The sequence below is a fragment of the Desmodus rotundus genome, chromosome 6 (assembly GCF_022682495.2).
Source record: "Desmodus rotundus isolate HL8 chromosome 6, HLdesRot8A.1, whole genome shotgun sequence".
Classification (NCBI taxonomy): domain Eukaryota; kingdom Metazoa; phylum Chordata; class Mammalia; order Chiroptera; family Phyllostomidae; genus Desmodus; species Desmodus rotundus.
In genome coordinates, this window is record NC_071392.1 from 234,454 (window position 1) to 370,522 (window position 136,069).

Consider the following 136,069-nt stretch of genomic DNA (forward strand, 5'->3'; position numbering starts at 1 on the left):
TGTGGGATGGAAGCAGAAAGCTGTGGGGAAGGTCCTAGGCCAGGCCAGCAGCTGGCATCTGGGCTGTGGAGGTCCCTGTGGAAGCGACACTGATGAGAGAGAGCCAGGTGAAGCTGGCTTGGAAGGTGGCCCCCAGACCCGGGCCTGAGGTGAGAGCCTCTATGTCTTGATCAAAAGTCACGGAAACCAACTGGAGGTGATTTAGCAAAGAGTGGGTTTCATTACAAGAGTACGGGCAGGAAAGGCAGCCCATCCCCATCTGTCACTTGCTCTCTGGCCTGTGCCTCTGCTCCCCTCTGCTCCCCTCCACTCCCTGCCTCTGTCCCCCACAGACCTGCTGCCTCTGTTCTGTGTCCCTCCGGGAGCAGTGGCCACCCCAGCACAGTCACCTGTGGCCCAAGGCAGTGGGGGGACCCCTCTCAAGGCTGCCACTGCTGGACCCTGGAGGTGGTGTGAGCAGGGCGGCCACAGCAGAGGGCTGTGAATGGCGCATGGCACGTGAGTGGTTCCGGCCAGGCAGGAACTGGCTGGGGGCCGGTGCCCGGCGGGTCCTGGGAGAGGGTGGGGAAGGTGTTGCTGACTTCAGAGCGCGAGCAGGGCTGATAAGATTCTATTTTGGAGCCGTGTGGCTTGCACGTCAGCAGCCTGTCCCTGTGGGGATGCTCCACAGGTGGCAGGAGGGCCAGCTGGAGGTCAGAGGCTGTTCAGTTCCTGGGGTACAGAGAGGGCACTGGAGGACAGAGCAAGGAAGAGGGGGACAAACCACAGCCACGCCTCCTGCCCCCTCCCTCTGTGCTGGCACCTGAGGGGCAAGGCCCAAGGCCAACTCCTGGTCCGCAGAGCTGCCTGGGCCCTGCTCCAGAAGTCTGGGGGCCCCTGATATCCCCCAATCAGTCACTAGGCAGCTCTGTGCTAGAGGACACACTGAGCACCTCCCGCCCTGAGAGGTCCCCTTGGTGATGCCCGCGGCTGTGGCCCCAGGGGCTGTGCTGCCTCATGTTAGCCTCTGCCGCACTCCAGAGGCCCTTGCCCGCCTTTCTGCCTGGAAATTGTCAGGCCACCTGTGTGGGTGGCACTCAGACACTGTCAGAGTTACCGCTTCACCCCTCGTCTGTCCTCTGGTCCCTCCTTCTGCACATTTAGTCAGTGAGCTGAGTCGGTGTCCAGCAGCCGACTCTGGGCTGGTGGGAGGGGGTCCCTGTCAGGTGTGCGGCTTAGCACCACACCTGGAGGCTCAGGAGACCCCGCTGCTGCTGCCAACACCCAGCCCAGCTGCTCCTTTCCAGAGCAGGGCAGGAGCTGTTCAAGGCCACCCCTGTACATAGTGAGCCCCCAGAGGCCTTGCCTAGCATGAGCCCCCCTGCATCTCCCTGCCCCCAGCCTTTCGAGCAGAATCATCTGGAAGGCTCACAGTGAAGAAGGCGGAGTGTGCTGGCCTATTATTTCCTAGTCTCTGCCACATTCCTGTGGAGCAGCATGGAGCAAAGTGCCAGGGCTGTGATCTCCCAGGCCCTCCCCCAACACGGGAGCTCAGCCTCTGCCTGTGCAGAAGACGGTCTGGACCCAGGGTTGACGGCCCTCAGACCCCAGGAGGACGCAGAGCCAGGTCTCTCCTGCCAGGGGCAGCTCCAGAGCCTGTCTTCACTTTTATCAGTGGTGCCAGAACATTCGCCCTGCCGGGGTGGGGCGGGGGGCTGGGGTTCTGGCGGGGGGCTGAAGGGGGTTCAGGATAGAATCTGAAAACACCACAAATGAGCTGTGCGAGGCCACCGTGCCCCCGACCCAATGGCCTGCTGAGGCTCTGGTGGGAGGGAGCTTCAGGCTGTGCTGGGACGGTAATTAAAACGGAAAACCTCTCCACCATAGTAATTGGAAAGGAAACAGATTCATTGCTGAATAAGCATTAAACCGGAAGTCGGTGCTCCTCACGAAGCAGCGGGGGAGTCAGGTGCCCTCACCCCGCTGTTCTCTAGAGAACCCGGCCTGGTCCTGCAGGGCACCCCCACAGGCCCTCTGCTTCTCCCCTGGGTGGGCTCATCACCCCACCATCCAGAGTGAATGGGAACCCCGTCAGAGAAGGAGGCCAAGGCCGAGAGCCCAAGAAAGTTCCTCCAGGAGCCCCGGGGGATTCGGACAGGGTCCCAGGGAGGGCCACGGGCTCTAACACCTGCTCAGGGACTCTAGGTGGGTGGGTAGGGGGTTCTCTAGACCGAGACTCAGGCAGCAGCTCTGTGACTTTTGTGATCACTAATAAGCAATAGAAAGATAACTGCAAAACGCGGGTGTCGATGCAGTCACCAAAATCACCAAGTCCCACATAAAAATGGAAACTGAGCCCCTCTCCCCATGGAAATGCCTTTCCCTGCTGGCCTCCAGGAGAGGATGTGGTCAGCCCCTCCCGGGATGTGGGGGGCTTGACGGAGGGCAGGACCCTTGCTCAGCGGTCCCTGCGCACACGAGGACTCTGTGGAGGACTCTGCGCTTCCTCCTCCCCACGGGCACTCGGGAGGCCCCTCGGCCCTCCGGCACCCAGATGGGGGCCTGCCCCACAGCCCCCGTTCTGCAGGTGAGGTGGGGGACAGGACACCGCAGTCCTCAGTGAGAACCTCTCCCTCTCTGCAGCCACCTGCCCCTTAACATGAGCCTGCAGCCAGTGCCCCAGCGCTTTCCCTGTGGGGAGGGGCCCCGCCTGCATTTCCAAGGTAAAGTCTGGTTGTGCTTTCAGACAGGTTCCTCAGTGCCTTTCACGTGGCCCAGCACACACGTGTGCTGAGATGAGGTTGCGTGGTTGGGGGTCCCAGGAGGGCAGAGCCGGCAGAAGTCCACCGAGCGCTGCCTGCCTCCTGCCAGGGAAGGCGCAGCGAGCCCCCGTTCCTTCTCCTCGAGGTTGGCCTCGGTCAGGGGGCCCACCCTCTCAGGCGGCCGTGTCCCGGTGGGTCAACTGGGGAGAACTGAGGTGCTGGCAGCTCCCCCTGCCGGCCTGCACCCCATTGGTCACAGAGAGGTCACCACGCAGGGCTCATTGGAAACTGGGTTTATTGGGGTGGCGGGCATGGCCCTGGGTCTCCCCGCAGCCCACTCATTCCTCCTTCTCATCCCCGTGGGTGATTACGTAGCACAGGGACTTGTAGTCGATGTCGCCCGCAAGGTCCACAGGTGTCAGGGCGAACATCTGCTCCACCTGGGGGCGGCACCGGAGGCCTGTGACCCTCCCCCACCCTCGGGGGCTGGGGCTTGGTCCTCAGCCTTTCCGGGCCCCAACCCCAAACTCTGAATTAACCTCCTTTTGTTGTCTGACTTTGGGCAGCCTGGGGAGCAGGTCAAAGGGCCCACCCTGGCCCCAGATGCCCCTCTCTTCTCTGTGCCACCCCTACCCTGTGGGACGGACGTCCCTCTCAACGCTGCAGGTGCCGCTGGCTCTCACCCCCAGGCCTTGGCGCACACAGGGCTCTCCGGCCTGGCACCCCCTCCTCCCCTGTTGACTCCACACCCTTCACCCCCCAGGGTCTCAACTGAAATGGCACCACGCACACAGAGAGCTGGACTCTGAGCCCAGGGGACAGGGCCCCTGAGGCCTCCCCAGTACCCTAGGGGTGTGTGCCCCTGAAGGGGCCAGGAACCCTCACCTCGGCCTGAGAGAACTTGTCTGCCTGCGTGAGGAGGAGCTGCTTGAACCTGGGGAGTGGGGAGCAATGGAGAGAGGCTGGGGGTGGCTGTGCGGGGGCAGGGATGAAGACTCACGTGGCCCAGGGGGCCATGGCCCATCCCCTGCAGTGGTCCCCCCTCCGCCTGGCTAGCTTGTACTCACTCGTCCTTGTTCACCACGCCCTTGCCACTGGGGTCGAACATTCGGAAGGCACTGAGGATAGCTTCCTCGGGGTCAGTGCCTGGGATGCCAAGGGAGCAGGTGAGCACCCATGCCCCCAGCCTCCAAGGCACCCCCAGGAGGCACCCCGGGTGCAGCGGGAGCCCTCTACATCCCAGAAGAGGTGGGAAAGGGTTTCCCAATGCAAAGCACCCCTCGGGGCTCAGCTGGACCACAACCGCCGTCTGGAGGTGCGAGGCTGTGGGTTCGGGGTGTGGAAGCAGAGGCTGAAGGCACGTTTCCCAGCACTGATCTGGGACTTGGTGTGACTAGTGCCCACGGGATGGGAAGGTCAGCCCCACATCCTCTCAGTGGCCAAGAGACAGGTGGGGTCCAGTCAGGGTCTGGGTGGCGTTCTGGTGGGTCCAGGTGGGGCTCAAGCTGGCTGCCCCACCAGGGGGTCCAGGCCTGCCCCAGGCTCACCGTTGAGCTTCTCTCCGAAGAGCGTGAGGAAGACGGTGAAGTTGATGGGGCCCTTGCCCTCCTGCAGCATGGCGTCTAGCTCCTCTTCCGGGACACTCACCTTCCCTGGGGGCGTGTGAGTGTGAGGTGGACATGGGGACCCGGGGTGTCCCCAGCAAGGCCGAGGCTGCCTCCGCTCCTTCCCAACCAGGGGCGGAGAGGCAGAGGCAGTTGTGTGGGGGGGGGGGGGTGGGGGAAGGGTGAAGCGTGGGACTTGAGACAGCCAGCAGGGTGACAGAGGTGTGGGGAGTGGAGGGAGGGAGGAGGCCTGTCCCCTCTCAGCAGGTCCCCTGGGTGAGCGGGTGGGGCTGGGTGGGAGGTGTGTGCTCACCCAGCTGGGAGTAGGTCTCCCGAAGGTCTGACTTGCAGATGATGCCATCACGATTCTGGTCGATGCAGCTGAAGGCCTGTGGGTGGATGCCACAGTCCTGGGTGGGAGCAGCCCCCACCCCAGCGAGGGGGTAGATGAGAGAGTGTTGGGTGATGGGAGAAGCAGGGACAGGGGCCAGGACCATGACCTGCAGGGCAGGGTGCTGTGTGGTGGGGCACTCACCTCCTTGAACTCCTGGATCTGGGCTTGCTCGAACATCGAAAAGACATTGGAAGAGCCCCGTTGGGCCTGCTTGGTGGCCGCGGCCTTGCCCCGGGTCCCTGCCTTCCTGCTGGCCTGTGATGGTGTGGGTGAAAGGGGTCCTTCCAGGGCTTCCCCAAGGTGCCCCCAATCATACGCCAGAGCCTTCCCAGGAAAGCCAGGGCCATCATCCCCTTCCCATCCCTGGGGACCACCTCTCTAGGCTGGGCAGGCACAGAGTCACTGCTCTGCCCCCCACCCAAAGGACATCCCGAGGGTGTGGGCCTCTCTATTCCCCAACCTGGCACTCACCATCCTCACTCTGTGGCAGCCTGGTGGCCGCAAGGGGCCCACAGCCCCCTTTATGTCTCAGCCTTATCACCTGCAGCACCAAATAAGGAACGGAAGAGAGCACAGACCCAAACTTGGCAGCCTGTGCCTGGGCTGGGGGAGGACAGGGCCCCACACGGATTCCAGCCACATTCCAGTAACCCTTGCCCCCGACACATAACTCCCGTTGTCCACCGTCCAGGCGGCACAGGGCTCAGGCCTCCTGAGAGTGGAGCAGACTCCTGCTCTCCTCACTCACAGTGCCCAATGAGGGGCCCTTGTCACCTCCATCTGACTGTCCCCCCTGCAGGTCTGGCCCAGCCCTGCCCAGTCCGAGACTTCCACTGGGGGATGGCCGTCCTGGGGTCGCTGGGCCTGGGAGGGCAGTGGGCGGTTCTGAGGATGGCCTCTGGCCTGAGACCGCCTGGGCCCCCAGAGGTTTTGGTGCAGAAGCTCAGCTCTGGCCTCTGGCCCGACTGGGAGGCAGGAGGCAGCCCTGGGCTGACTGTGACTCCAGACAGAGCCTGCATGTGAGGCTCTCAGGGCAGGGGCCCTGCCTGGACCTCGGACGGTCCCTTGGATCCTCTCAAAAGTGGGTCATGAGCCCCTGAGCCAGGGACCAACCACTGAGTAGGGGGCCCAGGTCACAGAAAACATGGGAAGCCGGGACGTTCCAGAGCAGGAGCAGCTCTGGCTGCCCCCTGAACCCCAAGCAGAGGGAGTGGCCACGGCTGCCCCCTGCTGGAAGGAGTGGGGAAGCAGATGCACAGTGGGGGTGCTGGGGCCCCCCTTTATGGCTCCTCCTTCACATGGCTAGTGTGACAGTCACTGAGTCCATACCCTCCCCACATGAAGAACTTCGGAAAATCAATATAATGCCCTGAACTGTGACGTAAGCACAGCGAGGGAGTCCTGTCTGCTGACTGCTCCCACTCCAGCGTGAGCGCAGGGAGGGAGTGAGGGAGTGCGAAGAAACTGCGGGGCCTAATTCAGACTTGAGAGAGCTGGCGACCAAGAGCAGCCCGTGCCACACGCAAGGGGAGGAGACGGCCCAAAGTCACAGCTGGGGGTCCGAACAAAACAAGTCGCTCCAGATTTGCTGGGTAGTTTCTCTCACTGGAAGTCATACAAGTATGGGTTTCTACGTAACCGGGTTTAGGTATGGGATGGGGGGCCCTCGGGGGAGACTGACCTGAGTCAGGACCAGCCCCCAGAGACCAGCCCTGCCCCCCAGGGCACTCCCTGGGGCGCTCAGCTGACTCGGCCCAGATGGCACCCCATGCTGGCCCCACAGCCTGGCCTGTCACTCCGCACAGCCCAGCACTGCCGGCCAGAGGAAGTGGCAGGTAAGTGTCTGCACTCTGTCCCCCAGCCCTGATGCACAGAGGTCAAAGAACAGGGGTCGGGCCATGCTCTAACCTTTTAAACTTTTAATTTAAAAAACCACACGGTCCCAGGCTGGGAATGAAGAGGCCCATGTGGCATGTGGAGATCTGGTGAGAAGAGGGGTGGGACCCAGTGCTGCCCCCATGTGGCAGCCATGTGGGGGTGCCCTCCTCTCCCTGGACCCTCCGACTTTGGGGGATTGCGGGCCGTCTCTTGTACCTCCTGTGAAGGTCCATCCTGGAACCACAGAGCACTCAGGGATGGCAGCCTGGGAAGGAAGGGGCTGCCATCCTCAGGCTTCTGGGTACTGCATCCTCCATGCTGGAAATGGTCCCCTCCCATCTCTCTCCCCTTGCCCAGGCAAAAAAAACCCTGGCCAGGCCCGGGCAGTCAGCAGCCCCGGCCCCCCTGTGGAGCCCAGACCTAGGCCTGGCCAGGTCTCTGGGGCTGCCTCCCCATGTGGGCTGCATTTCCAGGGACGCCAGGCCCCAGCAGAGTCCAGAGGAATCCCCCTCCCCAGAGTGGGGCCTGGGCATGGCCAAACCAAGCTGAAAGCTTCCAGACATGCAGCGCAGGTTCGTAACAAAGTCCTGAGCGAACCAGTCCCCTCTGGTGGCTGATTCCAGCAGAAACATGAAGACTTGGGGTCTCCATTCCTGCTCCTGCAGCCCCCAGCCCGGTTAGGGTCCTAGGGTCAGCCCACCACGGACTCAGGAAGCACTGGCCTGCCTGGGGTGCCAGCCTTCTCTGCAGGCCTTCTCCCTCCGGTCTTTCCCATATCCAGTTATCCCGGTGGCAGTGGCAGCAGGGGTGGGAGGTGGGCCTGGGAGCACTGTGCTCTGGTTCCCGGGCCCAGAGGCGGGGCAGCCTCCTCCTTGCCAGGCCCCTGCTGTTGTCACTGGCCCAGCATGCAGGCCTTCTTACAGGCCGCAGCAGAGACCAGAGCCGCGCCCCGGCCGCTGCCGTCCTCCGACTGGATAAAGGTGATCTCGCAGCTGGGTGTCAGCCTGCGCACACTGGCGTGGAACCGCTCCTTGAAGCTGAGTGGGGGGAAGCAGCACTGAGGTCCCTCCTCCCTTTGCTCCCATGTGGCCTCACCCAGGCCCACCCTCTGGGCATCACCAGCCTCCTGAGAGCAGTGCTGGGGCAAACCTAGCGGACCCCTTCCCTGCACCTGGCCGCGGGGAAGAGGAAATAGAAACCTGGGTTAGCGTCCCTCTCCCCTAGTGTTTCCGTGGGTGGAGATGGAGGCCGGGGCTCTGCCCTCAGGACCCGCACCCACGTGGCAGAGGTGGGCCCCCTGGCGGGCTCACCTGGGATGCAGCTTGTACACTGAGCCGTCCACGCCCACGGTGATGCGCATCACGTCCTCGCTGCGGCTCTCGCGCATGCGGTTGATGACGCCTGCCAACCCCGCGGCACACATGTGCGCAGCGCGTGTGGACACACTCTCGCACGCGCGGCGCACGATGTCGCAGTCGGTGGCTGAGGGCTTCAGCCCCAACGTGCGCAGGATGTTGTAGATCTGCTTGCGGTCGCCAGAGTCGCTGTGGGGCGCAGGGGAAGGCGTCGCTAGAGGATGGCTGGGCCTGGGCAGCCTGTCCCCCCGCAGCGGCGGCCTCGTCCCCTACCCCTGCCCACCTGAGTCAGGCCAAGCGCTTGGGAATCGGGCTGGGAGGACGGGAAGTGGATTGGATTCTGCCAGCGACTGGCAGTAACCGGTCATTACTCCTCTGTGTGTCCAGGGTCTCCGCTCTAATGTGGGCGACCCTGCCCCGCCTCCGGGCTGTTGCGTGGATGAAGTGAGATATTGTCCACGGCAGGTGGGGAGCCACGGAGGGGCCGCGATGGCTCCACTGGGGACCGGAGGCCACCCCTCCCGCGGCCTGCCCTACCACCCCCACGCACCTCTCCACCTGCGACACAAAGCGTGTCTCAAAGGCGCCGCGCGTGCGCAGCTGCTCCGAGGCCTCCCCGCGGAAGAGCAGGTTCTCGTCCACCAGCTTCAGCAGCACGAGCCGCACCAGCTCACCCATGTACTTGCCACCAATGAGCTTCTCGTACCTGGGCAAAGCACAATCCGATCATTCCCGGTGGGGAGGTCCCCGCAGAGGCAGGGCCACGAGGGGAGGGGCGCTGTGACTCCGTGCCAAACCTGGACCCCTCCCATTCGCTCCTCTACCAACTGGGGCATTAGAACCTCCACCCCCGCTCCACAGCGGGGCCTTGGTCCAGTCCTTCTAAGACCGTCTGTGACCAGACCTGCGCTGAGTCAACGGGGGGTCCTGGCCCATGAGATGGGGTGCTGTCCTCACCACCCAGTTTCACAGTTGGGGAGGCCTCAGAAGGTTGGGGATCATGCTGGGGTGCGCCCGCTAGGGCTCCTGAGCCCTGAGCCCCTCCTGCACCACTGTGAGCATCCGTTATTTGGGCCTGAAGCCGGTGGACTGCTGCCGACCTAGCAGAGGTCTCTGGAGCCAGAGGCAAAGCTGATGGTGGGAATTAGCAGGAGCCTGGTGCAGGAGGTGGTCCCTAAAGGACAGACCGATTCCCAACTAGCTGCGCTCTGTGAGCCCCCAGCATTCCACAAAATGCTGTGTCTGTTCTGTGAGTGCGGGCAGGCCTATGCGTTGGGGAGCTCCAGGTTAAACCCGGTTAACGAGGCTGGGGGAACGCCTCTGAGCCTTCCTGTGCCTGTTGGAATGGGGGAGGTCCAGGCCCATCTACCCATGGACCCCCTTTCTGAGGACGAAACATTCACGTCGGAGGGCTCCTGGTTCATAGAGAGGCACGCCCACGTGTGAACTGGAGGAAGAGGTGAGCCCCGGCACCGAGGGACTGTCAGGGTGCTTTTCCCCAGACCCGCTTAAACACAAGCCTGTCCCGTGCATGGCGGCCCCATGTGCACCAGCAGGGGGCGCTTACAGCTGCTGGCCGGGGTTCAGGGAGCTCTCGTCCACCATGCGGTCGTACTCTAGCAGGAACTCGTCCAGCTCTCCCGCGTCCCCGAAGGCGCCCCACTCAGTGTTGACGCACATTCGGCCCTCGTCCCCTTCCACCAGCTCCACGTTGTGCATTTCCTCCATGTAGCAGGCGTTGCAGCCGGTGCCTGGGCGGGCGGCAGCGACACACCACCTGGGGCCTGGGGGCAGGGGCCGCCTTCCCCAGCTTGCCTCTCCTCCATGCGCTGCCCCCCACCTCCAGGAAGCCCCTGCGCCCTCCCTGTCTCCCTGGCTCCCACCCCCGTGTGCCTGTGTGCTCCCACTCTCCTAGGCGCACACAGGGCCTGGGTTTGCTGTGTGACCTTGGGTGGGTAAACCCGCCTCTCTGGGCTGTTGCTCTTCCCTGAGCGGGATTGGTAACACCTCCTCCTCCCATTGTCTGGGCAGCTGGGAGGACTGAGGGAAGCGTGTCCAGCGTGCCCCGCGTCCTTACCCACAATCATGCCAACCTCACACTGGCGGTCTTCGTAGTAGCAGGAGATCATCGTGGCCACCGTGTCATTCACCATCGCCACCACGTCCATCTCAAAGTCCTGCCGGGAGGCACAGAGGCAGCGGTGGTGGGACCGGGGTCTCCATTCAGTCTGCTCTGGGCCGGTCCAGCCCAACAAAGGAGGCTGAGACCCCTTCCTGAGGGGGGCACCCACAAGACCCTCCCTGGCCTCCTGGCCTGAGGGAGGGGCGGGGGTGGGGCAGCCAGGGGCAGGTGCCTGCTCACCCCTCTCCGCTTGATGGCATCTCGCAGGAGCCCCACGACGTTGTTCCCTTCTGCTCCCGAGGCCTTGAAGCCCTTGGTCCAGTTGAGCAGGATGCCCTGAGGGGACAGGGGGGCCTTAGTGGCTGCTGACGAGGACTGGGACAGGGGGGAAGGAGTGGGGGTCTGCCTGGGGCTGCAGGGCAGGTGAGAAAATTGAGGGTCTCAGTGCTTTGCAAGGGTTGGAGACAGTCGGCCACCCCCACCCGTACTTCTGCAGAGCCGGGTCTCAGAGATCTGAGGGCGTTGTCTGGTAGAGCCCAGAGACGTCGCCCCAGAGAAAGGACACAATCAGGAGGGGAGCTGCCCAGGCAAGGTCGGGCTCCTCTCCAGCAGTGTGCCTGTGGCAGGTGAGGGAACCGCCTGGTGCTCAGTGTGCTGTGGGGCCCAGGGCTGCGCAACCCAGCGCAGGACATCGCTGCTGCCACTGCCCTGCCGTGAGGCCTGTGTCAGACAGGTGTGTGCGCGGCTGGCCTGCGTGTTCCGTGTGTGTCACTGTGCCGGGCGCCTGGCTCGGTAACCACGCTCTGGCCTGCAGGACAAGCCCACCTGCCTGGCTGGAGCCCCCGCACTGCTGCTTCCCTGGGCCAGGCACTAACTCGGTCCCTGATCTGTGACAGGGGTGCGTGCAGTGCCGTGGAGAAGTCAAGGCCGACAGTGAGCACCAGCTGACGTCATTTCCCGCAGTGTCACAGATGCGGGAGACGGGCACAATTCAAACCCAGGGCGCTTTCCCACAGGGTGCCTTTCTCTGGGGTGCGTGTCCACCATCCGTCCGTTGGTCTGACGTCCCTCGGTCTGACATCCCTCTGCCCAGCCTCCCTGGGCCCCACCTTGTCGATGTCTTCGTGCCTCACGGGAAAGGAGAAGGTGAAACCCAAGGGCAGCTTCTTGTGCTTCATCTGATGCTTGTCCAGGAAGTCGGAGATGCACTCGGAGACGTAGTCGAAGAGCTGGAAGAGCCACGGCCACAGCGGTGGGCTGCCGCGGCCCCCAACCCCACCCCAGAGCCTGTGCTGAGCCATCAGCCCCCAGGACAGGCAACTCAGGCCTGCAGTCTGTCCCTGGCTCCTGGTCTCACTGCCTGTGGGGACTCGGGCCTTGAGTTGCTGCTGATCTGCTGACGGCAGCCCAGGGCCAGAGCAGCTGCAGACGGGCTGGTCCCTGGCCCAGCTGTGCTCCGTCACAGGGTCACTGGCTTCAGGCTTTGGACTGAGGGTCCTCGTCCCTGGCTGTAACTGTGACTTCTGCCTCCAGCACCCTAGTGTCCTCTGCTGCGTCCGGGTGTCCTGGCCACCCACTCTGGCCACTGCTGGTGACCAGCCCCCACTCAGGTGGACAGGCGGCCCCTCCAGTGCTCACCGAGCACTGAGGCCACTCACCATCTCAGCCGTGCCCGTCATGGCGTCCTCGGGGATACAGTACATCTGGTGCTTGGTCTTCACGCTCCACTGGCCCTCCTCGCCCTCGCCCACCTTCACCAGCATCACCCTGAAGTTGGTGCCGCCCAGGTCCAGCGACAGGAAGTCCCCGACTTCTGCAGCCACAGGCAGGAGCTTGTCAGCCTCGGGGCAGGGCCCACAAGGTGGGGAGGGAAGTCAGGCAGGCCCTGGGGCCGTAAGACCAGGGGAATGGCACAAGGGGTCAAAGGTGAACTGGGAAATCCTGGGAACACCCTGCCCTGAATAGAAGTCACCCCAAGTCCAGTGCTCAACTGAAAAACTAGTGAAATGGCCCAGACTCGGACTCAGGGGAGGGGCAATGACCACAGGGAGCCACGTTCTCGATGTCTGATGAGAAAAACCAGGCTCCCGAGGCCACGGTGAGCCTGCAGGCACTAGAGCCGGGCGTGCCTAGTGAGCACCAGCCTTTCTGTGGCCTGGCCACTGGGGCCTGTCTGGGGGCTGCTGGGGACAGAGCCGCTGGGAGGGCAGGGGGACAGCTGCACCCCTGAGGAGCTGCCCGGCCGGCCCCCTGCAGTACCTGAGCCTTCGGGAGTGGAGCGCACGTAGGTGGGCAGCATCTTCACACTGGCCTCCTCGTGAGTCTCCAGCCGCAGGCCTCGGGCCATCTCCTTCTGCATCCGCCTCATCACCTTCTTCAAGTCCACCTCCTGCAGCCGGAACTCTGCCAGGATCTGCTCCACCTGCTCAGGGGGAGGGGCGCAGCTGGGTGCGGGGGTCCATGGCACCAGCATCGGCCCTCCCCACTCACACTGAGGGTCTCCTTCACCCTCAGGCCCTGGGCCAGGGTGGTCATCACTTCAAACCTCCACAGTGAAAACCAGCTGAGCAATTAGAGCTCCAAGACCAGCTGCAGCCTCACAGATGTGCCTTGGGGTCGGGGCTGAGGGCAGAGGGCAGAGGGCAGAGGGCCGGTGTGGGTGGCCACAGGAGTAGAAGGCACAGACAGGAGGTGGGTGCAGCACAGGCTGGGACAGCCTGTGTGGAGGGCGAGGGGCAGCCGACCTCTCTGGGGGGCCCGGTCATCCCGCCCCGGGGCTGATGCTGAGGCAGGAGAGCACGAGGAGCCCAGGTGCCCCCAGGGCGTGGGACCTCGCTCTGCTGCCTTGGATGGTGCTGTGGCTCCCCCCGCCCTTTGCAAGAGGGTACACATGCCTGCAGAGACGGCCGCTTTCCTTCACTGGCTATTTGAACCAAAAAGGCAAGAAAAGATGCTCGGATAAGAGCGGAGGGTCTCCTCCTCCATGTAGGTGGGGTGCCAACACCAGGAGTCCAGCCAGGAAGCAGCATAGCTACATTGGGGGGCAGCATGTTAAAGGAAGGCAGCCCCTCTCCAGGCCCCGGGACCTAAACCAGGCACAGCTGTCCCATCCCGCTGGGCTGGCGACTTGGCTTAAAGTTGGAAACTTGGCCAGTGACAGGCATTAGCAGCAGAGGGCCTTCCGGGAGGCCAGCGCCCTCCACGGTGGGCCGCAGGGTGTGCAAGGGGCAGCAGCTGCTCTGCAACTGCGAGGAGCTGAGGCTGAAGGGAAAGCTGTTAGCAGACTGCAGATCTCTGCAGGGTGAGAAGAGAGGCGGGACGGGGGTGGGACCGGCCTTGAGGACGTGTCACTGACGTTTGGAGTCAGCCCCAGACCCCCACCTCTACGCTGACTCCGGAAGGCACAGTTCAGGTCTTTGCTTCCCTGCAGCCCGGTGCATTCCTGATGAATGCAGACCCTAACTTAGGAATGGCGGCTCTGCATTTAAACCCAGGGAAGGTCACAAAGGGCTGACCGAGTCTACGAGAAAAACGCACAGATTCAAACACCAGTGTGTGCTGAGCAGGCGCGGTCTGCAGCTCTGGGCCTGGCCGGGAGCGTGGTGCCCTCAGGGCCCCGCCCACCAGTTTGCCCCCATGCCTGTCTCTCTCACACGTTCAAAGGGACGACATCCCAGGCCCCGAGCCCAGCCCTCTACACGAGGCTCACCCCTTCATCCGGCTCACTGGAGGAGGCCCCAGCACCGCCCGTCTTCTAGATCAGGAAAGGCTCGAGGAATCCCAGCATCTCCCCCAAACAGGGCTGTTCACAGGGCTCTACCCAAGCTCAATGTCCACCCAGCCCTCAGGCCCTCTGTCCTGGAAGCCCTCCTGGTGGCCGTGTGCTTGGGCTCATCAGGGCCCCAGCCAAAGGCTCCCCTGTCCGTGGCCAGGCCACCAACTGTGGGCCGAGGCCCCGGATTTGCAGCTCATAGGCCAGATAGTCCCTTGGGGAACCCTGGAGATCACACGGAGTCAACCACCCTGGAGCTGCTGTCCACCTTTCACGCTGATGTAACAATTTCTCCCCTAGGAGTCTGTTCTGCAGAAGGAGCCTCACAAGCAAACAACGTGTCCCTCCACCTCCGGGTGGGAACTGGTCTCACCAGCGACAAGCCCTGCTCAAATTAGCAGGGGTCCCCAAGTGAGCAGGCCAGGGGTGGTGGCTTGACAGAATGCCAGGCTCTCCTGCTGGTGGCCAGTGTGGTCACTTCCCAGGAAGCCTGTGGCACAATTGATCCCTGTCCCAAAACAGAGCACAATGGCTTCATTGGACCTCCGCATGCAGCCCCACGTGGGCCCGTCCAGGCTGCGTGCGCTGAGCCTGTGCAGCAAATAGGACGTTGCAGAAATGGTGAGGAGTGACTTGGAGGCATCTGTCTTGTTCTTTCTCGGGTTCTGCAGTCTGGGGGAAGCAGGTGCTGGGCCGTGAGGACACACAGGGCCCACTGATAGCTCCACCATGCCAGGAAAGAGCGGGAACCATGGAAGAGCAGATGAGTCAGCCATGCCGACACCTCGTCTGCAGCCTCGGGAGAGCCCCTGCTGCACCTCCCGGGCTCCTGGCCACGGAAGGACACAGAAGGACACAGGAGGACACAGAAGGACACAGGAGGGCACGGGAGGGCACACAGCTACATGATGGTCGCAATGATCTTGGTGGTGGAAACAGGAGTGACTTTCCTTTCCTTTTTGCTTATCTGTATCTCCTACATTTTCTGCAACAAATGTGTATTAGTGGAGTAATGTCTAAAAATCCAGCAAAACCCACAAAGAGTTGGGCCCTGGCCGTGTGGCTCAGTTGGTTGGAGCGTCGTCCTGTAAACCGAAAAGTCTCCAGTTCAATTCCTGGTCAGGGCACACACCTGGGTCACATGTTGACCCCCGGTTGGGGGTGGGGGGTGTACAGGAGGCAACTGATTGATGTTTCTGTCCCATGTTGGTGTTATTCTTTCTCTCCCTCCCTTTCCCTCTCTCTAAAAATCAACAAGCATGTCCTTAGTTGAGGATAAAAAAAAAAAAGACAGACAGACAAGGGTTGGGCCTTATCTGCTGTTTTTGTGCAAAGGCTCCAAAGCCCCGGCTCTGAAGGATGGAGGGTCATAGTTAACATGGGTCAAAGCACCAGGCCTCACATTTCATGGGAAGGAAAGTGGGCCTAGGGGTGAGGCTTCCAGGGGGCTGGTCCCTCCCCCATTGGCCTGCGGCCCCTGGCACCAGCTGGGCCCCGGTGTGTGCACCCCTCGAGCCTACACAGGGCAGCCCGGAAGCCAGCACCACGGTGCGAGTCTCTGCTGCGTCTCCATGTTGGGGCCTGGGGGGCGAGAGTCAGGCAGTGCACACCAGGGACAGAGGCCAGGGGCAGCCGAGGCGGGAGGCACGGGGCACACTGGGGCCCAGGTAACCGTGCCTGCTGGGCAGGGAGCCTGGGTCCTTCGTTGATTTAACGTTCGGGTCCCTGATTCGAGCTCCATCAGAGGGCATGCTGGTGACTAGGGTTTAGTCCTCAAGGAGCTTAGTCCTGCAGAGGGACAGCAGGTGGCTGCACAGACAGACAGACGGACGCTTGAGTCCTTCAGGAGCTCGGGAGAGACTGAGGAGGTTTCCAGAGGCCGAGGACGGGGCTTCTCAACTCCTCCTGGTGTCCTTGGTGCATGAAAGGTAGCCAGGTAGAGACCGGCGCTCCAGACAGAGGGGATGGCGGGCAGTGTTGGCAGGTGGCAGGAACTCGGGTGTTTGGAGTGGCCTGAACCTGGCGTGAGCCGAGGGCGAGCCCAGCTGGCGGGGCTGACAGGAGTCTGAGTCGGGCATGGACCCCTGGCTGGTTGTGATGGCCCCAAAGACACCCAGGGGGTCCCTGGCCCAGCAGGCCCCACGGGAGCGGGAACACCCTCCCGTGGGCGCGGGACAAAGTAAACGGACATTGATGAGCAAAGCGGTCCGCTCAGGATGCCAAGAGCCCCAACACACAGAAAATAAAGCCAACCCAAGGAAAATGAGAATAAAAGAGTCAAGAATGATAAAAGCAAACACCAATTACACAGAAAACGCACAAATGAAAACAGCAATAAACTCAACAAGCACACCCCAACGCGGTTTTTAAAGAGACCAATGGAACTGCAAACACTCGGGGTCTGATCAAGGATGAGAGGGGACGGCGAGGAGCCACCCAGGGACGGAGCCTGAACGGCCTCGTGCAGGTCATGGATATGACCCGCTCCAGTACCGTTTGAACATTGGGAGAGAATGGACGATTCTCAAAATAATACAAGTTATCAAAGTTGACTCGAGGAGAAATGGAAAACTCTAATTCAATAGGTACAAATAGAAAAAAATGTCAGCAGACGTCAAAACCTTCCTCTCCCATGAACACTGGATTCAGCTAGTTTTTAAAAACGTGGATACAGAAGTGCCCAGAGCAAGGTCTGACCCACGACGAGTCGTAATAAAAGCCTCGTTAATGAGACGAGAAGCAGACGACTGGTTTGCGGGCAGGATCCGAATGTGAGTGACTCCAGGTCGGCAAATGGCCAAGCATCCGCCAAGTCCGGCAGCAGTGGAAGGTGGCGAGGCTGGTGACGCAGAGGGAGGGGGAAGAGGGCCACTCTCCGCTCTCGACAGGGCCACGCTGGCAAACTGCCTTGTGCCAGGGTTACAAAGCCTTTCATGCCCTGCGGGACTTGGAGCTGGGATGGTGAGGAGGGGGCGACCGCAGGCTCAGCCCCACCCTGCCGGTGGGTCTGGACACACCAGGTTCTGGGACCAGGTTGGGTTTCTCCCTGAGCCTAACCCACCACCCCCTGCCACCATCTTCTCACAGCTCCATCCTGGCCACAGCCCCTCATCCCTCTGCGTCCATGCTTGACAGCGGGGGAGAGAGAGAGAGAGAGAGCTGTGTCCTGAAGGGGGCGAGGGCCAGCATCCACCCCAGGGGTGGGAAGGAAAGGTCAACGTAGAGAGGCAGGGCCACAGGGCCAGCCCTCTGGCACGGGGATGGGGACCTGGGGAGCTCGCCTGGCTGCCCTCGCAGGACCTTCCGGGCAGGCTCCAGCACGGCCCCATTCTCTCGCCTGGGGCTGGCTTCAGGGCAACTCTGCAGAAATGCCTCTCTCTGCATGGCTCAGCTGCCCTCTCAGCCGCAGGAGCAGCATGGGTTTGGCCCCTGTCCGAGCTTCGGCTCAGGGCTGGTCCCCAGGGCCATGCTGGGGGTCGTAGTGCTCTTTCTGAGGTACCTCGATGCAGGGCCGGGGCACAGGTGGCCAGCAGAGCTCCCCTGGGCCACAGCCTCCCCGCCCAGCTCCACACCACTGAGGGCACATCTGACCAGGCACCAGGCCACCTGTCCGTGGGCAGCTGTGTCCCCCACAGGCAGGGTCTTGTCAGCTGTCCCCTGAAGGGGTGGGGAGGCGAGGCTGGGTGAGCAGCAGCCCCCCTCCACCTCTGAGCCTCCTCTTCTCTCAGGACCTCAGGGCAGCCTGAATGCAGGGAGGTCAGCTCCTTCCAGGCCGGGCCCCTGGCCCCACGGTCTAGACCGAATTGTGTCCCCAGATCCACACGTGGAGGCCTTGACCCCAGTATGCCAGCACGTGGAGGTGGGGCTCTGGGAGGTGGTTGGGTAGACGAGGCCCTGAGGAAGTGCCCTGATGAGATTAGCATCTTTATGAGAAGATGAAGAGCCAGTGCCCTCACTCCCCCAGTGAGGACACAGCCGGAGGTGGCATCTGCAAGCCAGGGAAGGGGCCCGCACCTGGCTGGCTGTGCCGGCTCCCTGGTCTCGGCCTTCAGCCTCTGGAGCTGTTGTTCAGGCTGCCGGGTCCACAGTGTTTCGTTTGGCACCGGAGCCAACTCACACTCAGCCAAAGGCATGTGTTCCAAGTCCCGCGTCTCCCGCCCTCCAGGTACTCGAGGGGGGCACTGGGCCCACACAAGGGCCAGAGAAGTTTGGACCAAGGTTCCAACGGGTCCCCAGGGCCCAATTTCAGGGCAGCATTGGTGGGAGCAGACCTGCCCCCAAGGAGCCCTAGAAGCTGTGCTGGGCTGGCGTCTATGCAGGAAAGCCGCTGGAAGTGGTCATGGGGCCACACAGTCCTGCAGGCCACAGAAGGGTGACCCCAGGTAAGACCTGAAGGTCAGTGCAGGTGAGGGGAACCAGGGAGACAGGAAGAGAGACCAGGATGACATAGGTCCCCTCCGAAGCAGCCGAGTGCTCCCCTCCTGGGAGCCTGGGGTGGGCACAGCCAGGGCCTGCCGAGGACGACTGTGACAGTGTGAGCCAGACACTACGCTTCCCAGGGGACCCAGAGCTGGGCCTGCTGGGCCGGGCAATGAAGCTCACATTCCTAGCGTGACCCTGACCCAGGACCGGAGGGGCCCCGATGGGGCTCCCCCAGCTGCCCTCGGCCCTCGGTTGCAGGAGCCGCCAGCCAGCCACGCTCCCCCACCTTTCCTTAGAATTTTGGTATTCTGTTCATCATAACGTCTTGTGTTAATTTTTGACTCCTTAGAGTTTGCATTAAAATGTTATTTATGTTGAGGACGGAGGTTTTTATTGCCTCCTGAAGGCACGTGACTCACTCCACCCTGGGCCCGGACCAGCCAGCCTGCTCTCGAACCGAGACCAGCACCACTTGCCTCTGGAGTAGAAATGCTCTGCCAGGTGGAGCTCTGTGTCCCCTGGGACGAACAGGAAGGGACATGGGCCCGCCCGAGCCTGGGGATGGGTGCTCGGCACCACTGCCCTGTGGCGGCCATAGGCCTCTCGAGCTGTCCCCAAGCCATCCCTGTGCTTGTGCCACAGACACCACCTCGCTTCTCCTCAGGTGCTTGCCTGCAGCCACAGCGCAGGGGCTGAGTGGCAGGCGGGGGCTCGGCTGCCTGCATTGGGGCACCCCGACCGGGCTGGCTGGTTTCCCCTGACCTCATCAGCTCTGTCGGGAACAGGCCAGCCGCGGTTTGTGCTGACCTCGTCATTTCCCAGAAGGAGGAAGGACAACATGCGAGGAGGAGATTATGCTGCAGGGACGGCCAGGCCTCACCCTGAGTGGCCCCTGTGCCCCGGCCCCCGCCCCGGCCCCTCTCCCTGTGCCATGCACAGTCTCCTTGCTCACTGTGTGGGCACAGGGCTGGCTCAGAGGGTGTCTGGGTTTCTCTTTGTTTTGCAAAAAGTAACTGCTCTCTGCTCCTTGCCAGGAGGAATGGCCCTCAGGCTCCTCTCGAAGCTTCCTTCGAGGGCATGTGGTACCTGACACCTGCTGTCCTGTCTGTTGGCTATCATCTTGTGGCTGGGCAGTGGGTTCTGCCACAGGCTCTGACCTCCCCAGACCCTCTAACCAGCAGAAGTCGCTCCCCAGGTCCCCTGGCTGCTTAACTGCTGGGTCACGGGCTGGAGTCTGAAGTGGGGGGACCTGGTCTGCTGGAAGGAAGGGACTTTCTGCCAGCAAGGCCGGTGCCCAGGACTCCCTGCCCAGTGGGTCTTCCTAAGGGGCCTGTGCCTCAGGCAGACTCTGAGCAGCAAGCGCGTGACTGTGCCAAACCAACCACCAGATGCGGGGACACAGCTCGGAGGCTTCTGCAGCCAGCGGAGGCAGAGCTACCTTTTCCTTCGCGGCGTTCTCCATCCTGACACTGTCATCCGGCACTGGCCCCTCGGCCAGCTCGTGCGAGCCGGGATCCCTCCGCGTTCCCCAGCAAGTCTCCTGGCAGGAAAGTCCCAAGACTTCTCCCAACACAGGGCCACGCTGACCCTGGCGTCTGGGAAAACAGGGTCCACCTTCGGCTGGTTTCTGGCTGGAGCTTCAGTCACAGAGCTTCTTCCTTTTCATCGTCCCCAGCGAGCCCCTGAGTCTTGTCTTCAGGGCCACAGCTGGGAGCCTTCCCCACAGAGGCCTCCTCAGGCTGGGGGTGGTCAGGGCAAGGCCATCACTGGGCTCCAGGGCTGGTCAGCTTTCTCTCCAGGCTGTGCTGAGCTGGGCGGCGTGGTGGCCTCTACGCAGACTCAGCAGAAAAGCTCTGGTCCCTTCCTGTGGCTGAGGTAGCGTTGGAGTAATTAGGCTGAAGGTGACTGTTTCACACTCCAACCTGCTTCCCAGGACTCAGCCGCCACCCAACACTTCCTGCTGCGGCCAGGTGTGCAGTGACCAGGTGTGTGGTGGGGCATTCTGCTGCGGGGCCTCCTGTGCCTGGGAGGGCCAGCGCTGCCATGGCAACCAGGAGCAGGGCCCCCGCTCAGCCCTCGGCCTCAGCGGGGCTGGCTGCCTGTCATTAAAGCTGCCATGCGGAAAACTCGGGCTGAAGGCAGGAGGCCCCCACCCCATCTCCATAGTAACAGCGCAGTGGCCTCATCACTGCGGCCTTGCCACCTGTGCAGTTCCCAGGACAGGCGCAGCCGCTACCGAACTCACGTCCTAGAGAGCAGAGGCCCCCGGGAATCTGGGCACCAGAGGACAGGGCGTGGGCTGCTTGGCCACCGGCATTGCCACACATGCCCAGGACACCCACAAGCCCTGTCATTGCTTTCTTGGCCACTGTCTTGTAGTCTGAGCCAGAATAGTGGGCCTGCCCAGAGGCCCACAGACCCAGCCTCAGCCTGGGGACCAGGCAGCCCACTGACACCGGTGGTGGGAAGACCCCAGCAGTGGAGCAGGGGGTCGGGGGCTGCTGGCTCAGGGGTTCACTCACACCTAGAGCAAAATGGGACCCGGAGACGACCACATGGGAACTTCTGGCCTGACTCCGTCCGACCTGGTGTGTTTGTGATGCTCACAGTGCTTCTCAGTCAGGACAAGGGTGGGAGTGCAGAGCGGGGGCCGAGGACGTCCACAGGCTCAGCGCAGGCAGCGAGCAGGAGCGGCCAGGAGGCCAGCCTCCTGGGCGTGGTCACCTGGACTTGCAGTTTCCTGTCACAAACCTTTGTGTTTCCCTGGGTCACAGGTGCTCATGCTCCTTCTGGATGGTTCCCAGAGCCGAATGTCTGGGCAGGACTTACTGGCCGGCCCTCACGTGGCCTCATCAGTTTATTCACCTTTCCACCAACGGTAGGTGTTTGGGTACATCCCAGCCAATCCTTGAGATGATAAATCTTCATCATTTACTGCTGATCTGGTGTCTCATTGTCATTTTAATTGCAAAGTGCTGGACATCTTTTTGTATTTTTTAAAAAAACATTTTATTTATTTATTTTTAGAGAGAGGGGAAGGGAGGGAGAAAGAGAGGGAGAGAAACATCAATGTGTGGTTGCCTCTTGCGTGCCCTCTACTGGGGATCTGGCCTGCAATTCAGGCACTTGCCCTGACTGGGAATCGAACCGGCGACCCTCTGGTTCACAGGCCAGCACTCAGTCCACTGAGCCACACACCAGCCAGGGCTGGATGTGCTTTTTATGTTTAGTGGTTATTTGTATTTTTTCCCTGAAGATGACTTGTTCATGTTATTTAACTATTTTGTTACTGAATTATCTTTTATCTTTCAACTTGTATAAACTACTTTCATATTCTCTCTACAATATCCAGTAATCCTATGTTTAATATGCTATATTATCCCTCCAGCTTATTGCTGGACAACTCAATTAATAGTGCCTTTCATCACACAGAAGTGTTTCCTTTGTATGAATTTCACCCCAAAATACAAAATTTCTCCCACATTTCCTTCCAGTATTTTTTCTAATTTTTTAGTGGTTAGTACTTTGGTCCTTCTGTTTGTTTCGTGCATGGTATGAGGTGCCAGTCTGGCACCCTTTCCCCGTGGACTTGTGATGTCAGCTGCATCACAGCTCGAGTGCCACTGTGTTGTTCTCTTGGGTAAGAAACCGCTCAGTTCTGGTCACCCAGCAGGTGGACCCACAGGCCACACGGCCAGCTCTGGAACTACAGCTCCCCAGAGCCTCTGGGAACACACTGTGGCCCCAGAAGGGAAGACAGGGCTGTGAGCAGCTGCACTAAGCGATCTTCCACTCTCTTCCTGTCAGGAAGGTTCCCATTGTCCCCTGGGCCCCCCAGGGTCTAGCTGCTGTCTGGAATGGGCTGCTGGCCAGGGCACAAGAAGGATGACTCAGCCCCCCCCCCCATTTTGACGTGGGACAAGGAGCGTCACCTTTTGTTCCTGTGTCGTGGGTGACACTGGTCTGAAGGGGGGAGAGACTCTGGGTGCCACCTGCCTCGGCCTCAGCTCTGCCTGTGCTGCAGCCCTCTGTCCACTCTTTCTGTTGGCATAACTTTCTAGTTTTTTTTTTTATATCTGGTGTGGCCAACATCCCTTTTTTTCCCACAAAATTTTCTTTACCATGATCTTTTTATCTTTCATATAAATCTTAGAATGCTCTGTTTTATGAAATAATGCTATTGATGATTTCATTGGAAATGCACAGAATTTGGGGATTTGGGAGTTCATGTTAGAGAACTGACATCTCTGTAACGTTGACTCTTCTGAGAAAGTCGGGGTGTTGCTCCATTGGTTTGGGTCTCCTTTTATGTACTTCAGGTGAGTTTTATTACTTTTCTCATGTAGATCTCACACATTTCCTGTTAGATTTAGTCATAAAGAAAGGATACATATATGTGTGTGTATATATATTTATTTAAATATTTTATTTATTTATTTTTAGAAAGACGGGAAGGGAAAGAGAAAGAGAGGGAGAGAAACATCAATGTGTGGTTTCCTCTTATGCGCCCCCTACTGGGGACCTGGCCCACAACCCAGGCCTGTGCCTGACTGGGAATCGAACGGGCAACGCTGTAGATCGCAGGCCAGCAGTCAATCCACTGAGCCACACCAGCTACGGCAAGAAAGGCAACATATTTATTAGAAGTCATTATAACTAATGCTGATTAAAACCATTGTAATCCACAAAGAATGTTGCATTCATTCTGTCATTTGATTGGTGCAGGAGCAGCAGGAAGGGCTGGTATTATCATCACTTTCAAAAGAGGCCACAGAGGCCAGGAGGCCAAAGGACTGGGCTGCAGTCTGCAGTGCCCAAGGCCCCCAAGGCTCCTGGCCTCTGCCTCCTGCTGAGGACAGAGGCTGAGAGGTCCTTCCTGCCCAGGAACAGCCCCACCCTCCCTGAGCACAGGACCTGACCCAAAAGCAGCCACACTGCACACTGACCAGAGCCTTGAGAGGGGCTCACAGACACATTTTCCCAACAGGGACGAGAAACACAGGTGGTGCTGCCATCAACCTCAAAGGGGGCAGAAGCCCTGACCCCTCAACTCTCCAGAAGGAAAGCCCCACATCCTACTCCCCAGGGTGAGGCGAAAGGTGGTGCTTCCCTGGCTGGAGGATCTGGGGAGAGGGTGGAGGGCCTCTCCAGGACACTCGTGCTGGAGCCCCTCGCCCGCTAAGCCCCCATCGCAGAGTGTGCCTCTCCCAGCTGACACCTGCCCGCCCTGGGTGGCCTTGCCCACTCACTGTGCCCTGCAGCCTCTGTCATTTGAGTGGAGATCTGCCAGGGAGTGCATACAAACCTGCGTGTTCAACCTGCCACGTTTAACCAGAAGTTTGTACTTAACTCTGCTTCAGGGTCGCTCACCTCCCTCATCCGTGCAAATCACATCGCTTCTCTCAACTGTCAAACAGCTCCGTAGAGGTCAGGATGCCGTCCTCAGGCCAAGCCTAAGTGACCATGTGTCCAGAGTAGGTTTGGGCAGGGACAGTCAGTTGTGGATTAGTGACTAGCAAGGTCTGCTCATGCAGTCCTCTTGGCCTCCGTCCACCCCGGTGCTGGGTACACTCCCCTCCTCCTGGTACAGAGAGGGCACGCTCCATAGGGGCTTAATTCCTGCTTTCAGGAATAGCAAGGGGACTCAGAATGCCCTCTTGAACCTGCTGTTCCTGAAATGTCTTATCTCAAAACAATCAATACATCAAAGCATGACACGCTCCGGACTCTTTCAGAAGCCTGACCACACCTCCACTCGGCCCCTTACTCGGCCTCAGTGAAACAGCCCAGGGGCCCGATCTTGGCTGCTGGCTCTTGCATGGCAGGACCCCCAGGGCTGGGCCTCCGGGAAGGGGTGGTGCCCATCTTGTCCAGCAGGGCTGGCTTTAGAGGCCAGGCGCCCCCGTGAATGCTGGGGAGCCCGTCCCGGGGCCCAGCACGGAGAGCCAGCCCTCCCGCGGACGCGCACGCTGACACTGGCGGCCCTACCCTGCTGCCCGCGCTGTGCCACCTGCCGACCCCGAGAACAGGTGCAAAAAACGAACAAAGCATCACTGACGCCCTCCGTCCCACCCTGTCCGCGGACTTTGCCCAGCTGCTTCATCATTCTCTGTGCGCGCGTCTGTTCTGCAAGACGCTTCCTGACCGCACGGTGCCGTCTGATGACCGAGGCCCCGAGGGAACTGCCACCTTGTCCCTTCGTGGGCCGAGCCTCGTATCCACACGCCAGCAAGAGGGTGGCCCTGGCGGTCCGGGAGGCGGCAGAGAACCCCGGACAGCTCCGCGGGGCGGGGCCTCAGTCCCGCGCATGCGCACACGCACTATCGCCCCGCCCCTCGCCGCGTGTTTCCGGCCGCCGTTCCACGGCCCCAACGTGGACACGCTCCGCGAGCCTGGGGCGGTGGCCCCTGACCGGAACCGGAAGTGGACCCCGAGCCCAGAGGAGGAAGCGGTGATCGATCCGTCCGCGGCGGCTGGGGTCTCGAGGGGCGGCGGCCGCCTGCTGGTGCGAGCCGGTCCGCGGGCCGGCCGGCGGCCCCGGCGGAGCCATGAAGCTGTACTGCCTGAGCGTCCTCTACAAAGGCGAGGCCAAGGCGGCGCTGCTCAAGGCCGCCTCCGACGTGTCGTCCTTCAGCTTCTTCCAGCGGTCCAGGTGAGCGGGCGGGCGGGCTGGGGACCAGGGAGTCGCGGAGGCCGGGGTGGAGCAGGGAGGCCGGGGTGTCGCGGGAGGCGGCGGGGCGGGGAGGCTGGGGAGGTCACCTGGGGCGGAGGGGGCGGGGGACGGGGGTGGCCTGAGAAGACCGGCGGTAGCATCTTCTTGGTACTGTCCGCGGGCCGCACCTCCCAGTGACCATCCTGGCGCTCATGGAGGCTTAGGCCATCCCGAAGACTTGTGAACTCGGTGATTTTCACAATACTGCCCTGTAAAAATTACAGGGGGACTTTGAAAACGCAGATTCCCCAGGTTCGCGTCGGGGTGTCTGAACTAGGAGGTGGAGGCGTAGAAGTCTGTATTTTAAACCGGTGTTTCTCAGGCAGGGTCGGGTTCCGGCACTGGCCTGCCACGTCTTGAGAGTCTATGTATCCCAGCAGCTCCCTGTGAGAAGTGCTGGCGGACCCTTCATTTATGGGTGGCCTCGCTGAGGCCCCAAGAGAGCACACCACAGCCAGCCAGGACTCAAACCCAAATTGTGCGCCTCTTACGTGGGGCCCCTGGTACAAAAGCGTTCTACACCAAGACCTGGAAGGAAGCAAGCTGGGCATTTGTAGGGCTTCAAGCTTTTCCAGGGGTGTCCAACCTTTTGGCATTGCCAGGCCATATTTGAGGAAGAAGAGTTGTCTCAGGCATTAAATACGCTGTGACGTGAAATCACAAAAAAATCTCATCACATTTTAAGTAAACTGACGAGTTTGTGTTGGGGCGCATTTGTAGCCATCCTGGGACACATACAGCCCGCAGGCCGGGGGTTGAACTCCCCTGAACCTTTCTGGGGCATGTACTACAGGCAGGTGGGTTTGGAAATAGGACAGACACTCACAGCCCATCTGCGGGAGGTGAGGGGACCCAGGCCCAGAAGGAGAGGAGAGGGACCCTGCAGCGTGTGCTGCGGTCACCGTCTCCAGGCCAGCTGCGGTCTGCCGCCGGGACTGTTGCCACGGCCGTGCGGGGCAGTGTTGTTCTTGATGAGAGTGGCTTGCTGGCAGGATCTGAAACGATTTCTTTTTTTTGTTGAAGCTTCCTGCTTCTTTTGGGTCAGTCTTGAAGTGTCTTCCTGATACTTGGCTCTCTGGGCCTTGGCCCCTATGCTCTGCCCTGTGGCTGCTTTTCTGCCCTTGTGCTGAGTCGGCTCCTCCGACGCTTTCTGTTCTTCCCTGCGAGTGAACGCTGGAGGTCCTCGGCGTTACTGACACCTTGCCGGCTGGGGCTGTGCGGGCCGTGTCAGATGGTGGACTGACACCCCCGCAGCTCGTGCTGCAGCGGGCTCTTTGTGTTTCTCACGGGGCCCCTCCCTTCCATCCCGCCCACCGGAGGATGGTCGGGCCCCACGCTTAACACGTCCCCAGGGTCTCCCCACTTTCCCAGCCCTCCGTACAGTTCTTTGTCTGATGACTGTGCTGCCCTCGCCTCTGTCTCTTCACGGTTTTACTGCAAGGACTTCTTATTGGGAGACTTCTCTAAGGAATCACAGTCATGTGTCACCTAGCGACAGGGAGACATGCTCAGAAATGTGTCCTTAGTCGACTGTCACTGTGCGAACACCGTGAGCGTGCTTGTGCCTGGACAGCGGGGCCATGCTGTGCGGGAGGCTGTGGGCGGCTGTGGCAGGGTGGCGAGTGTTTGTGTGTGTGAACACGTCGAAACACAGAAAAGCGCAGTGGAAACAAGGTACAGAAGATCAGTGTGGCGCGCCTGTGCAGGGCGCCGGCCCTGAGTGGGGGCTGCAGGACTGGGGTGAGTGGCTCCGGGCGAGTCTGGGGTCGGTGGTGAGAGAACATGAGGCCGGGGCTGCACCTGGACACCAGCCCCCCGGGCCGCACCAATCTATGTCAAACTTGTGTTTTCAGTAACGCATTGACCTTAGTGTAACTTTCCTAATATATAAAGTTCTCAGTTTTTCCACCTGATGCTTGTAATCACACTTAGCTTAAAACACAGGCACATTGTACAGCTGTACAAAAACATCCTATTTGTGTCCTCACTCCAGAAGCTATTTTCTATACGTTTTTAATGGTTTTAACTTTTAAACTTTTTTTGTTAAAAACTGAGACACAGATGCACACATCTTAGGTCTGCTCAGCATCAGGATCGTCAGCGTCCCTGTCTCCCACGTCCACTTCCTGTCCCCGTGGACAGTCTTCGGGGCAGTAATGTTCACGGAAATGTCACCTGCCGTGACAACCTGCTTCTCCTGGGATATCTCCTGAAGACCTGCCCAAGGCTCTTCTTGAGGGGGCTCACTCTCCAGAACGACGTCGGTGGTGATTTGCTCGGTTTGAGCCCTTGTGGCGCCACGGGCTTGCTTGTGCGCAGACGGTGCACCGCGGCCACTCCTCTGTCGGTGGGGACCGTTGGGTTACGTGTTTTAGTACTTTTTTGCGGAGCCCGTTGAGCTCTGCAAATGCTTCTGCGAAACTCACTGTGAATCTTCCTGGAGGTTCGTATGGGATCACTGTCGAGCATGCGGTCAGTGTTGGCCTGACCCCCCAACCCCCTCAGCCCTTGTTCCCGCCGCGTTTCATCTCCGAGCCGTTGCCCTGCACTTCTTCCAGAGCTCCAAGCACTGGTGCCGCGGGGGACTCAGCCTCCACTGTGGGCATGCCATGGCCATACCTAGCTGCGCACCTGCCGAACAGTTGTTCTCTGTGTTTTTCCAGTGCAGTTTTTATCTGTCCTACTTCCTGGAAGTAAGTGGGGCCTTGAGACTAGGAGCTGGCTTCTGCTTCGCCACTATGTCCCAGACCATACTCTGACCAAGTTGTTACACTGACGATAGCCTGTAGAAACGCCCCAGAAGTCTGGAAGTGGGTGGTTGGGGTGAGCTGGGTAGCAAACAGATGTCGTTTGAATGGTTGTGATAATTCGTAACTGTCTGGATCTGTTCACTTATAGAGGGTTTATTATTTGTCTGTGGTTGTGAGGGAAGGGACTCGAGCCCAGGAGCAATGTCACCTTGTAGATAAGCTTGGGTCACTTTCCATTGTGTTGGGGCCGAGGCAACAGGAGTAGGTGATATGTGTTGTGTTTCTTAGTGTTCAGGAGTTCATGACCTTCACAAGCCAGCTGATTGTGGAGCGCTCAGCGAAAGGCAGCAGAGCTTCTGTCAAAGAACAAGGTAAGAGCGCCCCCCCCCCCTGCCCCGTGGGTGCTGGCCTGGCCACCATGCCTCAGGCAGCCCATTGCCTCGTGAAGGAGTGGTTGGCCTGGTCTCTCTCCCATCCTCCTCCTCTTCCTGTTTGCACAAAGTTCTGGGCCCACCATTGGTGTCCAGCTGAGGCGTCTCAGAAAACCACTTCTGGTCGCCTGACCCAGGAACCTCTATGTCCTGTGCTCCCTAGGTTTTGACCAGGAACCTAAAGGCGTTAACTTTTGCTTCTTCGTAGTCCAGGCTCCCCGTGAGAAGTGTTAGGCATTTATTTGAGAGGTGAGGAAGGGGTGAGCGACCTTTAGGCAGAAACGGCGTGTCGCACGTTGCTCGGACCATGGCCCCGGGGGTGGAGGGGATATCTCGACGGTGTTGGCACCAGTGACACCGCAGGCGGTGTCACGTCTGTGTCCTGTGTGCGGCCTGTGTGCTCCTGTCCTGCCGGCGCAGTTGGGCTGTGAACGTGTGAGGATTCTCCGCCCCCTGGGGCCGTGTCTGCCTTCCCCACTTGGCACCTCCCGCCACTTCCTCAGGCCCTGACCCAGCTTCTGTGCAGCGTGTATGCTTCGTCCCCATGCTGGGGTCTGTCTCACTGTGGGGGACGCCTGGAGCATGTCGGCGGTGAGCGCCTGGCCCCTCGACCCTGCCGGCATCTGTCTCCACCCACCTCTGACTTCGGGGCTGTCGGCCTTCCTTAGCTCCTTAGTTCGTTTTCCTGTTTCAGCTTCAGAGTCCTGAGGCTAGGAGCCTTAGAAGCAAGAAGCACTCACTCACCAGCCACAGTCCTTTCCCCCGACAGCAGTTGACCCTGGGGGCTGTGGGTGTCAGGCAGAAGTCCCTGTGTGGACTGTCGTTGATGCTTTGACGACAGGCCGTGGCCCCGCAGACCCGGCCCGCAGTGGCCAGGCTCTTTCTGGATGGGCCTCACTCCTTGCCCCTCCTGCCCTCCCCAGATGAGGCCTGGAGAGCTGACTTCTTAACAACAGGGCTTTTAAAGAGAGCGGGGCTGCTTTGACTACCAGGTTTCCTCAGTTTGGGAGCAGGGCCTTAGGGGGATGCCTCTCCCCGAGATGCTGCCAGGCCTGGCCCAGAGCTCAGGGCTGTGCCTGGACACAGGGCCCCAGACCCTGGGTCTGCACATCGACTCTCGGGGCCTTTCCCTGTCATAAAGCAGGTGTTGGGCCAAGCTGATGGCCAGGCTTCTGCGTGCACCACCCTGTGTGCGTCCCACCGAGCTGTGCTGCAGAGCGCCCACCCACCAGCCTTGTTTCGGGAGTGTGGCTGGTCTGCAGCGTGGTTTCATCGACCCAAAAGGCAGCAGCCCAGCATGGTGACACTTCGGCTGGCAGGTGAAAGGTCCCTCTGTGTGTCTCCTCAGACTACCTGTGCCACGTCTATGTGCGCAGCGATGGCCTGGCAGGTGTGGTCATCGCTGATGGCGAGTACCCATCCCGGGTGGCCTTCACTTTGCTGGAGAAGGTGAGTCTGCAGCCCAGCTGTCCTGGGGCCAGGGTGACGGCTGTGCCTGAGGCCTGGGGGAGGTCATGTGTCCAAAGTCGGCCTGCACTCAGCTTTCCCCTGCCCTCCCCATCTGCCCTCTGTGGCCCTGATTACTGCCCTCCGTCCAGGCCCGTGTCCCAGGGCCACTGTGACACTCCTGGCCTGCCCCTCAGTGGCGGCATCTCTCCTCTGGGACATAGGTCCTGGGTCACCGGTGGGCAAGTTCTCAGCCCGTGTGGCTTCCATTTCCTCCTGAGCCACACCTGACTCCAGCTCTTCCCTGCCTCTGCCCTGCCCCCTCTGCCAAGTCCTCTCTGCGTACACCGGGCGCCTCCTGACCCGTCCTACAGTGCCAGTGGCTCCCTTCCCTGCTGTGGGCTCCGCACCTGCATGTTTGGTCTTTGTGAGATGCTAATTATGAAGTCCTTGAAGACACTGCCATGTCATGTCCTCCAAAGGACTGATACACTCAGGAGCACCTGAAATCTGGTGATGGCTTAAATTTTTCCTTTTGGAAGAATTGGCTGGAGAACTAGGACTAGTACCCTCATTCCTGGAAGTCCATAACCTCAGTAAAACTGGAATCTGCAGTTTAGAAGTCTGATGCCTCTGTCCTCACCAGCTGGGGTTTGTCTCGGCTGGGTGCACTTGGCTCTGAGTGCCCGGAGTGCTCGGGAAGGACGAGCCTGAGTCTGGACTTCCCTGTGCGCTGGCTGTGTGCTTTGGCCCTCCCCCAGGCCCTGGGGGCCTGAGAGCCTCTTGGGGGCGAGTCCTGTTGCAGTGGGCATGGTACGCACGGGGGGTCACTGAGCTCCTTTGTCTTGCAGGTGCTGGATGATTTCTCTAGGCAGGTCGACAGGACCGATTGGCCAGTTGGCTCCCCTGCTACCATCAACTACACAGCGCTGGATGGCTACCTGAGCACATACCAGGTGGGGTGGCCCAGAGCCATGGGAAACTTTCTGGCCTGTAGCTGTGGCCCTGGGTGACTTCCTGACAGGCTGGAGGTCGAGGTCTCTGTGAAAACTGCAGGAACTCCATGAGGACCTGGAGCCCTGGCTCCCCAGCCAGCTGTCACTTCTCTGTCCTGTGTGCTTACGTAGCCTGTCACAGTGTGTCCTACTTGCTTGGTTGAGTGTTGTTTCCATGTGGCCTCTCTAGTCCTGAAGCTTTTGTTTTTGGCTCCTCTTCCCTAGAATCCCCGAGAAGCTGACCCCATGAGTAAAGTGCAGGCTGAACTAGATGAGACCAAGATCATCCTGGTAAGGAGGAAGCCCGGGAGCGAGGGCCGGCATGCCGTCGTAGCCGAAGCGCTGTTCTGAGAGGTGCTGGCCCGCCTCTTCCCAGGCTTCTGCAGCCTGGAAGCCAGACCTCCTGAGTCTGTCCCTTCTCACCCCGTGAGTGGCACTGACTGCACGAGGGACAAAGCTGGGAGCCAGCCTGGCCCTTTTCCATCCCCACTCCCTGGGCAGTCCCCAGCAGAGACATTCAGCTCAGTGGTTCTGCCCCACCAGCCCTCGGGCCCCCTTGCCTGTCTCAGAGTGGGCAGGCGCCTCCCCGTGGGTGCTGGGTGCACAGGTTGTCAGGAACGCCACGTTTTCACCTGAGATCTGCTGGTTTACAACTGCTGCTTCCACTTGCCCGACAGGCTGCAGCCACCAAGCTGTCACTCTTCTGCTTAAAGTCCTCTAGCAGCTCTGGAGTCTGCTGCAGGGTGACATGTAGACTCCCTGACACGTCTTGTGGTCCCCGTCCGCTACCACGCAGGTCCCTATGCTCAAGCCTCCCTGGTCCATGGAGGCCACTCAGGGCCCTTTCCAAATGCCACCACCTTGGCCCTGCCACTTCAGGTCTCCCTGCCAGTGTGGGAGCCCGTCCTGATCTCTGTGTCCCTGCTCACGGCACCCCCACCAACACCAACGCCTGGCAGCCAGTGGTCCCTGAGCGGCTAGAGAGAAGGCCCAGGAAGACCACGCCCTGACATGAAGCTCTCCGGTCTCCAGGGTCTGCTCCTGCTCAGAGCCGGGGCCCCCGGGCTCCTGCGCTCTGCATGGGCAGAACCAGCGGGTTGTGGTCACCCAGCCATGCTCTGGCTGCAGTGGCCGTGCTGCCTTTCGTTCCATCCGATTCTGAATCCAGTCGCTTGGGTGGGAATCTGAGTGACTGGGCCAATGTGCAGACCAGGACGTTTGCCCTTCCTCACTCACATCTTTTCACGTGTGCGGGCTCAGGTCCAGAGGGCCTGGCGTCTGCCCTTGGAGTGCCCACCTGGGGGGCCGCAGGCTCCTCCCCCCTAGGGGGCGGGTCTGTGTGCTCACGGTGCCTGAGAGCAGAGGTGCCCGAGCAGACTGGTCAGGACTGCAGAAGACGGCCCTTTGAGGGGAGCCCAGTCCAGCGGGAATTCGTGGAAACGCACCCAGGTGGCCTCTCCTGGCCTGGCTGTCCAAGCCTGTGTTGTGCAGAATTGGGAAATGCCCTCTGTGCCAGGCAGAACCTTCTGGGTTCCGTAAGAAGGTCATTAGGTCCAGTTGCATGCTCAGGGGACACGTGCCAGGGTGCTTGTGTAGGGGCAAGGGTCCCGGGGAGTGCTGCTCCTGATGGCCCTGGACGCGGGCTTACAGCCACTCACTGTGCACCCAGCAGACATTGCTCCTACTTCCTTCATGCAGCACAACACCATGGAGTCCTTGCTGGAGCGGGGGGAGAAGATAGACGACCTGGTGTCCAAATCTGAAGTGCTGGGGATCCACTCGAAAGCCTTCTACAAAACGGTGGGTGCACTGGCTCCCTCGGCCCTGGGCCCCTGGCAGCGAGCAGGGCAGCACACCCATGTCACTCCGGTGCTGTGGCAGCCAGAGCGAGCAGAGGCCTGCCCCACAGGAGGGGGCTGGGGGGGAGGTGGCCCATGGGGTTGCAGTGTCTGAACGGGAAGCAAGAAGTCATGGGCCCAGGGACCAGGGCTCGGCGGCCTTTTTTGGGGACAGTGTGGGCAGCTGGTGTCCGTTCCTGTTGTTTGTGTTCGGCACCTTCTTGGTGTCAGGAAGGGGTGAGGAGGAAGTGGTCTTAGCTGTGAACTGCTCCCAGACAGGTTGCATGGGAGGCTGTGAGGACAGGCAGCTTCTAGTCCTCTGTCCCACCCAGCACTCTGATCCCCAGGCTCCTGCACTGTGTGCACAGGTTACCACTACCTCCTCAGTCCCCCCTTCAGCTCCTCTTTGTCCCTTTCTAGGCCCGGAAGCAAAACTCCTGCTGTGCAGTCATGTGACTGCAGCCCACAGAAGCCCCCTCGATGCAGAGTCCCTGCCATTCACACCAGAACCGCAGCCCCCAAGAAGCCTGGTGGCCACGTGAAGACCAAAGCGAAAACACCCATCATCTGCTTTGAGCTCCTGGGAGGAGCCGAGGGCTGGTGGAAGGGACCTGGGGCGGGGCATGTTCAAATTCATGTGTCTAGTAATTTTTGAAAGATGACTTGAGGCCCCCAGAGGTGTAATTCTGGGCCAAATGAAACCATAAACACTCTGGACTCCTGCTAAGGCCAAAGGGGTCATTTCTAACCCCTACAGCCCTGGGTCAGGGCCGGCTCTGCTGGTCCCCAGCAGCCTTTGGGTTTTACTTGTTAACTGTGTCAGCACTTCAGTAATGGGTTCCCGGTCCACGGGGACAGGGGGCGATGGGCAGGTGCACGCTTGGCGCTCCTGGGGAGGCACAGGGCCACTGGGGGTGGGGCCAGTGGGTCGGTGCTGAGGCAAAGGCGAGACGGTCACTGGGCCTCACCAGGTCTGCAACATGGTTTGTGTTTCTGCGAACATTTCCATGGAGCTCCACACAGGTGCCCTGGAGGGTCTTTGCTGGGGGCAGGACACCTCATCTGACCTGCACTTTGACCTTGAACATCAGGATCACAGGTGTGTGCCTCTGGTGACAAGCCTGTCTTGGCAACCACCGGGGGCCTGCCTGTCTTAGCAAGTGGCGTTTCCTGTGGCTACTGCTACTGGGCATCAAGAGTAGGTGCCAGCCAACCCAAGGGCTCCTAACACTCCACCTGTGGTCAGAGGCCTGTACGCCCCCCCCCACCCCGACCTGACCCCCGCAGCAGGAAAACGCAGCAGGTGACGGCCACCCTCGGCCTGCCAGGTCCCACACTGCCTCTCCCTGCCCCACTGGGCTGCCTGAGGACAAGGTGCACCCTGAGGACTGGGCCCCAGGAAGCCCTTGCTGGGATGGTGGCCACTGTGGTTTCTTTTACAGGGGCCCTTCCCTGATGTGCTGGTTCTTGCCTGACCCAAAGGTCCACTGATCCAGCAGGAAGTGCTGGCAGCTCTGAAATCTCTTGCTTGGGCCAGAAAACAGGATCTATGGCTTCTGAGTGCCTCGTCCCTGACAGGTTTACCTCCTGGCTGCTCTTGTCCTCTGGGTGCTGCTGGCCTGTCCACCTCTGTGTAGCCAGCCATGTGATTTTCCTCCTGGATGTGCCCCGGGCAGTGCAGGCCTGTCCTGCTCACTGGCACCTGAGGTGGCTGTGACCCCACTTAGATAGTTCAGGTCCTGGATGATGGGGAGGACATGGGGCACAGGTGGGATTGCGGGGGAGCAAGTGGGGGCCCAGCTCAGGCCCTGTGCCATCTTGTCCCCTGTTCATGTCATTCTAATGTCATCTGGCTAAGAGTGTATTTTAGTAATTGCTGCCTAACTTTTCTGTCTTGTTTGACAAGTTCCTATCTGGATAAAATTGTCTTTTGAAATTCCAAAATGGTCCTGTGCTTTGTTTAAGCCTCAGAGGCCCCTTCTTCAGGGAGCCACCCCTCTGTGCTGTGCACACTGCTGGGCAGATGTGGAGGCCCGGGCTGTAGCCTTTCTCCCCCCGCCCAGCCCTCCACCAAGACCCAGCAGGAACCAGGTGAGGGGGGAGCCGGGCCCTGCAGGTGTACAGGGCCCCCTTGTGGGCTGGGGCATCTGGCCCCAGTTTGGGGAACAAGCTTGGCCGCTGGCCGGTAGAGCTCTGTGAAGACTTGGCAGCCTGGTTCATTGCTGGCCAGGGGCCCTGCTCTTAGCTCACCACCACCGTCAAGATCAGAGGCAGCCCTGGCCCCTGGCAGGGCTGAGAAGGCCAGCTTTTCCTGCTGAGACCTGGCAGCTCTGCCCAAAGCAGGTGCTACTTGCCAGTGATGGGTGCAGGCCCTCGCTGACCTCCCTCTGCCCAAGGTGCTGGCCTTGCCCACAGGCCTACCCTGCACACGCCAGAGTGAGACGTCCCACTCAGGGTTCAGGATCCCAGGGAGCCTGGTTGGGACGGTGCCTCTGATTACAGCAGATAGGCCTCAGGTCCAGGAGATACTCTGCCGTGAGGCTGTGTTCCCAGGCTCTGTCCTACTTCTCCCAAGCCAGCTCAGGTCTCCTGGGGTGCTGCTGCCCGGTGCAGCCCTCCTTCCTGCCCACACACCTGAGCACACTTGCCAGGTGCAGCCCACCGGCACAGATGCTGACATTAAGGGCCTTGCTGGCCTGTGCAAGGTGTTTGCCACCAGGGGCTGCAGCTGGAGGTGGTGGCCTGCGGATGTCCCTGGGGTGCCTGTCAGCCCCATGGGGTAGGCATGTCTGGTGTCTAGGATGGATCTGAAGCCTGTGTTTCTGTCCCAGGAAAGTGCATGACATGAAGTACAGATAGCCACTGGGCCTGGGGTCAGGGGCAGGGGAAGCCCCCATCTCCACAGAAGGGCATGTCTGGGAGGGAGGTGGGCCAAGAGGCCTGCAGCGGGGCCGAGGGTGCAGCCATATGATCAGAGGGCCTCCAGCCAGGTGGCCAGGTGGCCAGTCAGGCCACACAGCTATATGGTCAGTGCTAACAACTGGCACAGGCTGAAAGTGGGTATTCCTAAGGGAGGTCCCTGCAGGCTTCGTGTCCCTGTACTGTAGGGACGCAGTGGGGTGACACATCCTTCCTGAGGAACAGGCCAGGGGCACAGAGGGTGGGGCAGAGCCAAGGACGGAAAAGTCTGGGGGTATCGGAGGGCATGTTCATGCTGGGGCAGCTGCAGTGGGAGGCCTGGGGCATGCCTAGTCCTGTTCCCAGGCGTCACACCACCTCCCTCAGTCTAGCCACCCCTGGCTCAGCATCTGGCATCCCTCTGTCCACAGGTTTCTGCTGGAGGTCCTGTCATCCGGACCTCCTTGAGAAGCCTGTCATGGCCCCCCTTGTCATCACCTACCGTCTCGTCTTTGCATCCCAGCAGCCACTGCTGTGCTGTGCATGGCATTGGTGTCTGACACTGGTCAGGACTGTGTGGTGTCTGCATGCCCCAGCACATGGGCTCATACGAGCAGGCCAGAGTTGTGCTGGTGGTGAGCAGAACAGAAAGGTGGCACTGTGGGTAGAGGGGTGCCTCAGCAGGACAGTGGAGCACGGGCCTGGGGAATCCTCCCACAGAAAGGTGCCCTCCAGCCCCACTTCGGAGGCTACTGGGGTGACTAGAGAGGTGGGGGCGTGGGGGGAGCAGCTGTTGGAGCTGTGGCCTGTGGCTGCGCAGAGGCACCCCTGGGTGGGCTCTCCACCCCTGACAGGCTCAGGGAGGTCCAGACTCAGCCTCTGTGGCCAGGGCCAGCTGGGGGCCTCCACCTGGAGGGGCCAGGGTGTAGGGGCAGGGTCCCAGCATAAAGCACCCAGCTGCACAGGAAGCAGTTTGTCCTGTTTTTCTTTTATTTGCAGTTTCCCGAGACAGAACAAAATAATTTTTTGGACACTTACAAGGCTCAGAAAGAAAAGACAATGAAACTCAGCAAAAAGAGAGGAGGAAAGCCGGCCAGCACCGCGGCAGCCGACCCTCTGCAGGGCGGGCCGGCGAGGCCACACCGCGGACATCTAGCTAGGAGAGCGGGTGTGGCTTGCTCTTGGGGGTCATGCAAAAGAACTATCCCCCAGAAAAAAATCCCCAAATTAACCCAGACAGGCAGCTCCGTAGAGATAACGAGGAGTGGGAGAGGCGGGAGGAGGCCCCAGGAGGTGAGGGTGGCCAGGCCACACACTGTCCGTGGCGAGCCCTGCAGCGTGCTGCCCATCCTCATACCCAGGGAGCCTGGCAGATGCTCACCCCATGAACATGGGTGGGGACAGCTGTCCTGAACACTGCTGTAGACGGGCAGGTGAGTGTCCACTATGAGTGTCTGACGATGGACAGTCTCCTTGGAGAGCAGGTGCTCTGTCCTGTCCCCACTCCGTGACTCCCCCCCAGCTTGATTTGTGAGGGAAGATGAAAAGAACCCTTGTTGAAAACAAACAATGACAATCGAAGGGGGAGGAGTTGGGCCTCACATCACTGTGACCAGCCCCCGTCAGACCCGCGCGCACCCCTGGCTGCTCTCCGCAGCCATCTGACCTCACAGGCCGTCCCTGAGCCTCACTGTGGGGAGCCCTGCGCCTCCTCCCCGCTCAGGGTCCGCGGCACACACTGCAGCCTCCTGAAGCCTGGCGAGGGGATTCTGTCCTGCCCTGCCCTCCCGCAGCACTGCCAGAGCCCAGGAGCCACTGCGCCCTCAGAACCCTCCTTCCTGCCTCAGGAACAAGCCCTTGAGCCCCTGCCCCTGTGTTGGCAGAAGGCCCCGTGGGCTGCTGCCAAGGGTGTCTTCCCCGCCCATGTGTAGCCTGCCTGAGTCTGACGCTAGGCGTGCCCATCTGCACCTCCTGCCCCTAGGAGGGCCAGAGCCCTGGGCCCCAGAGACTCCTCTCGTGACTGGTCCTTCTGGGGGGCTGGCCCAGCCTCCACATGGCGCGTCCACGCTGGGGCACGTGGGCGCCGGCATGGGAGGGGCCCACACCCGCCTTCTTGGTTGGGGGAGAGGAAGGGAAAAGAAGCAGAGGGAACAGCTGCGCTCAGGCCCGCGGCCCCCGCAGCGCCCCCAGACGACACCGGACACTACCCACTGCGCACAGGGCAGAGGGCTGGGCCCCTTCGAACAAACACGGCAGGGCAACGGGCGCCGCCCTGTGGACAAGTTCACCACCGGCGGTCGGGAGGCCAGGAGCGAACAGACAGGTGGAGTTCGGGTAGGGAATGGCCAGTAGGTTCGAAGCCCCACAAATGCCAGTCATTTTTACAGCTTTTTCCTTTGTTTAGTTTTTTTCCCATTTCATCCGACATTTTGTGTGTGGTTGTTACTGTCATCTTGTTTTTAAAAAGAAATCACATCTGGTCTTGGTTTTCTGCAGACACAGGCACCAGGGGAGGAAGAGGCAGACACAAACATGCGACAGGCAGGCCGTGCGCCGAGGCGGCTGGGCGCCAAACACCATCCGTCCGGCTCTGCAACGGCGAGGGCGGGGTCAGCGCTCGCGCACACGCAGAGGTGGCTGCGGGCACGGAGGCTCCGCCCCCCCGCCGAAGCCCCTCCCGTCCGAGGCCCCGCCCCACGCCGCGCTCACCTTCACTGAAGCGGGGCCACCGGCGCGCCCGAGCAGTGGAAATGCACATTCTGCCACTTGCCGTCGCGGCGGTGCCACACGCGGGTCTCTTCGGACTGGCTGGTGCGGGGCCGGCCCTGGCCGTCGATGTACTGCGTGAGGCGGATGTAGGCGATGCAGGCGGCGTCCTCCCCGATGACGTGCACGTGCGGGTTCAGGATGGTCGTGTGGATCGGCTTGCTGTTTTTGGCGAGCACTGCGGATGGGCCGGCCGGGGATCAGCCCTGACGCGGCCACTCGACCCTGGGCCACCCCGCGCCTGCCTGGGACTCTGGGCACGGAGTGTGTGGGCTTCCCTGGGCTCCCGACTGCCCCTTACCCACCCACCCCCACCCCCGCCCCCGCCCCAGCTTCCGCACTCACAGTTCTCGAAGTAGAACCTGTGGAAGTCCATCCCTTCGACCAGGTTGCCCAAAGCTTCAGGCTCAAACGAGGTCAGGCCTGGGTCGCAGATTTTCCTGGGGGGCAGACCCAGGTGAGGAGAGGCCCCTCTGCACCCGCCCAGGGCGTCCAGCCCCCCTTCACAGCCCACCCAGGTGACCCCAGGACCCACACAGGCCCCGACTCACGCGTAGGCCTCGAAGTCCCCGTTGTTGACGGCCTCGATGAGCTGCTCAGTGATCTTGATGATCTCCTGCTTCCGTGCTGCAGAGACACAGGCCGGGTGACCCTCGGCCCCTGCGCAGTGGTCGCCCCCATGCAGCCCCCGCCCCTCCCGCCTCTCCTCTCAGGGGGGGGTCCCTGAGGTCTGGTGCCCCAACTGTCCAGCTCAGCCCATGCCCTCCAAGGCCACCACGGCTTCTACATTTTCAAGTCCAGCAGGCTTCTCCCTTGTCTGTCACAAACAAAATGCCTATGAAGAACAGAAAATTCCATCCATGGTCTGGAAAATGCAGAAAGAGAGAACAGCACCTGCCACACCCCAGCGTCTGACCTCAGTCCCCCTGGCAGTACCCCTGGGCCCTCTGCTGCTGAGCACTGTGACCTGCCTTCCTGGTCCGGCCCACTTGGGCTTCACTCTCAAGGCCCTCCCCAAAGCCAACAGCTCCTTCTGGGGGACAGTGAAGGGCTGGGTCACACAGGGGGAAAGGGGCTGGGGGCTCTGGTGAGGCCTCTGCCTAAAGGCCAGGAGCAGGGGTGCAGGGACCAGGCAGAGGGGAGAGCAGAGTGTGGGGGCCTCAGCCCCTCTCTCCCTGGGTGCCGGCGGACCAGGTGTTGGCCTCCACCTCTGCCGGTGGCCACCAGCTTGCAGTCCTGGGCCCAGGTGCCAGCCAGCACACCACCTGTCCATCCTGTGCAGTCCACCCGGGCCTCTGGGCTCCCACTGATTTGGCCTCTGGTGCTAGACAGGTCTGGCCCCCAGGGTGGTCGCCCAGGGCCCCTTTGTCTCCAAGTACAATTTATTCTCATGCAAAAAATTTTAAGCATGTGGAAGGAGAGAGATTAATTCATCCCACAGCCTGCAGACTCAAATCTGAACATTGTCTTATTTGCTCTAGATGTTTCAAAGAAATAAAACCTTACATCGTTGCCGGTGCCAGAGTGCTGCACCGCGTCCCTGCACAGATGTGCTCATGTGCACTCACACACACCCTCACACACACGTGCACACAGAGGCACACACTGTGGGGACTTCTGAAAGCGATGGTGTGCTGGTGGTAAACACAGACCCAAGAAGTGGCCTGAAAACAGGGTCCCAGGAAGCCTCCCCAGACCCGCAGGTCAAGGCTGCCCCTGCTGTGCGTCTGTGCACTTGGGACCACGGCCTGCTGCACGGCCACCATGTGGGATGGGCACCAGCAGGTCTCCACTCCAGCTGCCGGGAACGGCACATGCGTGTGTGGATCCGTGGACTCGATGCCCCAAGCACTTAGTGTTCAGAAGCCTGTGCCCATGGCCCCTGCTCACTGCCCGTCCACCCTCCCACCACCACTGGGGCTGAATGGGCACTTCCTCCCCCAGGATGCCCCCTGGAGGGGGGCTGAGTCCACGGCAGAAGATGCTTCGTGCTGTGTGTGAGCGCAGGCGTGCTGTGAGCCCCAAGGGCTTGGGTGCGTACATGCGTGTGTCCTGTGGGAATGTGTGCACGTGTCTGTGTGTGCGCATGTCTGCACCGGCCCGTAAACACTGCACTTAGGCTACTGTCCTGTTTTGCTTTACCACCAGGCTTGTGTCCGGACACCAGCAGGGTTGGGCTCGGGGCTGTCACTGCAGAAGCCCACCTGCCTGGTTGGCCCTGGAGGCTGGCATCTAGGAGGGTGGCCAAGGGCTCCAGAACCCCAGGCTCTGTCTGCCTGCAGGGCTCTGTCCCGATCACTCCTGATTGCTGAGCAGAAATGCATGACCCTTTAGGGTCGCAGTGGGTCCCCAGCATCCAGCCCACCTCTTTGTCCTCTGCCTGGGCGATTTCCAATTCTGAGCGCCCCCGGTCCTCTGGTACCCCTGCCACCTCCCTGCCACAGTCACCAGCACCTGCTGTGTCCCATCCAGGGCGCCCCTTGGCCCAGGACCAAGTCCAGCCCCTGCTCTGGAGCCCCCACCTCCCACCTGATCCTGCTCATCTCCCGACTTCTCAGAGGGCAGGAGCCGCCCCCACCCCACAGAACTGATGGCCAAGCAGAGGCAGCTGGGTGGCACTTCCCTGTCTTGTTTCCAGTGCGATGGTACTGTCCCCTACACTGTAAGTGAGCCGATCTCCCACTCACGGGTAAAATATTGCGGGTTTTAGATAAGTTGTCATTAAAATCGGGAGTCAGCGTAAAGAGAAAGCACTGAGCAAACGGAAGGACATTTCCGAGCTCACAGCACAAACCTAGAAGTCTCGAGTCTGGGGGACAGGGGCAGCCGCACTCCACACACACACACACACACACACACACACACACACACACACACACACATCCTGGCCCTGGGGGGCCCTGCACACAGTCCCGCCTCCCCAGAGTGAACTGGGGCCCCGCGCAGGGAGCCCAACCATTGGCAAAGGGTCCTGGGGGACCCCGGTGACTCCTTGCTGGCACCAACCCTGTCCCTTGGCATTTGTCAGGGGGCCAGAGGCCCTCCGGCCATCCCCAGACAGCTGCACAGGGTCAAGCAGGATTGTGCGTAATCCCTGATTATGGGGACCCGGCCTGTGGCAGTGAGCACTGGCCCTGCTGCGGGCTGGGGCAGCTGGCAGGCGCACAGCAGCGAAAGGAGGGGCCCCAGCCCGCCCGGATGACGCCCTGGGCCTGGGCCCCAGTGCTGGATAGGCAGGCCTTGGTCCCCAGATTGGAGAAGGGCGCTCGGCTCTAGCACGCACCGGCTCAGGCCCACGGAAAGCAGGTCTCAGCCCCAGATAGCCCCTTCGCCAGGCTGGCCCGCCTCTTCTGTCAGCCGGGGACGCTTGCCCTCAGGTTGTTGGGAAGCCTGGGACTCGGATGGGACGCATCCAGGAGTAAAGACCCTACTCCCTGCGGGAGCTGGGCTGGGGCAGCCCCACCCTCAGCACCCCAAGGCCCCACCCCCACAGGCCAGGCCACATCGGCTGGCTCCAGACCTCAGCCCCTCCATCTAAGCCTACTCACAGCCCCTTCCATGGCCCCCACCTCCCTTAGCGGAGCTCAGTGAAGACCTCTAAACAGGTAGATCTGTGCTGAGCCCCCCACCTAGGCTGCCACACAGACCCAAGGGGATGTTGCAGCCCTGGGCCAATTCATGCAGAGGGTCCCCTTGGGGCACCCTTCCAGGTCTCCAAGGCCCAGGCGAGGGTCTGAGGGTCTGGGGGATGGGACCTGGAGCCTCTGAGCTCAGATAAGACACTGCACAAATGGGGTTCTGACCACCCCACAGAGTCCCCTGTGTGCCCACCACAGCGTCACCCCATTTCCATGCACCTGCCAGGCTCTGATGTCACCCCCATATCCCACCTCTTTCTGCCCCTCAGCCAGGCTGGGCTCCAGCAGCCACCCATTTGGCCTGGCCCCTCAGGCTGAGCACAGAGTGCTCGTGGCAGGTCCTCGGCCCCCCAAGGCCTCTCCTGGTGAACCCCTGGGCCTTAAGCCTGCAGGCCACAGACCCCCAGCCCTCCCCTGCAGCTCTGATGGCTTCACTCTGCTCCCCTCTGCCCTTGCCGCCACCCCCAGGCCTGCAGGGGGTGGGCAGGGGTCAGCACTCACCCAGCCACTCCCCCGCCATGCCCGGCCCCGGGCCCAGCAGCCTCTCCTCTGAGAGCCTGGAGTCTCCCTGGAGGTGGGGGTAGCTGTGGCCCTGGGGTGTCATCCATCCCTGTAAGTGATACTGGCGGGCGGTCCAGCCGACAGACAGGCTGGAGCAGCCTGGCTCCTCCCTGCCTGGGGTGGGGGCAGCGCCAGCCCTGCAGGGCCTCCCCTTCCGGCCCTCTCAGCCTAGGCTGTGGAGTAGCCCCGCCCTGCGAGGCCCTTCCACCCTGGACCCTAGCCAGCCAGACCCCAGATGCCACCTCAGTGGCACCCTTCCTGGCCGGGTCCTCTGAGCCCCTACACTTTGCTGTCCTGCGGAGAACCCACAGTCCTCGAGGGTCTGGCCCTGTTCATCCTGAGCCCATGTCTAGGTTCTTGTCTGACACACAGGTGCTCACACCCATGTCTTCAGCCACGGACTCTGTTTTCCGAGGCCACAGGCACCTGGTGGAGTCCCTGGGCCCCTTTCTGTGTCCCCCGCTGTCCCTTCCAGAGCGGGGGACAGCACTGCAGCCGGGTCTGACACCCTGAGCGCTGCTCAGTGTTACTTACACAGGGCGGGGTGGGGGGGGCCTGGGAGAGCTGGAGATGGGCAGGGTGGGGGGCCCTGGGCCTCTGGGGTCCCCGAGCCCCTCCTCATCGTGTTCAGGATGTCAGAGATCCTGGGGGTTGGGGTGGAACAGAACAGATGTGAACACAGGCAGGTCGGGGGTGGATTGAGGAGATGAAACCTATGGGCTGAAAGCCAAGCAAGGGCGGGCTGTGCAGAAGGGGTCATGAGGGGACTTGGGGAGACAAAGACGGTCATGGGGGGGTGGAGGAGAAACAGGGGCCGTGGGGATGTCAGGGGATGGAGAGGTCGGGGGGATGGAAGGGACCATGGAGGAAATAGGGGGCACTGGAAGTCACAGGTGGATGGAGACGGTCACGGGGGGAGGTGGGGGATGGGGGCAGAGGGGCATGTGGGGAGGAAAGCTGCTTTGAGCAGAGGGTGCCAGGCAAGGAGGGCCACCCGGCCCAGGAGGACAGAGCGTGTGGCCGAGGCCCCGTCAGCCCTGTGGGACTAATCCGCTGGGCAGGCAGGCCAGGCCCTTTCTGCCCCTTTAAGTCACAGGCCTGTGGCCGAACAGGGTCTGGGACCCATGTGAAGTCTGCGTGACTGCAGAGAGACTGCAGCAGATGGCCTGAAGGAGGCAGGGAGGACAGTCCAGTGGCCTTGTGGGCCACCTGGGGCTGGGGCAGCACGCATGTGGCGGGGCTGATGGGGAGCCGGGCTGGGTTGTTAGCAAGGGTGCCCCTGCCCGGGCACATGGTGGTGCCACGCAGGCACAGGGAGCCACACTACTTACATGGGGTGGGCAGGGGACCCTCAGCTTCCGGGATCCCCGAGCCCCTCCTGCCTGAGCTCAGAATGTCAGAGTCCCTGGGGGCTGGCAGACAGGGCAGACACATGAGGAGGGGAGAGGGAGGTCGCTGTCTTCCCCACCCCGGAACTGTCTGGGGAGCAAGGAGTCCGGTCCCCCACTGGAGTGCAAGCTAGGGCCCTGAGAGGACCCACACGGGGGACGGGAGCTCAGCGCACCTTTGGTTCTCGAGGGTCCCCTCAGAGAGGGGCTACAGGCCCTTCATGGAGACCCTGCAACACAAGGGGCCCGGCTACTTACACGGGGCAGGCAGAGGGCTAATGGGAGCCGGAGACGGGCAGGGCAGGGGCCCCTCGGCTTCCTGGGTCCCCGAGCCCCTCCTCATTGAGCTTGGGGTGTTGGGGGCCCTGGGGGTTGGGGGCACAGACAAGGTATGAACAGGAGACAGGGGGCGAGAGCGCAAAAGGGAAGGGGGCAGGGAAGAGACAAGGCGGTGGTTAAGCTGGAGAACCCCGTGACACAGCGTGTGGCCATCCCAAGACCACTTGGTGGGGTCCAGGGCTGTCCACTCACAGCAGATGTGTGAGGCCAGCCCAGGCAGGGGCTGCGTGTGCCTCGGGGCCTTCTCTGTGAACGAGGTCCCCAGTGCACGCGGGCCGGTCCTCCCTCGCCCGGCCTGCCTGTAGCCCAGGTCTGATGTCCCCAAGAGGCCAGGGCGGGTTTGGGGGGCAGCCTCCAAGCTGACGGCTCCAGTCCGTCTCAGTCTGGGCAACCACATAAACATCCCATCTCCCTGGTCAAAGTCCTGTGTTCACCTCCACTCTGGGGCATGGGGGTGCTCAGGACAGCTGCCGTGTAGGGGGGCCTGGCCTTTGTCCTCAAACTGCAGAGCAGCCAGCCACGGTGCCCCAGGCAGACCTGAGGGCGCTGGTACGTGGTCAGATCAGAGTGTCGGACACGGCGGCCTGGGCTGGGGATGTGGCACCAGACCCCCACCCACCCACATTGAGGCCACTGAAACACCCAGAAGCCAGGAAAGGCCCCTAGGCTGCTGTCCACTTGGCTGCCAGCCAGCCAGCCAGTCATGACTTGAAAGAACTTTCAGAGAAGAAATTGAGCAAACCCAACCATGGACTCCTCCTCCTGTGGGAATGGAGCACCTGGGGTGAGTGGGGGCACTGGGGCAGAGGGCAGAGGGCAAAGGGCAGCAGCCTCCTGGCTGGTCAGGGCACCTGGCCTTGCAGGCTCTGCTGGACTCCACATACGCCGAGCGGACCCCAGCATGCAGGCCGGGCCAGAGTTGCTGCTGCTGAGCATGGCTGGCCCCAGAGACACGTCCGACTCATAGGCCCTGACGTGGGGTCCCACCTGCCCACACCCCTGCCGGTGGGGAGCCTGCATGGTACCTTTGGTGTCCTCGTCCTCTATGGTGGTGTGGGTGCTGTCAGACGACTCCTGGAGAGGGAGACACAAGGGGGCGGCAGGTCAGAACATGGCTGCCCTGCCCCGCCCACAGGGCCTGGTGACCAGGGGACTTGGAAGGTGCCCTCACAGGACCCCAGGACCCACAGGGAGCTGGAGCTTTGCACAGCTCCAGGGGTCAGCTTCCCACAGCCCCAGGGGTCAGCTTCCCACGTCTCCACGGCCAACAGACGTGCTAGGTGGGAAGGCCCTGTGTGCCCAGATAACTCTCTTTAATGGCAGAGGAGACGAGGTTTCACAAAATTCCAAGGCTCCCAGGGAAAGGGGAAGCTGCCTCAGAACCTCGGGGGCCCAGGGACAGTGCAGCTGTGCCCACACCTCCTCCCTAAGGATGGCACCCACCCCTCCCTGGCCTGTGCCATCCAGCCAGGCCCAGCCCCACCTCTCCAGTGGCCCGGGGCCACCCAGACACAGCCCAGTGCCTCCCACCCCACTCATGGCTTGCTGCCTTTTGCATAAAAGAACCAGGTGCCATCCACCTGTCGCTAAGCTCCCAGTGAGGAACAGCTCCTGAGGGACACTCTCTGGCCCCAACAGCACACACCACTCGGGGTCTGGGGCCTGTCCAGCGGTCTGTCCGCTACAGGGTCAGAGGTTATGGCACAGCCCCAGGGGAGCCTCACCCCAGACACAGGGTCAGGTGGGGAAAACAGCTAGGCCCTTGGTAGCACCTTGGGTCTGGGACAGCCAAGAAGCCATGGGTCACGGTCCCCTGGTCTCAGCCCATGGCTAGGGTGTTGTCCAACTGCAGGCCTGGGCTGGGGGGGGTGGGGTGGGGTTGCTGGTCCTAGAAACAGCTGGGCCATCTGCCCATCCCTCCCACTGCCCCAGAGCAAGGGCCATCCCTGGCCCCAGAGAGATGCCGGGAAAGTGGGAGCAGATGTGGAGCAGAGAGGAGCAAAGGAGGGGCTAGTTCAGCAGGAAGCGCCGGGCAGCAGGGGGAGGATGGTGAGGTCACAGGTCTGTGCTGCCCCCACCCCAGGCCCTCCTCCCCCGGGACCCTGGGAGCGGGGCTCCACACTCAGCTGCCCCTGGCAGGGTTGGGCCTGCTCTCTGCCAGGCAGAGTGGACAGGGCCGGTGGCAGCCAGGAGGGTCCTGAGATGTGGCCCCTGCTCTAAGCATCAGGGCCGCCCGTCCCCGTGCCCCCAGTAGGCTGGGTGTAGCAACGCCTCCAAGGGCAGCTCCCAGGGCCTTCCCAGGGGGCGCGGTCATGGCCTCTGGGGCCCTGTCTGCTCTGGGAGGGGTTGCGGGACCCCCGCCCTCACATGGCCCATGCCCAGACCGCCCCGGGGCTGGGGGTCTGACTCCTGCCCTCGCAGAAGCTCCTTGGAGGGTGAGGGCGGCGCAGTACCTTGATCCCGTCCACAGGGTTATGAATGACGGTGGTTTGAGGCTCCTACAGAAGAAGGAAGCACAGAGGAAGGAAGGAGGGAAATGAGAAGAGGGGCAGCAGGCGCTCAGTGGAGCTGGGGAGAGGAGGGACAAGCTGCAGGATGGAGGGGTGCCCGGCAGGGCAGCAGCTGTGAGAGGGCCCAGGGCCGGGCCAGTGGAATGGAACAGGCGAGGTGCCCAGGCCACTGGGTGATGATGAGCTCAGGCCCAGGGCTCAGGTGAGAAGCTGCGGGGGGCCCAGGCTGGAAGATGGAATGGGATGCAGTGGCACGTGGGATGCGGGGGTCTGGATGGGGCTGGCTGCAAGGCCACCTGTGGGACTCTCCAGCCCCGTGCCCAGCCTGCCCTCCGGCAGTCGGTTTGGCTCCCACAAGCAGGGGCAGGGCCAGGGATTCACTGGGAACCTGTGGACCAGCAGACCCAACCTCCACTTGGGCCACAGTCCTGACCACCAGCTGTGGGGCTGCCCTGGACAGGAGCCCCCAGGCGAGGCCCAGAGCCGGGACCCTTCAGCCTGTGTCCACCTGCCCCTCCACTGCAGGGTCCCCAGCTCTGGGCAGCCACAGCCAGCACGGCCACACCGGCGTGTGTCCCAAGCCAGCCGCTGGCCTGCAGGACACAACTTTGACGACTTCGATGGGAAACCACCACGGGGTTTCTGCCTCCCTCCGGATCAGCGGGTGGGCTCGGAATAGCAGCCCTCCCTTCTTCCTGGAGAGATGGCGATGCCCAGCCTCCCTGACAGCGCATCCATGCAGCTCTCGGGGCTGGAGCAAGGCCCCGCAGGGCCTGGGCCCCGGGCCTGCTGAAGGCAGAGGAGCCTGGGGCAGCACCCTGCGTCCTGCATCTTAGCCTCACGGGCCCCCTGAAGGCTTCTCACCTCTGACCCACCAGTCAGCGAGGCCGGGGGTTGGCCCTCACCCCACACCCAAGAGCAGCAGGAGCTGGAGGGGCCAATCGTTGCCCATCAGAGACAGGCTGGGAGCTGGACCCCACTGCCACCCAGGCCACCAAAGAGCTGGGGTGCAGAAAGGCTAGGAAGTGGGGGGCTGAGGGGTGCAGTACCAGGGCAGCTGGAGGAAGCGTCCCCTTGGGGCTGGTGGCGGCTGTGCTGTTCTTGGTGCTATTCGTTTGGGGCTGCGGCAGGGGAGACAGAGAGGAGCATTAGGGGAGAATGAGGCCTCCCCTTGCTCGGGCCCGCCCCAGCGGGAGCCTGGGAGCAGTCCTCACCTTGACTCCGTCCGCTTTCTTGTTGAGCAGACTCTTGGCTGCTGTGTGTGGAGGAAACCGGCATCATGAGGGAGGGGCCGCATGCTGCACCCCTCCCCAGGTGCAGCGGCCATGGGGGCCTACAGGGCTCCCAAGAGTGAGGGGGTGGCTAGGTCTTAGGGGGCTCTGGGGGAGACCCTTGTCTCCTGAGGATGCCAAGATTTATCCTCCCACTAGGGACCTTCGGCTTGCGGGTGGCAGGCAGGTTCTGTGAGGAGGAAGGCCCCCTAGGACCTTCCAGGTCCCCCCAGGTGGGGACCTCACTCCCTTGTCCCCATGTTCTGGGCAGGTAGGGGCAGGGGGCTGCCACTGGCTACTCACAGGGTGGTGCTTGTCCCAACCCCAGGAGCCTGCCTGCCCTTGGACTCCTGGCCCCTCCCTTGGAGGACAGGACTCTGAGCTCTGCCCCACAGCCAGAGCCCTGAGGGGCAGCCTCTCCCTTTGGGGCCACTTCTTGGCCTGGCTCTGCAGCTGGCTGGGGCCATACCGGCCTCCATACCCTCCCACCCAGGACCTTGGGCTCTGAGGGGGGTCAGCAGGATGACGTGCATGGGGCCACCCACACCCCAGGCAGCCCCCACCCCTCCGATGCCCAGACCAGGCAGACAGCCGCTCACCCCAACCCCCTCTGTGGAGGTTAGGGCAGCCTGGCCTGCCTCCCCTCTCCGCCTGCCCACCTGCCAACCCCACGTGCCTCAGCCCCCAGCACCTGCGCCCTCCACGGAAGTTTATTTTAATTGCAGAACTGAAAGAAGAAGAATTCAGCTTACCTTACGACAAAGAAAGGTGAGGAGGGGCAGGGAGGGCGTGAGGAGGGGAGAGAGAAAACAAGGCTGTGTCAGTTCCAGCCAAGGGCCAGCCTGCAGCCGGGACCCGTACCGCGTCCTGCCCACCCGGCCATCCACCAGGCAAGCAGCGCCCACGCGGCCGGCAGGTGCAGGTGAGGGAAGCAGCGCAGAGTCCCTTGCCCTGGGCTCTGGGTCACTCCAAAGGCCCTGGCTGGCCAGCCCTGAACTGGAGTCTGCCAGCTCGCAGGGTCAGGGTGGCCAGAGGGCCGGGCCTGACCTTTCCTGCTGGGAGCAGCCCTGGAGGCCGCTTCCCTGGCCAGTGGGCAGACAGACAAGCACTCAGACCCAGAGAGGCCTGGGGCCCCTCTGCCGGCAGCCTTGGCATCACCCGCCACCTTCCTGCTCCTGAGACAGGAAGGAGGGTTGGGCTGGGCATCTACCTGCCCCGCAAGCCCTCTGAGGGGGGTCCCGATGCTTGCTCAGCTTGGGAAGCACGGTTAGGACCCTTGGGGCAGTGACCAGGCCGGGGCCAGGGCTACTGGGCTGCCTGCTGACCACCGTCCTCAAGGTCCAGGCCTCGTCACCGCCTTTGGGGCTCCCCATGGGGACACAAGTGGCTGCTAGGTCACAGGCCCTGTGGGGCCATCCGAGTGGCTACACTGAACACAGTCTCCTGACCCCGAGGGCCTGTCACTTCTCTTGAAGCTTCCCTCCCAGGGTCCACAGGATAGTTTCACCAGCACCCGTCCCTAGCCACCCCCTGTGAGTGAAGGACCGCAGACTCCCCTTTTCTTGTCCCCCAGGTCCCCAAGGGTGAGGCCTGGGCAGCCGGACTCAGGACCTGCTCTCTGGCCGCCCAGGACCAGAGATTCCTGAGGCCATGTGAAAACCTGCCCTGGTGGCAGCTGAAACCTGCGTCCCTGCTGCCTGTGGCGGAGGGACAGCACAGCCTGCAGACCGACTGGTCTCCCCACCACAGTATCCTCATCCTGGTGAGCATGGCCCCTCACCTCCCCGCTCACCTCACCTCTGGGCCCCACTGCCCCTCCAGGGGCAGTCATCTGAGGTCACGGAGCCCAGGAACCCCATCCGTGCTGGCCGACCAGCCGGCCACACATGGTCAGCTAGGCCTGGCAGGAAAGCATCCAGCCCGTGTCGAAGGCACTTGGCCTGTGAGACAAGCAAGCTGCCCCCCACTCTCCAGTTTAGGGTGGTTTGGGGCGAGTTGCTCCCCGTGCCACGCAGCCTTGGCCAGCAGCATTCCCACCAGCTGTGAGGTAGAAGCGGCGCAGCAGACAGTTCCGTCCAGTCTTCCCCTTGCGTAGGGAGGGGGCCCCTGGGTCAGGCCCCAGGCCGAGGCAATAGGAGGCCTTGCAACAGGCCTGGGTCTTAAGAGGGTCCCTTCGGTCCTCGACTTTGTCGAGCCTGAGATCCAGACCATGCTGCTTGTAGCCTGTGGCGCCCTAGCCTGGGCTCCAAGCAACAGCTGTCCTTTTGCCCAGCCCCCTTCACCAGCCCTGGCACCTCTGAGCACAGCTGCGGCCCCTGCATCTCTGGGAGAGCCACCTCCACACCCTGCTGAGCCCTGTCTGCCCTAGCAGCCGCAGGCTCGGGAGGTGCTGCTGTGCTTTCCCGAGTCGCACATGTCATGGTCCAGCGGCGGCCCGTGTAGACAGAGCCCTGGCCCTCTGCCCCACCCCCTCCTCAGGGGTCCTCAGGCCAGGCCTTCACTGCCACCGCAGTTCTTTGAGTCCCTCAGCGTGAAGACAGCAGGGGGCCTGGCCAGAGCTTCCATCAACGGCCACATCTCTACAGAGACACAGCCTCCCCCTGCCCACGGGCTCCTCCACCCCCCAAAGAGAAGCTACGCCAGAGACGCTCACGCCACACCCCCCGCCCAGCCAGTCTGCTGGGCTCAGGGCAGCCACTGGGGTGGGCTGCCCCAGCAGGGAGGCCCCTCAGCCCACAGGGCTCAGCCCTCAGCCTTTGCCTTGTCCTGTCGCTGGTCATCAAGGACAGCCATGCTAGGCCCCATCCACATGCACTAACCACCCCCAGGGCAGGCGGCCCTCAGCGCCCCGGACAGAGTCCCCATGCACGCAGCCTCATGCAGGCAGGCGGCGCTGCAGGCGGGAGCCGGGCAGGGAGCAGCTCAGGCGCCTGCCCCTCGCCCTGTGCCTGGTGGCAGGGCTTCACCGGGAGCCTCTGGCCTCGCCTTCCCAGACCCCTGCCCATCCCTCCCCTCAGGTGATTTAGAAAGAGCTGGAAAGGAAGCGACTCAGGACAGCCCTCTGGGGCCCGCCTTCTGGGCCTGCCCACTGGACAGAGCACAGGCCCTCTTCTCTGAGCAGCCCTGCCCTGGTGCTCCCAGAGGAGGCGGCTGGGTCCTCTGGCAGGCAGGCAGGGTTGCCCAGCCTGTGGGGTTGGGGGCAGGAGTGGGGTGGGCATGAGAGAAAGAGAGGGCCTGGACATGGGAGGAGACACGGGCTTTGCCTGGGTCCCCCCAGCCCGGGGAGCTCCAGGGTCAGCCCTTAGCGGCACAGCCTGCCCTACCCTGCACCCCCTCAGCCAGGGCTGGGCCCACGGGCCCTGGAGGGACTCCTGAGGTCAGCAGCCCTCACAGGGTCAGGGCTAGGTCACAGGCAGGTAGGAGCTGACCTGGGCCTCCTGGGAGCAGGTTGGCAGAACCAGGGTCTCCCCTTGTGGGTTTGGGACACGGGGAGGGGGTTCTTGTGAGGAAGAACCAAGAGGAGGCCTTCGCGGGCATTCGCGGGGCAGCGGAGGACCCCCGCCTGGGGCTCACAGGGCAGCCATGCATGTATGAGACTCCAGGGAGGGCCAAGACAGGGTGACGGGGAGCTAGCAGGCTCTCAGGGGCAGGGTCTCTGCCTCTGTGCCCTTCTCCTGGGGACCCCCAGTCAGGACTTGGATCCCCAGTAGCAGCCCCGAGGCTTGCTGCGGACAGTCAAGGTCATTCCGAATGGGGACAAGGTCATTCTGAATGGGGATTGGATGGACAAATGGAAACCATTTCTGAAGCAAAGGGCTCAGAACAGAGGGGTCTTCTGACCCCCAGACTCAGGGTCCAGGGCTGGGGGGGTCAGTCAAATACACATATGTGGGGCCCGGGTCAGGTGTCGCCTAGCCTGTCCCTCCTTTGCTAGGCAGGGCCTGAGGCCCGGGGCTCTGTGGAACGCGTCCAGTGCGGGAGCGGGGCTCCCAGGCCCCTGGGCACTGCCGCAGCCAGGGGAGCTGCATGCCGGCTGCAGGACACGGGTCCAAAGCGTCTACCTTGTTCCACCAGCCCCATGGTGGTGCCGGAGGCCGCGGTGGACATTGTGGCTGGAGCGGTGGTCTGTCTGCCCACTGTTAGCACCAGTTAGAGATGAGGGGAGGGGCGGACACAGACGGGGGGCGAGGTGAGGGAAGAGAAGAGACAAAGGAAGCAGAAGAAGATTAGAGTCCAGGCTGACGAGGCGGTGGTTCCACAGCCCCTGTCTCGGCAGAACCAGAGCCAGGTGGGGCCAGCGGCACTCGAGAGCATTTGCCTCCTTCCTCCTTAGAGAGCCCACAGCCCCGCATGGGTGGGACGCGCCCCTGTCAGTGACGGCGTGCCCGCCCACTGCCCCGCTCCACAGCAAAGGGACAGGAGAGCGCCGGACGCACACACACAGTGAGGATGGACCACGGACTCCGCACACGCAAGCCACACGACAGGGAGTGGGCGGCCGGCCCCACTCGGGTGATGCTGTCCCTGGTGGGCCTGCCGGGGCCTTTGGCCTCGGGGTCCCAGACCCCCCACCCCAGCGGCCGCACGCCCCCAGCCCCGCCCGCCTTCCGTGACCCGGGCAGGGGGCCACCACGTGTCCAGAGCTCAGCAGAGAGGCTCCGGACCCCCCTCTCACCTCCCACACACAAGACGGTGCTCAGAAGTTTCAGGACAACGACAGGCCACAGAGGAGCCGACCTACACCTGGACAGACACACGGAGCTGGGGTGTCAGGCGGGGACACAGAGACCCAACACGCAGGGCAGGCCGGGCGGCCTCCTGGCCCGGGGCAGGCGGGGCAGACCTGCCCTCAGAGGACAGGGGCCAGGCCAGCAGCAGTGGGGGTGGGGCTGAGGTGGGAGAAGGGCCGCTGGTGGGTGGCAGGTCACTGAGTCTTCCCAGAGAAGGCTGTTCTCACCTGAGAAATTCCGGGTGGCCAGCATGGTGGTGAGGATGGCACCCTGGGGAGAGACCCACGGCTGAGGCCAGGGCCGTCTGCCGGCCAGGACTCCACCCCCCTCCCCACCTGGCCTCAGCCTGGGGGTGTCCGGCAGGACTCGCCCACCGCACCCAGAATTAACACAGTGACACACCCTGGGCCCGAAACTGCCCACTGACCACAGCCTGGAGTGTGCCTCGGGACCCCCAGGGACCCCCTGGGGTCTGCTTGTCCCTGACAGCCACGTCCAAGTGTGCCCAGCTGTACCCTGCAGCCCCTCTGCATGCAGCACGCAGGGTGGGCCAGGACCGCCCCCCTCCGGTCTCTCCCCCACCAGCCCGCCCTCCTGAGCACTAGGGCTGCTGTCCCTACCACCCCGCGCTGGGTGGGGGAGCCAAGCAGAGGGGCAGGCGTGCAGCCCAAGGCCCTTGGGGCAGGCGTGAGTGGCCGAGGAGAGGCCAGCAACGCACCTGGGGGCCGGCCCACCCGTGGGCACCTTAGTGTCGCATCTGGGGCACCGGGCCCCCTGACACGTGCGGTCTGCTGACAAGCAGCCTGCCCTGGACGCCCCGCCCCCGGGCCGCACCTTGAGCTTCCTGCGGGCGTTGAACTTCTTCAGGCACTCTACTGTCTCCTGTCTGTGCATCATGGAGGCCACCGTGGAGCGTTGCTGTGGGAGGGGGGACAGGGTGAGGCTCAGGGCAGCTGCGAGCCCGCCCGCACGGGGGCAGCACCCAGCGTCAGCCCTCCCAGGGCAGCCCCTCGAGGAGGCGACTTACGCAGACCCACGGGTGCTTCAGCGCCTCATGCGCAGTGATGCGCTTGGCGGGGTTGATGGTCAGCATCTGGTTGATGAGGTTTTTGGCTTCAGGTGTGACTGTGTCCCACTCAGGGGACGGGAACTGGAGGAGGAAACAGTGCTCAGGGGAGCCTGTGCCCCCTTCCACTGCCCCACAGGAGCCGGTGCCCCAGGGTCAGGGGTCGGGAGGCGGCACTCACATCGTAGGCTCCGGCCTTGATCTGCTGGTAGAGCTTGTGCTGGTCCTCGTCCCAGAAGGGTGGGTAGCCCACCAGCAGGATGTACAGGATCACGCCTGGGGAGCCAAGGAGCAGACTCACGCCGTGGCCCGAACCCAGGCCCACGTGTCCCCGTGCCTGTGGAGCCCACCACACGGCCACAGGCCCCGTCCCTCGCCACTGCGGGGGGTGTTGAGTGTGGCCCACAGGGGTCAGAAGTCCAGCTCAACAGCTGTGGGCCCTCAGTCAGGGCCTTGGCCCCGGCGAGGACGGGGGTCCTGCCTGAAGCCAGGGAGCCCCGTGAGGGCACTGGGGTGCTGGAACGCCCCTCCCCCGCAGCCCGTGCCAGCATGTGTCACTAGTTGGCAAATAGTGACGTCACCCACAGCCCCATCCATCACCTCTGCCCCACCCTGCACCCTCCTCCACAAGGTGGTCTGCACAGCAAGGCCCAGCACCTGGTGGTGGGGGGCAGATCGTGAGCTCAGCAACAGCCAGGGTCCCAGGTCTAGTCTGGGTGGCAGGGGCTCCAGGCTCAGGCAGTTCCCGGGGCCAGCCCTGTTCACTCCCCCACCCACCACTGCCCCCCCACCCTGCTCCATCCGGCCTCACCACACGCCCAGATGTCCACTGGCTTGCCATAGGCCTCCTTGCGCAGCACCTCTGGGGACAGGTAGCCTGGCGTGCCAGCGAACCCTGTGGAGAGGGAAGGGCCATGTGAGGGCCTGGGGCAGCAGACCCCTCTCCCTGCCCCACCGGCCGGGTGCTCACCGAACCACGCCTGCTGGTCCCCCTGCACCTCGATAGCCAGGCCGAAGTCCGCCAGCTTCACCGCAGCCCCCTTGCACTTGCTGGCCAGGAGCAGGTTCTCAGGCTGCAGGGGACCCCCAAAGGGGGACAAAACAGAGGTGACAGTGGTTTTCAGGGGGCGCACAGGTCTGACCCTGCTGTGTGGGAGTCTCCCTGGCACTGCTGGCCCCTGTGGGCCCCACCCCACACCCTGTACCCCACAGCCTGCCCTCTGGGGGCAGGAACAGAAGCCTCACAGGGAAAAGCTGGCTCTCAGAGTGTGACTGGGATCCTGCAGACCTGGACAGGGAACTCGGGGCGCCGGAGCAGAACCAAGTACACCCTCCCGGCCCTGGCGGGCCCCTGTCAGCAGTGGGGTGGCCCTCCCCGCCCCATATCTGGCTGCTCAGAGATATGGTGGGGGGCTGTGTGCTGGGGGTGCAGGCACTTCCTGCAGGGTGGCCAAGGGCCCCGAAGCCCGGGCAGTGCAGGGCATCCGCCCGCCACACCCACGGCTCTCAGTTCAGCGGGGGGGGGGCTAGATCTGGCCCCCCACCCCGTCCCGCAACACAGGTGGGAAAGGCCTGTCTCCAAGACTCAGGGGCAGCACTCTTGCTCAGGGAGGAAGGACATGGGTCCCAGGTCTGATGGGGACACTTGTACGCTGCACCCTGTATGCTGGGCCCCTCCCTCCCCAGCCTGTGTCACCGGCCTTCCCACCTCCCAATGGTCAGTGCTCAGAGCCTCAGCTGCTGCACTCCTCATCCCCAACTGCCAGGGCCCCCTCCCCACAGGCAAGCCCACGGAGACCACATGGCCACTTGAGGACAAGGAGGAAGGGTTCCATGGAAAGTAGCTCCACGGGGTGATCTGACCACAAATCCCCAATTCTGCAGGTCGTGGTGGGTCCTCAGGCCCCAGGCCTACAGCTGCTGTGGTGAGAGGCTGACCTTTGCTTTGAGGCAGGCTGGGCCACTGCTTCTGTGCATCCAGGATAACACGCCTTTGAAGGAGGGGCACCACCCTCAAGAGAGCTTGTAACCTTTTTCCCGTCCCGCAGTCCCTCCCCACCTCGCTCTGTCCCCGCTCCCCATGACCCTCCTCACATGCCCCTTAATTCCAAAAAGAGCGTGCGAAGCCGCTGTTACCGGGAGGGTCTGCAACCTCACTCCCCAGCAGCGTCCTCCGTGTGGCTCAGAAAACCCCCATAAATGGTTTGGGCGTTTTTACGTCACCGCACTTTGGCGCCACCAAGAAAGACCAACACCGCAGCCCAGCTTTGTGGACACTGCTTGTAACCGGAAAGTGCTAGGGTTCCTCAGAGTCAGAGCGGCCAGCGTGAGGCGGACAGGGGACCCCGACCTCTGACATCGGGCAGGAACGCAGCCAGGGCTGGGCCTGAGTCTACAGGTCCCCGCCCCCGGGAAAGGGCAGCAGCCCCTGCCCTGCCTGATGGAGACAACCTCTCTGCTATCCCCACACTCCCTCCTTGGCCGGAGCTCCGAGAGGCTCGGTCAGGACAGGGTCCTCTCTAGAGCAGGGACAGGCTGCTCCCCAGACCTGGTGGGAAGTCCTGCCACCGCCTCCTTTTTCCCGGCAGGGCTCCCACGTGCCTGCTGCATGCCTCTGCCTTGGCCTCAAAGTCGGAAGCTGGTCTCGGGGTCCGGGAACAAGGTGGGGACTCCTGCCTGCTCCTGTGGCCCCTCCTCTCAGGGGCCCCGAGTGAGGCCCATTCAGACAAGACACAGTGACCGGCAGTGGCACAAGCGCACAAGGCAGACACAGGAAAGGACAGGGACCACGGAGACAAGGGACAGGCACAGGAGAGGGCCCTGGGCCTGCTCCCGGCATGACGTAGTCCCCGGAGCACCGCACAGAGCTCAGGTCAAACACGCACCCTCAGAGGCCCACAGAAAGTGTGACCCCACTCAGTGCCAGCACCAGGGGAAGGTCGTCTCTACTGCCACCAGGGGGTCCCCCACCGCAGACAAGAAGCTGACAGAACCAGCCTGGAGAGAGCTGGAGTCCAAGAAAGGGGGGTGGGAGGAGGAGGAAGTGCAGGGTTCCCCCTAAAGGACCTCCCCCTGCCCTGTGTCCTGGGATGGCCAGCCTTTTGGAAGGTCTGCAGCCACTTCACCCAGGGCCAAGCTGAGCTGAGGGCCACAGGGACTTGGGGAAAGGGCCGGGAATTTGCAGAGACTCTGGAGGCCGGCCCCGCCCACCGCTCCTGTGGCGTCAGCACTCCCTGAACGCACAACGCGTGGGTCCCACCTGCCAGGTCCGCATCACAACCCTGCAGGCACAGGTGCACAGACTGATTTTTGACATCCATCCCCTCTCGGCCCTGGAGCCTGGAGGTGCGAAGGCCGTGTGCAAACAGCACCAAGCGCGCACGCGCACGCACACTCAGCACACGCATAGTCTCACACACACACACCCCTCATGTGTGCCTGCACGAGCACGGCCCCCACGTACACGGCGTCCCAGGCCTCCTCTCATGGGACGTGCAGGCACGGACCGCAGACCCCAGCACCGCGCGGGGCGGGGACTCACCTTGAGGTCCCTGTGGACGACCCCCATTTGGTGGCAATGGAGAACCGCCTCCAGGATCTGCTGGATGCAGTGACTGCGGCAGACAGCACGTGCATTAGTGCGGGGGTCCCGGGGGCGCAGGAGCCAGGGGGGGTGCTGTGTGGCACTTGGGGGGTCCCAGCCTGGCGGGGCCGCGGGGGGCAGGGAATCAAGGCACTGTCGGCCACAGGGGAGCAGAGATGCTAGCCGGGGAGGCCTTTGGGGACCACCCCTCACCTTCATGTCAGCTCAGGTAGGCCAGGCCCCTGGGCCACCCCCGCCCCTTACCAAGCCCACCTGGCAACACTCAGAGGAAACCGCCAGGCTCCCCAGGGCACCTCTCCAGGCTCATGCTGGCCAAGCCTGACCCTGAGCTGGCCATCTGGGAGGGAGGCCAGGGTGGAGCCACACCCTGCAACGCAGGCTGAGGACCCCAGGCAAGGAAAGGGCAGAGGTGAAAGAGCAGAGGACAGAGGGCAGGTGGGCACTCAGGTGTGGGCAGTGCTGATGCTGCAGCCCCCATCACTCGTGGGCCAGAGCAGGTGCCACTAATAAACTGGAACACCCGCACCCATGCCAGCCCCTGCTCCCCCAACTGGACAGCTCAGCTCTGCAGCAGCCCAGAGGCCCCAGCAGCCCCAGGCACCTCCAACACCTGAGCTTCACAATGTCCCCTGCACATCAAATCAGATGTCCTCAGCCCCCCCCCCACGAGACCCTGTGGCCTGAGCCTGCCTCCCCCAAGTGTCCAGATGGTTTCCAGCAGCCCCCAGAGCCATGCACAGGCCCTGTGGGGTCCCCCTCCACCCCTGTGGTATTGGCAGCTATGCGAGGCTGGCGAGCCGCAGGTCGCCTGGAGCCCACCACCTGGGCTCTCCCTCACAGCCCCTCTGGCTGGGCCGAGGGGGAGACAGGCAGATTCCCCCAGGACCCTTCCTGCCACTGCTGGAGCCTATGGAGTGACTGCAGGTCGGCCAGAGGGATGGACTTCATTTTCCTGGTGCTCCTGCTGACAAACGGGGCAAAGAGGTGGGGGGCCAGCCCACTCCCCGAAAGACTGTGGCCACATCTAGAGACCACTGGCCACTGCACGGAAGAGCAGACCGGAGTTCCTCCCCCAGCGAGGGGGAACCCAGAGCCGAGAACCAGCGAAGATGGGTCCCCGGCAGCCCTGCCCTTTGACTGCCGCCAAGGGCTGGAACCACAGTCCTGTCCTGCCCCCCCACCCCGCTGCCCCCGGCTCCTGCCCGTGTCCAGCACCACCCCACCCTGCCACTTTGTCACTGCAGACACCCCACAGGCTAGCCTGGCCTGCAGTCTGGTCCAGGGGCCTGTCCTGCTCACGTGGGTAGGGCTCTGCCCGGAGGACTGAGAAGCTCTTGCAGCCAGGGCAGGCCGCCGTGCAGCTGCTAGGACCCTGTACACGGGGCTGCCAGCTGAGCAGCCTCGCCCTGCACCACTGTGGCCAGACCCTGGCCCTGTCCCCAGGTCGGGGGGTGATCCTCGCATCCAGCTGTGAGCCCTGCGGGCCTGTGGAGACCCTGACCTTCCTTCTGTGACCAGCTTGCCATGCCCTGGAGAGGCCTCTCAGCTCTGACACCGCACACCGGTTCCAGCTCTGGGGTTCGTATCTTCAGCCCAGAGGCCTCGCCCTCCAGAATGCCCTCCCGAGTTTCCGTGTGGGGTATCCTCGAAGCACCCACGTTGTCCCCACTGCAGTCGCGGGCAGCCCTGTCCTCTGTGTGGGTGTCTGAGTGGCACCGGTCTCCACTGACTGTGGCCGCGGTGACCGTGGGGACGTGCTCTTCTGTCCTCTCAGGTGTGTCCTTGACCCCTGCCTTGCAGGACATGTTCCCCAAACATCCGTGGGACCCACAGGTCTGTCTGCTGCAGCTCTGCTCACAAGGTAGACTTGGACGGTGGGCTTCGCCCCTGCCCTCTTCCAAGTCTCCTCCCGGGGGTGCAGGGCTCCTGCCGAGTGGCACTCGGTCCGCACCTCTCCTCAGCACCGCAGGCTGGGCTGGTAGCGCTGATGTCCGGTCCTGCACTTCTGCCCTGTCCACCATCCTGCAGGCACCCTCTGATGTGTCAGGGACACCCTGAGGGCCAGCCGTGCAGGCAGGACACAGACCTTCCCTGGCCTTGCCCCCCATGTTCACAAAGAGCTGGACAAGCAAACCAGGCTCCACAACAGAAAACGGAGGACCACCCCGCTGACAAGGCTGTGCTGGCCCATCTCCAGCTGGCTCTTCGCAGAGTGTCCCCAGCATGGGAGTCCCCTCTGCAGCCTGCAGGTGGGCGGGACACCCAGCTGCCTGGAGAGCAGCCCATTCCGGCAGCCCTGCCTGTGGGGACTTCTGGGGACAGCCCCTGGGAATCCCTTCACTTTGCTCCTGCCCTGGCCTCCAAGCTGACCGAAACCATGGCCTGAGGACATGAGGCCGTCTGGCCACAGTGGGCCCTGAGGTCCCCTCCCTTCTTCCTCATGGCCGTCTGTCGTGTTCTGACAATTCAGAAAGTCACTTCTGTGCTCCAGGCGGTTCCTGAGGGGCATCCCAGAGGCTGGCCGGCCCTGGACGTGTGCTCGGGGCTCTGGCCCCTCTCCTCCTCCCAGACAGCACGGTCCTTTCACCATCTCACATGAGCCACGTTGCTTCTCAGGGTTTTTAAAACTGGGTTGTAAAGACTTTGAACTTTGCTTTTCCAGGTTTGAAAAGAGTCCCCTTGCTTTCCTCACCTGATTCCCTCCTCCTGGGCTGCAGAAGAGTTCAGAGCAGCAGCCCCGCCTGCCTGGTCTCACCCTCCAGGGACTCGACCTTGGGACCCACAAGAGGCGGGCTCTGAGCAGCCCTGTGCACACCCTGGAGGGTGGCTGGCCAGGGCAGGACCACTGCTCCAGATGTCTGGGGGCTCCTGCCTCCCACAACTCTAAGTCCTTCCTCCAGGGGATCCCAGGGGAAACACAGCCCCCCGGGGTGCCCGTGGTGACTGGCCAGACTCCCTCCTGTCCCAGGCAAAGCACCACTCCATGGTCAAAGGCAGGTCTCCAATTCGGAGAGGGGTCCAGAACCCCCTGGAATTTTCCTGGCAGGGATAGCTAGAAGACGGTCCCTCCGCCCTGCCAAGCCTCCTAGTGGCCTGGCTGTGGGAAGGAACTAGGCGTGGTGGGAGGAGCCCCAGTCCAGAGGCCCTGTCTTTTCTAGGCCAGTGCCCAGGGGCCCCAAAGGCCAGTGGAGCCCAACCGCAAGAGGGCAGCATGCCAGTGGGAGGGATCCCCAGGAGTGAAGGGGTAAAGCCCGGGAAGGAGGGGCAGGTGGCAAGGGAGGGTCCCATGGTCACAGGTGTTTGGGGGCCTCCACTATGGCTGGATCTTGGGGCACAGTCGGAATATGGGTGGGGCATGGGGGCGTGGTCGGGCGTGGTGGGAGGTGTGAGCCTGATTGGGGCCAGGGTGGGTTGTGGGTGTGGTCGGGACGTGGGCGTGGCCTGGCTGTGGGCGTGGCCTGGCTGTGGGCGTGGCCAGGGAATGTGGGGAGGTTGGGGGCATGGTCAGCCGTGGGCCTGCACTGAGCTCCACAGCAAGGCCCTGTGAGAAGATGGCCAAGAGTCCAGTGGCTGTAGGCCCAGAGCGGGGCTGGGGCTGTGGGCTGTGCCCCCTCCTCGGGACTCGTGCTGCCCTGCAGGGCCGGCACCACACCCCAGGCCGTGCCCAGTGGTGGGCGCTGAGGACTCAGCAGCGGGGCTGCATGGTCTGGACAGGGAAACGAGAGTGAAGGCAAGCCACCTTCCCAGGCGTCCCAGTGGTATACCTCCGCGGAGTGTGAGTCCAGCCCGGGGCTGGACCCATGGGCCATGTCATGTGGGCCATGACATCCCTTCTGGGAGTGGCCAGTGGGACCCTTTTCTCAAGGCCTGGCCTGCCTCTGCCTCCTGGAGCCCTGTGCCCTGGCAGATGTGAGGGTGGCCTGGGCCCTGGATCCCCACCTCCCACAGGCAAGTGGGCAGGCACCCACACCAGAACAGGCCCACGGAGCATAGCAGAGTGGGAGGAAGGGGCCGTGCCACACCTTCTACTTTTCTAGTAAGTGGGAAATAAAGTGTTTTCCTCCTCTCAAAACGGACAGGCCCTTCCCAGGGTGTTTGCAAAATGAAAGTCCTTCCTCCGGGAGTCTCAGAAGATCAGCCAGTGCACCTGCCCCTCGGGTCTGGCCTTCCCTGCCCATCCCAGTCCACCCCCACCCTCAGCCCCAGCTGTCCAGCTCAGGCTCACCAGGACCCATGCACACCTTCTCACAGGGCCTCAGGCCGTCACCAACAGGCAAGGTGGCCTGTGGGTGCAGAAGCAAGTCACAAAAAGCTACTTCAAAAAGTAATATTCATTTTTCTTGATTAGAAAAGTAATACATATTCATTAAAGAAAATTTTAAAAATAGACAAAGAAGATTAAAAAACTGAGAAGCATCCATAATTCCACCCCCTAAAGAGGGCCACTGACAGCTTTTTTCTTTTTGTAAATGCGTTTCTCCTTGGGCCAGGCACCAGGCGGGCACGGTAGGGAGTGACTGCCCTCAGCGGTCTCCAAGATGAGAGGCACGGCACTATGAAGAGTGACATCCCTGCTGCGGATCAGGGTGGCATCTGGCCGACATGCATGGGACACAGCAGGCCACGGTAGCTGACCCTTCTAGGGCGGGGCCCTGCCAACCCCCAGCAGCCATGCTGCAGATGGCATTTCTGAGGCTACCAATCCCCTTCACCCTCTGGTGAGGGCTGACCCTAGCAGGAAGGGCAGCCCAGCACCCTCTGGGAGGGCCCACAGGGCCCACCCAAGACAGTCCCCATCCTTCCATCCCCTGCACAGGAGCCTGACTTCCTGTCCCTGCCCCAGAGACCCTGGGAGAGGACTCCAGGGACGACAGCCAGACACAGGAGCCCTCTCTTGCTGTAAGGGTGGCCCTGGAGGATGTCTGGAAAGGGAATCCTGGTCTGTCTTTGGTACAAGCCTTTGCAAACTTCATGTCCCTGTAAGGAAGGTGGCCTGGGGGTGCCTGCTGAGAGCTATCACCCGACATCCACAGGAGGGTGCGCATGAACACGCTGCTGTCTGCCCACCACCAGCCACCCCACGGACAGCACCCTTCTGCGGGCCACTTCCCACCTGGGGAGCAAGCAGGCCCAGGCCCTCAGACTTGGCAGGCAGGCTGACAACTTTTTCGGGCTGACCATCTGCCTGGCCTGCATCGGGACAATGTGGGCCAGAGGGCAGGAGTGGGGCTGAGGGAGGGGAGGGCAGGACAGGGTGGGGCGAGGGGTCCACACCCACCTGGCATCCGCCTCACTGTAGTACTCTCTTGCCACAATGTCCTCAAAGAGCTCCCCGCCAGTGACCCTGCAGGAAAGCACACAGAAGTCACGATCGGGAGGACCCTGTCCCCCTGTCCCCCCATTACCGTCTCTACCATCTCCACCACCAGCCCCACTGCCACCAGGACTGATGACTTCCCGAGGACTCACGTAGGGTGCCCCCCAACAGTCTGTCCTCACACCCCTCCCCGACAGCACTGGGTTCCAGTGGCCCTTCACCCTTGCCCCCCAGGAAACACCGGCCCATTTCCTCTTGCTGGCCCCCCCAGCCTCTCTGCATGCCTGCCCATCATGTGGGCCAGGAGGGACAAGAGACTCTTGTGGGCACACACGCACACATGCACACGTTTACATGCATAAGCACGCGCACACACACCGCTCCTCCCCCTTGTCTGCTCCTGAGTCACACACACCTGTCAGCTACCAACTGGACAAGGCCACCCTCCAGCTCGGTGGCCCAAACACTCCCTGGGGAAAAAGGAGTGACAGCGAGCCTGCCACATCTGAGAGACCAGGGGATGGCCATTTCAGGGTCCAGCCTTGGTATGGCAGCCCTGGCCACCTGACCAGTGACTCAAAGTGGCATCTTGTGGGACACAGGGGTACTGAGAGGTGGCCAAACCCTCGCAGGGACTGTCCCGGCTCCTCTTGACCAAGGAATCCGAGCAGGCTGAGGGCTCCCCGGGCCTCAGTGCCGCCCTTCACTGTGGTGGCGGCACCTGGTGGGGTTTTCCTGGCCCTGTTACAGCCTGGAGGCCACACAGGGCAGCCTGAGGCACATGGCCCCTGCCCACCCCCATCCCTGCAGCCCCGTCCCTGCAGCCCTGTCCCGGGTGGCGGTGACTCACAGACAGCTAAATACAGCCACGCAGGGCGCTGTCGGGAGCAAGGGGTGAGGTCACCGCTGCTAAATCCAGCAGCAGGGGAGGGTGGCGGAGGCCCCAGATGCCTTCTCACTCAGCCCCCACACGCACACACATGTGCACCCCCACACACAGAGCACACACGCCCCCGGTACATGCACCCACACAGAGAGACATGCATGCACTCATGGGTCACACATGTGCGCACACATGTCCACACCATCGCACATCTATGCTGACATGCACGGTGCACACTCGACATGCACAAACACTCGCGTGCAACCGGAGCCACATACGGGCATTCTTACGCACATGCACACACTCCTGCCCGCCATGGAGGGCAGACCAAGGGAAAGAAGGGGATGGAGGCCAAGCACCTGCTCCTTTGCCTGCCTCCCCTTCCTCTCTCCAGCACCTTCCGGCTGAAGGAGAGGACCCAGTGCGGTGGCCTTGGCCTCTGGGGCCGAGTCGCTCGCTGCTAAGCAAATGGGAAGGCAAGGGAGGCTGGGCGGGCACCTGGGACTGCCCACCAGGGGCAGAGGTAGCCCCAGACCCCGCCCCAGGCCCACCCCAAGCACTTACAGATCGAAGACGAGGTAGTGGAACCCTTCTTCGGAGATGCTGTCGTGCAGGCGCACTGCGGGGACAGGAGAGACCGTGAGGGCTGGCCACCGAGCCACCCCTGTGCAAGGCGGCAAGCTCACCCTTCCCAGGGCCTGGGGCTCCCACAGCACAGGGTAGGCAGGCAGAGTTGGGGGCACCGCAGGCCTTGCTGGCTCACAGACCGGACCCCAAAGAAGCCATTGAGGGGTGTGGGGAGAGGAGCTGAGGGGCAGGGACCCCAGACAGAGGGCCACACACCCGGCGAGACGTCAGTCCCAAAGGCTCTGAACCCGTGCTCCGGCCCCAGACCATGAGGTCAGAAGTACGACGCCCCTGCCCCCATCACAGCTTAGCCAGGTGCCTTCCACCCCCAAGTCTGCCGCCGTGCCGGCCCAGGCCCGTGGTGACGATGGGGTGAAGGACAGAGAAGTGGACTCCAGTGAGCCCAGTGCCTCCCACGTACTGGGTGCTGCCCTGCACCCCGGGCAGCCGCACGTGGGCACTGCTCTAAGCGCATGGCACGTGCCCACTGGGAGCCGGCCCTCCCGAGAGGTCACAGTGGGAAGCGGGTCCCAGCCTGCAAAGGCCGCGAGCAGCAGTGTGCACAGCAAGGGCCTCAGGCCCTCGCGAGGCTGCCCTCTGGTGCCCCCACCCTAGCCGGTGCTCTCCACACCTCTCTAGTTTCTAACTGGCTCCAGAATCCTCCCAATTCCAGTTCTGGTCCTCCCCCCACCCCAGGGGCCCAGTCCCTCCTTGCCAGGAAACCCACGGTGCTTGCAGTGACCTGTGACCTGGGGCCAAAGCCTGACAGTATCCACCCAGGGACACTGCTGGGACCTCTCTCTGCTCGTGTGCAGGGAACCTGATGTCCCAGGGGTCCAGGAATCTAGAAAGCTGGAGGCCTTCTTCCTGGTGGAGGCCACCCAGCCCAAGCCCCTGCCCTATAGTTCCGTTGACAGGGGCCAGACCCCAGGCCCCAGAGGACTCCAGGTTTGTGTGGGAACTGAGGCTGTGTGCATGTGGACATGTTTAAAACTGTATTTTTAACACTTAAAAATAGTTGAGTATTATTTGAATGGTTAAGAATAAAACCTAGCTAGCACCTCAGAACCACGGCTTCAGACAGGCTGAGGAAAGAGTGAATTGTCAGAATCTATTTAAATAAAAACAGCAAGTAAAAGACATGCACATGGCAGGCATGCAGGGCCGCACAGCCCTTGAGGGTCCGGCGAGGCAGCCCCGGGGGCAGGCACCCCAGCACAGCATGAAGGGGGAGGATCCTCAGGGATGCACGCCCCTCTGTTGGGGCCTCAGCTCCTCCAGGGCCTGTGCCTCAAGTCCCAGGCCAGGGGGACACCATGGGATCCCTCTCGGACCCCATCCCTGGACCTGTGCTATCCCTGAAACAGGGTAGAAATTCGCCATCACCGGGGAGCCAGGCCTGGGGGTAGGGAGGGCAGGTGTGCAGAGGGGAGGCCGGAGAGGCCAGGGATGGCCGGAGCCCGTCTGAGCAGAGGGTAATGGGCTCTGCTTAATCCCGATGGGGCGGCAGCCCCACTCAACAAGGCTGGGGGAGATTCTGCCTGCCAGGCTGTTTAATCTGTCACCTCAGGGACCCTGGGGACAGCAAGAGGGTTTGGGGACCTGCTTCCCTGCTGAGTGGCAACCTCTAAGTGCCCTGCCTCCAGCCCCACAGTGAGGTGAAGACCCCCTTGCCCTCTGCTGGGCCTCGGCTCCAGGCTCCCTGGTCCCCACATTCCTGGTGCTGAGTGGGGCATTCAGGACAAGGGGGCAGGTAAAGGTGCCAACCTGAGGTCTCTTGGGACAGTTGGGTATGACACAGACATGTGCGGGGCCTCTGTGGGTTGTGCTCATTCTGGACACCCAGGGGCAGCAGGGCCTAGCTTGTCCCTGCCCTGTCTCCACGAAAGGCTCTCTGCCCAGGCAGGGCACCTGGCTGTCTCCTCTGCCCAGGGCCCACCTTGTCTCTGAGAAGCTACACCACCAGGGGTGGGGGCCCAGCCCTGCACCCCACTCCCCATGGGCAGCACCCCACATGTCGATCGTGTGGCCGTGAAACGCGAGCAAACCCTCGGATGTTCTTCCTTGGAGAGCTGGGATCCCCGTGCTCCTGTGTGGCCTTCTCGGGAACAGAGTGAAGCAGGGTGCAGCGAGGCCCCCAGACCAATCGACAAAAAGGCTCAGTGGTCCCTTCAGCCAGGGAACACAGAGCCCCATGCAGCTCCGCGGCCCACTGCCCGGTGCACACTCACGGAGCAGGAGGCGGTGCCAGACAGGCCCTGCCGATGATGGGTGAAGGGGGCAGCACGGTGGCCCCCGTGCACCCAGGGAGCAGCAGCGGCCCGGACAGGGGAGGGACCCTGCCGTTTGCTGCTACAAGGGCGCCACACCCCGGAAAGAGGCCATCATCAAAGGACACGTGTTGTGTGACCCCACAGCTGGGAGGTTCCCAGAGCGGTCAGTTCACAGCTCTGTCTCCTCCCTGTTCTGGAATGTTCCGTCTAAACCCCAAAGTCTCAGCTCTGCCTCCCCCGTGTTCTGGAATGAAGCTGCGGCAAGGACCTCGGGGACCGCTCGGCACTGACCCAGAACCGTGCTGAGCACACCGAGGTGTCTTGCTGAAGAGCTGCCCACAAACGCCGACCCAAAGAGCACCTGGGCCCCCTCCCCTGACAAAGGGGACTCCTGAAAATCGCTCAGAATGGGGACCCAGCCTTGGCTGGTGCTCAGGGGTCACAGGCGAGGGGCTGGTGAGGAGAGGGTACATGCAGAGCAGGCCTGGACGTGGTGCCTGGTGGCAGAGGGGCCCCACTCAGTGGGGTGTTCAGACTGGAGCCCTGGGTGTGCCAGGACACCCCCCAGCCAGCAAGTGGTGGGCTGGGGTCCCTGTGGATACCACGTCCAAATCCTGGTGAGCTGGCAAAGACTGATTCCTGGGCCCCCTGGCCTCCCTCTCGGGACAGGTCAGGAATTTGACACCAGTGATGCTGGAAGACTTAGCCTCAGAGTTGGAAACTAAAGAGCAGGGGCCAGGCCCAAGGGCTGGAGCAGCCCCAGGCCCCCAGGAAATGGGACACTGCCACCCAACGTCCCCGCCAGGCCCCCCACATCTGGGCCAGCACAGCTGGAGAAGACTCAGGACCCTGGAGGGGCCGGGGCCCCCAGGGTCAGCTCTCAGGACCAGCCAGGCCCCATGTGGCCAAAGCCCCACTCTGGCCGTGGCACAGATGCCCACGAGGCCCCCAAACCTCGCCTCGGCACAGCCTGACACTCCCGTGAGCACCGAGTCCCGGGCCCCTTCTGGCACGATTGAGTCACAGTTCTGGTGGAAGAGGCCCAGGGGTCCGCCCTTAGAAGCCCCTGGTGAAGGGGGCCCACCGTTCCCTCAGGGCCCCTGGCAGCTTCCCGGCATGGGCAAGGCCTGGGTCTCCGCTCCCAGAAGTCCACAAGTGAGAAGGACAGGCGGCTAGACACCTGTGCTCCACAGGGTGGTAGGTAGGGACCACCTTGGAGCTCCAGGAACAGGGGCAGGGCAGGCAGGGCAGATGGCTGGAGATCCACGCCAGCCTCCGGGGTCAGCACCACCTGGCGGCGGAGCAGCTCCATCCCCCATGGACTTGCACTGGGACATCAGAAAGGAGGGGCCTACCTGGGCAGGGTGGCTGCACCCTGAGACTAAGCCCTGGCTCCCTAGGCTGCATGTGCCCCCGAGAGGCAGCTGGCAGGAGTGGGGCCCCCGAGACCACAGTTCTGGCCCTGGGCTGGTGGGGACGGCAGAGGCTCTGCCAAACCGGACCTGGACCTCAGTCCGGGGCTGTGCTTGGTGTGGTCTTCGTTTCTGGTTTCCAGCCTTTTTTCTTGGTCAGCCGCCACCTTGTGGCTTTTCTGAAGCCACAGGACACCCAGGACCCAGTGTCTCCATGAGAATCCCAGCTGGAGAGGGTGGACAGGGACCCTCTGGAGTGCCGCCAGCCTTGACCTCCACAGGGGCGGCCCCACCCCAAGAATCCCTCCAGGAGGAGATGTTCTGAGAGGGTGGGGACATCAGTGCAGAAGGGGACAGAAACCTTTGGTGTCTGGAAGGGACAGGCTGCCTGCTGATGGGAGGGAGGTGCGACCCCACCCCGCCCCCGTGGCCACTCACCGATGTTGGAGTGCTTCAGAAGGCGGCAGATCCGAGCCTCTCTCTCCAGCTTCTGGTGATCTGGGGACAGGAAGGAACATGGTGTCACCTGGTGCCCCAGCAGCCAGCCACTCCTTGTACCTGGCACCAGGCCAGCTGCCAGCCACAAGACTCACGGGCAGCTTTGGCCTGCTGACCGCCTGCACCTGTAGACAGCTTGTGTCTGCAGAGGAAGCTGCCCAGTGCGGTGGGGCTGGGAGTGGGTGGTGCTTGCCCACTTCAAGTTCCCCCCAGGGGATTCAGGAAGAGGGGACCCGTACATTAGCAGCTGGGCAGACTGCACCGGCTTAGTCTGTCACTTACTCAACCTCCTCCGACTGCAGAGCTTTCTGCTGAAGCCTCATTCGCTCTCCGGAGGCGGCTGTCTGTGCCAAGGGCCTTGGGCGGGACCTCTGGGAAGAGTGCACAGGACCTGACCCCGCCCCACGCACAAGCCCACAACCCGGGGCCCCGAGTCTGGTGGGTGTGCTTATGCGCAGTTGGCAGCAGGACTTGAGGTCACCGAGGTCCTGGCCTTGGCCACACCCCCAGATGTCAGACCTCCATTCCAGAGGCTGTCCCTCCCCCGAGGACCCAGCAATGTTCCCGCCAGAAACAGAGGTGTCAGGAGGATTTTGAAAGCTGATGGAGATCGTAGTGGCAAAAAACTGGGAACGCCCTCATTTCCCCGACTGGAGAACACAGAAATCACCGTGGCCGCACCACACGATAGAACACGGCCTGGGTCCCGCTTTTCCAACACCACACACAACTTCGGGGTCCAGGCATGTGAGGCCCAGCACCGGGGCGCCCTGTCCAGACACCGGCCGCCCCTCCCTCCCTCAGGGACCAGAGGGGAGGACGGTGGGCTCCCAGGGTGCTTTTCTCTCACAGTGTTTGTTAAACTTATTATTATGAACATTTCCCAAACTTAGGGAAAAGCTCCAAGAACAGCAAAGGTTCTCGTGGACAGCACCTCTGTGTGCCTCTCCTCCCACACACGCACGTTCACATGCACACGCTCCCGGACCTCCCCCGGCTGTGTGTTCTCTGAGACCAAGGCACCCTCGTGCAGTCACCCCTCGCAGTAGCCCCAGCACCCATAGGACGCCTGCATCCAACCTGCAGCCCACGCTCCAGTGCTGCCGGCCGTCCCAACAGCACGGGGCGCCCACCCGTGTGCACGCTGGGCGGGGCTGGGCGGGGCTCGGCTGAGGTGGGCGGGGGGAGTCAGCAGGAGGAGGGGTGGTCCTCTCTGGGAAAACTGCCGGATCCCGGTCACAAATAAAGCCCCTGAGAGCCATGCATGTGGAGCCCTTTTTGGGAAGTAAGGGCCGTAAAAGACTGTATCTTATTACTGCAACCTGTCACCACCGATTGAATGTGAAGAGGGTGTGTCACAGAACCTGCTTGGGTGACAGGAGCCCTGAAATCAGGAATCTAAGCTGACATTATGGGATGTCGGAGGGACAGGAGGGGGCGGGAGGAGGAGGCCCTGCGGCTTTGGCCCCACTGCCGTGGCCACGTTGTCACGGCCACATTGTCACAGCCCACATGCAACACCTGTGCAGGCTGGACCCGGGGAACCTGCCCCACCAAAACCCCCTTCGTCCTGCCCCAAGTGGAGTCCACGCCCCACTCCATGACCAGCCTGGGAGCCATGGCCTTCCCTGGAGCCAAAGGTCAGAGGAGCCCTGGCATGGGAGCGTGGCGCTCACCCGCCTGCCGGGGGCTGGCAAAGGCATCAAACAAGCCATTTACTTTTCCTAAACAGAAACACCCACATATAAAACACAGCATTCATTTATACCCCATAAAATCGCTCAACAAACAGAACCAAACCAACTTTACTCAAAAACAGCAGCTAGCCTGGACCTGTGGTGCCCCAGAGGCCGCCCAGCTGTGTGAACCCCAGGGCTGTGAGAGATGTGGGGGCCCCAGCACTGGAGGTGGGGGCCCAGGAATGGAAGCAGCCCCACACCGGGACGGGGACCTGTGGGCTATCACCTGTGCTGGCCACCATGAGGGGGAGGGGCAGAAGAGACAGGTGCCTGGTGGGTGGTCACACACTGAACTCCAATAACGCCCTGGGGAACAGTGGGGGGACTGGACCCAGCTCCTCATCAGCCCCCTAGCAAGGCAGCAGGTCCCCTAGGCACCTGAGCTGAGTCAGGAAGGAGGAGAAGGCTGCTGAGGGCAGCAGGAGACGGCAGAGGGCAAGTGTGGACCTGCAGTGGCCCCCGTCACGGAGAGGAAACCGAGGCACGTAGTGGCGCCCAGAGTCCTCCAGGCCAGCACTCCCTCCAAGGCTGGTGGCCTCCTTCATGGCCCCCCAGGGACAGCCCTCCTCTGTCCTGGCACCATCCCCCCTCCCAGGCCCCCACCTCCCGCCCTCCTGGCCCCCAGCCACTCCCCGGCTGTGGGGTTGGGGGAGAAGAGGCAGGAGGAAGCAGACAGGAGGAACGGGGTGGTGCTGGGCCTCTCGCCAGCTGCCAGCAGCAGCAGTACAGTCACTGGCAGGAGGACGTGAGAGGCGCGGGGCTGGTGGGAGAGGGAGGGACGGGAGGGGGCTGCCAACCTCTCCCCCAGGCACCTGTGGGAAGTTGGGAACAAAAACGGGGTGTGAAATCCTACCCAGAAAGTCCACAGTGCCCGTACCAGGGCTTTCTCTACTCTCGGGGCGTCTGCTGGACACCACACCCCTGGGGCCAGGCAGGCAGGAGTGTTAACACTGGGGGCCCCCACCTCCGCTGGCACAGGGCCCTCCCCATTCCTCAGCTCCCAGCCCTGGCCAGAGGAGGGCAGGCACAGCAGGGGCCCTGGCCTGGGACGGGGAGTCTGGGACACAGTAGGGGGCCAGCTGAGGTCAGGGCCACCGTGGCTTTTGCCCAGGAAGCCCCACACAGAGCTGGCAGGGATCTGAGAGTTGTGTTGGGGACAGACCCCTGCCCTGGGGTCACCCACCCCTTCCGCACGGAAGGGCGGCCAAGGCCCCAGGGCAGAATGAATGGGGGTGGGGATCAGAGTGGGGGTCACACTCCAGCCAGACACGGAGCCCCCCAGGGAGGCCCAGGCTGGTGCTGACCACCCGGTGGGCTGAGGGCAGCCAGCACCCAGGCCCAGCCTGGTGTATCCAGCTGGAGGCTGTAGCACTCAGCCTGCTCAGTCTCCAGCTGCAAACCCAACCTGTGCCATCCAGCTGGGGGTGGGCGGCTCACCTGTGTGTGGGCCTCAGGAGGCCTCCTTTACAGCCTGTTTCCAACGAGTAAAAAGGGCACAGGTTCCCAGAGAGGGGCTCCCCCGCAGCCAACAAGGAGCCCCTAGCGCCCCCCTCCTCCGTCCTGCCACCCCTTCTCCTTTGGTGGCTTCCCTCCCGGGTCTTGACTCACATCCCAGTGTTTCCGAGTCTTCAGGGACTCAGCACAGGAGCCCGGCAGGCAGCCCTCTGCTCCAAGCCTCTGGGCCCAGCCTGACCGACCGTAGAAAGTCCCTGGCAGAGCCCCAGCCCCGCAGCCCAGCGCTTTTCCCTCCTGCAGTTCTGCCCTCGGGGCCTTAGGAATGGGGCAGGGGCAGGTGGAGGATGAGGAGGATAGGGGTGCCCAGGGGAGAGGAAGGGGAAAGGACTGGTGCAGGGAGGGGGCGCAGGCTCAGCACCCCCACAATGCAGCACTGTGGCCCCATTAACCCAGTTCAGTGGGCTGTGTGGTGCCATCGTCCAGGCTCTGGGTCTGGGTCGTGGGCAGCGGTGTGGGAGTGCCAGGCAGGTGTGGGCGCTCAGCCCCATCCCACCCTCTGCAGGGGTGCCCCCAAGGCAGCAGGGCCACACAAGCCCTGGGCAGGGGCGGCCCCAGGTGACTAGAAAAGTGGCATCAGCCTGGAGGTGGGAGGAGGCACAGAGGTGAGCCCCTCCAATCTCCACACCTGCGGCTTCAGTCTCCTCACCTGTGAGGTCAGCATCCTCACAGTAAGGTCAGTGCTCCCCCAGGTCAGCCCCATACCTGAGGAGCCCTCAGCACCCCCCAGCCAGGTCAAGGCCAGAGCCTGTGCCCCCAGCTCTGTGCTATGGAGAGGAGGCCCAGTTTCCTTGGCCCCGGGGTCGCTGAGTGGGCGCACAGTGCTGCTGAAGGTCAGGGCACAGGAAGTGCCCAGGACCCCCAGGGGCAGCCACTGGCCAAGGGTCACTCCTGGGACACCTGCTTTCTGCACACTCACGCCAGGGAGCACTGACCCAGCTCACCTCCCAGGGTGCCCACCAAGGCAACAAAATTGCCCCAAACAGCTGGGTCGTGCCAACAATGTGCGGGGGGCGGGGGGGCGGCATCAAGAACCCGAAATGTTGAGAAAACCCGTATCCCCAATGATCTCTCACCCCAGTCAATTAATTTTCCTCTAACTGCTTTTGTGAACAGCGGTTTAATAATCTCTAATTATTCAGCACATTCGCTGATTCTGAATGTCTCACCATCCTCTATTTAATTAAGTATTAAATTTAAAAAATCTAACTCAGCCCCTGGCACCAGCTGGGGGTGATGGGCACTGTCCACAAGAGCCGGCAGCTCTGGGGCGAGCGGTTTTCCATGTCCTGGCCAGGGCACCCCCTCAGCCCCCACCTCCCAGGGCACGGCTGGAGCGTGTCTGACCCTGGGGGACCCAGGTGGCAACCAGGTCTCCCCTCCTGCCTCCTGCCCACCCTGAGGCTCCTGCATCCGGGCCTCCCAGATGCCCTTTATCCAGTGGCCAGTGGCCTCCCCTGCACCCAGCGCCTGCCTGGCCTTATCCCCGGGAGACGGGCTAGCCTGGGGAGACCACAGAGCCCACAGGCCCTGGCTGCTGAGTGGTGCTGCCAGACCGCCCGGGAGCCTTCCCCTCATGCCCTAGCCCACCTTGGGGCCCTGCGTCACTCTCCTCCTCCTGCTCCCAACCCCGAGGAAGCAGAGAGGGCGCAGGGGTGACCCGCCTGGCCCCTGACGCCTGCTGCCTGGGCCAGGAGGACACGGAGCCCTGAAGGTATACAGCAGGCGCCTAAACACAGCCAAGCAAGTCTCATGGTCTGGGCTCAGCGACCTGTCCCCAGGGCCTCGGGTTGTGGCCACAGACCTTGCAAATGGTGGCGGTTCCCGGCACCAGCGGGCAGGGGGAGGGGTGTCTGGTCAGGACACCTGGGGTGGGCCTCTCAGACTTGACGGCGCCGCCCTCAGCCTCCACCTGACCCCCCGGTCCCACTTAGGGCAACATGGCCACCAGACACGGCCCTGCCACACATGGGACACTGTCTGACCCTGTGAGGGCCACCGCTTGGCAGGGGCTCTGGCGGCACGGGCAGCCCTGGCTTTGCCGCCACCCAAGCCCTCTGGCCAGCGGCTCACGTGGCCACGGTGCCGCTGCCCCTCCAGCCCAGGGGAGGCCCCCAAACCCTTGTGGAGGTGTGATCCCAGCTCTGAGGGTGGGGTCCCCATCCCTCCCACCCCATCTTGGCCCTCCCCCACCCTGCCCCTGTGCCCAGCCTTCTGCACACGGCCCACCTACCTCTGGCCGACAGCTTCTTGGTGTTGATGATCTTGGCTGCGTACTCATGGCCGGTACAGAGCTTGACACAGCGTCGCACCACGGAGAATGCACCCCTGGGCGTCAAACGGGGACGGGGACAGGGACAGAGAGGAAGCTGGTTAGTCTCCCTGCGGACGCCCAGCTCCCGCATGAGGCCAGGCCGTGGGCAGAGCTCTGTGGGCTCTCTCCCCAAACAGCTGCTGCCCCCACGCTGCCCCAGCCCAGTAGGGTCCTTCCCTGGCAGCAGGCCAAGCCCAGCCAGTCCCCTGACCCCAGTCCTCATGGGTCAGCAGAACCCAGGGTCCAGCTGGCTCTGTGCAGGGTCCCCAAGGCCTAGCGAGGCCCAGCCAGGGCACCGCGACGGTGCTGTGACGGTCAGTGCAGCCACACAGGATTCCACGGTGGGGGCGGGGGGAGGGTGTACACGCGTCGGGTCACTAAGCTGGGAAGCTGGAGGGCTGGGCCCCCCACCTCAGCTGTTCCCGTGGGATGTTCTCACTGTGAGCACAGATTATGTTCTCAAAAGGTCCTTTTCTTAAGAAGCAGTGTAAAGAAAGAAGGGTGTTTTTGATGGTGATGCCTGGTTGCTGACCATCTTGAGGGGTTAGTCCACAGGCTTGGCTACTGCAAACAGAGGCCTGGGAGTTCCTGACAGGGAGGGGCCACCACATCAACCCTTCAAGAGGCCCCTGGATTTCAGGGGCGCTTAAATTTTGGAGCCAAAAAAAGCCAAGTGCCTTTAGTAAAAGGAAGTTTCTGTGTTTTGTAAAGTCCCCACCGTGGCCGGGCACAGAGGTCCCCTCGCAGTGGAAGCCTCCCCACCCACAGTCCTGCCTGAGAGGGTCCTCCTGCAACAGGCGGTGCCCCAGGCACAGGAGGGCAGCACCGGCTGCCAGTCGTGTGTGGCTGCACAGGGCCCTGCGAGGGGTCTCTGCCTCCCTCAGCGAGCAAGTCCACCACTTTTGCATCCGACAGCGCTTCGCAAGCACCCCTGTGACCCAGGTGGCAGCGCATCTCCACACAGACCCCTCCCAGGGCGGGTGAGCACATCTGCCATCGGCGGACACGTGGGATGCGTCCGACTTCCCTTCTCACCGACGGCCCACGGGGGCTCTTGGCTATTTTCATAGAGTTTATTTCCAAAGGCATAATCGTGGGTGACTTACAATGTATGACACCAGCAATGGACCTGGTCTCATCACCCTGGTGTCCCAGGGCCACTGCAGCCAAGCACCACAGGCTGGCCGCTTAAACAGCAGAATGACCTCCCGAGTTCTGGAGGTCACAGGCCCAGCGTCGAGGTGCTGGCAGGGCCTGAGGGAGGCTGCCCAGGCTCTGCCCAGCTTCTATGGGTGCTGGCACCCCGGATACTCCCTGGCTTCTGGAAGCATCACCCCATCTCTGCCTCCATGTCACACGGGGTATCTGTCCAAATCTCCCCTCTTCCTACGCACACAGCCATGCCAGGCAGGGCTCATCCGACACCAGCCCAATCTTACCTTCCCTACCTCAGCTACGGCCCTATTTCCAGAGGAAGTCCTGGGGGAACACAGGTTCTGGGAAGACACGCTCGAACCCTAGCACACACCACCCGGCAGGAGTCTGCGGCCGCATGTGCTAGGCTGTCTTCCCAGCGCCTTTTCTGTGGCCCCCTGCCCGTGAATTTCCAGGTAGGAAGTATGAGGTTCGGCCTTTCCCGAACTTACTCAACCACAGAAATCCCTGTTCCAAACAGTCCTGTGAGCCCCGGCCTGCGTGGCTCAGTGGACTGGGCATCGTTCCGCCCAGCGAAAGGCGTGGGTTCGATCCCTGGTCGTGGCAACCGATCGATATTTCTCTCTCACATTGATGTTTCTCTCCCTCCCTCTCTACCTCCTTCCCCCGCTCTAAATATAAAAATAAAAGAACAAAAAGTCTCAATCAGGCCAGGCGCGGAGGCAGAGGGGGGACAAGGCCTCTGTAGCGACGACTTCCGGAAAACCCGCGAGGCCCATCGAAGACGGAAACCGGCCTCCGCTGGGAGGGAGGACCCTCCCACAGAGAGGCAGGCGGTGAGGGCGGACAGAAATGCCACCGTCAGACCACGGGGTGGCCACAGGCCCCTGGCACCTGGCCCCCAAATGCAAGAGCAGCTGCTGCCGGCGCAGCTGGGACAGAGGAGCACCCTCTGCCCTCGGCCCTTTGGCACACGCTGGACACCCCGCCACGCAGATTCAGAGAACGTTTTCTTTCCGCAGCTGACAGGCCGGGGCAGACGGCTGAGAGGGTGGGCGCCAGGGGTTCTGGCCGAACATGCTGTCTGTCCGCTGCAGTGAGGCTTAGCTGCTAGCGACCCCAGGCCACCCCGCGTCTGGAAACCAATGAGCGTCGCCCGTCCCATCCACTGACTTAAAAGCAAAATGGCGTGAACACATCGACGGATGCAGAGAAAGCAGCCGACAAAACTCTCAGCCAGCCGGGCGGGAGGGGCTTTCCAGCTGAAGGAAGCAGCCGGCCCTCAACACGCCTGAGCTCTGGCGCTTACCTGGGGGCTCTGAGAGCGCCTGTGGGCCTCACCCCACCCCCCACCCCCCGCTCAGCTCTCCCTGAGGCCAGAGGTTCCACCAGGAGCTGGTCATCGCCCACCTCACGCTGAGGCTGCCGGGCCTGGGGACACTGATGTCACGTCCAGGCCACTGTGCTCTCAAGATGGCCCCCCAGTGCCTGAGCTCAGGGCCGGCAGGAGTGGGGGCCGCAGCCTCTGGGCCACCCTGCTGCCCCCACACCCCGCACACCCAGGGGCTGCACACCAGGGCGCACCCAGCAAGGCGGACTGAGGGCCGACCCCAACTCCAACTCAGAAGAAAGCGGACAGCCGGCTTAATGCAGCTGCCAGAGTGACTGTGAGCGGACTTCCTTCCCAGCGGCTCTTCGAGGCCGCGCCCCACAGGGCGACCTTCAAAGGCAGCGCTTCAAAGCCGGCCGCCCCACTTGTTGAAGTGCCAGCCAGCCACACAGAGCACAGCTCGGGGCAGCAGCCGCAGCGGCGAGGGAAGGGTCGCCCCACCTGCCGCACACAGGCCTCCGAACGCACCTGGGGCCCTGCGAGGTGGCCGGGACCACGGGCGCCTGGGGACCGACAGGACGGCCGTGCGGCCACTCGATCTTTCCTGCGAGCTGAGTCTGCAGGACAGCTCCGGAGGTCGGAGGTTGGCTGCTTCCGTCTCAGATCCACCAGACCTCACCGCCCTGTCGGTGTTCCCGAGGGACGAGAACAGCGCAGGATCAGCCAGGAGCCCCGGCTTCGCCCCAGCATTGCCCCGGGAGCGTGGGGCAGCGTGAGGACGTCTCACAGGAAGGTTGCGGGGGGTGGCAGAGCCGCAGCACCGAGCAAAGGGGCCCCAGCAAGACTCTCCGGCCTCCCTGCGCTTGAGCAGCGCCCCAGGCCCACCGCCCTGCGCTGAGATGCTGCAGCCCGTGCAGGAGAAGGCCGATCACGTTCTTTGCACACCCGCATTCACAGCCGCGCCATTCATCTCAGCGAGAGTGGAGCAGCACGGGCGTCGGCGGATGAGGGGCGTTCTGACACCTGCTGCGACGCAGCCGGACCACGAGGACCCCACACTGAGAGAAACCAGACCCGAGGGACAGAGGCTGCTCGGTCCCACCCACGGGGGCCCCCCCGGGGTGGTCAGACTCAGAGACAGAGAGGAGACAGTGGAGCCAGGGGCTGGGGGAGGGGTGGGGAGTTAGTGTTTGATGGGGTGGAGTGTCAGACTGGACGATGGAAAGTTCTGGAGACGACGGTGGTGACAGCGGCGCGACGACAGGAATGTGTTTGCCATCGCTGAGCTGTGCGCTGCCCAGGGCCCAGGTGGTGGACTTTTTGTCGGACGTATTTCCTGCAACAACCAACCTGTGGGGGGCGCCGCAGCCGCGTGTGAGGGATCCGTAGGGGGAGGAAAGACACTGGTAGGGGTGACGCCGTCACAACTGGGTGTTTGGAGAGAGCTCCCTCAGTACCACGTGACAAAGCAAGTTCTACCCTCGGCTGACTCGAACGAGAAAACTTTAAAGGAAAACCCGTCGCTGCCACTGACAGATAGCCGTGAACTCAGGGTCACAAGCGGTCGTGACCGGCAGGCACAGGCGGTGGACGCTCGGCCGGGATGTCCGGCAGCTGGACACCCGCTCCACCCACAGGACCCAAGGATCTGGCCTCAGTGCCGGCAGGAAAGTGGCCTGTCCACTGCTGGCTCTGAGCTGTGTCCCCCTGGACGGTCACCCAGGCCCAGAGACGGCGCAGGGAAAGCCGCCGGAGGCCCCAGACCTGGGATGGGCACGGGGGAGGGACCATGCACCGTGTGCCTGGTCCTCACAGTGACGTCCCTTCCCAGGTGTGGAGGCCGAGGCTCTGAGAGGGCCCTTCGCCGCCCCGCCACCCCATCAAGCACCCTCGCCCCCACACTGTCCCCGCTGCTGGGAAGGACCCGCGTCCCTGGCCCAGCCGCACAGAGGACGGCACTGAGCTCAGGCCCGCAGTTTGCTCGTGCCCAGCAATGCCCCGGGCAGAGGCCCAGGCTGGACACCCAGGGACCCAACATGTGACGTCACGGAAGTCTCTCAAAGGCCAAGCCCCAGCCACCACCCAGCACCCGCTGTGACCGGCCTGGGGCTGGGGGCTGCAGGGGCACGAGCCAGAGGGGACTGAGCTCCACCCACCACCACGGCTCAGCTCAGATGGGAGAATGACAGACCATGTCCCAGGGGAGGAGTTCGCCTCCCAGGTGCCTGTGGAGCCCTGAATGTCCCTTCCAAGGGGTCACCGGGGACGGAAGGCAGAAGGAGCAGACCCCAAGATGGCATCCAGAGACACCCCTAAGGACCCTTTATGGGAGGGAGAAAGGAAAGGAGGGGAGACGGAGAGGGAAATAGAGGGGACAACCTGGCCCCATGTCCCCTGCCCCACGGCGTCACCAGCACAGTGAGGTGACACCATCAGTCACCACACCAGGAAACACCTGGAAGTCAAGGAGGAGCAAAGGAAAGAGAGAAAGGGTGCCCCCACCAGGCAGGCCGACGGGCCTACGCGACGTGGCTCACTGTCCAGGTGAGGACGCAGGATAAACGTGCAGCCTGCAGACGACCTGGGAGACGAAACACCTTCCAGACGACCCCCTGCCCTGCCCTGAGGGTGCAGTCCCACCCACACGGGCCCAGGCACCCCAGGCCTGGAGAGGGGCCCGTGAAGCATGAAGGAAGTTCCTGGTGACAGCCGGTGTGGGCGCCCCACCGTCCCCGCGCTGCCAATCCCTCTGACAGCGTGTCCTCCCCCTCCACCCACACCCGTCACCACACCCGCAGGCCGTCCCCGCTCCCAGGGGAGCCTCACCCTCCAGCGCCCGGCCGCCGTGAGCAGGTTCCTTGGAGAGCCAAACCTCCCATGTGCTCCGAGACCCTGCCGGACCCAAGGCTAGCTGCCCGGCGTCTGGAATGCCGAGATTTGGGGAATATGTCTGGCTGCAGCCCTCGGGGAGGGGCTGCGGGTCTCACCCTGGGGCCTCTCCCTACCCCCGCCCTGACGCGCACACGCACGAGCAGTCTCCCACGCCAGCCTCCACACCCTGTTTCTGCTGCTTCCCAGCACAGTGGCAGGCACCCCAGTGTGGGGCAGAGCAACGGTGGGGCGAGGGACCGCGCGTTGACCCGTCCTCAGGAGCACAAGTGACCGTGCCCGGGAGGCTGCGGCCAGGGCTGCCAACACTTTGTTAAGCCCACTTCTCAACCACCTGAACCCGGAGATGCAGGGGCAAGAGGTTTGTTTTTTCTACATGGGTTTTATTTATTTTAAGCATCTTTAGTGAGAGGTCACTCACTTGCCACACAACCCACTGTGAAAAGCACACAATTCAGTGTTTTTTGCTTCGTTCACATCCATCGCCACAATCTAAGTGTGCAAGGTTCTCCTCACATCACCCTTCGGTCATGCGTCACAGGGCCTCCCGTGCTGGACGCTGCGTGTAAATGGGGCCGCGCACCACGCGGCCAGCGTCCACCACCCCGAGCCCCGGTCGGTGCCCGGCTCACGTCGTCGTCCGAGGCCTGGACGGCACCCGCTGTATGGGCACACGGTCATCCGTGGGTGGCCACTGGGGATGTTTCCACTTTTGACTGTCATGGATAATCTGCTGTGGTCAAGGGTTTTTTAAATATATATTTTATTTATTAATTTTTAGAAAAAAAGGAAGGGAGGGGGAGAGAGAGGGAGAGAAACGTCGATCAGTTGCCTCTCGTTCCGGCCCCAACTGGGGACCGAACCTGCAACTCAGGCCTGTGCCCTGACCGGGAGTCGAGCCAGCGATCCCTCCACTCTGCAGGATGGCGCCCAGCCCACCGAGCCACACCGGCCGGGGCAGCTGTGGACGAGGTTTTGTGTGGACACGTTTTGACACCTCGGGGACCCACCTGGGAACGGGACCCTGTGAGGAGTGTCGGGCGGCCTTCCTCGGAGCCACTCCACGTCCCCCAGCCCCTGTCACCACTGCCTTTGCACGGCCGTCCCAGGGCAACTGAGGCGGCATCGAATGGTGGCTCTGACTGGAGTCTCCCTGATGACTGAGGACATCGAGCATCTTCCCATGAGCTAATTAACTGTCCACTGGGTCATTTGTCTTTTTACTCTGAGGCAGTGAGTTCTTAAAACATTCTAACTGCAAGTCCGTCACCAGACACCCGACTTGCAAACGTCTCCTCCCTTCTGCGGGGTGTCCTGGCGGCGTCCCCCGAGGCACGGAGTGCCCATGTCAGGTCCAACTGACCTGCTTCTCTGGTGGTGCCAAATCTGAGAGATCACGGCCCAATCCAAACCGCTCTCATGTCTTCTTCCAAGAATCCCACAGTTTTACGCCTATGGCCCATTTTGAGATCATTTTTCATCTGGAGTTAGGTCCTTTCTTTGGCCTGTGAGTACCCAGTTGCCCATCTGTTGGATGGACCATTATTCTTTCCTCACTCAATGGTCAGCGACCCACTGGCCGCAGATGTCCGGCGCTGCTCTGCACCCCCCGCCCCAGCGCCCCGCCGCCCCGGGCCGCCTGGGAGCCCGCAGCAGCCCCACGTCCTGACCGTGACGGCGGGGCACGGCGGGCTTTGAGAGCTGAAGGTGCGAGTCCTCCAACTCATTCTCCTCGTCAAGGCCGTCCCGGCTCTCCCGGGTCCCCTGCTTTTCCGTAGGAATTTTAGAATTAGCGTGTGAATTTTTCTAATACACAGGCAGCTGGAATTCTGATGGACTGCACCTGGGGTCCATTTGGGGCGTGATGCAGCGAGGCGTCTCCGGCCCACACGAGTCTCTTTAGACATCTTCCACTTCTCTCCGCAGCCGTCTGCGCGCTCGCGTTCGAGGCTTGCGCAGCTCTCGTTAATTTGTTCCTCGGGGCCTTACTTTCTCAGGTGCTACTGTGAATGGCCTTGGTTTTCCTACCTTTATTCTGAGAATGAAACACAGTGAATTGTGTGCCTTGACCCTGTGCTGTGCAGCTCACTGGATCTGTCCCTCGGTTCTATCAGAATTTCGAGGGATGTCCTCGGCCTGCTGCTGACCTCAGGGAGAAAGAGTCTGTCTCTGGCGCGGAGGGGGGCCGCTGCCAGAGTCCCCGGCTGCCATTCATCAAGCTGAGGAAGTTCCGTTTTGCTTCTAGTTTGCTGTGTTTTTACCGAGAAACCGTTAGCTTTCATCTGCAGCTGTTGAGACGATCATATAATTTTTTTGTTTATTCAATTAACACGGTGTCCACAGCGATTGAATTTGGAGTGTTGAGCCCACCTTTCACCCCTGGGGTGAGTGTTACCTGTTCATAATGTGTGATTCTCGAGTGCCGCCAGGCGCGTCTTGCTGGGCCCACGTCCTCGAAGGACGCTGCCCTGCGGTCTCCTGACCACCGGTGTCTGTCTGGCGTGGCCCTCAGGTGGCATAGCCCTCAGGTGATGGGGCCTCGCAGGACGAGCTGAGAAAAATTCTGTCCTCTTCTGCTTTTTTGGAAGAGTTTGTGAAGGACTGGTAGTCACACTTGAAGTAAGTGTTTGATAGACTTTTCACCCGTGAACTTCTCCGGGCCGGGGCTTTTCTTTGTGGAGCATTCAAGTTTTTAAATTTGTTTATCGACCTCTTTCCCTGTGGTAGGTCTACTCCAATTTCCCATTTCTCCTTGCGTCGGTTTCGATCAAGTACGTCTCCTAGGAGCCTGTGTGTTTCATCTACGTTACCAACTTGTGGGCACACGGCTGTGCAGAGATCCCCCACCAGCCGGCCTTTCACACCCGGGAGGTCAGTTACCGCGACCCCCCGTCTTTACTGCTGCTCTCCGCAGGTTGCAGTCTCCCTCCTTCCCCTGGGCCTGGCCCCGTTTTACAGCCACGACCCCCCGTTAACTGGCACCCCGGCTTCTTCACAGTCACTCCCGGAGCACAAGCAGCACCGGGCAGGGACTTGTTAGCAGTTACGCTGCCTGCCTGCGTCCCCACCACGTCCCACACGGGCGGGCGCCCTGCCTGATGTCCCCCAGCGCCGAGGGAAGGCCGGCAAACGGCAAGTGTGCAAGCCAACGAATGAATGAGCGAGTCTGCAGACAAGCAAAAGAAACCAGAAATATTGCGAGTGGTGGTCGTCGCCATAGGAATGACCTTGGAGGTCCAGGCGGGCTGTGCAGCCCGGTGACCATGCGAAGCCGCTGAAGCGGGACTGCGGCTGCTCTGCACTGAGATGTGCCGCCAGCGGAAAACACACCACTAGTCAAAAACACAGTGTTTTTAAAAATGTAAAATAACAATAATTTTGTATTGATTACTTGCTTAAATAATATTTTGGATACACTGAGTTAAATGCACGTATTAAAGTTCCTTTCACCGGTATGTTTTTAGTTGTTTTTTATTTTTAAGTATTATAAAATTCTGCCCTGGCTGGTGTGGCTCAGTGGATTGAGCGCCAGCCTGAGAACCAAAGAGTTGCTGGTTCGATACCCAGTCAGGACACAGGCCTGGGTTGTGGGCCAGGTCCCCAGTAGGGGGCGCGTGAGAGGCAACCACGCATCAATGTTTCTCTCCCTCTCCTTCTCCCTCCTTTCCTCTCTCTAAAAATAAATAAATAATTTTAAAAAACTGAAAACTCTGAATTACATTCATGGCTTGAATTCTGTTTCTTCTAGACAGTGTTGCACTCAGCAACCGGGGGGGGGGGGGAAGGGGGGGGGCGCGGGGCAACCTCAGGTACAGAGAACCACGGCGAAGTGCCCATGCAGGTGGGTCAGATGAGGCTCCTCTGGGGCCAGAGAGTGAGAGGCCCCAGGACACCACTGAGGGCCCAGGCCCCCCAATCTGCAGCGTGGTCCCCAGTTAGGGGCTGGAAGCCCCTGTCTGGTCACCTCCTCCAGGAGGGGCTGCTCCAAACCAGGCCGGCACTCGGAACCCAGATAGCCTGACTACTGGGCCGAACTGAGGACTGGGGACCCGGATGCCCCTCAAAAGACGAGGCTGAAGACCCCTTGGTGTCAGGCTCCACAGTAAACACCCAAGTGACGCCAGCACTGCAGCTGCACCGGCAGGGGGTCGGGGGCAGGACCATAGGCCAAGGCCACCAGCGCCTCCCCCGCACCAGGAGGCCCCCTTTCCCAGGGTGAGAGTGCCAATGAGCTGGGAGGGAACACGGCCCCCAAGGCCACTTTGCTGGGCACCTGCTGTGTACCGGGCACGCCAAGCCCCAGAGTCCAGTGTGGCTGGGGGACAGAGAGGCGGCCCCTGGGCTCCTCGAGGGGAAGGACAGCAGGTCAGAGGGTCACGCCCTCCCCCTGCCCTCACTGCCTCAAGCCAGTCTCCCCCAGAGCCCCACAGAATCGCGAGACCCGCCACGCAAAGAACCGGAACTTAGTTCCCGGGACAGCTCTGTAGGGCCAGAAGAACTACGTCCACCAGGGACCCCTGAGCAGAGCGGGAGAGGAGCCGCCCGGCAACCACGCTGACGTAAAGTCATCTGATCCACTTTCAATAGATCCCGGTCTTCACAAGAATAAAGTGCACGTTTCACGTAAGGAGCGATAGGGTGACCTTCGGAAACCCTCACGGACACATGCTGCATTCAGGCTTCTGCGCCAACCCAGCGGCCCACGGCGGGCGGTGAAAGCTGCTTTAAAATAATCAAATCAGATTCCATTTTTGCTGGAGACAGAGAGGGAGAGAATTAAATTTTTGAAAACATATTTGAAATCTCCAGGAAGGCTGGTCTCTAGCCTGGGACCAGGTGGCCTCAGGGGCAGAGGGAGAGACAAGGAGGGTCCCCTCGGTCTGGTCCGCCCTGCCAGGCACACGGCTGACGGGGGGCTTGGTGTGGACGCGACAGGGAACTCTCTCTGTTAGACACCTTCTCAGGTAGTAGAAAGGAAGCCCCATAATGTCGGTCACCCCGCCCCTCCCCGGGCCCTCAGCAGGGCCTCCAACCCCAGTGGGGAGGACCACACTCCTGGCCAAGGGCAGAGGTCCACAGTTGTGCCCCCCTGCTGGCCAGGAGCCCCTCCAAACCTGGGGCCCTCACGCCTCTGTCACGCTCGTCCGAGGGCAGGCCCCACACGCACACACGTGTCCCCGCTTCCGAGAGCCGGCAGGGAAGGCTGCCATTTGGGGGCCGACCCCAGTCACGTGTGTGGTGACAGCCACCACCAGCGGTTTCAGAACCATGTGTGTGCATGACCTGCCCACGTGTGTCTGCACACGCACCAGCGCCACACAGACACCCAGGTCCCTGCCCGGACACGCCAGCACCGTGCCGCTCCTCTGGGGGGCAGGGAGACGGCGTGTGAGAGACATGCTCACTGCATGTACGAGTGTGTTTTTTGTTTTCGCAAGATGATATCGTCCTCGTAGTTTAATTAATAAAATAAAATTTCAAGCCTCGCTGGTTCCAAATGGGGGCGGAGTGCAGGCTGCCGTGGACAGACGAGGAAAGGGAGCCGGGGGGGCGGCGCCCCGTGTGGGGAAGGCGCAAAGGCGGCGTGAGGCCCGCCCCTGAGGACAGGCAAGGCCCAGGAGTGGAGGGTCAGAGCGGACCACGAGCAGGCAGGAGCCAGCTGGGGACGCACAGCGTTTTTGCGGCACAGGGTGGCTCCGCGTGGACGGCCGGTGCGCACCGCACCGCCTGCCCTGTGCGGCCAGCCGGGGTCAGAGGTACCGGGTCCCCCTCCACTCCCCTTCAAACTGGCGGTGACTGCAGACCAAGCACCTCGTGTAACCGCTGGCGACCGTCACCAGAGGAGAAGGAGCACAGGTAGCAAACGAAGCTATATTCTTAGCTCCCAGCAAAGTAGGTTATGGTATAAAAATACCACCAGTAGTAACTGAAGGATCCTCACCTTCATGTGCGCCCTGCAGCAGCGGCCGCGCGCACGCCGCTGAAACCCCCGCCCGAGTCAGGACTCCGGGGCGGCCGGCAGCCACCCCTGCTTGCGTGCAGGGCCAGGGGTCATGGCTCTGGGCTGGAGCCCGAAGCACTGCCTTGGTGTGGGGGGCTGCCTGGCCTGTTGCAAGGTGCCAGGTGTTGGGGAAGGCAAAGCAGGGTCTGGGTGGGACCTTGGAGAGCATCCCCTGGGGAAGGAGGAGCTGTGTGGCCCAAGGGCAGAAGGAAGGCACAGGCAACCGCCCTGAGGCAGGGACGCCCCGGGCCGGGCAGGAGGAAGCAAACATCCTGGCTCCTCCTCCACCCGAATCTTCTCCCCAGCTCCGGCATCAGAGGTCAGGGACGACACCCCGCCTGCCCCGCACTCCACCCTCTGTCCACTAACCCCCAGGTCGGCCACCGGCTTGTGGAGAATAGGCCGACTGCCCCAGCGAGGGGTCGCACTGGGCAGAAGAGACACTGGGTGGAGCCAAGGACGCACCAAGGTCAGCTGGGCCTGGGCTGGAGGTCAGTCTCCCTGCTTCTGGGGCAGGTGGCCCCTCCCTCAGCATCCTCTCTGTTAAATCCTGCAGGCAGAGCTTCCTGGTCAACTAATTAAGTGAAAGCACAGGTTCAAAGTGACATGCTCCGTGGAGGCCGACACAGTCGGTCCACGAGCCCTTAGTTACGTCCAAATCCTCCCGGGAGCGGCGTTCTTCCAGGGGAGCGCCCACACTTTACAGGAGATGACCCCAAGCGTGGAAGGCCCAGGAGCCTGGGCACAGGCACCTCTTCTGCCCACTCAAGGGCCCAGCCTGTCAGACCCGAGGGGGCTGGTGGGCCACAGAGACACAGAGAGGACATGGACCAGCCACTGGGGACACACTCGGAGGACACCCTCGGGCCTGTGCGCCCAGCAGACGTGCCGAGGGGCCGGAGGAGGGGCTGGCACCAGGGTGGCACCAAGGATGTGCACCACGGCCACGGCACAGCAGCGCGCACAGCTGATGGGTCACCTCACACGCGCCCCCAATGCTGCTCGGAGGGCAAACAGCTCCAGGATGTCCATGTGAAAGCTCAAGAGACACAGAGTGGACCTGCATTTAGATATGACACGGGCACCTGGGTGCACACGGGCCGGACCTGAAAGGACAGACACGGTGGGCAGGACCAGCCCTGGAGCGAAGGCTTTACTGCTGGTAACCAAAGAGGAACTTAAAGCCAAAATGAAAAAAGAGTAACAGTTTCCAACTCTGGGTAGAAGAGATACAAGTATTTATTTTATTACCTGGGAAGTTCTCTGGATTTTAAACCGGCACTGCTGGCTGGCCTGTGCTGGCCAAGCCTCCCTGCCTGCTCTGTGCCTGACAGGGGTCCCCCTCGGGATGGCTCTGAACCCAGGACCTGGGCCAAGTCAGGCTGGCATCCAGCTGGACAAGGGAGTCCCCAGCAGGTCCCCAGAAAAGAGCTTCTTTCAGCCCTCAGACCCCACGGCCCAGGCCCCCAGGGCACCCTCCAGAGCAGAGGCAGCAGCTGGGTTGGGTGGTAAAGGGAAGGGGAGGAGGCCGGAGGGGACAGGCCAAGCCGGGGCCACGTCACACAGGCAGCTGTAGGCCCGTGGCCTGGCTCTCCCCAGGCAGGGAGCTCGCCGTCGCCTGACCGGTGCCAGGGGCTGCAGCTTTAAATAAACTTGGACGCGTCCACCTGGCCAGGAAGCAGCACCAACTGTGCCTCCCGCTAGCCCGGTGCTATCAGCAACCCGGCAACGTGGCCACTGTGCACCCAGCCCGGGACTCGCCCAGCACCTGCCTGACCTCCCTGCCTGGGATGCCCCAGCAGAGCTGTGGCAGGGCCCTCAGCAGCCCTCAGCAGCCCTCCCTGGGCCCAGCACCTAGGGAGCTCCACAAATGGGTGCTGGGCCAAAGTGAAGCCCTCCTGGCCCCTGAGTGCTTCACCCCCTGGCCTCTGCCCCCTCTGCGGCTAGGCTTCCCCACCCACTCAGGCCCGGTCCCTGGGCACTGCTGTGTGGGCAGCCGCCCGCTGCTCGGGTCCCTGCAGAGGGGGTGAGAGCCCAGCATGCACTGCGGGGTCTGCCACACCCTCTCTGCCCAGGGGCCACCCCAAGGACCTCCATTCACCAGTGTGGGAGTGGGTGACAGCAGGCACATTAACCAGCCACTGCTGGAGCCAGAGGCCAGGGCTTGGGGCCCCCACACAGCCATGGACCCAGGGAGACCCACAGAAAAGTTCATGGGAAAGGGTCGGGTGCCCCTGGGTGCAAAGCAAGACACAATATGACCGCAGAAGGGCGGTGGAGATTCTTCCCACAGCTGCCCTCCCCCCAACCAACAGCCCATGGCCTTCCTCAGTGGGGGGCGGAGAGGGGCACAGGGGGGCAGGGGAAGGCTGACCCTCCCCTTCCCTCTGCTCTCCAGTTCCACTCCCCTTGGGGTCGGGCACCCAACCAGCCCCCACCCGAGGGAAGGGAGTCTGGCCTTGCCCCCACCGGGTGCCCCCTCACCATCCCTCCACCCCCAGGCTGGAGCTTTCTCCCGCACGTGCAGGGTGAGCTGGGGGATTTGCGCCCCCTCCCCCCACTCCTTACGGCCGGACATCCGCGCGTCGCCAATGATCAGCATCACTCGCCAAGACAAGGTTTCACCCCAGACGCGTGTTTAGAAAGGAAAAATAAGGGTCGGCCCCTGGATGTTTAAGAGGAAACCTCGCCAGCGGCGCCACCGCCACGGCGGAGGGACACAGGACGACGCAGGAGGCTGGGTTCTGGCACATCAGGCTGGAGCAGCCACCCTGACTCACAGAGCGCACAGCTCGGGCGACCCTAGGGGCAGAGCCGGGGCACAGCCCGGGCAGCGCCGGGGCAGGGACCCCGCGCGCCCAGGTTGGCAAGCAGAGCGCAGGAGCCACCTGTTCCCGGTGAGGTCCTTCCTGGAACGGCCCTTCGCGGCCCTCCCCACCAGCGCCGCCGCCGAGTCGCCCCCGCCCCCGCCCACCTCAGTGGCCCTGAAATCGGGAGCCCGTCAGGTTTCCCTGCCTCACGCCTCATGTCAGCCCCCTGGCTGACCAGCCTCCCGGCCTCAGTCACCGGCTCTCCAGACTCCTCTTTCCAGAAGGATCTGGGGGAAATCCCCCAGAACCCAGATTCCCCGGGGACCCCCGCGGCAGAGGCTGTTCCCACGCGGTCCGGCGCGCAGCAAGTACCCCCCCCCCACCTCGCTCGGATGGAGCCACGCGGAAGAGCAAGCGCGGAGCAGGTCCTGCCGCCCCCGCAGCCGGCTGCTCAGTGGGGGTGGGGACAGCCAGGCCCACTCAGGGACGACCCTCCGGCCCGGGCGGCCCCCTCCCCTGCGCTCTAGGCCTCGCGGCTACCCCCGTGCACCCCTCCTCTCTGACCTCCGGCCGCCTAATGCGTCACGTCTGCCGGGCGCTCCTAGGACACCTGCTGCCGCCCCCGCTGCGCCGAGCCCAGCGCCCAGAGCCCGGGGCTTCTGGCCGGGCGGCCGAGCTGGGCAGGGCCGGGCAAGGCCGCGCACACTAAGGTCCGGCGGCTGGGCCTGGGGCCCGGGGGTCGGGGCCGCGCGGGGCTGTACGCTTCGGGCCCTGAGCCGGGAGGAGCCGGGGGCGCGCGGGGCCGCAGTGCGCCCGGAGCCGGCGGCGCGGAGCGTCCTGATCTCCGGGGTCTCGGCCCTGCCCGCACGCGCCGCGGCTCTTACTTGCCAATATCCTCGTAGAGCTGGTACTCGTCGGTGAAGCGAGTGCAGGTCACCGTGGTGGCCATGGCGGTGACAGACAGCCTCGGCGTGCGCTCTTCTGCACTCGGGCGGCGGCGGCGACTCCGGCTCCCGCTCTCGGGCACGGCGGCGACACAGGCGCGGGCGCGGGCGACACCTCGGCTCGCGGCGCGGGGCGGGGGCCGGCCTGGGCTGCGAGCGCACGCGAGATCTGCGCGCTCCGTCCCCTCCAGGAACGCGCCGCACACCTACGCGCGGGGAGCGCGGGCGCAGCTGTCACCGCCGCCGCTCCCGCCCCGCCCGCCGCCCCCTGCGCGAGCCCCGCACCCGAGCCCGCGCCCCGCACACGCACCCGCGCGCTGCACACACCCCGCGCCCGCGCCCTTATCCGAACCCGCGTTCTGCACACGCACCCGCTCCCTGCACCCCTGCACACGCACCTGCGTCCTCACCGCACCCGCTCCCTACACACACACCTGCCACGCGTGCACATGCCCCCTGTGCACACAGCCTCACTCTTCACACGCCTGGGGCGCAGGGCCTCACACACAGGCACAGCCGGCTGCCCCAGCTGGCCTCTCTGCCCCTTGCTGGTGGCCCCCTGCGCGCACACGCACTCGCACGCAATAGTGCACAGTGAACCCTGCCCTGTCTCTCCCTGAAGGCCCACCTTGCCCCGAACTGCAAGAGGGGCTGGGGCACAAAGCAGGGACAGGGACACGTGTCACCCCCCGCAGGAGTCACTACCCACAACTTCGGGCTCAGGAGATGCTACCTGACCCTGCCCAAGGCAGCTTCCGGTTCCTGTCCCCCTAGGCTGCACAGGAGCGTCCCAGACCAGGGCGCACTGGGGACACTGGCAGTGGGGCAGGAAAGGGTGGAGGCTGTCCCTCCCCAAGGGTCCCAGCCCCCCCACCCTGAGCTGCGGTGTCTGCACTGGAGTCCCAGGGAGGGAAGTGGGTTGGGCCCTGGGTCCTTGAGTCAAGAGAACAGGAACTCCAGGTCCTGAGAGCTCACAGCCCCTGCCAGGGAGGGGCACATCCCCCCTCCCGGGCAGGTCTGCCTGTCAGTCCGCCTGTCAGCTGCTGCTGTGGCTTGATAGGAGAGGGTCCACCTTGAAAATAGCCCTGGAGCAGAGGTGGGGGGAGGGCCGGGCTGGAGAGGCTGGGCTGACCCCGTTTTTCCACCGAGGAGCCTCCCCAGGGCCACGCCCAGGCACCATCTAGAACAGGGCCTTCAGCTACAGTGAAGAGGGCCCGTGGGCTCTGGCACCCCCCACTCCTGGGGGGCCGGGGCCAGGCCAGGGTCGTTCCCCTGCAGGCCCCGAGGAAGAGCGCCCCTGCAGCCCACGCTGGACCCCGTCACCCAGCTGCACTGACATTGGCCGCAGGCTCCTAACCCCTGCTGCTCCTCCCCGCCTTGGTGGCCAGCCCAGGGCCGGTCTTGGGAAGAAACGTTTCCTGGGTAAAAGTTCACATGGAAGGGATTCTGGGGTGGGGGCAGCTGGGCCTCCCCACCAGGATGCCCTAGGCACAGGGGTCTCCGGCAGATTGGCAGCCCGGGGGGCCAGTCTGGGTTCTGGGTGGTTCTGTAGACCTTGTAGACCCAACTGACAATGAGGAGACAGCTAGAGGCAGAGGACACTCAGGGTGATGGTGTGTCCTGGGCGGGGACAGGGAGGACCCTGTGTGGAACACGGCTTTGATCTCAGAAGGGACGGCCAAAGGGAGGCCAGCTCCACACCTGGCAGCGGCCCTGGCCGTTCTGGCAGGCAATGCACCTCTCTGGGCAGGTCCCTCTTGGACCGTGTGCAGCCCCCCCGGAGTCTCTGCCCCCACACGCTGGGCCCTCGGGGGGCGGGGAGGGGGCAGTTGGTCCCGCGCAGTCAACTGTGATGCGAAAACCAACAACACGAGGTCGCGCCTGGGTGCCACCAAGGTCACACCCGCTCCTGCCAGCGCGAGCCTGGGCTGTGGGCATGTGGCCTTGAAGTCGTGGGGACGCTGACTGGTTGGCACACGCCCTGCGTGTCTCATCTCATTTAATTCTCAGACAGTCCGAGGCAGGTGTGTGCCGCCGGCACTGCCCTGTCCCTCTGTGGGGCAGCAGACACACAGAGGGGGGCCGACTTGCCCAGCGTCACCAGCCGAGAGGCACCTGGCACTGAAACCCCACTGCTCCGTGACGGCCTCTCGTCCTTTATTTTCACACACACACTTTCACACGCACGCACACACTCACACATGTATGCATTCACACTCCCACATGTGTGGCTTCCACGGCCCCGAGTGAGGGCCCAGCAGCGTTTTGGCAGTTTGTTTTGAGGTTCCATCAGTTGGTGGGGAGGCTGCCCAGGACCAAAATCACACAAGAATCAGGGTCACTAAGGGGTGCACCTGGAGGTCCCCGTTCTACTCCTGTTAGCACCTGGGGTCCCCCCAGCAGCCCTTCCCCATACTGAAGCACTGAGGGTGTGACCCAGAGCAACTGCGGGGGCAGGAAGGCGGGGTGACCAGGGCGCCACAGTGGGGAGTGGTGGGGCCCAGACATCCCTGCCTCTATGTCCCACCCTCACCCCCACTCACAGCATGGCGCACCCCCACCTCCAGGCGGCAGAGTGGGGTGGTTGGAATGTGAAGGGCTGTCAGCCATGGCTCTTCCTGGGCCCCACACCCGAAGTCCTCTCCCCTGGCTCTGGCCCCCCATCCCACCTTACCCCAGCACCCCACATCCTGTCCACTACCCCCTTGTCCCTTCTGGCTGGCTTTTGTCAGTGAGGAGGGTGCTCCCTCCTGACTGGCAGCTGGGGCGGGTGTGGGGAATATCAGTTCTGGGAGGTTATTGTTAGGATGGTCCCCATGGCAACGAGCATCGCATCTGCAGAGCCAAAGTGCTTCATACGGGCTGGTTATCCCAAGGAAGCCATGGCCTCCTCTGGCCCCCTTACCCCCAGGGTCTGTTGTCGTGGGAGGGATGTCACTGTCACCACCCATCCCAGCCACAGCCACCTGCCTGGAAGGGCAGGCTGCGGTCCCCCAGAGCAGGGAAACCCTAATCCACCTCTCCCCGGTCACCGATGCGGCAGCCCATGCTGGACGAAGGGGCAGGCCTGTGGCAGGGCGCCATGGTGGTCACGGCGGTGATGGTGATGAAGGTTGTGAAGATGATGGTGATGGTGCTGATGGTGGTGACGGTGATGAAGACCAAGCTAGATTTATTGTATGGTGCACTCACTACGTGCAGGAAACCCTTCTGAAGGTCTGCCCTCCACTCTATTAGATTTTATAGTGACCCTGCGAGGCAGGGGGGTCGTCAGCCTCTTCTTACAGATGAGGAAACGGAGGCACAGAGAATGCTGCAACTGGGCTGCCGTCACACCGCTAGTCTGTGGCAAAGCTGGTGCTAGCACCACATCCAATTGGCTCTCCAGCTGGTGCCCGTCACCCCACGCTCTACTCACGCGGGACGGCTGGCCCTGCGGTGACTGTCACCCTGGGCAGGAGGAGGGCGAGTGCCCGAGACCAACAGAAAACGCCCAGTCTCGCTGTCGCCCTGCATCAGTCTCCAGCAAAGTGACCGCTGGAGGGTGGCCGGGTGGCGGCTGCCGAGTGCGCATCTGGAGCCACTGGTGTTTCAGGGCGAAAGAGGCGGAGGAGACGGCCCTCGAGGCGGGGCCACTTCCTGCTGTTTGTTCACCTGTGCGCTGCTGGGCACCGGAGGCTCCCGCGGGAGTCTGTGCCACCTAAACACTGAAAGAGCAAAGCAGCAAAGCTAACCATGAGCCGGGACGTGGCCAGGGTCCTGCCCAAAGGCCGAGCCCAAGGACAGGCGAGGACGGGCCCTGCAGACCTCCTCCCTCTCGCTAGGCAGCACTGGCCGTGAGAGGCTGCACTCCTGGGGTGCGGGGCCCCCTGCTGAGCCCACCACCCCTCCTGCACCCCCAGGCCTCTGGCTGGCTGGGGGTCCCCTACCTGTCCAACATCGACCCCTCAGGTCGGGTCTCAGCACCAGGCTCCTGGACTCAGGGCCCCGCAAGGCCAGGCTTTGTTCCAACCCAGCTCCCTGACTCCAAAAAAAAAAAGGTACCGCAGAAGAAATGTCAAAACTGGGCTGAACTTTGCACAGTAAGAATGTTTTTACTTATTATATTTGTACTAATTAAAAAAAGTCAACGAAAATTACGGAGAAACAAGTGAACCCAATGGTTCCGAGGAGGGAACAAGCAGTCCTCCCTCCGGCGCCAGGGCCCAGGTGCACCATGAACCTGTCCCACGTCGGAGGGAAGGAGATGTCGGGAGACACGGCGTGTTCCCTCCCTCCAGTGCGTGTTCCGTTGTGCCCTGAGCCTGCATCCCTGCTGGGGACCGGCTGTGTCCCACCCCCAGGCCCGGCGTCCACCCGCAGTGCCACCCACGCCGCGCAGTGGGACCGCCAGGAAGCGAAAAGGGCTTTGTAGGATGCGCGCGCTGGGTCCTGGGTGCCCCCGGGGCTCAGTTATTCAGGGTTTCGGAGGAAGGATTTGTAATAAAGACATGCAGAGCGATGCTATTTATAACCAAGAAAACTGGAAACAACCCAAATCGCCTCCCACCCTGGCCAGGCGCCTGGCAGCTACTCGGGGGAGGGGATGGAGACGCCAGCACGTGATGCGGGAGGGAGAGCTCCGTGGAGACAGAGCCTCGTGCGTGGGGGGAGCCAAATATAACGCAGTTTGCACACAGCGCGTAATTACGGGACACTGTGGCCCGGTGTCCGAGGCCCGTCCTAGCCCTGCGTGCACAGGCCCCACGCCACCTCACTCTGAGGGGCTCGGGCAGTGGAGCCCACAGCAGCCGGCAGGTGGGAGGCCAGCACGATGCAGGGTCCTCCCAGGCCCCGGGCCTGCGGCCACCCAGGAAGCAGGTTGTGCAGGCCACCTGTAAAGTGTCCAAATGAGAGACAAGAACTGGAGGTCCTGGTCCTTGGCCCCAAAGATGCCCCCCACCACCGGCAGTGGGGGATGGGTAAGCTCCATGCCCCTCGTTCTGCCTCCCAGGGTCCTCTGCCTCCTCTAAGGTGCCCGCAGTTTCAGGGTCTCCTGGTGTCTGGTCTCCCCATCACCAGGGAACCCTGAGGGCAGTTGGTGGAGGACAGGGCGCAGGTGGACCCTGAGCCCCGCAGAGTGCGTGGCACTGCCAGCCTGTCCTGCCAGGCCCCGGGGGGCACCATGGCTGCTGCAGCATCCGGCCCCCCCAGCAGGTGCAGAGGGAGCAAGCCCCACACAGGGACAAGACCCTCACACCGCAGCCCGCCCTGCAGGCCACCCTGGCTTTGGGGCTCTGACACAGGAGCAGGGGCTCTGTGGGGGAGGCCCATCCATGCAGGAAGAGGGCGGGACTCAGCCAGGGGTTTGGCAGACTGGCCCGTAGGCCTGGACACTGGCAGGGGTCAGCCAGGCGCTGGGCAGCCCTGCCTGTGCTCGGCCCCCCGGGGGGAGGTAGGCTGCCGCTCAGGCCCCGCAGTCCCTGGGCCCGGTGGGCAAGGGCAGCTCCCTCCTCCCACCCCATCAGGTCTCTGCCACAGCGGCTGGCACCCAGGGCCTCCTGAACCCTCCTGTTCCCTCCCCCAGAGAGACTCTGCTGGAGCAGCACCTGGGAAATGCGTGTCTCACCATCTCTGCGGTGTTGGTGCGAACACGAACAATGGCCAGCGTTTGGCAGGGGCCACAGCGTCCACTTGAAGGCTGGTTTGGAATCAGGACGTGGAGGCCCCTGCAGGCGAGAAGTGAGTGTGGGGACTGGGGCTGCGAAGGGCATCAGCACCGAGGGACAGCAGAGAGGAGCAGGCTGGGCGAGAAGGTGTCTGGTTCTGCTCAGGGCGGGGGGCAGGGTTCCAGGCACTACCACCTGCCATGGGGGGTGAAGACAGGCCTGCAGGCCAGAGTGGAGAGGAGGCCTGAGGGCCCAGAGGGGAGGCACCGAGAAGGAGGAGCAGAAGCCACAGCATAGTGAATGCCACCAGGAGGAGACAAAAGGGACTGTGTGGGTTCTCTGGGGGAAGGGGAATGGGGCAGGTGGTCTGGGGGGGCAGTGATTACAGAGCGAGAAGGACCAAGAAGAGGGCGAGAGGACAGGAGATGAGTCCCCAGGGAGCCCCAGGCGGGAGTGTCCATCAGAGCCTCAGTGGGCCGTGGGGCTGGGGCACATGGGGTCAAGGAGGGCGTGGGGCTGGAAGTGGAGACAGCATTGCCTTCTCTGTCGGGAAGCTCACCCGGCCCTGGCAGAGTGGCTCGCTGAGTTGGAGTGACGTCCCTACACCAAAAGGTGGTTGGTTCAATCCCCGGTCAGGGCGTAAATGGGAGGCAGCTGATTGATGTTTCTTTCTCACGTCAATGTTTCTCTCCCCCCACCTTCTCTCTCTAAAATCAATATACATATCCTGTATTTTTTAACATATAACTTTTTTTTTTAAATGTAAGATTCCACCATAAGTAGCCATAACCCTGGACAAAGTGTCTGAGACAGCCATTGGCAGACGGTGTGGAGTGGACTCCCCAGCAGGAAAACTTACAATCAATTGCTCAGCTCTCACCAGGGGACAACACCCGGCTGTTCCACCGAGGTCACACGGACCCAAGCCAGGGCAGGGGCTCCAGGCTGCAGGCGGGGACCCGCAGGTCCTTGCAGACAGTCAGGCAGTGTGTGCACAGGGCAGAGTGTGGCCGTGTGTGAGCAGCGGGCCCTGGGGGTGCCTCGGGATCCAGGATGAGCAACGACAGTGCACAAAACCAAATGCAGGCGACTTCCAGCGATGGGGCAGCGTGGCAGCTGACTTGCTCACGGCCATGGTCCACACTCCACAGAGGAAATTAACAGAATACCGAGCTTCACAGCATATCAGCTACAATGCCCTGTATGTGATTTAAAAACACTAGGTAAACAAAGAAACAGAAAAAAGTGATCCCAGGCCAAAAAAAAAAAAAAATCAGAAACTGAGAAACTGAACCCAAAATGACCCAGATGTTGGACTTAACAGACTATAAAGCCACTATTATAAATATGTTCAAAGAATTAAAGAAAGATATGATTTTAATCGGTGAATGGATCAAAACAGGAGGTGTGCCTCAAGGCGGATCAGTAGGAATGATCTCATCTGAAGGTTTGGGGTGCAAAGGCTGGGGAAAAGGGGAGCTCCAGAGAGACCTGGGAAGAGCGGCCAGCCCTCTCTCTCGCATAACTGGAGTCTCAGAAGAGCGCGTGAGACAGAAGCAGAATAAATATTTGAAGCTATAATGGCCAAAAACCTCCCAAATTTGATGAAAAACATCAATTTACATATCTAATAATCTCAACAAACACCAATCAGCATAAATATACAGAGAACCACACTCAGACACCCACAGCTCTGGAAACCAAAGAAAATCCAGGAAGCAGCCAGAGAAAAAGGCACGTTATGTTCAAGAGAGCGGCCAAGACGCGCCACGGACGTCCCACCAAAAGCCATGACAGGCAGCAATGAGACGACGGGAGCGAAGCGCTGAAGGTTGTCACCCCCCAAACTCTTCCACAGTAAAAATGTCCTTAAGAAACAAGGTTGACATAAAGACACCCTCGCAAATGGAGCAGAGAGTCCAGGGAGAAGATACGCCCAAACGCCAAGTCCCGAAGGCAAGTGAAGACTGAAGAGCCGTTCTCGGCAAGAAGACCCTGCCTAGCGGCAGGGGGCTGGATGCCGTTGGGCCGGCGCTGAGCCCAGGGGAGGTGCTGGGGGAGCGAGCCAACGTGGCCTGGCAGCAAGAGTAATGTCCTGGTGTGCCAGCAGCGCTGCGTTTGTGTGGGAGAGGGTGAGTGAAGGGTCATGCCTGCCGTTGTGACCACGTGAGTCAGGGGAAAGGTTAGCGAGCAGAGGAAAAGACCGATCGGGCAAATGTGCTCAGGCGTTAGCACCGGGGGATTCAGTTGAAGAGCACACAGGAGCCCTTTGGACGATTTCCAACTTGCCTGCAATTCACCTGCAATCTCAAGTAAATCTTAGAATCAGCCTGCAATTCGACACGCGCGCACGTGTGCACACACGTGGCCCCTACCACACACCTGCCAGTGTTTGGGGAGTGATGCGCATTAAACGTGTAGCTCGCATTGCAGAGACCTGAAGTCGTGTCTGTGTGGAGTCTTCCCATCCGCACGTCTGCTGTGTGTCTGTGAACGCAAAGAAACCGCAACTGAAACGGGAGTCGGAATGGCCTGCAGGGGGCGCTCTCGGCTCCACCGCTGCTGCCTGTCAATCACAGCAGCAGTTAATTCAGGGACAGACCCCAACAGGGGAGATGACCTCCCACTCCATACAGTGGACACTGACAATTGCGCAGGAGGAAGATTTCCTTCTCTAGGCAACAAGCCGGGCAAATGGAAGCCTAGCAGCTCAGCCAATGAGAAGCCATCAATCATGTTGCCTGAGCTTACTTTCCTCCAATGAATTTTCATTTTTCCTTGCTGGTGACTTCCTGTCCCACCTTCCATTCTTTTCTAATATATTTTATTGATTATGCTATTACAGTTGTCCCAATTTTTCTCCCTTTGCCCCCCTCCGCCGGCACCCCCATTCCCTCCAGCAATACTCCTTTCTTTAGTTCAGGTCCATGGATCATGCATGTAAGTTCTTTGCCTTCTCCGTTTCCAATACTATTCTTAACCTCTCCCTGTCTATTTTGTACCTACCAATTATACTTCTTATTCCCCGCATCTTTCCCCCACCCCCCTCCCTGCTGATAACCCTCCAGGTGATCTCCATTTCTGTGATTCTGTTCCTGTTCTAGTTGTTTGATTAGCTTGTTTAGATTCGGTTGTTCATAGTTGTGAATTTGTTGCCATTTTAGTGTTCACGGTTTTGATCTTCTTTTCCTTAGACAATCCCTTTAACATTTCTTTCATACAATAAGGGCTTGGTGATGATGAACTCCTTTCACTTGACCTTGTCTGGGAAGCACTTTATCTGCCCTTTCATTTTAAATGATAGCTTTGTGAATACTTCTTTCCAGCCCCTTCTAGCCTGCAAAGTTTCTTTCGAGAAATCAGCTGCCAGTCTTATGGGAACTCCTTTGTAGGTAACTCTCTGCTTTTCTCCTGCTGCTTTTCTGTTCCTCTCTAACCTTTGACATTTTAATTATGATATGTCTTGGAGTGGCCTTCTTTGGGTCCATCTTGTTTGGGACTCTCTGTGCTTCCTGGACTTGTGTGTCCATTTCCTTCACCAAATTAGAGAAGTGTTCTTTCATTATTTTTTCAAATAAGTTTTCAATTTCTTGCTCTTAATCTTCTCCTTCTGGCACCCCTATGATTTGGATATGGGTCATTTAAAGTTATCCCAGAGCATCCTTATGCTATCCTCATTTTTTAAATTCATTTTTCTTCCTGCTGTTCTGGTTGAATGCTTATCTCTTCCTTATGTTCCAAATCATGGATCTGAATCCCGGCTTCCTCCCCTCCACTGTTGGCGCTCTGCGGGTTTTTCTTCACTTCACTTAGTGTAGCCTGCATTTCTTCCCGTATGTTGTTGCCGTGCTCAGTGAGTCCTTTGAGCATCCTCATCACCAGTGTTTTGAACTCTGCATCTGATAGGTTGGTTAACTCCATTTTGTTGAACTTTCTTTCTGGGGTTTTGATCTGTTCTTTCATTTGGGCCATGTTTCTTTGTCTCCTCATTGCGGCAGCCTCCCTGTGTTTGTTTCTGTGTAGTAGGTAGAGCTGCTTTGACTCTGTGTCTTAGTAGCATGGCCTATTGCAGAAGAGGCACCTGTAAAGTGTGTGGGGTGGAGCCTTAGGTAAGCTCTAGGGTGGGAGAACTTGATTCACAGCTTTGTGGTTCTGTGGGGGGGGGGTGGAGAGGGGACAATGCCACTGTCTGGCTTCTGGAGGTCTTCCCGGCACTTGCCCTGTGTGACGGGTGCCCTTCCAGCTGTTGCCCTGGTGCGGAATCTAGAGGGGGTGGGTCTGGGTGCATTTTTAAGTCCCTGTGGGCCCTTTAAGTGGAGTCTCCTGAAAATCTGGCATTTTCTTCTGCTGCCCCAACGCCCACTGGATTTTACAGCCAGAAGTTATGGGGATTTATCTTCCCTGGGCTGGAACCCTGGGCTGTGCAGTCTGGCTTGTGGCTGGGATCACTTGCTCCCTCCTGATTTTTATCCACCACACGTGAATATGGGACCTCCCGTTCTGCCACTGCCACCTCTCTGTGCCCCTCCTACCCGTCTGCATGAATGTGGCTTCTTCAAATCCTTGGCTGTCGGACTTCCATACAGCTCAATTTCCTGACGGTTCTGGGTGTTCTTTGTTTTGAAGTCTAGTTGTGATTCTTTCTGTGGGTGTGCAAGAAGGCGAAGCCTGTTCACCTCCGCCTCCATCTCGACCGGACCCTCCGACATCTAAAAGCCGTCCCTCCTGCACAATCCCTCCCGGCGTCTGAGTCATTTGGGAAAGCCAAGGGGTCGCCAAATCTCCTCAGTCAAATTGTGTCTATTAACATAGCCTTCATCTGGGTGTGCTTCATCTCATTAAAGTTCATAATTTCCTGTATACAGGTTTTGCATGTCTTTTGTTAGATTTATTGCTAGTTTTTTTATGGTTTGATAATCCTATTGTAAATGATAATTCTTAAAATATTTTTATTTGTTGCTGCTATATATATGCAATTTATAAAATATTGACATTATAGCCAGCAACCTTGCTAATTTCACAAATTAGTTTTTATAAGTTGCCCAGAATTCCCTGGGATGTTGTATGCACATACAAACGTCACCTGTAAGTAATTACTATTTTATTTCTTCCCTTTCAACCTCCTGCATGGGCTGAGCTCTCTAACACCACAGTGAGTGGCGGTGGTGAGGGTGTGTATCCTTGTCTCCTAGGCTGAGGGGAAGTTTTCGATGTTTCATCATTGGTAAGGGTATTTGTAGATACTCTTTAAGGGAACACTGCACTCCCAGAACATAGTTTGAATAATTTTAAACATTTAAAATGTGTTAAAATGTATGGCTCAAACATGAGATACGTTTTTGTCATGTTCCGTAGGCATCGGAGAGCTGCGTGTATTTTGTCATTACGGGGTTTGCGTTCCACTGTGTCAGATATGCCCTCTGTTCACCATGTCATTCAGATCTTCTCTGTACCGAGTTGGGTTTTTTTTTTTTTGTCGGCTTGTTCTCTAACAGATTAAAGGAGGTGGTTTAAAGGTTACCACTATTATTGCCAAATTTTGTATTTCTCTTTATATACTTGGAGGTGGCGTTATTAATGTTTATACAAAATTTAAAACTGTTGTATATTTTTGGTGAGTACTGCCTTTTATCACCACACCCGTCTTTGTCTCTGTTGTCCTTATTCCCTTCATGTTTATTCTAACGACCGTGTAGCTGCACTAGCTTTTGGTTAGTGTCTACAGGGCCTGTGCCACGGGGTCGGCACGGCAGGCCTGGTCTGCCCAAACCCTCCAAACCCCTAGAAATGGCCGGTGTGTGTTTGACCGGCTCCTGCCCAAAAAGAGTATCTCTGCATGCCGGGAGCCTTGGGCCACACTGTCCATTTGACTAGGGTTATCACCAAATGTGCCCCCCCATCCGTACGTTGAAACCCTAACCCCCAGAAGTGCCTGCATTTGGCAAGAGGGCCCATAAGGAGGGTTGAAGTTAAAGGGGTGCCGTTGGGGTGAGGCCTGACCCAATCTCCCCCGTGCCCTTCGGAGGAGATGAGGAAACTCAGAAGTGATACCAGGGCTCAGAGCACACAGGTCACGTGAGGAAGCAGCGAGGGGCAGCCCTCAGCCAGCCAGGGCCAGAGGCCTCCGGAGAGACCGGAACGGGGAGGAAGCACACCACCGTCCTGTCAGCTGCGAGCTCCTGGTGCTTTGCAACGGCAGCTGGAGCTGACAGACGCGACCAGACAGCTCCCACCCACATGGCTCATGCTGAACGCCTGCTCTGGTCTGGCTGAGGCCCCGGCTCCGCGCTCTCCATCTGACCTCTGGGCACCAAGTGCCTGCGGTCGGCTGTGCCGACAGTGCGACTGACCCCAGTGAAAACCCTGACACGGGCTCGGGCGAGGCAGCTGGCAGAGCTGCGTGTGTGCTGCCACGCACTGGGGAGAGTCAAGCATGCCCCACGCCCCATGCAGCTTCATGGGGTAGGGGCCTGGAAGCTGGTGCCGGTTCCTCCTGGAGTTCTTTTCCCTTTGCCGATTTCAGCCTGTCTCCCCCTGTAACCTGTGTGGTGTCGCCCTCCCCAGCCACCCTCCTGTCCCCTCCCCACCCCCCAGGGCTCACCATCCCCTAAGGCTGGACAGGCAGCCCCTCCCTCTCATGCACCAGCTCCATCTTAGGGGTCAGGCCCTGCACAGAAGCCTTGGTGACAGGTGGGGGCCAGAGCCCTGTCCCCTTGATGCTGTCCAGGTCACCTGTCCGCCCTCTCCCTGAGGCCTGAGGACCTCCACCCGGACACAGAGTCCCTGGGAGGGCTCACCGTGGTGTCACCCACCCCCTGCCCACCAGCCAGCCCCTGGATCCTCCCTGGTGGGACAGCCCCACCCCACATGATGTCCACACTCAGATTCTCGGGGAGCCTGGACACGCCCCATGGGGCCAACACAGGTCAGGTGTGACACGCACCCTACTCTCTCTGGCAAGGTGATATCCTGGCTTCCCTTGTAAGGGGCCTCTGTCCCTGAGGCTCCTCTAAGACTCAGGCCTGAGCCCGAGGCACAGTCGGATTCCCAGGAAAAGCTGCTTGGCCCAACTTAGCCCAAAATGGCAATCCTGCGTTGAAGTCTACCTAGCAACAAGATTAGCAGCTGATTTTGCAAACTGTTATTTTTATCCCCAGGGTGGAAAGCTGGGAAGAGGGACCTCCTCCTGCAGCACCTGGGGACTCTGCCCCCACCCTGCTGCTCCACCCCGGGTTCCCTACTGAGCCCCAGGGTGGGAGTGGGGCGGCCCGAGAGTCCCCAGGCAAGAGTGCCAGCGCCACCCTGTCCTCACTGCTCTGGTCTCCAGGGCACGGAGCCCCTGTGCTCCCCAGGCTGTGGTGCAGCCACCTGGAACTTTGTGCCCCACTGATGGAGCCAGGGGTCTCATCCCGCAAGGGCGCGGTGGGCTCCAATGGTGGCGGGGAGCCCTGTACACGGGGATGGAACCTTCACAGTCTGAAGCCACTGTGTGGGCGGCCATCTGCCACCTGTCACCTGGCAGCTACCGGCCTCCTGGTTCTACGGAGAAGATACTGTGATGGTAAACTGCCTACTCACCGCCCCGCCTCCCTGGACACTGTCCAGCAGACACTCTGAAGGACCCTGAGAGCTGGGAAGGAGGCAGACAGGCCGTGGCCGCTGGGTGTCTTGTTATCTCTGCATACCCCTGCTACCCAGACGGCCGCCAGGCATCGGTATGACAGACAGACAACAGAAAAAGCTGCCCTTGGGCCAAGGACAGGAGCGGCAAGCCCAGCAGAGACCAGGGCAGGTGCTCTGTCCCCTGGACCCTGCACCATGGTTTGCTCCCTGGTTGGGGCGCATGAGAGGCAACCACTCAATGTTTCTCTCCCTCTCTCTCTCCCTTGCCCTCACTCTAAAATAAAATAATAAGAAAGCAAGCAAGCTGTCCACACAGAAAGAACATGTGACAGTGAGAGCTGGAGCTGCCATCACAGAACGAGTCCCCAACCCCACCCCCCACCAGGCTCACTCTGGGCAGAGGAAGTGCCGGGAGGGTCCAGGACGGAAGCGTCTGCACTCATTCTGCAGAGCAGCCCGTAAAAACTCTACAGGACGAAGTTCTACGAATGGATCCTGAGCTTCAATGTAAAGCCTAAACTCTAGAACTTCCAGAAAAGAAATTCAAGAAAATCTTTAAGATTTAGGACTAGGCCAAGATTTTTTCAAACTGGATGTGAAAAGCATAATTCACAAAATAAAAATGAATGCAACCTCACTGACATCAAAAAGTTCTGCTATGAAACTTTTATTATTATTTTTTTAAGCATTGTATTTATTTACTTTTAGAGAGTGGGAGGGAGAAAGAGAGGGAAACTACGGGTGGCTGCCTCTTGCGCGCCCCCTAGTGGGGTACTGGCTGCAACCCAGGCACGTGCCCTGACTGGGAATTGAACCAGCGACACTTTGGTTTGCAGTTCCGTGCTCAATCCACTGAGCCGCAGCAGCCAGGGTGAAAGACTATTTTAAAGGGTGAAAATAAATTACAAACTGGGAGAAAATACTGGCAATCACAGACCCAACAAAGGCCTTTTATCTGGGATATGTGGAAACATTCAAACGGCGACAGAAACCACCAGCCCCTTGGTCTGCTGGGGCACTGAGGCGGCTTCTGTCCTCTTGTCTATAGTACATAACGCAGCCACGAACCCGGGGGTGCGTATGTCTTTTGAAATTCGTGTTTTCATTTTCTTTGGGTGAGTTCTCCGAAGTGGGATCCCTGGGTCGTAAGGCAGTCCCAGTTTTAATTTTCTGAGGACGCTCCACACCGTTTTCCCCGGCGGCTGCGCCAGCCTGCATCCCACCCGCCGCGCACGGGTCCCTTCCAGCCCTTCTCTGTTGACTCATTGGTGACAACCACTCTGGCAGGTGCGAGAGGGGATGTGGCATTGTGGCTCCGACATTAGCAACCGGGTGGGAATTTGCACGAGGAGGCCGGCCAGTGGGCTGGGGAAATGCAGATTCAATCCCGCAGGTGAGAACAGTCAAGCATGAGATGCTGAGGGCACTTCCTGCCCCTGTGACGAATGGCCACACATTCGGCAGCTTGGAGAACAGCTACTGTCTCCCGCTTGGGGTCAGAGCCTGGGCCACCCGCCTGCCTGAGAGGCGGCAGTCAGGGTCAGGGCCACAGGCTCCGAGCAGAACGACCCCTTTCCTGCCTTTCCACCTTCTGGTGGCTGCAGCCACCCTCACAGGACACCACTCAGACACTAAGCTCTGCCCCCACTTCCAGCACAACCCCAGGGCCCCCCAGATCCACCCAGATAATCCCATGCAGAGTCCACGGCCTCCTTCGTCCCTCCTGGCATGACCCGACACACAGAGTTTTAGGGTGGGGACATGAGACGCCACTGGCACTCAGGGCCCTGGCCCCTGGCCCCCTCCCCTGCTGGTGGCCGGGAAAGGCTGCGGCCCCTCCAGAGACCGGCTTGGCAGCTTGTGACCAAGTTCAACACGCAGGACACAGACCAGCCAACGAGCACACACCTGGGGTTCTGTCCCCAGAAAGGAGACATAGCTGACACACACCGGTCAGCTATGTGGCCACGGGTACGTGGCCAGTCACCGCAGCGTTGTCGGCAATGGCACAGTGGGCACTCTCCACGTGTCCTGCGATGGTGGACAGTGAAACAGACTGGCGCGCCCACACCCACAAACGGGGTGAACTACTGAGTATGCGGCCACGGATGAGCCTCCAGCACAGCGCTCGCCGGGCACTGTGACTGCGGATGGAGAGCGGATGGTGGTCCCGGAGTGGGGAAAAGGGCTTGGGGCTCGGAGAGCTGCTGGGGGCCCCGCAGCTACACAGAGCCCCACGCGGGGCAGTCCCACCGAGGTGTGCACACACCCAGAGGTGTGCACAGGGGCAGTGATGTCTGCACTGACCCATCACGTCCCCTGGTCTGGTGTCAGACTGCAGGTGCAAGGGGCACTTCTCACAGCTTCCCTGACTCTTCTTAGTTCAAAAGAAGTTAAAACTTGGTGCCAGAGACGTGTCTGGAATTGTTTGTCCGAAGTGGAAGTCAGCCCTGCTCTGTGCGGAGCCTCAGGGACGGCATCAGGCTCCTGACTGCCCGGGGGCGGGAGGACAGGACGGGCAGTCCCCGCTGGGTCCCGTGCGACAGCAGCCGCCCCCCCCCACCCTGAGAAGCTCCCCAACCCCCCACACAGGCTCTGCTCAGGCTGCCCTGTCACCTGCCCGCCACCTGCCCCACCCGTCAACACTCCAGTTGCTCAGGCTCTTCGGGACCCTGGCAGTGGTGGGTCTTTCCTGCCTGGACCCCCGACGGAAGCTCAAATTTGCGACTGTCTGAGCTCAGCCCTCACCAAAGCCACGCGGGGAGGGAGGGACGGGCAGGGCGGCCCCAGAGAGTGCTGCTGGGCAAGACCGGGTCCAGGGCAAAGGTGACAGCTGCCAGGGACAGCCCTCCACCAGGGGACCGCCCGAGCCCCCTGAGGCCACACCCACAACCCAGAGCAGGTGCCACCAACCCAGTGGCTGAGGACAAACCACTACCCTCCATCATCCCGGAGGTCAGAAGTCTGGAATCTGGGGCACGACCCACTTCTTCCTGGTTCCAGCTTCCAGAGCCGCTGCCTCTCCTTGGCTCGCGGCCCCTCTTCCACCTCCAAAGCGGGCAGCTCAAGGTCTGGCCCCAGCTCACCTGCCCTCTGACCTGGACCCTGGTGACACCACTGGGGACCCAGGACAGACTCATCTCAGGGTCCTTCCCTGAGTACCATCTGCACAGGGCAGGTGACAGCACCCACCACCCCGCCATACACCATGCCTTCACCCTAGCCAGTCCTGGGTGGATAAGGCTAACACGAGAGGAGACCAAGAGGCATGGGGGGCTCTGGGGTCCCCTGTCCGCTGCAGCCTAGCCCTCCCTCAGGGTCCTGAGCCCTTGGACCCCACCAGGGCTGTCCCCTCAAGCAAGGCGCCAGCCCTGCTCCACAGCAGGTGGCCGGGCCTGCTGTCTGTAGGGAACCCGCGGTTCCCAGGACTGCCTCCAGTTCCAGTCAGTCCAGAAGAGCCACGGCTAGTTGGAGGGACACCACCCCTTGCCAGGCGTGTCCCAGGGCGCCCCCCTCGGGGTGACGACAGCCCAGACCTCCGGCGCTGCAGAGCATTTTCAAGGCAAAGCATCAAACGTTACTTAAGGGGCATGAGTTTCACTGTGGGGATCTGAACGTGCTCTGCAGGCGGACGTAGGGAAGGCCGCAGGTGACGCGGAGGTCCATGCTGTCTCGCAGCCGCACGCTCTGCAGTGGTTATGGTGGTAAACTCCTTCTAAAGGCTGTTCTTAAAACAACTGTTTTAAAGGCACAGAGGGGAGAGGGAATGAGACATGGGTTGTTGCTCCACTTACTGAGGTGTCACTGGCTGACTCTCTCCTGTGACCCAACCTGGCATCGGACCCACGGCCTTGGCACCTGCGGACAACACCCTGACCCTCGGAGCTGCCCGGCCAGGGCAGGGCAGCACCTTCTGTTGTGCATTTTGCCACAATGAACAGCTGTAAGGGGTGTGAGCTCCCCGGGGCCCTGACGCTGTCACCCTCCCATCAACAGGGGCGAGGTCAGGCGGGCCCAGCATCCTCCAGGGCTGGGACCCCTGCGGGAGGGCCAGGCTGGGGTGCAGCAGGGTGCCCTGTGGCTGTGTCAGGGAGGGTCCGGAGGTGGGTGGGGTTAGGGGCCAAGGGCTGACAATCCTGGACTTGGCCTGGCTCCTGGAGGGGGGCCTACAGGGCCATCACCACGGGAGTCACACGAACCCACCCACGCGAGTCGGGGGGCCCAGGCCACACTCCTAGTTACACAGAAGGGCCCTTCACTGGAACTCCCAGGTCACAGGTGCAGAGCTGAAGGACTAGGCGGCTCCTCTCTGTGGGAGGATGGCCCCCCTCCCAGGCTGCAGGCAGCTGCCCACCTGGAGCCCGACCCTTACTCTACAGCCCCTCCCCAGCCTGTTACCCCCAGAGGGTGCGCCCTGTAGGCCAGGAACTCTGTCTCCAGAAGGGGGAGCGGTCTCCCAACTTCCTATGCAGCAACTCAGCGGTATTCCTGAGTCCAGGGCTACCAGGGGACACTGCTGTGTCTGGGAGGTCACGACCTGGGCGGCTTCCGGAGGACCCTATCCCATGAGGTGCAGGTCCCCTCTGCCAGCCCCTCAGCACCAACAGGGGGCCCGGCCTCCCCCAACGGCCCCCCAGCAGGCAGCAGCTGCTGGACCCGGCCAGGCAAGGCACCGGGCACCGAGCCATCTGCCCCCTGAAGGCCAGCCAGTGCGCTCAGGCCTCCGTCACAAGGACAAAACTGAGGAAGGAGAGCAAAACAAGGCCTGGGGACAGGCCCAGCCTGACAGGATGTGTGGACAGGACAGGCACGGGCCGGGTCCACAGCCAGGCTGCTGCGGAGCAGCCTGGCGCTCAGGGACCACCCACATCCCACGAGGGCCAGTGTCCGGGGCTGGGCGGGCTCTGTCCCACAGCCCCTGCTCCCAGCAGGCCGACCCCCCAGTGGGCCTGGCCCCAGGCGGCCCAGTCTTCTCAGGACAGCAGCTGGCCTGGGCACATGTCCCCATGGGGCACTCCTGATTGGTGCCCCACCCCCCGCACGCTGTTGGGGCCTCACCTCCCTCACATCTCCAGTCGCTAACCAGACACTGATGAAGGAATGCCCACCAGGCCATGCCCTCAGAGTGTGGCCCCTGGGACGGGCAGGAGAGCCTGCGACCATCGTGGCTGAGGATGGGAAGGACAGAGCAGACACCGCGGCACCAGGCGGGGCACAGGGCACAGGGCTGGCCCAGCCCCTGGGTGGGCCGCAGACCTGCGGCTGGCACTCGGGGGTGGGCACAGGGAGACTGGTCTTGGCAGCAAAGTCACACAGACACCAAGTGCTTAAATAGATTTACTGCACCCCCACGCTGCGGACGGTGGCTTCCTGTCCTCGGGCCTCACCGGGAGCTTAGCAGCCCATCTGCTGCAGCCGCGTCTGCAGAGAGAAAACAGGCAGGAGTAGCAAGTCCAGGGCGGCGAGGGGCAGAGGTCGCCCACCAGAGGACCTGCTGCCATCAGCCGTGTGGGACCAGCATCCCGCAGACGACGTCACAGCCGTGGAGGCGGGAAGAGAGACAACAGTAACATAAAATCAGGCCAAAGGAAGATGGCTGGCCGCAGAGTCCTGGCTTCCAGCCTCCCCACTCACTGAGACGCAGGCGCCACACACCCCCTGGCCACTCCGAGAGACCCCCAGGGGGGCAGGGGTGGGACAGAGAACACGGAGACCAACGCGTGGAGAATGGCTGTCACACAGGCGACACAAGATCTAGAGGCCTGAGGAGGGGTCTCAGCTGGCCCAGGACCAGCCGTGGTGACGGTCGCAGTCGGGGCCCTCGCCCCCTGGGTGGTGCGCCCCCCAGCCGGCGTCTGTGCCCCCACAACGGCATCACAGGCCCCCACGGCCCCCAGGGGGACACTCTTCAAGCAGAAGCGACAGCTCCCATGAGCTCCCATGCACGCACAGCACTGAAGTGGAAGTCTCCGGAAGGACCACCTCCTGACAGGTTCCCTGTCCCCCAGTCCCAGTTTGTGGAGACCATGTCCTGGCGACGGGCTCAATCCAGAGGGTGCCGGGAGCAGAGCTGCGGACATGTCCATTCCCGAGGGGCTGGCGTGGCTCACGTGGGCAAGAACGGAGTCCCATTGGAGGAGAGCGCTGGGTCAGGTGGGACAGGGCAGCCCGGTCACAGGTCAGAGGTCAGAGGTCCTGCCGTGCAGGTGGCCACAGGGCTTTCTCCCAACAACCAGAACCAATGGCAGGCACCACGGTCCTGGCACCGAGGCAGCAGTCACACACGAGCAAGCGGGTGGGACTCCAGTGAATGTGCCCAGCGAGGGAGGCTGGATGCTCCCCAAACCGCTCAGCCCACCCTGTGTGTCCACTGCCCCACCCCCGCCTCCCCCAGCACAAGTACAAGCAGAGCTACAGGTCAGCAGCGAGCGAGCGAGCAGGGAGTAGGAGGCCAGCAGGGCCGGCACTGCCTGTGGGGACGACCCCTGCTGGCCAGCACTCCCCTGGGCACAGCCCCGCCCTGCTCTGGAACAGTCTTGAGATGCAGGGCGGGGCCAGGCCGCCCTCTCCTGGGCACTGGGCACTAGAACTGCACAGCCCCTGGGGAGATGTTGAACATGGCCGGGTCGAACCTCTGGCCGCGGAAGGGAGAGCCTTCTGCGTCCCACCCCTTCTTCAGCATCTCGTGGACTTTCTACAACAGAAAACAGACAGGGGGTTAGCCAGGCCCACACGTACCCGGCAGGATGCTGCTCTGCTGGTGCCTCCAGAGGACCCACGGGTGGCTGCACCCTCCGCGAGGCCATGCTCCCCACACGCAGCTCCTGCTCCCTCGGGTCGCCCGCAGAGCGCATCTGTCCTCCCAGTGCCGGGGCTGCCTGTCCCCTGCAGTCCGTCCAGATGCCAGGGGCCTGAGGGCTGTCGCCCACGGGGCAGACTGAGGTGCAGGGGGTCCCTGCTCCCTTTTCTGAGGCAGCTGGTGGCATCAAGGACTGCACCTTCAGATAATCCGGGTGACCCAGGCCGTGACTTGGCCCGTCCAGGAGGCCCAGTGTCCAGGGCGGCAGCAGGCCAGGCCATGTGGCTGGGCCAGGGGACCGTGGGATGCTGTGCCTGAGAGGGAGGCGTCTCCCTAGGAACACAGTGGGCTTGTGACTGGAGATGTGAAGAGGCGTCAGGGCCACAGGGTGGCATGGACACACAGTGAGCACGGCCGCCGCAGGGACAGACCAGCCCCACCCACGGTGGCTCCCTGCCAGCGGCAGCAGGGGCATCTGTCCCCCTGCACCCCTTCCTCCAGCTCCTGCCGTCCTCTGGGGCCTCCCGCGGGCTCTGTACCCCACCTGAGTCACCACGGCCCCGAGACGCCCACCCTGTACCATCTCCAGCAAAGGACCCAGGGCTGATGGACCTGGCCACCCAGGAGCAGGCTGGCCGGGCAAGGGGTCACCCTGGGTCCTGCCTCGTGCACGGCTAGCCCTGGGCTCCTGTGTCCCCTCAGACCAGCGTGCGGGTCCCTGCCCCCCAACCACAGCAGCCCCTCCCAAGCTCATCATCATGTCCTTCCTGACAGGCCATCTGTCCCTAGGCCTGTCATTGGAGACCCTGCTGCTCCTGCTCCCCATGTGGCCTCACGACTCAGGGTCTGCCCACCTCCAGGTGGGGACAGCAGCACCCCAACAGCAGCACAAGGCCTACCCCGCGGGGCCAGCAACGGGGCGGCTCCACATCCAGTGGCCACAGGGCACCTGGGTGAGAACTGCTGCCCCAGGGAGAGAGGTGAGCTCAGCGCTGACAGCCAAAGGCCACCATCCACAGACACGGCCAGCAGATGCCACGACCCTCCCTAACGGGCAACCTCAGCCCCAGCCCTGCCTTCAGCCCTGGCAGGTCAGAGCCAGACCTGCGGGGGGAGGACAGAGGCCAGACCAGCTCCAGGTACAGCCCCACCCCTGCTGCTGAGCCACCTGTGAACTCGGGGGCACTACGAAGACTCAGGGCGTTACAGAGTCTAACCCGGGCAGCCCCGCCCCTCCTGTGCACGGTAAGGGCACAGCGGACAGACGGACAGACAAACCAACAGGCCACGGGAGGGGGCCCCAGGCGCTCCCCAAAGCAGTCAGGGCCCTGGACACCCACAGGACCCCAAGGACATGAACGGCACTGGGGGAGGGGCCTGGGTTTGACACCCGCCCACACTGCACTGCAGCCACCACCCGTGCTGCTCGCAGCTACATGGGCCTGAGAAAAGCAACCCTTCCCTCCAAACCCACTCGGGATCATCAGAGCAGGAGGGAGAGTGTGCAGACGTCCGTGACCCACAACCTCTCGTCCTGTGGTCTGCCGCCCGCAGCCGGCCACGGTCGGAAAGCGCAAGTGGGCCGGTCCGCGAGTAAACAGCCCGTGTCTGAGGCTGCTCTGAGGAGCGTGGTCCTGCTGCGCCCAGGACGGGACCCGCCCCTCCGTCCTGCGTCCCCACACTGTGGGCACTGCTGCACGTGAGTGACCAGCAGCCGACTCGGGCATCAGACCGACTGTGATGTTGCAACGTCACCGTGCTCTTGTCCAGGTCACCCGGATGGTCCTACCTGGCGCCCCAAGTGCAAGGGTGGTCAGGCTGGTGCTCAGGGGCGCCGGCGTGGACCCAGAAAGTACGCCTGTAGTGGGAGGGGCCCGTGGGGGAGAAAGCAGCACAGGAGGCTCGGCACTGCCCGTGGGCCCAGGCACCCACTTGGGCTACTGGACCATGTCCCGTGGATGAGGGGACGACCTAGTTCCTCCATCCCTCTAACCCCCGGGCTCTGTGCTAATTCCCTGCTGCCTCCCCACAGCCTCAGGCCAGGCAGGCGCATCTGCCCCTAACGACTGAGACAGGGCTGGAAGGACTTCCTGCCACCCGTCCTGCGGCCAGGCTGGGCCTGGCAACCCCCTCAGGCTCATGCAGAGCTGGGACACGCGCTGTGACTGGGTCTGTGTGGACGGGCGTGTCTCCACCCTGCCACCTGAGCTCTGTGTCCGAGCGGTGACCAGCTGACCAGACTGGAGCTGCCGGAGTCAGGACCCAGGGAGTAGCCCCACAGCAAGGTCCCCCACCCGCGTGGCCTCGCCGCCGTACCAGCTCGTGGCTCTGCGGCTTCCCCTGCAGCTTCTGGCGGTAGTCGAAGGTGAGCCTGTCCAGCACAGCGTGCTCCTCCTCGTCCACCGTGGCCATGGAGCGCTCCTTGTTGATCTGCTCGATGTCGATCTGTTCCTCGCCCTCCAGCACGGCGCTCCACCAGTACTCGCCCACCTTGTTCAGGCTCACCTGCCACAGGGGAGACGGCTCAGAGTGGGCACGGGGGCGCCGTCCGGGCTCTGGGGTCCCTGTCCCCGGTCCTCACAGAGGGCACCGCTCTGTCACTGCTCCCCCCTGGGCCCCAGGACCCTGCCCACTCTGGTCTGAGAGGATGCTCCCATGAGCTCCAAGCCACCTACCACCCACCTGCGTCCCCACCAGTCACAGCGTCCCTGCAGGCCACCTGCACCCGAGATGACCGCTCCTGCTCCTGCCAGCTGGGGCCCCGGGGCCCAACGCCGACCCCATGTGGGCTTCCCCCGACGCCCAGCACCCTGACCCCTCGTGCCTGGCCAGACCCCTCCTTCCCCTTGATCACCACATACGACTCACCCACAGTCAAGGAAAGCACCCCAACCCAGCCCCACAGCACCGCCCAGGGACACGGCTCAGGGACACGGCTCGGGGACGTGAGAGGGCAGGGCTGGGGCAGTACCATGGGAGCAAGAGCAGGACATCAAGGCCGGGCTGAGGTGGGCACCGAGGGCACCCTCTCAGGCCCCACAGGCCAGGCTGTCCCTCCCTCACACTGTCCTCTCCCATGGGGTAAGGCCCCCCTCACCCCCAGGGCAGGGTGGGAGCAGTCACTCAGGAAGGGTTCAGGACACAGTGGGCCCCGAGCCAACCACACTCAGCGGACACCGCGGGGACACCGTGCCAGGCTGAACGACACAGAGGTGGCACCGAGAGGACACAGGAGAAATGTTCTTGCCGTGGAGAGAGAGGCTCGGGTCTGAAAACGACTTGCTGGACAGAGCCGTCCGACGGTGTGGCAGCCGGCTTGGGCTTTCTCGGACACACCATTTTGCTGAGGTCGGGTGCGTGGGGCACAGTGGGCGCTCAGCAGGTGTCACTCACGCGGGCGCAAGCATGCGGCCTCCACGGCTGCCCACAGCTCGTGTCCAGAGTGCCTGGTGCCCAGGGAGCCACACACGGGTCGTGCACCCACGGCTGCACCACCACCCTCCTTCCTTGAGGGCGGTGCCTGGCATCCCACCCGGTGAGGCCTGTCTGACTGCTCCTGCCGGGTGTCGGAGTGTCTGGGTGGCTCGGTCACGGCCCCGGGGGCTGCCTGTCACCCCAAGGGACTGTCCCAGGGGGTGTACAGTGACATGTCCTTGGGGTTTTAACTCTCACTCTCTCAGCGACCAATGCTGCTGGACACCCCTGCATGCGCTCCTTTGCAGTTTTTAGAAAGCACGTTATTTGGCGTAATTTCACACTTCTCAGTCGGTGGACTTGTTCAAGTACAAACACCCCTGTCCCAGATCAGCGCGTGCGTCTGGGACACACACCACAAAGTGTCCCGCGTCCCCTCTTCTGCGTCACCGTGGCCGGCACCTCTCACATCTCAGTGCAGTTCCTGCCCCGAGGACACAACGTGTTTAACAACCTGTTTGTCGTCCCTCCCCCGTGGGACCCAGCCGAGGCCCCTATGTCTGTGTCCCCGTTCTTCCAGAACGTGCTATGGCTTCTGTCCTCAGTGGTTTCCTTTTGACAGACTGTTCCTCATGTGGCATCTGCCTGGTGCTTTCTCCTGACGCCAGGCAGGAAGTGCGCCCACATGACACCTCGCAGGTCACGACGCACCCCTACCCGTGTCCCCCCTGCAGGCATGGACGGCAGGTGGCTGCATCACAGGGCTTTCTTGCCTGATGCCACCTGCCCCACAACAGGGACAATGGGCAGAGCGTCCCCTCGGCACCCGCGCCAGAGGCCCAGCATCTCACAGGCTCTCGCTCCCTCAGTGCCAGCCTGGCTGGGTGGGACCAGGGGACGTGCCCCTTGTTTCTGCGGCCACCTGGCCCCAGAGCTGGAACTGTGTCGCTGGGAACCCCCAGGTTGCTGGCTGAGCAGGGCTCCCAGGGCGGCGTCCTCGCAGACACCCTGAGCCCAATGCGCCGATGCTCACAGCAGCACCTCCCCGCGCCGGGGCCTCACCCACGTCCCCTCCTCCCCTCCTACTCGCACACCAGCTTCTACTCCAGGAGGTGGTGTGCCCGGCGACTCGGACAAAGCCTTGCACAGCTGCCCCTGGGTCACGCCTGGGCCAAGGAGACACACGAAAGGGTCTGGGGTGACGACAGATGACAGGGCACAACCAGGGGGCTTGCCTGGCTCAGGCCACTTCTGCAGGAGGGTGTGCCTCTCAGCCACTGGCCCCTCGGGACTCATCGGGGCAGCACCGTCACAGGCCGGCCCCAGGGTTTGAAACCACGGCATGCGCAGAGTCAGGAAGGCAGGACGGGGAGCAGCCGCTCCGTCTACAGCAAGTGCCGCCTTCCTCCTGTCTCCAGGTGGCTCCGCCCCGTTCTTGTGACTCCAAACTTCCCCTCTCCCTGCAGGTCCCGGGCCCCGGGATGACGCCCTGGTCAGGCCACCCCAAAAAGCACAAGGGTCTGAGGAGCGAGCACTGAGGCCAGGGGCCGCATCCAGCCCAGGACTAATGCCCACCGCAGGCTTCACTCGCCAACACGCTGACACGGCCAACCTGTCTGGGGACACGGGGACAGGCGGTCTGCTCCTCGCCTCCCAGGGCCGGCCACCAGTGGGGGCGGGGCCGGTGACTCCCCCACAGGAACGGACGTCCTCACCCGGAAGCCATCAGGGGATGTGGGGCACAGGCAAGTCAGCAAAGGTGGAGAGCGACCGGGGCCAGGGCTGGCAGGAACAGGGCCTCCTCGGGGGCAGCCCTCGACCAACGGCCGAGGATTCGTCAGCTGTCACCCTGCTTTCGAGGGCTGTGACGTGGAAGCAACCTGACTGTGCCCTCTAACAGGCGAGGGGTACCGCCTGTCAACAGCACGCACAGCCCCCAGACAGACTTCGCCCGGGACGGCACGGGGGCCGGGCCGTCAAATGCGCCACGGCCCAGCGTCCTGCAGCACCTGGGGCAGTGAGCCGGCAGCCTCGCGTGGAGGGGCACGAGGACGCCGATGTGGGGCCTGGAGAGCGCAGCCAGGGGGGCTCCATGGCCAAGCAGGCGCCCGGGGAACCAAGCAGCCTCGTTAACATTCCCGCATGTGGGAGGGGGGAGGCAGAAACTGTCATCGGTTTTAGCTGCCGCCCCCACCTGGCGGGCTGACGCGGGCCCATGGCTCCAGAGGCGGGTGCCTGGGGGGGAGGGGGGGGCGGCCTCGATCGGGTGCCAGGAGGGCACAGGCTCCCTGGAGCCGCCACCATCTCGTCCCCACAGGCCCCGCAGTGCCGGAGCCACCACTGCAGAGCTCTGCGGCATTCGGGGCTTCAGACGACGTTTCTCTGGCAGCCTCTGGAGGTTCCGGGGGATGGGAGTATGGCCCCGAGTCACCACTGCTCCGGCTCCCGCGTCTGTGTCTTCTCTGCTGCCTCCAATCTCCCTCTTCCTCCCCTCTGAGGACACCCGTCACTGGACGACCCAGGACGACCTCTCCACCTCAGGACCCTCACCACATCTGCAAACACCCTGTCCCCAAGTGTCCCCACTGGTCCCGGGGTCTGGTGCAGACACTTGGGGCCCTTTTCCTCCTAACTCACCCCAGGACCTGGCGCTGAGTAAGGTACTTGGGACCAACCAACCAAGGACGAGGGGGAGGCCCTGTACGGCACCAGCGAGGACCCAAGCCAGGCCTGGCCACCTCGGCGGCACTAGCACCCTCCACCGCCAGAAGCTGAGGGAGTGGGCCCCACTCCTTGTCACAAACCTCCGACACCCACCCAGGTCTTTGCACATCAAAGCGACGAGCCCATGAGCCTCCGGCCATCCAGGTGGGTGACCCCACATGCCCCCATTGCGGGACCAGATCAGGGACACGTCTTGACCCTGCAGCTCCCGGGGGCGGGCGAGGACTCGGGAGCTGCACCACACTCACCAGCACGCACTTGCCAGGCTCCAGGCTCCACAGGGAGCTCTCAGTGTTGACCTTGTGAGTGAACTTCCCCTCCATGAGGACCCGCTCCCCCTGGCCTTCCAGCACGGCCACCCGGATGGAGCTGCTGCTGAGGGCCACTGAGACCTGCATGGAGAGAAGAGAAGCGTTTCCTGTGTGCAGGCCAGACCGGCCACCCAAGACAGGCAGGGACGACAGAGCGAGACGCCAGATGTCCTCAGGTCACCAGGATCCTGCGCGAGATAATCTCAGCAACTGACCGACCCCTGAAGCAGCCGGCATGCGATCACCCCCCAGTAAGAGCGAGACCTGCAGACACGAGGAAGGGGACGTGGGTTAGGGGACACGGGAATGGCTCTCTCTGCACAGGCTCTGCTCTCACGGGAACTGACACCATGGTGGGCAGTGGTCAGTGACTCACCTCCCATCCTGCTGCGTGGACACCTGCCAGGAGGGCTGCTTGCCCAACTGCCTCTCCCGCACACTGCTGGCTGCCTCTGAGGCTTGGCCCAGCCGCCACCAGGGCAGCGGGCTGGGGGCTCAGCTCCATCCCTTCCTCTGGGTCCCACGTGGACCCAGCCCGAGTAGCGGGTCACCAGGTCAATAACAGGAAGAGGAAGGGACCCAGGACTCCTGTCTCTATCTGGGCCTTCCCGGCAGCCCTCCCGTCCCTGTCACCACACGAAGGGCTTACAGAAAGCTGGAAAAGGAGCCTCGCAATCACAGAATTTCCGACCTAGAGTCCACACTGGTCAGTCGCTCCAGATTCTGCCACTGATGGAGTTAAGTGTCCATGAACAACAGGTAGAGACAGGGAGACTGCGTCCTGAGCTTTGACGTGAGGGAGATGAGGGGACAAGCGTGTGGCCCAAAGGGGCCATGTCACCATGTGCACTCAGGCTGGGGTTGCGCCGCAGCCGCTGGGAGGAGTGCCTGAGGTCACGCTGTGCCTGTCCTGCCCCCAGAGCTTGCTCACTTGGACAGACAGGCCCCCAGGGGCCACACAGGATGCGTTGTCTCAGGCTGTCGTCTGACGCGAAGCACCAGGGGCGACCAGACGGCAGGGGGAGCCCCAGGAGCTCCCATCCCAGAGTCACCCTGGGAACTGCAGCCATCTCCCAACCCTGTGACCCAGGGAGACAACAGGGACGACGCAGGAAGAGAGGAGCCGCAGCTGAGCGGGGGAAGCAGGGGAAGCGGGAGGCTGGGACCCAGGAAGCCGGTGAGGGCAGTGGCAGTCCGCCCATGGGAGCCTCCGCCGCACAGACCTCTGCCAGCAGTCGGCGGGTGCAGGTGTGGGAGGACTGCCGGGCTGGGGAAGGGACAGGTACCCACCGTCGGCCACAGCGGGGAGGGGCAGCGCTGAGCCCCCGAGTGACCCCGGCCCGCTTGCGGAGGAGGGGCAGGACACGCTCTGCAGTGAAAACCCCACGGGGAGCTGAAGCCTCGTCTGAGGAAGCCAGCGCCACGCAGACGGACTCAGGTGCAGAGCACAGAACAAGCGCAGAGCTAATTAGGAAGGAGGTTCTCCAAAACGTTTCCTATTTATGTCTTTAGCAAGGTCTGAGAAGATGTTGCTTCATAGAACGAGAACAAAACATGAAAATAGAATTAGACAAAAAAAGAGCACTCAGAATTAAAATGCTGTGGCCAAAATAAAATTCTCGACGGAGCGACGGGAAGACAAAGCAGTGAGGCGGAGACAGGGCAGCTCCGGGACAGGCGCGAGACAGTCTGCAGAGCACAGGAAAAACACGCCTCGGGTCGGAAGGGCCCGCTGAGCGCTGAGCAGAAGGGATGGAGCGGACTCCCACACGCACGCGCAGGCCCACGCCCTGATTTCTGAAAAGACCCCAACAGCTCAAGGAGGAGGGAAGACAAGTCTACCCACCAAGCTGCACAGCCAGGTGCCTGAGACCGCTGACCTGGTGGGAGAAGACGAGGAGCAAAGTCCCCGACCCTCTGGGGGTGACCGTTTCGGGTGGAACCTCCATGTGCACCCACACATGGAGAGGGAACGAGGGAAAGGTCACAGCCACCACACGCTGAGACGCTCGGCACCCTGTGCTCGCCACGGGGCACTCTGAGAAAGTTCTGAGGATGGAAACCGGCCCAGAGGAGGGTTCCGGGCGCAGGGGCCATGGCACAAATCCCAGGCACGAGGGGAGCACGTCCCGCCTCCGACACCTGGGGGGAGCCCGGAGCTGACAACACTGCGCTGCGTGAGCAAAGGCTGAGAGACCCTGAACGCTCTCGTCACGAGAGGAAAACCGCCACTGACAGTGTGGCGGTCACTTCCTGGCACAGACCCCCGCCCCCACACCACACTGCGCGCCCACAACCACGCCACATCACCAGTTCACCGCACCGCAGGGAGGCGGGGACTGGAGGAGGACCAGGAGGGACACAGAGGCGCAGAGGCGGCTCCAGGTGAGACGCGCCGCAGACGAGCAAGCCCAAGGTGCAGCCGGGCGGAGGGGCTTCCCAGAAGGATCTTCAGGGAGACAATGACTGCCAGACACCACAGCACTGTCGGGGGTCTGGGTGGCTCTGAGGTTGTTTTTAACCAGAGAAAAAGAAAGGCAGCAAGAAACTCCAGGAAAACAAACCAACTGAACCAGAAACTCCTGACCCAAAGCGATGTCAGTGCAGGTGGCGGAGGGAGGGCCCCGGAAAGAGCAGCAGAACCCCGCAAAACGGTCGACCGCCCACTTTTCCTGAGCTTTGGAAACTCGGCCAAGGCCTGCAGAAACGCAGGGAGCGTCCATGCGAGAACCTGGGCTACAGCAGTGAGCTGGACGCTGGACCCGCCCCATCCATCCGTCCATCAGCCCCTCAGCAGCCCCAGGCCTGGTGCAACCTGGCAGCCACCAGAGGGCGCGTGTGACACAGAGCTCTGCAAGCTTTACCCCAAAGGGCTGTGGTCCCCTGACCAGTGGGACAGGCCAGGCAGCCCCACCTGCAACACTGTTCTCAACCACACCCGGGAAAGCCTCTTCCACAGGGCTGGGTCTGGGGCCACGGGCTGGGGCGGGGCGCAGTGACCCAGCTGTAGTTGCGGCAGGCGAGCGGCAAGGCCCGCGCCCGGAACCTCGCCGTGACCCCCGAGGCCGGGGCAGGGGCACAGCCACACAGAAGGCAGAGGCAGGAGCGAGCGCCTGCGTTGCAAGCTTTCTGTGCCTCGGAACGGGTGGGCTCGTGTGTCCAAAAAGACTTCTACGTGCAAAAGCGCGGCCTGGCAGTCCTTCCCCATCACAAACTCTCTGCAGTGGGGTCTCCCTGCACGTCCCTAAATGCACCCAGCAGCCTCGCCCCCATGCAGGACGTGCCCTGAGGCTGGGGTGCTGTTCCAGAAGATTCCCGTGGGCACTGAGGGCGGGCAGCAGGGCCTCCCCAGTCAGCAAGGACCACCCACGTGTCCCAGAGGAAGAACGGGAGGAGGAAATGAACCCGCCTGTCCTGCAGGGTCATCCAGTCTCCAAGCGCAGGGGCGAGGCCAGGCCTCAGGGTCTGCCCCCCCAGAACGTGAGAGGCATGGCCGAAACCTTCCACGGTGGGTCTTCCAGCACTGACACCCTAGGAGCCCAGAACCGGCAGGTCTGTAGCCAGACTGGCGGGCGTTGCGGCGGCCATGGCTATGCTGAGGAAAGAAAGCTGAGTGGATGAAGCAAAGGCTAAAAACCACAGCCTTGTCCTGAGAAGTTTTTCTCCAGATTTACCAGCGAGATGATGAAAGACAGGCTGCCTGCACGCAAGAACACCTGCACTCCCCTCATCTGTCCCCACAGCACCCGAGAGGCAGGCCCGACCCTACAGGGGCCTGTGGGGACGAAGGGGGCGAGGCACTGACACCCGGCTCTGAGATGCAGCCGCACCCACCCCTGAGCTGCTGCGGTCCCCACCACCAGCACGTGGCACCTGGTAGGTGCAGGGACAAAACCAAAAATAAACACTGGGGACAGCTCACTGTGACAGGTCCCTCAGGGGACAGCTGCAAAGGAGTCAGTCCAAAGAGAACGTTGGCAGCTCAGGAAAACCCTTAGATCAGCAAAAGCCAAGAGCTGAAAATAAACTCACCCCCAGGTTTTAAGTGAGGCCGGGCTAAAACTTATGTCACAGAGAAGCGGAGAGACCACGGCTTTCTAAAAGGAGGGCAGTGATGACGATGCCGTGGGAAAGACCACCAGTGGGGAGCAGTGGAGAAACAAGACGAGCATAAGCCAGGCCAGTGGGCGCCCCTCGGGGCACCAGGAGCACGGCCACCTGGCCGGAGAGGCCCGGGCGTGGGGCCAGCAAGGGGCCTGCGGTGGGGCGCCAGGACGGGCGGGAAGGCCGAGACTGCCCAGACACTCAGACCAGCAGGCGCTGGTGCCGCTTCGCATGGTGTTCGTCCCAGAACCCCCCTGCAGCTCCGCCTGAGTCTCCTGTGTGTGGGCCTGTGTCCCGCAGCCACAGGGCCCACTGCAGAGGGAGGGGGTGCACACCTCGGACGCAGACCCCCAGAGGGAACCGGCCACCCCTGTCCAACCTCGTTTGGGAAGCACACTGCTCAGGACAAGCCCGCGTCCACCTAGACAGCTAGGCCTTGGGGTCTCCTCCGTGACACTCGGATGCATCTCACACTCTGCGGGGCTCACGAAGGCTGAGACATCAGCGGAACCCCTGCCCTGAGGACCACGATCAGCAGCAGCCAGTTCTCCAGGTCGCACAAGGGTGTCAGCCGGCCGAGCTCGCTGCTGCCTGCCACCCACTCAAGCTCAGTGACCTGGGGGCCTCCCTCAAGCCGAGCATGGGACAGCCCCCCGGCTGCAGCTTCCCGCTTGGGGCGGCCCTGCAGCCCCTCCTGGACTCAGGCTGCTCTGCCCCGGGACCAGCTCGCCCGCCTCCACAGCCGCCTGGCCCCGCCGTGTGGCATCCTCTGTGGGAGTGAGAACACTGCACTTCAAACACAAAGCGTACAGGACAGCGGTGGGGGAGGCGGGTCTCCACCAGCCTGGACCTGCTGAGCAGGCAGGTGCGGGCGCCTGCGGCTGAGGGGTCAGACCAGCCTGCGGCCCAAGCCCTGGGCCCCGGGTCTGAAGAGCCCTGCTTACCTGCCTGCCCTTCAGTACGTGCGCGGGCACCGGCACCTTGAGCTCCAGGTCGGTGTAGTCCTGGGACCAGGTGTAGTTCTCGCGAACAGCCCCGTTGTAGCTGTCGGGGTTTCTCTGGAACTGCTCCTGCCTCCTGAGGAAGAACCAAAGTCAGACGGCAGCCCTCAGCACGCCCGGCACCATTGCCCCGGCGTTTCCTTTCAAAAACCCGGCGTCAGTCACCGCACCGACACCTGGTGCCACGGGCTGGCATTGGCCGCTGGTCGACCCTCGTGAGGCCGCCGCCCCGACAGGACCGGCCCCGCAGCCAGTGCCACCCAGACCTCAGAGCGAGGGCACGGGGCACCATGAGGAGGGTCCAGGCCCAGGCGGGCAAGTGCGTGCAGCAGGGAGAACACTGTGCCCAGCGGACAGAAACGTGGCGTCTTTTGGGGCCGTGAAGCCGTAAAACCGAGCCCACCACCACCTGTGCTGAGTGGAGCGCAGCTCCATCTGGACGTCAACAAACTGGTTCTGCAAAACCAGTGTCTCCGGAAGCCACGCCCCTGTGCTGCAGGGGGCGCTATGGGGGACAGGACAAGCAGTACCAGCCACAGGAACCTGAGTCTGGGCAGACACCTCCGGGGCGTGGGGTGGGAGGGTGGGCAGACGCCACCCGAGGGGCCTCGAACCCAGCCCGCCCCAGTCTGCCCACTGACTGCAGGGAGCAGCCCCTGCTCCCCCAAACCACAAACACACCACCAGCCACATCCAGAGTCTGAGGATCCCAGCGGACGAGGTTCCCAGTCTCTTCACAGGTTATCGGCACAGAATGAAAAGGAACAGAGAAATCGTTGTGGAGAGCGAGCCTCAGAGGACGCAGCAGCCACGCACGCCGCTGCGGAAAGCTGCTGCAGAAGGACAATCAGGGAACACCAAGCGGGCCTTGGAAGACCAGCAGGACCGTGAACCTGTACGCAGCACAAGTCACAGCAAGCCAGAGGACGGGTGAGAGGCCGTGGTTCCTGGGGCTTCTCCTCCTGGAAGCAAAGTCTGGCGCAGGGAGAGCACCAAGAACCAGGGACACAAGGCGGGGAGGCAGGGGAGGCTCTCTGTTAATTCTGAAATTTGTCCTGTTCCGGCCCCACACGGAGCAGGGACCTGCCAGGCCAGGCGCTCCGTCAGCGTCCCTCCCTGAGAGATGAACGGCTGGTCTCCAAGGACGCCTGGGCCAGACGCGTCCAGCAGCGCGGCAGGCTGCACCCAGCACCTGCGGGCTCTCCGAAGCTGGCAGTTTGACGCACATGGAACAGCGCCCCTGTGCGTCCGTGTCTACCGCCCACAGCGATGTGCTTCAGAGAAGTCCATGCCACTGCCCCTGCTTGCAGCCCCATTGGCTTCAGCTTACAAACGCCTCCTCCCGGGTTGCGGGCTGTCTTTGTGCTCCCTCCAAGATGCTGGGCTGTCCCTGCAACCCGGTGGCCCTGAGGTCAGGGTGGGAGTGCGTCATCTATGCCAAGAACAGCGGCTCCCGATTCTTTAATCTCCACTTTTGGAGGTCACTATGCCCTTTGCGGTCACCTTGGTGGCCTGTGCAGTCTCTTCTCCTGACCGGTCATGCCAGGGACTTATCTGAGTACAAAGAGGAAGTCCAGCGACGCAGCTGGCCCAGCTCCACCCAGAGACCACGCACCCCCGTCAGGAAGGTTCCGTCAACAAGAGACACCTGTGACAAGTACACTTAATATTTTGAAATTAACTTTGTCGCACAGTGAAAATGCCAGATGACTCTACACTCTCATAAACGCCTGGGAGGGTCGGACGGCGACGATGCGGGCCGTGGGACAGCTTCGACAGCCCGGTCGCACGGCGAGCCAACACAAGCACCCCCAATACCAACTGTAGGCTCTTCTAGTGAACTAAAAATGGAACTTCACTACAATTGAGACTTTTTCTTAAATCTCTGTTGTTTTAATGAGGGGAAGAGGCCTTCCGATGTTCTCCAAGTATATGAAAATGAGATACACATTTTAAACAAAAAGTAGGTCATCTGTTCCACAAATAAGTCCACTGAAGAATGCTGAATTCATGGTCTTTAACTGAGTTTTCTACTCCTAGTCATCCAAAATCAGAAAACTATTTCAATTCCCAGAAGACTTCTGAACTGAGCAATGAGCCCGGGAAAACCACACTCCCACCCAGGTACAGCCGCCCCAGGGGTGCCCAGCACTTGGCCACTCAAGCGAAGCCCAGATGCAGCCTGAGGCGGCTGGTGTGGTGACGCAGAAGCCACTGGCCCCGGCCGAGGACCGTGCCCTGCCCCGGGGCACCTGACTGGCCACCAGGTGACTCGCTCAGCTTACACAGGGCCCTTGAAGCGGCAAAGGCCCAGCCCCACACAGTCCTGGCAGGACCCCCACACCACCGTCACTCTAAAACACCCCCTTACGTCACACTTCCAATTTGCAAGTTCTGGCCTGACAGCCCCTCTGCGAGGCTGTCCCTCTGGGGTGACACCGTCCCTCGCGAGGTGGGCGACAGGCTGCAGTCTTAGCAGCCGGTCCTGCAGTCGTTTCTGGGGTGCTGCAGGCACAGGGAGTGGGAGGGGGGCCCAGAGCCACCCGGGCTGTGCTTCTGCCGCTGACATCAGACACTGAAACGTCCTTGACAAGTGACATTCGAGTCCTGCTTCAGGTAACCAGGGTTTGAGGAATAAAAAGTTCTGCACCCAAGGAGACAGATCATTAATAAAAGCAGAAGTGGGAGAAGTGGGGAAGGAGGCAGCTTGGGGAGGACACGGGAGGGGTGGGGGCCTTCCCGGGCCCAGGCAGGGAAGGTGTGGCCGGGGCATCGTCAGCACCCTTGTGTCCCCCGCCAATGCGCGGGGACAGCGTGGCGAGGAGACCAGGGAGCCAGGAGCCCAGGGACCCGGCTGGCCAGGCCAGAGGTGGGAGAAGGCGATTCTACCCGCAGGCCCTGGGGCCGAGTGCCAAGAGCTGGCTTTTCAAAGTGAGCCTGCCAGAGTGATGCCTGCCTTGCTCCGTTCTGGAGACACGTCGGACGGCGCGGTGTAGTACCTGCTCGGGGAGCCATTGGACCGTGGCGGCCGTCCACTGATGGGTGTCCCCCGCTGCTCGGGGCCCCAGGGCAAGAGGCCCGCAAACCTGACGTCTTCATCAGCTACCCCTCCAGATAAACTTGCACAGTTTTGGGATTTGGGTGTAAGTTGGGGCTCTGGGGGTCATCTATGAAAAAAACTTTTTTAGGTAAAATTACCTTTTAACAGTTTTAATCAACAACAAAACACCCACGATGGGAAGGGGAGCTCAGCCCCATGGACGCCAGAGTGCAGTGCTGGCCACAATGCACAAAACTGACCCTACACGTGAGAAGACACTGACCCTTAACACCTTCACGGGGAAATATCTTTCCTGCATCCAGGTAGAGAGGCGTTAACAAGGCACCTTCATCAGAGGGAATGACAGGTCGTCAAATCTGAGTTAAATTAACACGTCTGTACCGGGCAGCCCCACAGATGGAGTTCAGGGCCACAGGGAGGAGGGCATGTGGACACACGAATGACTTCTGCAAATCGGTGACGGGAACAGGAGTCGGCCAGGCCTACAGGACATGCAGAGGGAGCCCAGCTGCTGGAACTGCTGAGTCTGTCAGCCCCCTGCTGACCCACTGCAGCCACAGGGCTCACAGCACTGGACAGGGCGAGCTGGGGGACCCAGAGGGAGAGGGGAGCCTGGGAGCCATGGCCACACAGCACAGCTGTCCCTGGGGCACTGCCACCCTGCTCCGCAGTCACCTGAGCCCAGGCAAACGTGTGATGGCCCATGACCGTAGGGGCTGCCAGCCGCCAGCTGTGCAGGTGCGTCCTGAGCAGGTGGCTCGGGGTTTTCCTTGGGAAGACAGCTCAGGGTCATCCGTCACTCCCACACACAAACCTTCTGAGTGTGCGTGGCCCCTGCATCCACTCGACTGAGTAACATGGTCGGAGGTGGGACCGTTCCGCTAGACACGCCTCACGAGCGGCTGTGGAATCTCACACAAGCCTCCTGTGTCACCTGCTGTACAATAACCCGGAACAGATGTGCACACGCCGATTCCCAAACCCCCGCGACCGAGTCCTCGGGGAGAGTCCCAACACCCTGACTTTCCCCCACAGGAGGAGGCCCTCGCACAGGCTGCCATGTCCCCGCAGGCAGCTCCAGACCACAAGGGTGTCGGGTGAGACCCCACACCACTCTGCCCGCAGCCCTCGCCCAGCAGACCCCAGGCCTGTGTGCAACTCCCCTGAGCCTGGAGCCGAGCTCCGCACTGCAGGACCACACTCCCTGCCCAGGCCCACTCTGCTGTGGGAACGGGCTGCACTAAAAGCACATCGCCATCCTGAAAACCAAGGCCAGCGCCGTGTGGCTGAGGGGCCCTGCTCTGCAGCTGTCACCATGGGCGGTCAAGGCCAAGGCCACAGAATACTCCCTAAAACACAAGGCGAGAGGCTCTGTCCCAGTGGCCGGGGCTCAGGGCCATGGCTGCACAAGCCTGAGGGCAGTGGCGGGTCCTTTCTGAACACCCTGTGCCAGCCCAGGCCGCTGCAGCTCTGAGCTCCTCCCGAGACAGCTGCCCAGTGTGGGCAAGGGAGCAGCCCCTCAGCACCAGGGCAGGACCCCCTTTCCCCAGGCAGTGCTGTCCCCGCTGCCAGGCAAGCTGGCCCTCCTGGACAAACCGCCGAGCAGGAGCCGGCACTGACCGCCGCAGCCGCACTTTCCTGTCACCCCACTCCGCCCTCAAGCTAAGGGTCCTCATCCCCACCTCACACACAGCCGAGCAGCCCCGGAGGCAGAGCTCGAGGCAGGGCTCTGGCCCCAGAGCTCCGGCTCCGAGTCCATACCGCACACTTGTCACAGGGAGAGAAGGCTGAACTCGGGATGTGCAGGGAGGAGCAGGATGGGTTTGGAGATGGGCCCCAGGCAGGCCCGGAGCCAGGAGACCAGTGGCAACCGCTGGTGCTCGGGTCCCGGTTCCAACCAGTCAGGGACAGGCTGGGTGAGAGAGGACGGCCGCAGGGCTGGGCTCGGGAAAGGGCGAAGACGGCGGCACGGGACAGGTCCCCGTGGAGGGGCGCCCTGGGCAACAAATCGAGGGCAGTGGGTCGAGCTGGAGCAAGCACCCGCGGGGACGCACAGGCACATGCATCGTGTGGACACGGAGTGTGGGAGCCCTTCCTCACGGCACAGTCCCAACGCGGAGGGAAGGGTGAACACAGCCTCCGCAGCAGGAGCTGCCCCCACAAGGGCCCCCGCCAGTGGAAACAATGTTTACAGAGTCTCAAAGTGCCTCCCCACTAGACACTCAGTAGTTTACAAAAGAGGAACCGTGACTCTTCGGCCACAGGAAACATCACACAAACCACATGCTGGGCAGTCCGCCAAGAAAAAAGTCAGGCCTCCGTGAGTGCCAAGACCACGAGGGACCAGGCCGAGGAGACGGGACCTAACACAGGGACGACGGGGGTCACACCTGCCCGGGGAGGAAGGGCTCTGGTAGCATGGGGTCCACGGCAGTCTGTGGTCACAGAGGGTCAACATCTGGGGACACTGGCAGTGGGGTGTCTGAGGGTTCTTTGTACTATTCTTGCAACTTCTTTTTTTTTGTAGACCTGGATTATCTAAAACTGGAAAGTGTTTTCAAAGAGCACAAAATAAACAGACCTGGGGAACTGTGAGTACCAATAGCCTCCTGGCTCGACCGCCCAGTTCCCCACTTCTCGGACGCCCTGCAGCCAAAGCCGCAGCCGAGCAAGCCGCAGCTATAGGTAAGGTTCTGAATATTAAAAAATGGGTATCGTTTATTCCTAAACGTTGTTGTTACTAAAATACGACAATAAATACTAAATAGCCTATGTTGTTAGAAATCTAAGGGAATCAACTGAGAGGCTCTCAGGTGCCCATGAGAGGGCGCTGGTGTGCAGGACGCACTGGCTGAAACCGCTGGGCTCTGCAGGGCTACGCACAGGACTTGGGTAAATCAGACATACCCTGTTCTTAGACGGAAAGGCTCGATGTACAGGCGTTAATTCCAGTTCAAAACATAAACTTAATGTATTCCCAATGAAAATTTCAACAGAATTTTCATATGGAAAAGCTAATTTCCAAGAAAAGCCTGGGGGAGGGGAAATGCAGGCTGGACTAAAGAATGGCCAACACAGAGACACACAACACAGACAGAGTAAAAGAAAAAATACAGGAACTCCCACTCCGCCGCTCAGAGTCCAGCAGACACAGTGACAGCATTCCGAACAAAGCCAGCAAGGCGAAGGTCAACAGCAGCCGGGAATAGGCCAGGGCCGCGGGCCGGCACCCAGGTGGGCCGGGCGCCCACGGTCACTGCCTGGCCACCACCCACCTGAATGACTCGGCCAGACCCCGTGACCCGGCAACCCCTGCGGGGGAAGCCGGCCAGCAGACAGTCACTCACGTGCTCTAGGAAACGCGCGCAGCACCCTCCCTGGGCATCCTGGTGAGGGCGCCAGACCGGGGCCAGCCCAGTCGGACTCCCCACGGGACTCCCCCAGGCGATGAGACAGCCACTCGGGTGGGGGCTGGGGGTCTCAAGGCTGTCGGGAGGTCCTGGCTTCAGTCAGAGTCCCCTGGAAAGCAGAGCTTCTCAGCTCCCAGGGGCCGCGCCCAGGCCAGTCAAAGGCAACGCCAAGGGCCAAAGCGATGGGCGGCCGCTCCTGTGTGAGCCGTGGCCCGGGGGCAGCGTGGGGAGGAGGGCCACAGGCAGACAGGCCCCTGCCACTGCTCCCCACACGTGCAGCGCAGCACGCACCACAGGAAAGTCAGGGACAAACGTGAAAACCTGCGCAAAGCACAAAGGTGTCGCAGAATAAGGGCCACGGTGCCCTGAGGGGCACTCATGCCCATTACTCACTCTCGTGACTCTGCCCTAAACGCCCAGCCAGCTCGCTACACCAGCCAGCAAAACGCAGGCGGCAACACCAGACACGCACCGGATGAACAAAGCCATTCCAAGGCCATGCAGGAGAACTAGAGGGTGAGCCACGGGCTCTGCACAGCTGCAGCTGTGTGTGCAGATTTCACAAACCTTTATCGCTCTTTCTCAGGCCGGATGTCTCAAGAAAACTAGACACTGAGGCGCTGATGAGTGACAGGAGGGCGGGGCCAGGCGGTAGCAATAGTGTGGGGTTAGCTGTGGCGGTCCATCTGCTCGCACTGGTGGCTAGATTCGACCTAAAACATCCTCTGTGCGGCACACGCTGTCTTCCAGCGGGGAGAGGCCCCGGCTGGTGCGCAGGGCGGCAGAAAGCATCCCCAGGACGCAGGTCGAGCAGCTTCGCACAGTCTCTCTGACGGCTCTGGAAATGCGGTTCTCCTCCTGGCGCCCGAGCGCCATCTCTCACCCAGGCCCAGCGCCAGGGCGATGATCCACTCTCAGTGCTACGTTTTTCTTTCATCTGCTTTTTTTTTTAAAGAATTCCATTTTGATTTATAAAGGCCAAAGCCAGAGAGGTCCAGCCATCCTAGATTTCTGTGGCATCCCCGCGCCGGCGACAGCGACACCTGCCGGCTGCAGGGTGTACTGCAGCACCTGCCCAGCTCGGGGCGCAGGTTAAGGGTCGGCAGGTCGGTGCCATGGTTGGGAGGGAGCACTCCCTCAGACGCCCCCTCGCGTGCCCAGCCTGGCTGGGCTCCAAGGAACAACACAGGGCGCTTTTCATGCCCTGGGCTGGCAGCTGGGGGGTGTAGCTCAAATTAAAGTGTCCTTCAAGTATCTCCCAAATCACCCCCAAATGCTACATACATGGTTTGTGTGTAAAAATCTACACGTTATTATTATAAATGAAAACATACTCTGCAGCCCTGGTCGGGTGGCTCTGTTGGCTAGAGCGTCATCCCCACAAGCCCAGGCTGTGGGTGTGATCCCTGGTCAGGGCACAGACAGGAACCAACCCGTGTTGCACCAGTATGTAGAACAGAAGACCTGTTTCCTTCTCTCTCACTCTCTCCCCACTACGAGTCAGTCAGTAAGCAATAAAAAAACAACAAAACAGCCCCGGCTGGTGTGGCTCAGTGGATTGAGCGCTGGCCTGTGAAACAAAGGGTTGATGGTTCGATTCCCAGTCAGGGCACATGCCTGGGTTGTGGGCCGGGCCAGGTCCCCAATAGGGGGCAAGCGAGAGGCAACCACACATTGATGTCTCTCTCCTTCTCTTTCTCCCTCCCTTCCACTCTGCCCAAAATAAATAAATAAAATCTTTTTTAAAAACCAACAAAACATTATACAAATGTATGACACCATTCTCTTAATGGAAATTTTGCTGATGTGAGTAATGCTGGAATAAATGAAGCAGAAGCGAGCAAGTGCACATTCAGTCTTCACTCTGGTGTCCATCGTTATTTTAGGGAAAGGCTCCTGGAAGAGGGGGGCACGGGCAGCCTTGCACGGTACCCGGGGCCCACCAAGGGCACAGCAGGTCCGCATTTCCACCACCCAGACCACAGGGGCCATGTGGAGCAGCTGAAGCTTCAGCGTGCCCACCGAGGCCACACCTCAAAAGCAGGGACGACCGGCCCAGTAGAGAAGGGTTCCAGACGTGCCCCCTGCAAGGCTTGACCACCGGCTTCTACAAGAGCGAGTAAGCGAACTGCCTGCAAGAACAAAACTCAACGGGCCTTAAAGGAAAAACTGAAATCCAGACACAAGTGGACATTCACAATGTGTAGCATCCAACGAAAAGTTACCAGGCGCGGGACGAGGCAGGGAAACGTGGCCCAAAACAGGAGACAATGCAGCCACCAGAAGCAAACCAAGAGATGACAGAGCTGATGGGGACATGAAACAGCTGTCAGACACACAGGACGATGCAGAGGGGACCCGAGGGTGGACAGTGAAGCCCCAGGAGCCCAAGGGAGCGCCCCCTGCAGGAAGCTGTGCAATGGCGGGTGGGGGGCCGTGGAACGCTGCAGCAGGTGGGAGTGCGTCTGAAGACAGGACCTCAGAGAGGGGAGACGACGGGGAAAGCCTGAAATTCAGAGACTCAAAACCTCCGGCAGCACGAACCCACAAGCACCACACAGGGGGAGCTCTGGCTGTGGCAGCTAATGAGGACGAGACTTGTCATGGCCGGCGCAGGGACCAGTCCCGTGCAGACACAACCACACACGCTTGACCCTCAGAAGCCCAGAGAGCCTCAAGAGACAGGGCGATGTCCTCAGCAAGGGGGGCCCACCAAGTGGCTCTGGGACAAGTGCAGCTGGCAGGCTCCTCCCAGCAACCATCCCGGGCCCTGCCTGTCGAGCTTCTTCAGGCAGGGAGTCCCCGGGATCCCTGCCCTGCGCCCAGCCCCCTGAAGACCCCAGGCCCCACTGCGCCCTTCCTCCACTGGAGCCCGATATGCACAACTCGCCGTCCCGCGTTGCGCGGCCTCACACACCCCACAACTGCTGCCTGAGCCCCCACAACACAGCTCTGCTGTCCCGCCATCCTCGCAGATGCGGCTGTCCCCTGCTCACCACAGCCCTCCTACCGGGGTGAGCGACATCCTGCCAAGCACCCCACAAACACGAGGAGCCTAGTAAATGCTGGACAGCTGCTGCCACCAAGTCAGAGCCACCCCACACCACCCACCCGCATGCCAGCAAAAAAGAAGGAGGTCTCACTTGGGAGGAGCCGGGGGTTCCCTCGAGGCCTGGGCAGCAGCCGTGTCGGAGCCCGGTGGCTCTGCGTCTTCCCGGGAGCCCAGGGCCGCCTCCTGCATGGCGCCCAGCTGGCCAGGAGGCTCCACAGGCCCATCCGCAGCTGTGGCCGTGGTGGAGTTGACCTCCACCTCCTGCACTGGGGCAGGGACTGGCTCCCGCTCCGCTGCCTCTGCTGCCGCTGCCGCCGCCTCCTCCTCTCTCCTCATTCTCTCCTCCAGCTCCTTCCTCCTCTCTTCATCGTCCTGACGGGCCATGCGGTCAAAGTTCTGGAACACCTGAGAGCAAACAGCGATGCAGCAGTGAGCCACAGACATGAAGCAACACCCACCAGGACACAGAGGAACAGCCCATGGGAGCAACACCCCCATCGCAGATGGCAACGCACTGGACTCGGCCGAGCTGCCTTCGAGAGCCCAGTAACAGGGGAGCTCCAGTTCCACAGAAGCGCCGCCTGACCAGCCCAGGCTCACACGGGCCCAGCGCTCCGTCTCAGGAGGCACAACCCATGATCTCGCCTGCCTCCGTCCTCCTGCCCCGTCTGTCAGCGAAGCAGACAGCACATTGCCGCGGGACTGAGCGAGGGGAAGGCACCGACGACTCTGGCAGCAGAGGGAAGGTGGAACCCAGCTGACCTTCCTGCTCCACAGCAGCAGCAGGCAGCTGCGGAATTCAGCCCCACGCACGCAGGGCAGGAGGAACCAGACACCACTGACAGCTCCCCCCCGCAGGGCTCCACCCGGTCTGACGGACCTACCCATGGGGGACAGTGGACAGGACAGGCAGCGGCACACACCCACTGGGCCGTGGGGGTGGGGGCTGCAATGCTCGTTTCCGGGAGAGCAAGCTGAAGACGGATCATGGAAAGAGGGGCCAGAATCAGACCTTCCACGAACGGCCCACCTCCCTCAGGAACCCCATTTTGGGGGGGCACGGTCCTGCGGGTGGGAGCAGCCTCACCCCTGCACTGCACACTGGGGAGCTGAAAGGTCTGGCCCACACAGTCACTGAAAGAGGTAGGCAGAGGAGAATGAAGTCCCAAAACCTGGAGACGACACCAGGCCCATTTCGACTGCAGACAGCCTGCCGGCACCCTCCAACACAACACTGACCCAAATGCTTGGCCCAGGGCTGTCCGCCCGACCTCCTGACGCCCCAGCTCGCCCTCCGAGCACCACGGAAAGTCGCCACAATAAGCCCTGACACGGGGCCTCTCCCTCACTCCAGAACTGCAGCACCGTGCGGCTGCACCAGCGTGACCTCCCAGCCACTTTCTCCCGAAGGTGACATGCCAGGACTGCCCGGGAGCTCAGGGAGGGACAGAAGGAGCAGGCTCTCCTGGCTGGGCTCCTGCACAGGCTGGTCAAAGACGCCAGGACACACGGACTGCCACCTGAAATGAGTGGCGTGTCAGGCCGTGCTGGCTCCTGTCCGAGCGCACGAGAAGGCCACGGAAAGGCAGGTGCCTTCCCCAGGGGGTCCTTCAAGCTGCTCCTCAGGCTGCGAGGCCTCAGAGGCGGGGGAAGGTTGGCGGAGTCTTACACCAGCCCCCAACCCCTCTGGAGAGCTTTCGAGTTCCAACCCTCCTGTCCAAACCCTCTTTGCCCGGAAGGTACCCCACCTCGGGTGCAGCATCCGTGGGAAGAGGTCTCCTGCCGTCGAGTCAAGGGCAAAGAGCAGGGTGGGGTCAGGAGGACCCCCTCCTTGGCGCTGTGCAGCACCAAGTCCCTCAGCCTGACTACACGCCTTTTATTCGTTACTGAAGTGCCGGGGACAGACGTGTCACGTTGGCGCATGCGACCCAGCGATGTGGCCTCTGTGCACCTCACAGTGACTGCATGACCGCTCTGGTGACCCGCTGTCACGTGAGGCTGGGTAGGAGCCGCTGTCTGCGATCGCAAATCCAACTCGCCCCAAACCAGGCCCCTTCCCCTAAATTCGAGGGGCAGTGCAGTTAATGCAGTGTTGCTTATTCCAGCCCCCCGAGTTTGAAACCTGCGGTTATCGGGTTCATCCTTCCCCTCCCTCGGCCCACTTTGTTAAATGGGTCACCAAGTCTTAACCTGGAAGGGTGCCTGGAACAGAGCAGGCGCTCTGTGAACTGATACCAGACAAATGAGTTACCTGTCAGTTACTCTGTAAAAAAACATGGGCACCAACCCACCGTTCGGGGTGTGTTAGGGTTACGTAAGGTGACATCTCGCCATGGTAACTAGGACGTCCCAGGTGGTCAGGAGCTGCACCCTTCTCCTCTTTTCTGCAAGCCACCATCACCCTAGGTACAGGGTTCCCACTCTGCTATCGAATGGATAAATCAGGGACCAGAAAGAGCTGGAATCACAAAAGTGGCGAGTTCAGTGGGATCCCCTCACCTTGCTGAACCTGCACCCTCACCTGCCATATAAAATTCGGTCGCAGCTAATTCACAGGGACAAGTATTGGGCCAGCCAAAAAGTTCGCTTAGTTTTTGCCGTATGATGGCTCCAGTACCACTTGGTTGTCTGTAACTTCATTCGAAACAACTTTGTTAGATTGTATTGTGACAGCTGTCATATCAGTATGCATTTTTTAAAAGCTTATAAAAATTGGTGAGTTTTTGAGCAGCCATTTTAGTATTGAAGGTAGAAAAAATACGCAACATTTTCGGCATATTATGCTTTAATATTTCAAGAAAGGTAAAAACTCAACTGAAATGCAAAAATTTGTGCAGTGCACGGAGAAGGTGACTGATCGAACATGTCAAAAGTGGTTTGCAAAGTTTCGTGCTGGAGTTTTCTCCCTGGACGATGCTCCGCGGTTGGGTGGACCAGGTGAAGTTGACAGCGATCAAACTGAGAACGCTCAACATTACACCACACAGGAGACAGTCAACATACCCAAAATATCCAAATCAGTACAGTTATTGGTGAAAATGAGAAACATGTCTTTTATTTTACGGCAAAAACCACACAGACTTTTTGCCATCCTAACATCAAACTGCCACAAGGGCCTACTGGGACCCCTCCCCCGGGGTGTCACTTGGGGACAGGATGAGGAACAGCCTTAAGCTCCCGCACTGAGACCCCACTCCACCCTCTGTATCCCCTTGGGCAGCTGAACCCCGCACACCTGTCTCTCCCGGCAGGCACCAACTGTAAAGTGCTGGGGAACCGTGGGAGGTGTCGCCAGCATTTCTAGCTTCCCAGGCTCCTGCAGGCTCAATGCTAGGCTGAGTGCCTGCTTTCAATCCCACTGCCGCCCTACCACCCACAAAACCTCTGGTTTCCAAACCCACTCCCTTCCCTGTCCTGTAAGGGGCCTTGCACAGTTCTCTGTTGTAAGGTGTTTTATCATCTCGACTGTAACAAGTGTCACGCAGAGGCCGAGACCTAAACATCCACTGAGGGTGGTAATACCTGCTACCTTTCAAGGCACTCTGACAGCTTGGTGAATGAGCAGGGACCGGACCTCAAAACACAATCGACTTAACCTGGGACAGCCAGACAGACGCTCCAACGCACCCTCTCTGACCTAGCACGTCACATCGAAAGCAAGGGGGCCGCACCCGTCAGTCCCCCGCCTCCCTGCCACCTCCTGCCCGCGACTCGGGGCCGCGCACGTCCGATTTTCCATCCCCGACCGGCAGCCCTGGCACTGCCGCGGGCGCTGCGCCACTTCTGACACCCAAGCGCCGCCGGCGTCACCGGGCTGCCGAGAGCCAGCCCTGCTCTCGCGGAGGAGCAACTCGATCCGCCGTAACCCGCGTCTCCCCGCACTCGCGGCGCCAGGAGACGGTCCGGGGAAGAGCCAAGGGGAACCTGAGGCCCGGGACGCAGGGAGGGACGGGGTCGAGATCGCGCGGGCCTGGGCTCCGGGAAATGGGGCTCCGGAAAGCGGGGTCCGGCGGCCCGGCCCGCGTCACCTGCAGCACCAGCGCCTGCGCGGCCCCCGGCGGGAAGCCCATGCGATCGGAGGGGTGGCGCAGCAGGCGGTAGAAGTCGGTCTTGCGGTAGAGGAAGCCGAAGAGCACGCGCAGGAAGTCCTGGACGTTGCCCACGTGCTGCAAGATGCCCAGCAGGGCCTGGTCGTACAGCTCGGCTGCCCCGGGCTCCATGGCGTCGCCGACCGGACTGGTGTTCGCTGTCTGCAGGCGCGGCCAGGACGCCGGCCCACGGCCACTTCCGGCGCGCCGCGGTAACGGCTCCGCCGCGGGCGGGCCCGGGAAACTTGGGTCCGCCCTCGCTGGGGCCCGCGGCCGGTCGTCGTCACTCCGGCGGCCTCGCCGCTGGCCCCGCCCCCTCCGCCCGCCGGCTTCCCCGGGCGGCCTCGCCGACGAGCGGACTTGAGCGGCTACTAGAAGCGGCTACTAGACTGCAGAGGGCCCGGTCCTGCGCGATTGAGGACTCCTCGTGGCCATGTTGGAAACGGGCGGAAGAGCGTGGGCGGCGGCGGCACGCGATCCGGGGTTGTCCCTTGGTCCGCGTCCGGAGCCCCTGTGTGCGCCGGTGGGTCAGAGGGAACAGGTGCGCGCGTCCCCCAGGGCGCTGCTTTGCCGTCGCCGCGGAGTGCGTGCCCGCGCACAGAGCGCGCGCCCACGCGTGTGCCCAGAGCTGCGTGGGTAAGCGCCCACGCGTGTGCCCAGAGCAGCGAGGATAAACAGACTGCGTACATCGTGTCGGGGAACGCGTCCGTGGGAAGGGATGCGCTGGCCAGCAGCAGAACCTCAGCGCTTGATCCTAAACGCCCACCGCTAAGAGAAGCCAGTCCGAAAAGGCTGCCATGCAATGTCACATTCGGAAAGGGCAAACTGTAGAAACTGGGACAGGCCGGCGATTGCCCGCGGTGGGTGTGAGGCAGGTTTGTTCGGTGGTATAGACAGCAAACCGAGGCAGGGAGAAGGAGGGTGACTCGTCTCACCCACTGACTCAACAGTCCCTCGCCTGGTGGCATAAGATTGCCAGGTGTTCCGGACATCATCAGAAATGCCATGCTGACATGGAAGAGGGGAGCCCTTACATCCTTCTGCTCTCTGGGGAGAAAAAGCCTTTGAGACTGTGTAGTCACCCCAAGGCCTGGAAGGGGAGTGGGGGGCGGTCCACAGTGCCCAAAGGAAAACACCCATACATAACTTTGGTTAATTGCCTGTCTCTGGTCACTATCCGTTTTACGGGGTCCCTAGTGCTTACAGAAAAGGCCTGTAAATAACCTTGGGCAACTGCCTCAACTTTAACTGCCTCTTGTCATTCACCTGTTTTACAAGATGAACAAATGGGATCTGGCGCAAGATACGGCTTGGGGCTAAGAGACCCCACACATACCTACGTCTGGGTAGTCACGTCTCCTGGGGAAAGCTGGCACCACCTTTACCTGTCAATCAATCTGTAACTTCTCCCCCGTCCCACCAACTATAGCAATCCCTAGGACAAAGGACCTGAGGGTCTTGCAGTCCTTACCCTGCCCTGAACCTATACCTCCCGTCTCTCCACCCCTGACCTGGGCATGGCCTGTTCTCGTCCATGCGAACGTATCACGAATAAACCCTGCTTGCACGCTAACAGACTTGCTGATCTGTAATTCTTTACTGTGTTAGCAAGAAGAACTGAGGTTCCCCCCCACACACACTGTAACAGGTTAAATGGGCAAAGCACAGGGAGGGCCCTGGACCTGTTCGGTGTGGTGTCAGTGAGGGACACCTGGATGGTAGTGTCGGAGCCAGAGACACTACAGCACACAGAGACACTCGATGGATGCATGTTTTTAAAAACCACCTAAGAGAGTAGAGTGCAGAATGACAAAACGGTCTGACTGTATTACAAATGTGTGAACCAGGCTCGCTGAAGGGAGATGCTGACCCAGGTGACCTTGGACGTGAGTGAAGTCC

General features: G+C 61.9%; 5 protein-coding genes across 11 annotated transcripts; 1 reads left to right on the plus strand and 4 right to left on the minus strand.

Moving 5' to 3' along the window:
• Positions 1-3,022: 3,022 nt before the first annotated feature.
• MYL7 (myosin light chain 7) lies at positions 3,023-5,293 on the minus strand. Of its 2 annotated transcripts, none has more exons than XM_045197446.2 (7): positions 5,211-5,293; positions 4,881-4,994; positions 4,659-4,734; positions 4,289-4,393; positions 3,809-3,887; positions 3,627-3,650; positions 3,023-3,181 (listed from the first exon to the last, which is right to left on the minus strand). In XM_045197446.2, the coding sequence occupies exons 1-7, from the start codon at positions 5,211-5,213 to the stop codon at positions 3,160-3,162; spliced, it is 423 nt and encodes a 140-aa protein (XP_045053381.2). In that variant the 5' UTR covers positions 5,214-5,293; the 3' UTR covers positions 3,023-3,159. The 2 variants fall into 2 exon arrangements, with proteins under 2 accessions (XP_045053381.2, XP_024418710.3); XM_024562942.3 differs by having other exon boundaries at positions 3,627-3,675.
• A 1,350-nt stretch (positions 5,294-6,643) lies between these two features.
• GCK (glucokinase) lies at positions 6,644-20,325 on the minus strand. 3 transcript variants are annotated; one of them, XM_024563075.4, is made up of 10 exons: positions 19,727-20,325; positions 12,354-12,516; positions 11,753-11,907; positions 11,204-11,323; positions 10,335-10,430; positions 10,050-10,149; positions 9,540-9,723; positions 8,523-8,678; positions 7,928-8,161; positions 6,644-7,654 (listed from the first exon to the last, which is right to left on the minus strand). In XM_024563075.4, exons 1-10 carry the CDS (start codon positions 19,748-19,750, stop codon positions 7,510-7,512), a joined length of 1,377 nt encoding a protein of 458 aa, XP_024418843.2. In that variant the 5' UTR covers positions 19,751-20,325; the 3' UTR covers positions 6,644-7,509. The 3 variants fall into 3 exon arrangements, with proteins under 3 accessions (XP_024418843.2, XP_045053379.2, XP_045053380.1); XM_045197444.3 differs by having other exon boundaries at positions 9,540-9,756; XM_045197445.3 differs by lacking the exons at positions 10,335-10,430; positions 11,204-11,323; positions 11,753-11,907; positions 12,354-12,516; positions 19,727-20,325 and having other exon boundaries at positions 10,066-10,134.
• A 4,342-nt stretch (positions 20,326-24,667) lies between these two features.
• On the plus strand, positions 24,668-34,404 carry YKT6 (YKT6 v-SNARE homolog). Of its 2 annotated transcripts, XM_053926777.2 has the most exons (8): positions 24,668-24,940; positions 27,559-27,693; positions 28,039-28,121; positions 29,530-29,630; positions 30,479-30,583; positions 30,848-30,913; positions 32,321-32,422; positions 32,881-34,404. In XM_053926777.2, exons 1-8 carry the CDS (start codon positions 24,837-24,839, stop codon positions 32,914-32,916), a joined length of 732 nt encoding a protein of 243 aa, XP_053782752.1. In that variant the 5' UTR covers positions 24,668-24,836; the 3' UTR covers positions 32,917-34,404. The 2 variants fall into 2 exon arrangements, with proteins under 2 accessions (XP_053782752.1, XP_053782753.1); XM_053926778.2 differs by lacking the exon at positions 27,559-27,693 and having other exon boundaries at positions 24,682-24,940.
• A 3,411-nt stretch (positions 34,405-37,815) lies between these two features.
• Positions 37,816-89,106, minus strand: CAMK2B (calcium/calmodulin dependent protein kinase II beta). 3 transcript variants are annotated; one of them, XM_045197384.2, is made up of 21 exons: positions 88,876-89,106; positions 73,726-73,820; positions 68,182-68,241; positions 63,996-64,050; positions 62,510-62,575; positions 57,169-57,241; positions 54,598-54,700; positions 54,439-54,522; positions 53,809-53,903; positions 53,589-53,711; positions 53,396-53,479; positions 52,789-52,831; positions 51,893-51,967; positions 47,775-47,812; positions 47,610-47,681; positions 46,504-46,548; positions 45,076-45,124; positions 38,676-38,751; positions 38,470-38,564; positions 38,068-38,302; positions 37,816-37,948 (listed from the first exon to the last, which is right to left on the minus strand). In XM_045197384.2, the coding sequence occupies exons 1-20, from the start codon at positions 88,938-88,940 to the stop codon at positions 38,070-38,072; spliced, it is 1,629 nt and encodes a 542-aa protein (XP_045053319.1). In that variant the 5' UTR covers positions 88,941-89,106; the 3' UTR covers positions 37,816-37,948; positions 38,068-38,069. The 3 variants fall into 3 exon arrangements, with proteins under 3 accessions (XP_045053319.1, XP_045053321.1, XP_045053320.1); XM_045197386.2 differs by lacking the exon at positions 51,893-51,967 and having other exon boundaries at positions 88,876-89,023; XM_045197385.2 differs by lacking the exon at positions 46,504-46,548 and having other exon boundaries at positions 88,876-89,023.
• An 18,419-nt stretch (positions 89,107-107,525) lies between these two features.
• On the minus strand, positions 107,526-134,490 carry NUDCD3 (NudC domain containing 3). The gene is made up of 6 exons (XM_024562993.4): positions 134,111-134,490; positions 130,174-130,487; positions 120,503-120,635; positions 115,392-115,535; positions 111,322-111,510; positions 107,526-108,900 (listed from the first exon to the last, which is right to left on the minus strand). The coding sequence occupies exons 1-6, from the start codon at positions 134,300-134,302 to the stop codon at positions 108,790-108,792; spliced, it is 1,083 nt and encodes a 360-aa protein (XP_024418761.3). The 5' UTR covers positions 134,303-134,490; the 3' UTR covers positions 107,526-108,789.
• Positions 134,491-136,069: the final 1,579 nt, after the last annotated feature.

Bases quoted from the DNA above. Each gene is read 5' to 3' on its own strand.
- MYL7 (XM_024562942.3), bottom strand. The intron at 3,888-4,288 runs GTGAGCCTGGGG...TTGGCATCCCAG, and splicing joins CTTCGGAGAGAAGCTCAACG to GCACTGACCCCGAGGAAGCT. The intron at 3,676-3,808 runs GTGAGTACAAGC...CCCACTCCCCAG, and splicing joins GGCGTGGTGAACAAGGACGA to GTTCAAGCAGCTCCTCCTCA.
- GCK (XM_045197444.3), bottom strand. From the start codon at position 19,750: ATGGAGAACGCCGCGAAGGAAAAG. The intron at 10,150-10,334 runs GTGAGCAGGCAC...GCCTCCCGGCAG, and splicing joins ATGCCATCAAGCGGAGAGGG to GACTTTGAGATGGACGTGGT. The intron at 8,679-9,539 runs GTAAGCGCCCCC...TGCTTTGCCCAG, and splicing joins CTGAACCCCGGCCAGCAGCT to GTACGAGAAGCTCATTGGTG.
- YKT6 (XM_053926777.2), top strand. From the start codon at position 24,837: ATGAAGCTGTACTGCCTGAGCGTCCTCTACAAAGGCGAGGCCAAGGCG. The intron at 30,584-30,847 runs GTGGGGTGGCCC...CCTCTTCCCTAG, and splicing joins GCTACCTGAGCACATACCAG to AATCCCCGAGAAGCTGACCC. The intron at 30,914-32,320 runs GTAAGGAGGAAG...TCCTTCATGCAG, and splicing joins ATGAGACCAAGATCATCCTG to CACAACACCATGGAGTCCTT.
- CAMK2B (XM_045197384.2), bottom strand. From the start codon at position 88,940: ATGGCCACCACGGTGACCTGCACTCGCTTCACCGACGAGTACCAGCTC. The intron at 47,682-47,774 runs GTGAGGACTGCT...CCCCTGCCGCAG, and splicing joins AGAAAGCGGACGGAGTCAAG to CCCCAAACGAATAGCACCAA. The intron at 38,303-38,469 runs GTGAGTGCGGAA...GCCCATCCGCAG, and splicing joins CAGGTTCTACTTCGAGAACT to TGCTCGCCAAAAACAGCAAG.
- NUDCD3 (XM_024562993.4), bottom strand. From the start codon at position 134,302: ATGGAGCCCGGGGCAGCCGAGCTGTACGACCAGGCCCTGCTGGGCATC. The intron at 130,488-134,110 runs GTGACGCGGGCC...GTTTGCTCTCAG, and splicing joins CGCAGGCGCTGGTGCTGCAG to GTGTTCCAGAACTTTGACCG. The intron at 108,901-111,321 runs GTACGGCGGCGA...TTTCTGTTGTAG, and splicing joins AGCCGCAGAGCCACGAGCTG to AAAGTCCACGAGATGCTGAA.